Genomic DNA, 144,179 nt, shown 5'->3' with positions numbered 1-144,179 from the left:
GCCCCTGTCTCAAGATTTTTAATATGTGCAACTGGCATTACATTTAATATGAGCATTTTTTTTTTCCTCAAAAACTATACAATTTCTCAGATTCAACATGTGACATATTCATTCATTCATTGTCTGAAACCGCTTATTCAATTCCGGGTTGTGGTGGGGCCAGAGCCTACCCGGAATCACTAGGTGCAAGGTGGGAACACACCATGGAGGGGGTGCCAGTCCTAGCACAGATTTGAGTCACTAATCCACCTACCAACATGTTTTTTGGACGGTGGGAGGAAACCCACGTGGCATGTGACATATTATTTTACAATTTTCAATTAAAATATACACTCAAATATAAAAGTGCTACAAAAGGTTCTTTGAGGGTTGCAATAGAAGAACCACACTTTCAGGATCATTGGTTCTGTAAAAAACTATTTGCACTAATACTTTTAAACAGATAAATAACTCTATGCCCATGTGTTGGATTTTTAAAGGTTCTTCACACTCACACATCTCTTAAACAAAAATGGTTCTTTATGGAACCAAAAGAAGTTCTTCTACGGCATCATTTAAATAAGTACACATTTATTGATCCCCTCAGGGATATTGCTTCTCTGCATTTGATTTTTTTTTTATAGAGTGTAGGGTTAAAGTAATCTGTGAATCATTGCCTTGTTTTTATCTATATTTTGAATTTGGAGTTGACAGCCTGTTCTAAAGGCTGAGACAACTGGGTTCCTTCCAAGCCTCAGTGGAGCAGTTTAGTCGTTTTAAAACACTGCATTGAAATTCTCAGCTAATTAGCAAGGCTTTCATTAGTTGTATTCAGGGGTGTAAGTGTGGAGGAAAATGCTAATCTCTTTAAAGCTGTGGCCCAGATGTTTTAAAACTCCAACACTAACTAAACATTCCCACAACTAAATATTCCCAACATACAGATTCTGATGACATGGTGAATTATTCACTCACCTGCCATCAAAATGTGCTTTTTTCACCTCTGTACTGTCAGTGTTACAGGCGCTGGCCATGATTCAGGCTCATCCAGCATTCAATCGTGTCTCCTAAGAGGAACAGAACCCCTGGGAAACTGGAGTTCCGGAATTCTGTGCAGTCGATGTCAGAAAGGAAAAGAAGGCCATGAGAACCACACGCTAAACATTCCGCAGCCATGTTGGGGCTGAATCAGGTCAGAGCAAGATAGTCTCCAAAATTCAAGACTGCAGTGCAGTGCAGGTGGACTACAGTGAAACATAACTATGTTCCTACAGCGCCTTACATTTCAAAGGCTGTACAGTAAATGAAAGGATTTCCTTTTGTCATGAGCTGATTATTTTAAGGTTAGCTTTTGTGACCCATTGAGCTAGCCTTGCATACTGTCAGAGATGATTAGAGACGGACAGAAACAAACGCACACAAACAAAGTCTGGGGATCAGAAGGCAGTCTTTTAGACAATGTAATGAGCAAATAATGGTCTCTGGGAACACATGGATGTCTCCAACTACAGCATAAGAACCGGGATACAATGAACTGAGAAGCATATATAATTTCAAATTCAATGGTAAAAATACAAAACGTAAGCATCGGCTCAAAAACAAGAACAAACCTCCAATGTAAATAACAGACCCTGGTTGTCAGTAAACACATAATACTGTTTTATTTGTAAGAAACTGACCCTGGCAAATACAATTAAAACAGGAGAAAACCACACACCCTGCAAGTACAAATATGAAGACAAGAGACCGTTTGTCACAGAGGAAAGAAAAAAGAGATGGAGAGAGTATAAGTGGCACAGGGCCCACAGTGTAAAATCCATCTCTAGATTGTTGCGGAAGGGCATTGGAGAGCATACAGATTTAAAAAAAAGAAAAAAACATTAAAAAAACTGGGAAAAGAGCACCACTGCATTGTATTCAGCACTTCCAGTCTTTAACTAAATCTCATTCTACTATACAGCTGCTAACATCATTGCAAATAGCGATTCACAAGAAGGGGAAAATCAGGTCAAGGCAAAATCAGCATCTATGTCAATCTGCCATGTGTAATATTCACTAACATTTTCAATTTGCATTTGATTGCTACTTCAATTTTACCACACTCCCCTAGAGTGCACCGTTCAACATGAGCATCGAGAGCTTTGTGAAAATCTATTGCTGATTTCTAAGTTACATTGCTTTTGTCAGAAACCATCATTCTCTGGTGCGAAAGTCAGTCAACGTATTTCCAAAAGCACCAACGAAGGCTGCAGTTATTGTTCCTGCGCAGCCAAACTAAGATCAAGGCCCGTCCCAAGACTCCTCAGCAGTGAGGAGACTCTACGTAATGAAACGCTTGGGTGTTTGAATCTGATGCTATTTGAATAACCAGTGAAAAAACAACAGAAGAACTGATATGATATTGCTGCTACATGATGAGATAGTGGATAAAGAAAGAAAAACAACACAGTGCTCCAAACCCATACGGAGAGTCTCTGAATCCCTAAGTCACATTCCACACAATCGACTATAAATTAATAATGCATGATTAATCACCGCTCTATACCAAGGCAATGCAGCACTTCAAAAGCAGAAGACAGGCATCTGATGGTGGGGAAAAACCTTCACACCAACATAAGTTTTAGGGGGGCCCTTTTTTTTTTATGTCATCCAATTGGAATCCAGCCTCAGACTAAATCAGACACTGAGAAATTTATTTTTACCAAACTGGAAAAGGTTGTTCTTCCTGCATGTTTACTATTCATTGTAAGTATTAAACAATCTTAATATCTCTATTTGGCTCAAGGTGTACACTACTACTGTTGCATAAAAACAAAAGCAGCACCAAGCACCTACAGTTCCAATAATAAAAAAAAGGAAGACACAAGGTCTGTACCTAGAACAGCTTCAGTTTCTAAAAACGACCATTTTGAATCCAAAGCCGTTTAAAAACAAAAACAAAATAAAAAACAAAAGAGAAAAGTTCAAACATGTCTTTAATTTGAATTAAACACAAAACAAAAAAAAATAAAGTTCTATCAATTAAAGAACATGAAAAGTAGTAAATGGGTAAAAAAAAAATGCATTAAATATAAGGCAGTTAAAAAAAAAAAATTCAGTCTTTGCACTAAAAGTGCAGAAATGGGTAGTATCTCTCCTGACGTATTGGCCTTCGGAATTCACCACCAGTGTGGGCAAAGTAACTGTTGGTTCTTTATAAAACAACTAACAACAACATAAAGGGATGCTTTTGTGACTGTGACCAAAGTCGTAGGCAACACCAGCATCCAGAGAAACCATCAACAAGAAGTGTCAGCAAAGTCTGACTTACTGATAACAATCACTGCAATCTACAGCAGGTGTGGAACAATAGTGAGTTAACTGACCTCCTTACTGCATAAGTGACTTACTGGACCACAAGCAAATGTTCTCCTACATGAAAAAGACAGACCTAAGATGAACCAGGCAGATTCCATGCTGGAAATCCATCTTCCACCTTCTCTGTCTGTAAGGCACAGTCACAGCTTCAAAGCTGGAGAAAAGGTGACTGCTACTAGCCTTCAAAATAAAATAAGAAAAACCCACAAGGTATAACAGGCAAAGGGGGGGAAAAAAATTGACTGACACTCATTTCGCAGGGTTGGTTAAAAGAACATGTTTTTGTTCACAGATTCACTCTCGAACCATGAATAAAAAGTAAAATTTTGTTTAAAAAAAAAAATTACAACAAATTAAATGGGTAAAACATTATTAGCATAGCATTAGTGTGAAGCACATACCACTCTAAGGGGAGGATGATACCCCTCTATTCAAACAGTGGCAAAATAAAACAGTGTCCAAAACAAAGTGATATTTGACATGATGGATAAATTGGCAGGTTCCTTAAAAGTTGCAGAAACAGCAGAATAAAACATTTTTTCACAATGTTAAATCTTGATGAAAAGCTTTCTCGTCTCTGAGCCAAGCTAGGTCGGCTTCAGCACCTATCTTTCTCTTCTCAGAGGCGAAGCGGTCGCCAGAGGAGGTTCTTCAAACTTAACTACCTTAACTCTATACGAAGCTGAAAGGATTCTTCCTACAGCCTTCATTCAGAGTCCAAATGTATAACATGATCTGGGAGGCATTTTGGGAACAGTGAGAGAGGGAGCGTGTGTAGAGGGTGTGATGAGGAAGGAGACGATGAAGATTGAATCTAGTCAGGGGCATTAAAATTCCTCCTGGTCTTCTGACTCAGCATCTGGTATGACGAAGCCCTCCTGAACGAGTGAAAGAGACAAAGTTAAAATGAGTACCTACAGAACTGTATACCCAATCGATAAACTCTCTCAAATATAGGAGTGTTGTACTGTATCCACTATGATGGCCTAGAAAGCTAGAAACACAGCTGGGAATGCATTTATGTTGTACGATTGGGCATTAAACTTACATCTGTGGCATAGAGAATATCCACAATCCTTTGTAAGGTGGGATCTCCTTCACCCTCCTTCTCCTGACAGATCAGCTCAATGTTCCTTAGTTTGCCAAAGTAAAAATCTCGCTCCTTCTCCATGTCCTGGATTGTAGACTTCAGTATATTTACCTGTAAAAAGGATGACAAATATATTTGGTGGTGATTCTGCCTAAAGGGACTATGAAGCAGATCTCAGAACATTGCTCTGTACATGAGGGAAAAGTACCTCTTGGATAAGCTCAGCCCTCTCGTCGTCTCCACTGGCCCCTGGCCTCCGTGCAGAGCTGGGTGCTACTTTGGGTGTTACTTTAGCAACAGCAGCCCTCTGTGGTGCTGAATTGGCATGGCAACAATAGTAAGAGATGTGAGAACACTTAAAGGTTTAAAACATTTGTCTGCAATAATCATAATGTGTGATGAATCAAACTATTAAGCAATGATTTGTAAAAAATGTCAGTATACAATCCTTCTGTAAGCATTGCTTTAAATATAGATGTCACCGGTAAAAAAAAACCTAAATATTTTTATGTGACTTTGTCAAAACCTGGACACTTCGTAATTACTGTTGTCAAAACATTGTACTGCTATATCGTGGTTTCAGGGGCTGAGGATTGGAAACAAATTTGAGTCATTTATGAGCCACCAACTACATAAAATGAGTCAAACCTGCAGATGTCACAGAAATTCTAAAAAAAAAAGTTACATTGTAAACTTTCTATGGACAACAAATCAAAAGTGTATGAAAATAGGGATTCTGATAACAGGAACCATTCTTTCACAAACGTGAATCCTTAGATGGTCTTGCAGGCCTAATCCTCAATACGGACTTTGTCATGTTCTACCTGCTTACATTCAGGAATGATAAACATGTGCCTGTGTCCACTGATGCTGACTTTGGTTAACAGTGGACAAACAATTAGCTTTAGATAACTGACTTTGGATGGAAAGATAGGATTTAGATTCATAAGGTACTGTCTCAATGGCAAAATGAAGTTTAAAAGATGCATTAAACAAAACCTTTTCATTCTCTAACTAGTAAAAACACACTCTAAAATATAAAGAACATTTTTTAAAATGCTCATTTTAGTAGCAGCTTTATGACAAAACCCCACTTTACAAGTTCCATGATTTTTTTTCCATGACGTGTACAACATATCCACCAGAATAACAGTGACCAGGCTGGCGGCAAGAATGAGTCTTTAACATGATACTGAAGACATTCTGTGCCTTTATAATGAGGTATCACGGAATACTTAATAAATTCACAGAAGTGTCATGTCTTTTGTAAGTTAGTAATACCTGCAGAGAAAGCTAGCAGAATGTTTCTGGAAAGTACAAGCAAAAAGGCACATACCACCAACAAATGGGAAAAAGTCTAAGAACATATGCTTTAGAAGTTTTTATAGCCCAACATCCACTGTATTAGCAAGAAAAGAACTCAAACGAAATCTGCCGTGACATGACAAGATTATTATAACTATTAATAGAAACCAACCTGCGTTCATAATTTTCTTGGGCTTGTTGAGGGCAGGCATGGGAGGGTTGGGCAAAGACATGGTGTCCTGGCCCTGCCGTGCCTCCACTGGGTCGTACTCCTTCCCGTCATAGTTCGCATCAAAGAACTTCTTAAACCACTGAACAAATTCAAAGTTGTCCTGGAATTTGCCCTTTATCAATTTGTCAACAGGGATGATCTAAATCAAGACAGGGATCAGAGAATGAATTAGAAAAAAGGAGGAACATTAAGGAAACATTCAGCTTTTAAAACATTAATGTGACAAAAAGTGAAACCTTAAGCTTTAAAAACTTAAAGAGAAAGAGATAAAGAGAAAAACTGAAGGGAGGAGGGTTTGTTTACCCTCTGCAACACTGAAACATATTAAATCAACCTTTTTCAGAAATCCACACTGTCACCAGTAACGCCTAAGCTGATTACATTGACAAGCCTCCCTTCACTCTCATGGGTTAGCTTTCCTACTAATGAAAGCAAACTCCGTTCAGTGTGAGCTTGGCCTGTGCAGCCTAACTGGTCTCCATCTCTGCTGCCAAACTTTTGGAGCAAATTCAAAACTATTTAGCTTGTGATCTGGCAGACACGCTAACTCAAAAGTAAACACAATTAGCTCACTGGAGCACAGCTATAGCGGGCATCGTTATTTCAACAGACTGGCGTACAGAATTTTTACAGTACAAACCTTAGATCACTACTGAGGGCAAAGTACATTCACGTAAAAAATAAAATGAGATTATGTTGAGGATACAGTTTAGAAATTACTTACTTTGTCAACACCCATTCTCTTGAAGGCAGCTTGCAATATTTTAAAATTGTGGATGTATTCATGCTCTAATTTTGCTGAGAATTTAACTTTCTTCAATGGCACACAACCTGGGAAGAGCATGTCCATGAACTGGCAATAGGCTGCACCTATAAGGTAAACAACAATAAAGCAACTCATAACTAATGTACATAAAAAAATCACCAATGTTCAACACAGTAAGGTTAGCATTTCCAAGCAAATGGCAGTGATAACGGCAAACAACCATTGGAAATAACATTTACTTCATTTATTGCTGTACGTGGCAAAAAATAAATAAGCCAGATTTTAAACCCACCTGAACATAGCAGCTCTATCTTAGTGAAATTCATCTGTAATGACTCGTTGATCCATGCAAGCATATCATGGCGACTCAGGTTGTCGCTTGTCACTGAGGTGGAGTATACATTTACAGCCATGTCCTACAGTTGAGCAGAGACAGAAAACAGCAACTGGTCAGTCATGGTAGAAGAATTAAAAGTGGGCATAAGCACAAAATATATATGAGTTATTACCCCAATTTAAATGTGATTATTACTTGACTATTTACTTGATTTCTTCTGCCATTACAACTGATTTTCAGCATTAAAAAGTGAAAGCGTATTTAGTGCCACACACTACCAGTGGCCATAATCAGGAATTAGGCAATATTTCACTGGTGGTGAGTTTGTACATACGTTATGTACATTTTTCTGTCATATCAAAATCATTTTTACTGACCGATTACATCAGTGCAATAATCACACAACGTTGAATGCTTGTGCCTCTTTTTAAAATGTTACTCAGACGTTACTATGAGTAAGCTATACCATACGAAGCCTCCAAATTAAATTTCTTACGTAATAAATAAAACATTTCAAATTAAACTCTCACGCTAATATGGTTTAGGATTGAATTATACACCTTCGCCCTCATTCAGCATACGCGGATACACGAATACGCAATTTGTCAGCACCTCTGCCTGTACTCATACCTCCACCACACCTCTGCAGCTCCAAAGCCCAGTGCCAGAATTTGACGCGATTGGTTATTTAGGTGTATGATGTAAGAAACTGACTGTCTCGATCCACCCGACTGAGGGACCATATGGCTATTTTAACAAGGGAAAAATCGGATTTTTACAGGTGTGGTTTATAATGAAACTCATACGAAGCAACGTTAACTCCGTCACTACATCAGTCTCTCAGGCCTCACCGAGGTATGATGCGGCTATAAACAAACGGAAGAAGCCAGGGTCACTATAAAACCATTTTAAACGAAACCCCCGTTTAAGAAACTCTTAACACCAGCTTAGGTCAGTTACTAATTGGGTTTAAGACGTACAGAGGTCAGTAAATAGCGCATGTAAATTTACTTCGCCGAAGCGCTGACATGATAGCCCGATTAGATAAGGAGAATCCGCGAGTACTGGGCTTTAGTGAACGTGAGCCCCTCATTGGGTTTTTCCGCTCCACCTTAAACAGCACAGCAGTTATATTCTGGTCCTAGAGAAGATATTTAACTGGCGAATACGGATATTGTTTTTCAGCATATTATTTAATGAGGAAGCATCTAAGAAGGAACCTCTCGTTCTCTCCACTATTTAAGGTGGAAGTGAAAATTCAAAGAGGCGAGTTCAGCTCCGTGTAGCGATAGCACGTTCGCTAACTGGGCTGAGGCATCGTTGGATAACGGTGCTAACCGGTTAGCTTGTTCGACTAGCACTCATTCGACATGCTAAAGGCAGCTCACCAAGGCGGACAGCAGATAAACATACTAAACCAAACCGCAATGAAAGGACCCTCGTTGTCGACTGTAGTTCACTCAGGTTAATATCTATTAGCGCTCGTTTTAATTCTGACTTAAGTCCTTCATCTGCTTTTGTCTCCACCTCAAATACACCCCAGCCACAGCGAGCGGCTGCCGCTTACAGTCTACAGCGCTCTCCTCGCCCCTCACACCGCTTCACTGACACGCTTACACAGATTGACACTAGTAAACATCACGGCTGTCTGCTCGTGGACCGAATTAACCTCGGTGGCACACGGAGAAGCAGGTTTATGAAGTTGAGTTACCTCCCGCTCGCCGGCGCTCCCTTTTCTCTGATCTGGCGACGGTTTGTGCAGACGGAGGTTGACGTCACGGCTGAGTGTGAGTCGGAGGGATTGTGGGTAGGCGTGTGCGCGTGTGTGTGGATTCACTGACGTTGTGGGGACCATACCTGTTAATATACTCCCATCTTCGGGTCCTGTCCTCACAACGTAAATTATTGCTTTTAAGGAGAAGACGATGTAGGGTCCGGGAAAGCGCCGTAGGATTATGGGTAAATCTCCACGAAATTAATGTCAAAATGTATGGAAACAAAACAAACGTTTGTGTGACTGTGTTTTTGAGAGAGGGAGAGAGAGAGAATTGAAGACACTTAAATGAAGATGAATAATGCCCTCCTTCCACTGCTTTGTAGTACAGGACTGGCTTCAGTGAAACTATATTCAGCTGTTTTTAATCAGGTGACAGACCGCTTATGTCCACATTCTGACACAAAGTTACGCTGTACCAAAGCCAACATTTTTACCAAGGTGAAATATTGCAATTATTTACTTTTATGTGCTTTGTGTAATAATAGCACTTAACATTTTGACTTTCCTAGCCTATTGTTATTGGGTATGACAAAAGTATTCAATAAAAAACACTAGAGGTCGCTGTCACACCAAAGAATAGTAAAAACCAAAAACCAGGCCTAACAGCATTTCACTGGAGCATGAAATACAATTATATATGGGACTGTATAAACATTTGAACTTGACTGCAGGCTATTTATTATGTAGTCAGTTTTTAAAGTACCATCAAAGTGTTGGCATAATACACATTTTGCAAAAACACATTAGGGAATTAAAAAAAAAGTGAAAATGTCTCAATTTGTGGAGAACCTTTTATTTTTCTTTTAGATAGTTGTCTCCTTTTATTCTTCTGATATTTACAATATGTAAACAAGGGATACAAGGAGCTAAAGGCTGACACAAAAATGCTATCAGTAGCTCAAACGTTTTGATGAATGAATGATATCATCTGTGTGTTCCTGAATACTCCTGTGAGCTGTAGTGGAAATCCAAGATAAAGAACAATCTTTCCTTAACCGGTTGTGAATTAGTCAAATTCACAGCATGTTCACAAGACCAAAGTATAAAGTAAGCCCCACCTTTCTGGCGGTGAATAAGTGCAGCCATCACATAAAAAAAAAATAAAAAATTACAGAGCAGAAAAATGCACTTACGTTTGCACTGTACAAAACATAATGGCGTATAAAAACAGTATTATCTTTGCATATTTTCATTTTAAATTTTGTACAAAATCTTTTTAGATTAAAAAAACCCACTAATGGTCAATATGATACAATGAAATGAAGCTGAGCACCATCTTATGCCCTTAGATATAATATGAACCTGGCTAGAAAAAAAGGAGTGTCAGTTGCAGATGTCTTTGTAATCATAACTTTCAGAAGGGGAAAGAAACGCAGAACAAAAAACCTCCATAACCAAATCCAAAATGACCCCAGGTTCCTCTGTCCTTAATATGCTCATACCCTTTTTATAAAGTCTGTATAAGAAATGCATTAACGTCTGTAGTGTTTTTGTTAGGACACAGAGCCTGCAGTGCTCCCCCTAGTGTTTTCTGCTGTAGGTGAGGGGCTTTTGTGTGTGGGTGAGGTTTTGTTGACTGTGGGTGAGGGCTGGGCTTTAGGCGATTGTCCTGAAGGTTTTGCTGCAGGAACTGTAGGGGTCTCCTCCTCTGCCTCTTGCTGAGATGCTGTAGCTAGATGAAAGGAGAATGTTATTATTACACTGTTCTATTGGATCCTTTCCATATTTATTTACAAGTAATAAAAATAAAATTTCACATATGAATGTAATGAATATGTAATAAATGTGTTATATATGTTTATTGAACAAAATATTCAGGTTCTTTGCAACAACACTGGAATGTTGTTTTGGTTTTGTCCATTCCTCAACCTACTTATTTGATAGGGTTTTTCTTCGGCAGGAAATGCATTGTGTCAATTATATTCTCCTAATTTTTTGGAATTTACAACCAATTATTTGAGTTAAGATATAGATTTGAGACAGAGAATATAGAATATGCAAAGTACTACTATATTGTCTTCAAAATGGTGACTATTCCTTTTTATAAGATGTGACTATTTACCCACATAGCACTTCAGAAAAAAATAACATGGAGGTATTCCTACAGATCATTTTATAGTTGGAAAAATGCATCACAAATTTTATCATCATGGGAACCCACCCCCCCCATGTTAATTATTCATTCACTATTTGTAACCGCTTATCCAGTTCAGGGTCGCGGTGGGTCCAGAGCCTACCTGGAATCATTGGGTGCAACGAATACACCCTGGAGGACGCGCCAGTCCTTCACAGGGCAAAACAGACACACATTCACTCACACCTACGGACAATTTTGAGTCGCCAATCCACCTACCAACGTGTGTTTTTCGACTGTGGGAGGAAACCGGAGCACCCGGAGGAAACCCACGCGGACACGGGGAGAACACACCAACTCATCACAGACAGTCACCCGGAGCGGGAATCGAACCCACAACCTCCAGGCCCCTGGAGCTGTGTGACTGCGACACTACCTGCTGCACCATGTAAATTAACCACACCAAAATAAATAATATAAAAAGTCCCCCTGTAACATGCTACACTAGTCCTGCACATCAATGTAAAATTTAGTTTGTTGAAAACATTTGGTTAAATTTGTTAAAGAATCACAGCTTGTGTTCATACTTTGAGCTTGTATTGTAACATAAGTATATGTGAAATGACTGTCAATGTGTGAGCGATGCATACCTGACTGTGTGCAAGATTTCATGTGTTCAGGCCAGTGTGCTTGCTGGCAGGGGTAGTCACAGTAGCTGGTATTCCAACAGCAGTAGAAAATGGCCTCCTTTTTACAGTAGGCACACCACTGCTTTTTCTTCGTCTCATCCACAGCCTGCTGTTTCTCAATCTCCATTTGCTTCTTTACTTCTGACACAAGCCTCTCTTTCTCCTGCTCCAAACTCTGCCTCATCTCTGCCATGGTTAGTTCTACAGGTAAAATTACAGTACACTGTACAACAATTTCACACAGAGAGGAGTAGTTGAAAATGTTATGCAAGTATAAACGAAATATTACCCAAATTATGTTTCATCTCTGAAAGCTCTTGCTGATGAAGCCACTGGAGCTTCTCAATCTCTATCCTCAATCTTCGGATCTGTGTCAAAGCAACAAATGTACCAGAGATAATCAGAGTTTAATTAAACCTATTAGCGCTATGGAATAATGGTATGGCAATGATCATCATAAATTTGTACTGAAAGGATTATTTACTTTCTTGAAAATTATTTTGTTTAATATATTTAATGAAAAAAATTGTCAAACCTCAGCAATAGTGTTTCCTGTTGTGCTTTTGGAAAGGTCATTGTAAATCTCTGTCATTGTTCCTTTAATTGCATCCATCATCTATAAAATAAAAAGCAGGATAAACTCAAATAGCCCGTGGAAATATCTAATCACTTTAGTTTATTATGTAGAACCAAGGAAATGTAAATGCAATCAACAGCAAGTGCAATAAAAACAAAACAATCAAAAAGAGACTAATAACAGAACTCACTGGCCTACGAAAACATTACTGCCAATGTATAAAATATTTGCACAGATATTACAATAGTTACACTCCATTGTCTTTTCTGAGGTTCTCTTATTTTATGTCTTTCAAGGAATCCACTGCCAAAACTTGTCGTATAGGTCGGTCCTATCAGTTTAAAGTAATCAGGAAGGAAGCTGGATTTATGCTTTGGACACACACGCTCAAAGAACAGGAGCCACTAAAATCCTCAAGAAAGCTGTTTGTGGGCCCAGATCCTTGTTATGGCAGAGCAGGTGTTCTACTGGAGGACATTTACCTGAGCCAAATTAATATGGGTTGCATGTAATAGCTTTCCTGCCAGGTCAAAATATTTTAATATTTAGCGTATTAAGAATATTCACCTCAACAAAAACATTTTATCTTTCCATACATTGTTAAACTTTTAACTTACTTTGGATGTGTACTTGGCGATATCAGCAGCTACATCAGCAGAGGCTGGAGGGGCCAGGAAGTCCCCAGTCAGTGTAGAATTAGAGGAGCTAGATGAAGTGTCCTTCTGCTGAACTGCTGATTAAAATAAACAAACAAAAATAATATTGAATGCAATTCACAACAGAGGTGAACAGTCTGCAGGTACACGATTAAATGCATCTTATAATTGAAAATATTTCAAATGGACAAAATTGTTTTGCATACCTGAAAACAGTCATGACATCACTCTTTAAACCTAAATTGTGTGTGTAGTACTGTGTAGATATGTCAAGTATCTTAAATATTTAAGATTTGTGTGTGATAATTTAAACAGAGAAATGTTCTAAAATTACTTTAAAACATTAACTGTTTATTTCACTGACTCCTGTGAATCTACCATTACATCCCGTTTTTTACATTTTTTTATTCTTTACCTTTCATAGACTGCCTGGTCTGGTAGCGAGTGCTGGCACTGGAGCTGCTGGAGGCCAGTGGGGTCTGGGGCTGCGGTTGAGGCTGTGTGGCCAGCTGCCCTCCCTGCTGCTGTGGTCTCTGGATTTTCTGTACTTGTAACTTCTGAGAGGATGTTTGGAGCTTATTTCCAGCCTGGTTCCAGATCACAGCTGATTGGCCTGGATGAGCCGACTCCTTGGGCAGCAGAGGGCGCTGTTTCTTCACCACAGTGGAATTGGAGTTTGCTGAAGAGAGGGTCACTGGTGCCCCTGGGTGGGGAGTACTGGACGTGCTACTGTTGGGGGTGGAGGTGTTTGGAGGCTTGGAAGTGGGCTGAGTGGACTCTTTTGCACTGGGGGTAGAGGGTGAAGCACTGGGAGCTGTGGAAGGAGATCCTGATGTGCTGACTACTGACTGTGATTTTCCTGAAAAGAGAATGTACAATCATATATAAAACTACACGATTTATTGAATTGGAAATTGAAATTAAGTACACAAAATGCACAAAAGAACAGAAGTGCACCAATAGTTCTGTCTGTGGATTTTAATTTCTTCATAAAATCTCTTAATTTTTCAAATCTCACCATTGATGACAGAACTATTATTTCAGGCTTTAAAAGGTTACTCACAGAGGCGCAAAAAGCATATTTTAATTTGCATTTTTTCCCTTCTGAGTCAGCAATCCTGCAACCAGTCTTACAGAGTGCAGCTCTAAAATGATCTGAACAGAAAATGCTCAAATGTTCTTTTTCATGTTCATCTGGCCCCCAATACCCAATTCACCAAGAAAAGAAAATGCTAAATTATAAAAGAGGTGCTTGCCTTCGGTTTTGATGTTTGCTGGGTCTTTGGTTGTAAAGCTGGGAGTTGATGATGTCTCTTTCTTTGGTCTCTTTCTCTCCCGGCCTCCCTGCTCCTCTCCAAGGTCGATCACCAGCTCTCTTTCTGAGTCAGAGTCTACATTCGGATCCTTGATACTTTTGCCCTCTAGTCCAGCCAAAGGCTTCTCTTTTTGGGACGTCTGCTGCTGGGCGGTCCTCGGCTTCTCCTGGGATTCCTTCTCCTGAACACTGGCAGGTTTCTTTTTGGCAGGAGGCTCTGAGGTTGTCTTGTCCACTGCGGCTGGAGGAGGTGTCTTCTTGTCTTGTGGCTGTGAAGGTGAAGGTCTGGGTCTCTTTTTACATTCTTTATGGATGCCATTGTCCTGATTGCCATCCTTTGGTCCATTTTCATCTTCACTTGCATATTCACTGTCAGTGGTGTCGGACTTGTCTGAATCTTCGGAGTCACTGTGATCGACACCCCGATACGCATCTTCTGAGATTTCCTGAATGCCTGTACACAGTCAAAAACAAACAGCCAGAGGGAGCTGCGTCAGTTATAAAGGCCAATAACTGATGGAAGAAGGTCCCAGCTTTTTTTTAAACGTTCCACCTGTATCCAGTTTTTCATCAGAATACTGTTTTTTTTTTTTTAAATCAACAATAAATTATTAGCAAATAATAAAACAATATTGTATGTTTTATCTACATTGTTCAGTATGAACACAGTTAATACAGTTCAGTAATATTTAGACGTATTTAAACAGGTTCTTTGTTGTTCAGCTACATGACAGTGTTGTTCCCTCTCAGCTCCCATCACATATTGTGGTTAAATGGTGGAGCGTGCTTCACATTAAACACTCTTTCACCATTTAAGAGGATGTTAATACTGTAAAGCTGTCGAGAAACTGGACAGATGCCTTTCAGCGTTAGATCACTTGGGGTTACTTGTAATATACAGTCAGAAAAGGGACTGTACCTGGAATAAGCTCGAGGGGAGTTTCATACAGAATTTGCATTCCAAACATGGCTGTCCGCTAAAGATTTCTCACGCCAGCAACCTTTCTTTCACCACCCATGCGAATTGCTGCATGTGACCATAAATGCCACCCACATTGCTAACTGCAGCTCATTAGAAGGGCACCAAACCGGTTTCTGTGTTTGACTCATGGTTGTAAACTTTGGTTCCACATTAACTTCATCAGTCTTCTCACATGCTTATAAGCAGCAGGGTACAGTGTATTCTCCGTTGGAATGTGTGACACCGATATGGTGATTGTTCAATAAGAATGTGTGTACTTTAACACCCCATATACCATATATGTAGATACATGTATGATAAAATGAAAATAGGTTAGTTACATAAAATTGGTACTGATGAGAATTTTCATATGTCTTGTACCTAGCTGGGCCTTGCAGCTCTCTATTGTCTTGTCCAGACTCCTGGTGGGTTTCTTTGGGGAGGTGAGGAGTACAGAAGCCCCCTGCTGCTGCTGTTGCTGCTGTACAGTTTCACTCAGCTCTTTGAGGTCCATCTCTGCTTTAATGCGATCTGAAAATCCAGATATTAGAAAAAAAAAGTTTGTGCCACTCTGATTCAATATAGTTTAGAGATTTACACAGCCACAAAAAATATTATTCCAGATACCATTGGAAAACATTGGTAAAGGAAAGCCTAATATGGTCCTGAAATAGCAAGACTCACCAAGATTGAGGTTGAGAATGCTGCCAGTGGCCTGGGTCCTTTCCTGTTTCAAGGAAGTTGGCAAGTTGGGTTTGGGGCTTTCTGTGGTCTTCTGAGATGCTGGTGATGCTGTGGGCAAGAAAACATTTAAATGATCAATTATTTCACCATAAAGTCAGTTTCCCTTAAGACTAGAGGTGGCCAATATGATAAAATACTTTAGCCCTATATAATAGAATACAGCAACTATGCGGATATACCTGTGCAATCCATCGAGTCTTCTCCTGCGCTGTAGTGACTAGCTGACAGTTTTGTTGTTCGTTCTGATGTGTCCTGCTCAAGGTCTGACCCTGTGTGGACAGAGGAGTTGGTGCTCATTGGCGATCGGGGCATGTCCATCATGGACATTCTACGTCCAGTCCCAGCTGACATCATACTCTTGCTCAAGAGCATTTTGGGTGATGCAGTCATGTCAAAATTAAACTTAATTTTATCCTGCTTCTCCCCCATAACTGTGCCTTTCTTGGGGTTGCCAGGGTCCAGCAGCATCTGGAACTGGTTGTTGGGCGTGTAGGGTGTTCTGAACGGAGCATAGTTGAACACCCCATGTTTCTTACGCACATTTTCCACATAGACTTCCATCTCCTGCATGGCACTATTGAAGATGCTCTTAGTCTTTTTCACAGAGAACGGAATCTCTTTCGACATAAGGTAGCAGTTGTTAATGGGCACCCATGCTCTGAAAAGATGAACAAATAAGTGATGTTTATTTATCAAAAGACCACACAGCTGGGTTAGAGTTATTTTGAACACTCCCTCTTCTAACAGGGTTTGACTTTAATACTTAATACAACAGGATACTGGAAATGTCTTTCTCCTCAAATTAATTCAAATATTTTATAGCAAATTAATAAGTGTACTAAATACAGCAGGCTCACCTATCGTGTTGGCCAAAGAAACGAGCATCCACCTGGCCGTCCTTATCCCTCAGAGCTTTGGCAGGCCAGAAAGGAAAGCCCTTCAGTTTTGCCCACACCAATGGATGGGGTTGAGACTGGACATAACAAAACATGCACAGAGACAAAGCATTATTGCCTACCACAGGCTATTCTTTGTACTATTCATACTATTTTCATGTATGTCTCAAATTACAATTGTTAAAGGGTTCAAACAATTTAGAGGACAATGCCTTATACCATGTGTTCAGTATTGGAGGGTGTTTGATGTGTTGGTCCTTAAAAGACATAAAAAATATATCCACTTACACAAGGTTCACAGAACCAGTTGTCCCTCTTTTGGCAAGCGGACAAGTAGCACTCTGGACAAACTTCAATTTCATTCATCTGGAGATGAAAAGCAGACAGGACATCTAATGCACAGCAACTACAAAATACAGGGTGTTTCATTATAGCAGTCCCAATGTCCAATACTTACTTCATGCTCACAGATCTTGACAATAACCTTTGCTGTAGCAGTCAGTTTATGATTCCCTAAAAAATATTGTTATAAGTTAACAGTGAATAGTACAATAAAAAAAAAACAAATAGTGAAAGTTTATGTCAAGACCTAACCTCCATTGTAAATGATACAATTGTGTAGGATCCATTTCACATCTGCCAGAAAAGCCTCTGTGCAGCCGTACATCTTCTTTTTGATGTTCTGTGGACACAGCTCTGTTCAGTTAGGAAGTAAATCTTTTTCATGTTTTCACTACTGCAAACATACAAGCAAATTACTAGTGGTTCTCAAAACAGATGGCGAGCTATTTTACCTTTTCTAAGGTGCACAAGTCCATGGGGTGGAAGATGTACTCTGCATAGTCTGGATGTTGCTCCAGAGACACAGGCTTCTGAAATGGCTCTGTCTGCATGTAAAAAACAAAAGTATATTTACGTGCATTAAACTATAAAATTATAAAAGAGATTCTTTTTTTTTTCCAAATTCTTTCCCAATTTTACTACATTACCTTCCTCCCTTCAACTTAGTTAACACAAAATCCACCAGAACACCTCCAACAACACAAGATGACACAAAACCATCCAGTATATTTTTAATGGTGCATAATCTATACAGTCAGGACAGTGTCTGTAATGCATATTTATAAAGAAGCTAACCTTAAAGCCTATAAAATCCAATCAAACCTTAAAGTCTTACCCCAGGCTGCTTCATTTTCTGCAGGGCAAACTTCAACAAGTAAGACAACTGCTCCAGATTCAGCATAGTCATGGCTTTGCTTTGAGTCTCAATGCATTCTGCAACTGTTATTTTCTGAAACAAAGAGTTAAAAGGTTGTATTACAGCAGCTAAATGCACAGTGATTAAAAGATCTTTGGCAGCAGATGCTGCCGAAGGTTTAGACAAACAAAAGCAAAGCTTAAACTTATCCTGCAGGAAACAAAACCTTAATATCAATGACATCTAAAGCAACAGTTGTGAAGAAAGCTGCTAAAAAACAAAAACAAAACAAAACACCCGTATGAACACAGCAGTAATGCCTGACTATGTATTTGTAAATTTCTATAAAAGACTGCAACATCGCCACTGTAATTAGCTGTGTCCCCAGCTTTGCAAATCTCTCTGTGTCAATAGCTCTATGAGGAGTTATATTGGCTAGCTCTGATAAAGTAAGAGTAATGAAACTTAGCTTATTTTCACATGCCTTTTGATTTCCACCCACACTTGGCGTTGCAGTAAGCAAACATGGTGTTTGCAGTTTTTATACAAATTAGGGCTAAATGATACATGATTGTGTTTTAGGGCAGATCAAACTTCTGAAATAAACACAGTCAATATATGCAAAGTGTTAGAAATCCTGTGCTGGGATTGAACTCTACTCTCTTGTATGGAGAGTGATTAAGTTAACCATTAAACAGCTTATCAACTACTCTTCTCTTTCCAACTAAAAATAAAAACTTCACACGTGACTGATCTCACTCTCAATGTTAAATCTGTAGAGCATTAACAACTAGTATCACAACACACTTCAATGACTAAATGTTTATTAATGTAAAATAAAATAACAAAAATAGTGACCTACAACAGAATTCCAAATGTATTTTATGCAATCTTTTACACATTCTTATTTTGTTTATCTGTGCATATCCATGAATAGTGCATGTGTAAATCTTGCTATTTGCTTAATTTTCTGTATAGACAGCAAAGATAAATTGTGGGAACAAATTAAGACATCCTACAAGATAATTTAAAGACAATTGTGCATTTGAAGAAACTATGAAACGTGGAACTGAATAAAGAAAAGTAGCAAAGTTGAAAGAAAATGTGCACAGAAATTGCAAACTGTTCTCTCAAAATACTTTTTATTTAAACCCCTTACACTTCCCGGCTCTGTAGATATGATTAATGTAACACCACTGCAATTTACTGCTTCTGATTTTTTCCACTGTGATATCTCCTGGCTTTATCAAGCGTAGCATTTTATGTCCATATTAAATTTAATAAGTGCCAAATTATGACCAATAAAAACAGTGACAAAAAACTGGTGACTGTTTCTTAGCTCTTACAAGAGCTAACCCAATTACACAAATTTCAGACAAAAGCTGCTTTTCTGGGTTGACAATGACAATATTGAACACTGGCCATATTTCTGCAAGTATAATGTGCTGCCCTAATACAAATGCATGTGACTATTCCTAAGCCCTCAGCTCTCACTTGTCCGGTGGGTACCTCGCACTCAGGACAGAACCAGTCGCCCTCGGGCTCGGCGGCCAGTTTGAGGCACTTGGCGTGGTAGACACGTGGGCAGAGCTCACAGCAGAGCACCTGGCCCTCACGGTGGCACACCCAGCAGTAGAAGTCATTCCTCCCATCCTGCGGCACAACATCAACAGGGTCTGTGGTGAGTGCTGGCTGCTTGACATAGTAAAAGGGACCATGTCTTAGCTCACACTGAAATGCAGGCAAGAGAGACAGGGGCAGGGGTCAAAACACACGCCACAACACTGCAGGGGATAGAAGTAGCAAGGCTCTGCAAAAGTCAAAGCACAGACATGGGCAGTCACTATAAGTGGTGGTCAATAAGCATAGAGGTATGTAACCCTCATGTTGGAGAGATGAACACTAGGTTTTGGCTAAAGTTCTTCCAAACAACACTTAATGAACTATAAATAAACTACGCCTCATTCCCAATTATACCTCTCCAGGAAAAGGGTGGAGCACTCCTTAAATCCACACAAACCAAACAGAGTTGCAGGTTGACAAACACTAAAATGATCACTATATGTAACACCGTACATCTGGAATCAATTGTGATATCGGTCATTTTTGATGTACATATGAACCCATCTAGTCAACCTTCCCGATGTCAAGTGTTGGTCAGAAGGGTACATACAGTAGGGAAAATAATTATTTGATCCCCTGCTGATTTTGTAAGTTTACCCCCTTACAAACACATGAACAGTCGAGAATTTATTTGAAGAGAGAGAGACAGAATATCAGAAAAAACAAATCCAAACAAAAACATTAAATAATGGTTAAAAATTAATCTGTATTTGATTACCTGAAATAAGCATTTGATCCCCTACCAACCAGCAAGAAGTCTGATCCCGCAGGGACCAGTTATGTGTCAATGAGGCACATAAATTTGTCCTTTACCTTTAACCAAGTCCTCTAAGTCTCACCTCGTTATGTGTATAAGAGACATCTGTCACAGTATCAGTCTTTTCCATTTAAACCAAAGAACTTGGGCAAGACCAAAGAACTGTCAAAGGATGTTAGGGACAAGATTGTAGACCTGCACCATGCTGGAGTGGGCTACAAGACCGTAAGATCTGTAAGAAGCTTGGTGAGAAAGAGCCCACTGTTGGCACGATAATGCCAATAATGGAAAAAATACAAGATAACAGTCAATCAATCATCCTCGCTTTGGAGCTCAATGCAAGAACTCACCTTGTGGGGTAAGAATGATTCTGAGAACGGTGAGGTGTCAGCCCAGAATTACATGGGAGGAGCTTGTTAATGATGTCAAGGGAGCTGGGAGCACAGTCACACAGAAAAACATTAGTTACACACTTCACCGTAATGGATTGAGATCCTGCAGTGCCCGCAAAGTAGACTCATGTACCGGCTCATCTAAAGTTTGCCAATGAACTCCTGAATGATTCAGGGAAGGCTTGGGAGAATATGATGTGATGTGGTCAGATGAGACAAAAGTTGAGCTCTTTGGCCTCAACTCGACTCGTCGTGTTTGGAGGCAATGAAATGACCGCAAGAACGCCTTTCCCACTGTCAAACATGGAGGTGGAAACATTCTGCTTTACAGAAAGACTTTACCACACTGAGAGACTGATGAACAGGGCCATGTATCGTAGGATCTTGAATGAAAACCTCCTGGCCTCAGTCAGAACATGGGTCATGGATGGGTCTTCCAGCATGACAATGACCCAAAAAGAAGAAGCACATTATGATCCTGGAGTGACCCAGCCAGTCTCTGGACCTTAATCCCATAAAAAATCTGTGGAGGGAGCTCAAACTTCAAGTTTCCAAGTGACAGCCTCAAAGCCTTCAGGATTTGGAGAATTTCTGTAAAGAGGAGGGAGCAAAATCCTCTCTGTGATGTGTGCAAACATGGTGACCAACTACAAGAAACCACTGACCTCCGTGCTTGACAGCAAGCGTTTCTCCACCAATTACTAATTCACATTTAGGATCACATTTATTTCATGTAATCAAATACAAATTAATTTATAACCTTTATTTAAGGGTTTTGTTTGGATTTTTTTGGTGATATTCTGTCTCTCTCTCTCTTAAAATAAAAATACAAATGATAGACTCTTCATGTCTTTGAAAGGGGGTAAATTCATCCAACATCAACCCTGGACCTTTCTAATGTTTATGTGGCTGAATGCCATTCAATGCTCTCAAACAATGTTCCAACAACTAGTCAGAAGACTTCCTACAAGACGTTTACCTAGTGATTTATATCAATAATTTCAGACAAAAAAATGTCATAGATCTTAAAATTTGAGATTGTATTTTCAACATTGGCACAACCTGCAGTTCTGCGTTTGGTCACAAGCAATACACAAATGGCACTTTCCACTGCATGGTCCCTACTCGGCTTGGCTCTTTTGCTTTTTCATTAGGAAATCTTGTACCTGGAACCAGGTACTTTTTGTAGTCCGTGCTTGCGCTTGGTTCAAAGCGAGCTGAGCGAACGTGCTGTGTAAATCTGGCAGGATGCTGACTGGCCAGAGATACTTGTCTACATGGCGAAATGCAGACATCCACCACAAATTTGCTGCTTGTAAAATCTCCAAACTACAGTAGAAAACACATTTGTTTTTATCCAATTCACAATGGCAGCACGTAAAATAGCACTGTGGTGTTTTGAAAAGGTTCAAAATCTCCTTGGATTGGTGGTCAATTAAAAACTCTAGCCAGATGTACAACAATGAAAACTTGCCATGCTCAGTCCAAAAAGCAAAAATAACATACGGAAACACGAGTAAACAGCACCTAACGTTATCGCCACTGTTTCAGATTTCAAAGGCCTTGGTTCCCATTACAAATGGGGTCTTGGAACGTCACAAGCTACATTTTGGGGAGGAGCTGTGGTAGTGGAAAAGTAATCAGGGTAAAGCCTTTTGAGCCATGCTGAGCCGAGCTGATGCAATGCAGTAGTAAAGCGACAAAAATGCCACCAATGACAACCCTAGTAATGCTAGTCAGCATAAAATCTTCTGCAATAACAGCATATAATGGATTTTTCATGGAATAATTAGCAGAGCATTGACAAGCCACAGTCAAGCAACAATATTTCAGTCATTTCATATGAATAGTTTAAAAGTAATACAATGCTATAAAGGTAATGGGTTGAGGAAAATCTTCAAGATGATTAAACAAGTTCAGGCAAGCTACCTTACTGTCCCTTTGGTTCCGTATACATTATCAACCTATCACAATTACGCTACACATGGCCAAATGTTTGTGGATACTTGATCATCCAAAAAGTATTCTGAAATACAAACTGTCACCTGACACCTTTCTGACAGGTTCGAAACATTTCTGTAAGATTCTGATTGCATTCAGCCACAAGCACATATTCATATTGGATGACAACATGCCAAAGATACTGGACAGAGCTTTATCACTGCAGAGAACACAGTTATATTGCTACCCAGCCCTGGAATTGAGCATGGTGATCTTAGGCTGACACGATGCTTTTCCAGAACTGGATCTACTTTTATATGGTGGTCCTAGAAGATCTGCATGGACAATGTGTCCACAATCAGTAGCTGAATACAATATTTTAAACGTTGTCCACAAGCACTTGACTATGTTTTATTTTATCACGGCAACAGGGATGCTGATTATAAAAAGAAATGAAACAGCTCTCTACCTGATCTTTGTTGTTGTTGGTGACTAGTCCAGGTTTCTTTTTTTTCTTGACAGCAGTGGGAGACATGTCTGACGGTGAATGTCCATTGGAGGAGTGAGGTGGACTGGTTGCTTTGCGCTTTGGGGCAGGCGGTGTTGCTTCTGCTGACCCTAAATCAACTGGACATAGATAAATAAAACCGCATGAAAACAAGCAACCCACACACACACACGTAAAGGCAGGATACTACACCCACTTTAACCTAGCAGACCTGACATCATGACCTTTGCAGATGAAGAACTGACTCATAATGCAGCAGAATAAGCCATCACTTATCTCTACTTGGTTTTACTCAGGTCATACAGTGCATTACTGCTAACCATCAGCAAACTGGCTGTGTTCGTGAAGCATTAGTCTAGAAATGGTAAAGATGATTTAAAGTGGCCTGTGCATCAGTCTGAACACATTAAATCCTATAACTGACCCTTGTCTTGAAAAGCACATATCACCTCACACCAACAGCAGTTTTTTCAATTTTTATTTTAACTTTCCTCAGCATCAAACCAAAACGAGCTGCTGCTTTAATACTTGAGGACAAACAGTAGACATTAACTTCTGTGTTTTTCGATTATAGAAAATGGATAAACAGAAAATAAATTTGGCTTGGTTTTCATGTATATACGGATGCAAAGTTAGCAACAAAAAGAAACTAGATCTGTGTAAACCAGTCACTTTTGCCTTTCTTGTATACCTTTGGAGTTTGCATGGTTTTACAGCAATTTGTTTGATCTCTAATTACAAAATGCCATGCTCCCCCCACCCCCTCACACAGAGCATTTGTCTCGCTGGCCTCCCAGAAGAAAGTCACAAAGTGTAACCATAGTAACATCATGTGAATTTATGCTGAAACAAATAATTACTAGATCTGTGGCATTAAGTTTGTTCCCATTAAAGGATGAATTACATTTTGAAAAAATAAAAATAAAGCTGGGATTTTAAAAACTGGGTTATTCAAACTTTTGCAAGCAACTGTATCTATGTTTGGAGGGCATTTGTCTCTAAAGCAAAACTTATTTAACCTCAGGCACAGCAGCGTGACTAAGTGTAAAAAGGCAGTATGGAAGATTCCATGCAAAAGACAGAAAATGTGCAAAAACGTACCTTTTGTTGCTGATGCTTCCATCCCTTCAACTGCATCAGACTCTGTCTTTATCTCCTCCTCAGCCAAACTAATGTAGGACAAAACAGTGGAGAGAGAGAGAGAGAGAGAGATAGAGAAATAAATGTGAGAAAGACAGTGGTGTCTCATGAGGTTGCTCCAGAGTTAGAAACCTGAAGTGATGCAATCGAATCTCAAGAGTTTTGTTGTTGTTCACTGCAGCAACTCGCCATTCCCTCTCACAATTAGAATATGAGAAAAACAATGCTTAAACAGTGTCTTAAAATCTGTTAAAACCTGAACTGTGTGGATAAATGTGAGTGTGTCAGGGTTCTTCCTGTTCTTTTAAGTATTATTTACAGACATAGTTCTGATTTTCCATAAAGCAACAAAATACGTTTTTTTCCCTGGTGTCAAACACTGGTCTCAACAGAGGCAGGCATTTTCTTGAGGATTACCTTTTTGAGCAGGGCCAGCCACTAGAGATGAAACATCTCCTAGCCAACTGGGCTAGCACTGCAGACTACCCATCAACAGGTTAGTCACATTAGATAAGTAACTGCTAAAAGGATTCAACAATTACTTAATGTAGGCCTTTAAACTTAAACAAGATCAACCCCAAGAAACTCAGCAGCCATCGATCACATTTGGAATTATTGGGGCGTTCCCTGCCACTAAAAAATGCACAAATATGTAAATGAAAAAGCCACATTAGTCACATTACTGTTGGCAAAAAATAAATAAATACTTTTATCTCCAAAATGGTGATTTTACAAAATAACAGAACATTGTCAAAGCAACTTAATGTAACTAGACTTCTTTCTAAATAATTTTGGACCATTTCTGTGCAAAAATGTGTAAGACTATGCAAAAACATAGCAGTGCAAATGACATTCATATTAATTAATATCTACTTACATTATGGGTGTCAAATCTTACTGGCAAAATGAAGAGTCAAAGACCCAATGACTTAAACAAGCCAAATAGGATGTGTACCTCGCTGTGTGGGTTGTAAAATTGCAGCTACAGTAGCCCTAAGTTGCTGAGTGAGCATTCGTAAAAGTAAAGATCTTTTGGAGGGGATAGGCAGAAAACCCCTTACAGGAGCTGTTTAGATGAAAAGAAAATAAAGAACCTAAAAGCTTATTCTAGACTGGCATATCCAACAACCATTTCTGTCTGAACACTAAACACTTTTGTAAGTCGCTCAGGATAAGAGCCTCTGCTAATGCCTGCAAATGTAAAAATTTGAAATGTCATTTCCACAAAGCAAATGTTAATTCCATTTAATGTTTTCTGGTTTCTATGAAAAGGGTTGTGTCTAATGCTGCTCTCTGAAGGGTCAATCCTAGCTAGTGTTGCCTGACCACAAAAGGAACAAGGTTCACAGCTTAGGCCTCATTCAGCCACCATCATTGAAGGCAACTAAGGTCAGATAAAAATACTTGCCTAACCACAGGATGGGTGGTTGTGGGTGGGGGGTAGGAGCAGGAGTCAAAGCTGAAGGGTCCCTTAGCATAGCAAAGTTAGCAAAAGTATAAGGACTTTAACCACAGGTTAGGTTTAGGCCTAAGGCTCTTGCAAACAATACTACAAAATATAATTCTCATCCGCTTACCACCAGTGCACCCCAGAAATGCTTACCTCTTATTTTCACTAAATATCTGAAAGGTCTAAATGAGCCAAAAGGCAGACAATTCAAGACTGAAGGTACCTCAGTTTGTGAAACCACCATAAACCACCAATAATTTCCTGCTGACCAATGAACATGATTGTGCAACACAAGTCACAATTTTTGTTTTAAAATTAGCCTAGCACTTTGATTACTGTTCATGTTGTTTAATAAATAGACAAAAAAGTGTAGCTCACACAACAAAAATAAAAGAAGATCTCTGTAGTCAACAAGGCAGGCAAAAACAGGCCGCAACACTTAATCCATGCCACATATTGGAACTCACCTGAACACAAGTAGGCCTCAACAGTCCCGTCTTTCTGTTAAGAGTTCTGCCAGGTTAAAATAGCTACCAGCAAGCTGCAGTTTTGATGGTTAAGTAACCAATTACCACAAATGGTGTTTCAGAAATGTCTGGAAATTAAGAAGTAATGTCTTGTTAGGCCCTAAGGGTTTTCCCCGCTGGCCTATAGAGAGGTGAGAAGCCGTGCCACCAGGATTTCACATGTGGGCTTTGGCTCTTTAAAGCAAATACCACCTCATTCATGAGGATTTCACTCCCTGAGTGAGAAAGGTGTTGTGTGGGGCAGAATCCAAGCTGTCAAATTTAGGTTGAGAAGGATCTAGCCGAGGACATCTGTCAATCAAAAAATATAAAGAAAATATAAAAAATAATTCCTGGCACTGATCCACACGGCGCTAAAGGATGTGTTCAAATACGCCACAACTGAGCTCCGCCAAATGGAAACACAAAAATGCAACACAAAAAAGGGAAAGATCTTCTAAAAGGTTCTAAGGAACCAAACGACTGCCATCACTGGCAACAAAGGCCATCCAATCTGAGGGCCCTCTGCAGAGAAGAAATGGAGAGGAAGGCGGCTGTGAATGTGGAGATAACTGGACAGAGAGTGAGTGAGCTGAGGTCTTTTTTTTTTTTTCCTCTCTCTGTCTCTCTCTCTCTTTCTCCTCACAGGAAATGAGAATGGCTGCTGCTTCCCCTCCCCCACTGCTATGCAGAACGTCCCCCTCCCCCCTCCCTCTAGGCCTGATCTGGCACGTCCACGCCACAGGAGCTTTACAGTAAACAAGGAGTGTGTGTGAGGAGCATTCGATATAGGTCAGTCTCAAGAGCAACACCGTACATAAACAAGGGCCATACAGCAAAGAGCAAACATGTCAGCAAATCTTTCGCTTGTTGGATGAACCATAACCTCAAACAGAATCTGAAGTCATTGTTCACAACACCCGGTGCCTGAAGTGAAACGGACAAGGTCTTGGTGAAACAGTGCTCATTAAAAGATACATATTCTCATACAAATTTACATTTTTTCCTTCTGTCAACTGAAACTCTTTAACCCCCACCTGCACTGGTTTCCCTTAAAGAAAAACCACACCAAAAAAAATTCTGATGCAGTTTCGTTGACAGACATGACTTGCAACACCTGTTCTCCCAGCAGTACTCTAGAAAAATCTCGAACTAAATGAAGTAGTTCAGATTTCTTTGGAAATTTGTTTGAAAAATAAACCAAAAAAGCAATTACACTAAAAATCCCCCTGTGTTTACAGTGCATTAATTATATCCAGAAATGTAGGATCATACCTTTTCTTAATCAAAAAAGCAGATGTAGGGTCTCTTGGATGACCATTACACTCTGAATCAAAGAGAAATTTTCCAGAACAGGCCCTTCTTTTTCACCAGGCAGTCTATGACCGTCACTCCCATTGGCCCAAAGCATTGCATAAGACCATCTGATTGGCTGGCTGCTTACAGCCACAATATTCTCCCTGTTTGTCTCTCCCGCTTCAACACCAAGAACATAACAAAATGTACTGAACCTATATGGAAGTCACAGACAGTGTGAAATAGTACGATCGTTCTCTCCAGACATACACCGGCTACATATTCTAAGGTTCATTTTAAACATATTCGTTTTGTCAAAGGGGTCATGTGGTTTGAATTTAGCTTTCTTTGCGGTATTTTCACATTTCTCTACTATCAGTATGGTACAAAAGAAGAACAAAGGCAAACTGTTAACTGTGGGGTTTTGTGGTTTGAATTCAAGTCTCAACAGCTGAGAGATCTGCCTGACTTCTGTGTTATCATTTAGGATCATTGTGATCCTCCTAATACTTTTATCTAACATTAAACATGGAATATCTAGTACAAAATAAAACAAAACCAACTACTTAACTATGAAGTATACGCAGGGTCTTTAACATACAAAATATTATTATAAAGTTAACAGGCCTCTTAGAGGAAATGACTTTGTAAGTAAACAGCACATAATGTCTCTAACACAAATCATGAACCAACATGTCGCTGTATGCTTTTTATTTTGGACTGCTTGAGGGAGAACATATGGCCGTATGTTCCTTAGACTGAAAACAGAGACAATGTCATTAATGTGGTGTCGTAGGAGGTAGCCAAAAAGCAAACACTTATATGTTGTTGTTTTTTTTGGTAATAAATAAACACATTTGTTCTGCTGTAACTGCAGCATAACATGGTGTTTGTGTGTCCATGTTTGAATTATTTAAAGGGAGAATGTCTAAGGATGACATTTAAAAGCCATGCAAATATACTAAATATAACAAATAATTTCAGATATGTAGTCCTCCTGTCAAATATGAACAAAACTAGCTTCTGAATGTGTACAAAATTACTGTAGTATTGAAATCACATGCTTGTAATGGAAGAAACACTTCAAATATTAATGTAGCGCTTTGTTTTTAAAAAGCTAAATAATGACAGTGAGCTGCCTGGTTTCTGTGTGGCACTGTCATTGTCCTTCCAATGGGGCACTAAGACCTGCTTCTGTTTGATGTGCCACCATTTTCTCTGCCATGCTCCGTGACAGACAAGCAGACAATAGGCCAGGCGGTCCACTCACAAAGGAGGGCCACCATCCAGGAACCCCTCCCCCACCCAAATATTCTTTTCTTTCCCTACTTGCAACAAGGTTGGAGGGGCAAGAGGGCAAAAAAAGGGCCTTGCTCTCACTCTGGCCCAGGTTCCTGGGAGAAAGCTACGTCATTTGCCAGCTTGTCACTTCAGCAGTAATGACTTAGTGAGTTTGCTTTTGCAATCATGTGACATGCCTAGGCCAAAGCTCAGTAACAAATAGAAGAGAGAAAAGCCTGCTTTCCCTTCCTCAGGCCTCCTCCTCGTCTTCTTCTTCCTCTTCCTCAACCTCCTCCACTTCTTCCTCCCTCCCTCCCTCCCCCTCCTCCCCCCCGCCCTGTTTTTCTGTGTGGAGAGAGAGGCCTTCTTTTCTGTTAGGCCATTGCTGTAGACACAAACCTCAAAATGCTGCAAAATGAACGATGTGAACATAAGTATGTGAAAAAACGACAAAGAAGGAGAATAAAACAGATGTCTTACCTCTGCGGATGCATGGCTGAATGAATGTAATGTCACTGCTTAGGAAAACATGGAGGACACTCTCAGGCTTTACACAAGGCAAGGCTGGCCTCTCCACACTCCGCGCTCTGGGCCCTGCGCGTGTGGGAGCGGAGGCGCGTTCTGATTGGTTGCTCTCCCACTGGCGGCACCCTAGGACGCCGCTGATTGGCTGAACCGCTTCCTCACTAAATTATCTTTGTTCGACGGCAGCAGGAGAAGCAGAAGCTGAAGCAAAGAGAGCACAGAGAAGTACAGGCCTAGGTTACTCACAAATACACCGTTAAACGGACCATTTTGACAGCAACTTGTTGTAAATATCCATTATTATAGTACAGACACACTGAATTTGATACTTATATCAGAAAACGACACGAAAATGTATGTATTTTTGTTGTTGACTGAAGACTTTCGGTAAATCCCTCCCCTTTTGCCCAGAGCCAGAAAAACAGGAGAAAAATGGCAGGTTGCAGTTCACTTATTATATCGTTTACCATTCACTGCCATTTGTTTAAATTTAGTGCCCATGTATGGAGCCATCTGCTTAAAGGGGAATTCCTTATTATTCACCAAAATCTACACTAAATGCAAATAATCTGAGGTTTTTTTTTTATGTTTTTCCACACAAAAAAAACAAAAACAATGGAAATGTGAGCACTCTATCAGTTAGCATAATCACACTACGGTGTATTTTGATAGCCCCACTTTTGGAAGGCTGTACCAGGTGTAAATTTACTCAGAATTTTCTGCAATGAAGTATAGATGGGACCATTACAAACACACACATATAAAACAGTGATTAAAGTGGTACAACAGTAAATCCAAAATTGCATTTTCTTTTGCATCATATTTAGCTTAAGAACGCTTATTTCCATCTCATTTTCAAATGTGTTCTGGTGCACATACTCCCATGTGAAATGAAAGCAAGCTGACAAAGCCTATGCAGTCAGTAGGTTTACATTTTATTATCCACTGTAAATTATACCACATTTTGGATGTTACCTTTTGTAAATTATGACGTATTTGGTTAAAAAAGCAGAAGTGAAAACCCACAGTTTGGAGTGCTTGCTTTTAGTCTCCTTTATAACAATGAAGGAAGACATTTTAATCCAAATATTAACCAGTCATGAATCAGTCATCTTAAATGCAGGTATTAGTGTATAAATCGTGACCAATACACAATTTAAACAAGGGCTAGAGAGCTGATTAAGGACTGTTTTACACTAAAGATATATTTAAGCTATATGTTTATATATCAGTCACCTAAGATAAAACATGCACTGGTATGAGTGGATCAGACACAGCAGTGCTGCTTGGTTAAAAAGCTTAGTGTCACTGCTGGAATGAGAATAATCTGCCAACTAAAAATATTCAGCCAACAGCATCCTGTGAACGCTGATGAAGTCTACAGGTTGATTAGTACAAACTGAAACAACAGATGATATACATGTGTATATGTGGGTTTCTTCCGGGTGAACAGATAAGGAATGTGCAGCTGGGGAAGTATAACTTCTGAAAAATATTTTGGCTTCTATTTTATGCTGTAGTTTGAATACTTTGTTCATGGGTTTGGTTGATAGAAAACAGATCTCAAATCTTGTGCTGAGATCATGTAAGCTAATAGGTTCATTTACAGGGCAATCCTAGTATCAGTAACCAGTAGCTCAGAATGCTACCACCGTCTACATTATTTACAGCTTTCAGATGGAAGCATCAAGCTTAGGGCATGCGGACTAGCTGTTGCATAATGAGAACTAACTGGGTAAAGTCTGAAATGCAATGCTCGTATTGAGCTTACCCTACATGACCCTGACCCCTAGTGGACGATAAGGGAATAGTCATAATACCTACAGGTTACACTATGAGTAGTTCAGCTGTGCACATGCAAGTTCTATATTCTCTACAGTGAAAGTCTTGAAGGGTCACGTGGTTCTCTGGAGCAGCCACACAGTGACCCAGCTCAGTGGTAAGCATCAGCTGGAAAGGTTGACGCCCTACATTGGCATTGGGCTGTAGAGCAGGGGCACTGTGGTTGTAGGAGTAACTGAGCTCCTTTTAAAAAAGTTTGCGATGAACCGGAGTGGTCTTTTTAAAAAGCAGGTGTCCATAAATGTATATCCATTTCATATAATGTATGGAAAATATAGGCCATATAGTGTAGAGAATTTGTTTCAAGGAACTGCCTATATTTAACATTCATTCATTTCATTCATTATCTGTAACCGCTTATCCAATTCAGGGTCACGGTGGGTCCAGAACCTACCTGGAATCATTGGGCGCAAGGCAGGAATACACCCTGGAGAGGGCGCCAGTCCTTCACAGGGCAACACAGACACACATTCACTCACACCTACGGACACCTTTGGAGTCGCCAATCCACCTACCAACGTGTGTTTTTGGACTGTGGGAGGAAACTGGAGCACCCGGAGGAAACCCACGCGGACACAGGGAGAACACACCAAACTCCTCACAGACAGTCACCCGGAGCGGGAATCGAACCCACAACCTCCAGGTCCCTGGAGCTGTGTGACTGCGACACTACCTGCTGCGCCAGATGAAAATCAGATGATTTTATCCTGCTACAGGAGGAATATTACCTCTTAAATTATTTACTTTTGTGAGTTATATGTAAAATGTTATGTGACACTCATTGACGTTAATTAAAATAATGACCTTGTATGTAACAATTACTGTGTTGTAATTATGTATTGTGATATGGCAAACAAGGTTAGACATCCTAGTGTAGGTATATAACTAAATTATTTAGTTAAATCTGTTATTGATTTGTTGAGTAATGATTAAATTAAGTCACAAATCACTGTAACACACTGAATGAGATGACCCTCCTCCTCCACCCTGCTGATAAGGACTGGTGACGGTTGGTAAAGGCAAGAGTTGTGCAGTGATAAGAAATAGACTGATGAACATGTGGTTATCTACAACTGGCCCTCACCAACTCCACATATACAGGTAAGTCCAATTAACAAATAAGGCAAGTCTCATGGTGCTGTCATAGTTAATCTTTAGTCATTTTATTGGAGTTACTGATAAAAGATTGGAGCTGCTTTTGAAAAGTTTAGAACCTGTGTTTTCAGAACGAGAAATTTTGGTTAAAGAATGCAGGTGTTTATAAAATGAAGCTAATGTGATCAACCTGTTTTTAATTAAAAACGTTTAAGATATATATAAAGGTATTGTGGTGGCTTTCAAATTCCAAAATTTTAAACTCAATAGTGTACACAGATCAGCCACAATATTATGACCACCTCCTTGTTTCTACATTCACTGTAAATTCCACTGATCACACAGGCACTTTGTAGTTCTATAATTATAGACTTCAGTCCATCTGTTGCTCTGCATACATTTATTTCCCCTTTTCACCTTGTCCTACAATGAGTGGTGGATCATTCTCAGCGCTGCGATGACACTGATGTCGTGGTGTGTTAGTGTGTGTTGCTTTGGTACACGTAGATCAGACATTGCAGTGCTTCTGGAGTTTTAAACTCCTCATAATCACTATGGGACTGAGAATAGTCCACCAACCAAAAATATCCAGCCAACAGCGTCTCAAGGACAGTATCCTGTCTCCACTGAGGAAGGACTATAACACAACCAACACAAAATGTGCAGCAACCGATGAGCAACTGACAAGGTGTACCAACAACACTTGTCTAAGTGGACACTGTTAAAAACTCCAGCAACACTGCTCTGTCTGATCCACTCGTACCAGCACAACACTCGTGTTATAACCTAGCACCAGGCTCTTAACTACTGAGGAACAGAGTGAAAGGGGGCAAACTTAGTATGTAGTACAGCAGATGCACTACAATCTGTAATTCTAGAACTACAAAGTGCTCCATAACGGTAAGTGAGTGCAGAAACAAGGTGGTGATCATAACGTTATGGCTGATCAGACCTGCAAAACATGGATCCAAAGACATCAAAGTATATAAAGGGAATTATAAGTGATCATCACTGTTGGCACAAATCTCAAAATTTAATTAGTATTTTAATATTTTGTATAGATTTTTTTACTTATGTAATATTTAAGAATTTCATTTTTTATACCTGCAGATTTAGAGTTTTGGAACTATACATTTCGTCCAACAGTGAATGTATTATATGTTTTCTGCTGGTTGCTTCGTGTGTAATCTGAATTAGAAAAAATGGCAGAGATCTGTAAAAGTATATCATTTTTAATGAGTTGAATTAAAGAAGTCATGTCTGATGCATTTTTAAACAGAAGCCTATTTAAATACACAAATGCATTTACTTTGTTATGGTATTAGGTCCTTATATATGTTGTTGTCTATTTGTTTGTTTGGAAAGCACCCACAATGCCCCCTGCAGCTACTACTAACCTGGGCTACACTCCTCCTGATGGAGGCTGGGGATGGGCGGTGGTTTTTGGATCATTCATCTCCATTGGCTTCTCCTATGCCTTCCCCAAATCCCTCACCATCTACTTCAAGGAGATCCAGGAGTACTTTTCCATCTCCTACAGTGAGATCGCATGGGTTTCCTCGATCATGCTCGCTACCATGTACGCAGGAGGTGAGGGCGGTTCCCTATGTAGATTTGTTTGTTTGTTAGTTGAGACCTTTCATATCCATATACACTGTGTTTAACACAGTGTGCTCTCCTTATGACCTGTAATGTATGCCATTTACAGTCAGCCAGCCTCAGAGGCATCAGGGCACATGAAACAAAATTCTGGGAAGGACTTTTAACTTTCTGGACCTGAACTGACCACCGCTGAATGGTGTTTTAGGCACGAGTGCATGGAAGGCCCAATAGTTGCATAACTCCTTATCCTACTCTGCAATCCTGTGCAACATAAGGTTAAAAGGACAGTTGATAAGTAAACTGTCATAAAAAAGACTACTCTACTATACTGTTACACGGCATAAATGTGCCCTCAAAAGTACAGAGATGAAATAAAGTTACACTTTTCCAGGGTAAAGGTGCATATTGGCTCCTGTTCAATATGAAAATAAATAAATGAATAAAAAATAAAAAAGGAAAAAGGGATTGATTATAATTTAAAGGAGTTATTTGTCTTTATGTTATAAGCAAAAACATGGATGTATCATAAGTTCAGCACTAATTTACTTTTTTTTATACATGATTAGATAAATACTGCTTGCATTTTTGCAGGTAAAATTATTTATTGCTCCTTTAAACTATATAATTGCAAAATGATATATTTATGTTAACTGATCTACTAAAGATTCACCCTTGAAGGTGCCACTTCAGTGACAGTTTGCTGCTTTTTTACCTGTGTATTATTTTTGAACATATGTGACCTCTCTCGTTTGATTCTTATGTCTCTCTCTCTGCAGGTCCTGTGAGCAGTATACTGGTCAATCGCTATGGGAGCCGTCCAGTGGTCATGGTGGGCGGCCTCCTGGTTGGGATCGGTATGGTGGCGGCTTCCTTTGGCACCACAATATCGCATCTATACCTAAGTGTAGGAGTCATTGGAGGTATGTCTCTGGTCTTTCATCACTGTTCTAAGAACAGTGTGTAAGAACATTTTGGCAAGGAAGTGCTCTGATTCGTCAGGTTCAGCCGACTTCGGCAGCCTCCCCTTTTAGTGTTTGTGCGTGGGGTTAATGATAGCCAGAGGTCAAACACAGAACCAGGCACTGTTCCCATGGCCCCCGTGATTTGCCAAGAGGTTTCTCTCTCTCAGTGAATGTCAGTGCTCAAATATGATCTGGAAATAAATACTTTTTAAAATTAAAGGTTCCACCTGGATCATAAGCTATTGGTTATTATTGGTATATATTGGTATATGTATATTCTTAACAGTTTTATTTAATGAAGCATATGTTGAAATCTCCTTTAAATCAATGTAAGAAAGGTTCTTTAATGGCAATGTAAATGTAATAGTAGAATCTGCCATTTGTTACTATGCAGTACATATGCTATACTTTCTATATTTTCTATAGTATACTGTACTTTATCGTTATTATACTGTCTTTTATATGGTATATGCAGTTGCTCTGCAACCTTAATGGGAAGACTGCTAGCAAAAGAAATGAACTTTCCCATGCTAACAATGGCTTTTACATGAGAAAAACTCCCAAAATGTTCTTGAAAAAATAGTGGTATAAACTCATGTAATCATATGCTAAGACAAATTACACAAACTCAAATATGTCATCTTATCTCTCAGGCACTGGCCTCGCCTTTAACCTGCAACCTGCTCTGACCATCATTGGGAAATACTTCCTAGTGAAGAGACCCATAGCAAACGGGTTGGCCATGGCAGGAAGCCCGGTGTTTTTGTTCACTCTTGCCCCACTCAACCAATACCTCTTCGATACCTTTGGCTGGAGAGGGAGCTTCTTCATCTTGGGAGCCATAGTGCTTAACTGCTGTGTGGCTGGAGCCTTAATGCGACCTATTAAGATTATAACAAAGCCATGTGTGAGCCAGTGCTCTGGGGGTGATGGAACAGCTGCTGAGGTGGGCAGTGGAGAGGGGGCTGCCAGCTCTCAGGCAGTTGGCTTGGTCAGTGGGAGGCAGCAGCAAGCAGAGCAGTCGGGATGTGCGGCACAAGTGAACAAGTTCATTGATCTTTCTCTCTTCAAACACCGCGGCTACCTCATCTATCTGGTGGGCAACGTGTTGATGTTTTTCGGCTTCTTCGCCCCAGTCGTGTTCCTGGCTCCCTACGCCAAGCACCAGGGTATTGACGAGTACTCTGCGGCCTTCCTGCTATCCATCTTCGCCCTGGTGGACATGGTGGCCCGGCCAGGCACTGGCCTTGTGGCAAACACTAAATGGATCCGACCCAAGATTCAGTACTTCTTCAGCTTCTCAGCGGCATACAACGGGGTGTGTCATCTCATTTTACCACTTCTGCCTGGGTACACAGGCCTGGTTGTGTATGCAGTGATTTTCGGGCTGGCCTTCGGAATGGTGTGTGCACTCCTTTTCGAGGTGCTGATGGATTTGGTGGGAGCTCATCGGTTCTCTAGTGCTGTTGGTCTCGCCACCATCATAGAGTGTGGCCCTGTCCTCCTGGGGCCTCCTATTTCAGGTACGTTTGGATTCATGCTTTGAAAGCTTGGATTCAACATGTTTCACATGTCATCTATTCTAAAACCTTCCCAGAACGGTAGAAGTTGTTACTGCTGCAGAGGAGGACCAAACTCCTGTAAACACTCTTCATTTTAGTAGAAGTATTGAATAAACAAAGTGTCCTCCCATGTTTCCCCACATAGTAAATGTGTAAACTGTGCATAGTAGAGCATTACAGAAGACTGATTAAATGTTCTTGACACCATTCTCGTTTAGGAGCGCTGGTGGACATCTTCATGGACTACAAGTACATGTACTACGCATGTGGTGTTATGATGCTGGTTCCTGGAGTTTTTCTGTTCGTCATGAACTACTTCAACTACAGATGGCTGGAGCAGGAGGAGAGAGAGAGGAGGAAGGAGGAGCAGCAGTTGGATTCAGCTCGAGAGCTTGCTGCTATAGAAAAGGCATCTGATACTCAAAACACCATCAAACTCAGTCAGGAAGAGCAGTTCACAGACTCTCAGAGCAAAGAGTCTTAACAAATTACAGTATCAGTACCAGCACACTTCATTTACATCTCTAAATAAGTATTAAAACCACACGTAATATTGCTGTTTCTTTATTTTTTTTTATTATTATTGTTATTTTGTCTAGGAAGTCATTTTGGAGTATTCGTAAGATGGTTATTGGTTATTTCAATATTCTTTTTTTTCATTCATCAGATGTATTTCTTCACTGTTGAATAAAAACCTTGTATCTCCAAAAACATTCCTGTTTTTCAAAAGTTACTCAAAGTAAAAAGAGGTAATTATTTGACCATTTTTTGATCAAAAAAGATTAGTGTTTGTTCGGACAGGAACAACAATGAAACAAAAGAATGAAAACGAATGAAAACGAACATACAATGAAAGGAAACCCAAATTAAACATATTTGTTTGTTATACAATACATTTCAGATTTACACGTGTTATCATTTTGCACTTATATACATATATATGAACAAGTTATGACAGCATTTATACTAATATATTAAATATAATATATATTTTTAATAACATATTCATCCCTTTTAGTTGGATCAGGTGGGTCACTTGCACCTATGGACAATATTGAACAGCCAATTCACCTACAAGCATGTGTTTTTGATTGAAACCCAAACAGACACAGGGAGAACACACCAAACTCCTCACAGACAGTGACCCAATGCAAGGTTGGAACATTCATTGTCTGTAACCGCTTATCCAGTTCAGGGTCGCGGTGGGTCCGGAGCCTACCCGGAATCACTGGGCGCAAGGCAGATACACACCCTGGAGGGGGCGCCAGTCCATCACAGGGCGAAACACACTCACACATTCACACCTATGGACACTTTTGAGTCGCCAAATCCATCTAAGAGCATGTATTTTTGAATCTGTGTGAGGAAACCGGAGCACCTAGAGGTCACCCACGCGGACACAGGGAGAACACACCAACTCCTCACAGTCACTTGGACCAGGGCTCGAACCCACAACCTCCAGGTCCCTGGAGCTGTGTGACAGCGACACTACCTGCATGTATATGTATAAATTAAAACTATTTCAAATATAAAAGTATACAAAAATAATTAAATTTTCATTCTCTATTTACTTTTGCCATATATAAATTTGTATGAAAAGGAAATGCTGTCATCTGTGTTTAAGAGAATGACTGTGAAATATTCATTCATTCACCGCCTGTACCCACTTATCCAGTTCAGGGTTACTGTGGTTACACTCACCTATGAACACTTTTGAGTCGCCAATCCACCTACCAGTTTGTGTTTTTGGACCATGGGAGGAAACCGGAGCACCCGGAGGAAACCCACGGGCACACGAGGTAAAATTTTGTAGAACTGAATTTCATTTGGCCTCCTCCAGGGTGTATTCCCGCCTTGCGCCCAATGATTCCAGGTAGGCTCTGGACCCACCGCGACCCTGAACTGGATAAGGGCTTACAGGTTATGAATAAATGAATGAATGAAATTCATGTCTAGGCTTTGCATTTATGTAACGAATGGCAAACAAAATTACACTTGAATACTGTTCATTAACAGTTTCTCTTACATCACATTTTATTGTTTTCAGTCCTAATTTCTCATATTCTTAAAAAAGCCCTTTCATATTTTTACAGTGCAGGTGTCTGACAGGCAATAATAGCAAAGTCATAATTTCATTCTCAACAAAATGTGTTACGTTACACAGCAATCAATGCAATACACATCCACATTCGGGGTGTCCCCATTTGCATAACCATGTGTTTCGTTCTCTATAGATATACACTAACCAGTAGATGGGATACTCTAGAGCAGCTGCGCATGAGCCCAATGTCTCGATACCCAGTACAAAGCAGCTGCTAGAGTGCTACACAGCATTGGGCTGCCCAGGAGTGCTGTGGCATTTACGATGCAGAACTAGTCATACACCATCACTAAAGCTCTCATGGTTGAATGCGGTCATGTCCTCAGAGGTTTTTTATAAACCTTCCCAGAAGATACAGGGGACACATAGTGTCATAGTACACAGGCCATGTAGTGTTTGTCATGAATGATTGTTGCCAGTCCCAAATATCTCCTCCAAAAGGTAAATGTCATTTAACGCAAATACAATATAATACACTATTATTAACAAAAAAACCCTCAAATATCCACAGAAACAGAAAGAAAGACCAAGTCAGTGTATGTGCAGATCACATACGCATTAAAAGCAAAACTATGTGAGGAATTTCAAGACGAGTCTTTTCTCTGTAAATTCAAGTTCTGACACTAAAGCAAACCTCTGAAGCTCACTTGTCTTTTTCAGAGGCCTGGGGAAAGTGTGTTAGATGGTAGGGAAATGTGAGGTCACAGTTTGAGCCAGGGGTGATTAAGACACTGAGCTGCTGTTGCTCTCCTCTCGGGCACAAAGTCCAACATTCGGAGTAGAAAATCAGAGAAGAGAACTGCCTCTTGGAGAGGGAGGTGATATTTTTCCACCAGAACTTCATACAGCCCCCAGGGACGGAGAGCAGGAATCCTCTGGAGCTCTCCTGTGTCATCACACATAAGCATGGACAGGTGAGGGGAGCAGTTCAGTTTGACTGAAGTCTTCTGCTGCTTAATAAGACTTGTCTTTATCACAAACGGTAAGATTCATGTTGAATAATTTTGAGTTAAATCCATGGTTAAATCCAAGTTCTCTACTCACCTCTGCGGTTGAAGTACTCAGATGAATATTTTCCACTCAGAGCTATGGATGCAGGGATCTTCCCCAGGAGCTCAATAATGTGTGCGAGGTGATCTGAAAGATTCAAAGTCTCAGTAAAATGCTAAAACCTTTTTCAATAATACATGCTCTTAATTAATGAGCCATACCTTCTTCCAAAGAAAAGTTCTTCCCAGCTTTGGGCTCAAATAAAGAGTCACCAGTGGCAAGTTCAAAAGCCTTGAGAAAACAGAAATGTGGTTGTGGAAGAGTGGGTAATGTATTAGCTTAAATATTAGAAATCTATAAAAAATAAAGAGATTCATGATTATGTTTAATGCATAATGTGGCGTAGCAGCATTTGGGACTCGTTAGTTGTGTTTTAAAGAACTGTCAAATAAGGAAAGTGGGGGAAAAATATCGCTCAGAAAAACTGAACTGATTAAACTGATTGAACCGTTTACTCCAAACTCCATCTTTCTTTTTGTGAATGCAATATTTTGGCCCTCTGAGGAGTTTGGTGTGTTCTCCCTGTGTTTGTGTGGGTTTCCTCCGTAGGTGTGGGTGTGAATGTATGAGAAAATGTGTGAGTGTGTGGTGCCCAGTGGTGACCTCTGGACCCCCCACGTCTCTGAACATGTTGGAATGGTTAGGAAAATGAATGAATGAATGAGTTAATATTTTAGCCTTAAGACATACCATGCAGGCCACACTCCAGATATCAGCAGGAGGACCGTACTCAGAGCCCAGCAGGACTTCTAGTGAGCGATACTGCCGTGTCTGGATCTCCTGACAGAAGTGCTTATACTGGAACACAGATGGAGACTTTTGCTTTCATTTTGATTGACAGCTTTACAAGAATCATGGCCTTTCATCTTGAAGGCATGCAATAAGTTTGCTGAGAACAGTATTATGCTGCGCAGATGTTTATGAAAGATAAAGTACTTACCACCCAGCAAGAGCTTCCAAGGTCTGCAATCTTCACTGAAATATTCTCTAGGTTTTTTCAGAAGAGATGGAAGACAAAAGATTTACAGATGAAATGACAAAGAGAATAAAATGAGTAAAATAAAGAATCTAATAAGTAATATTTATTTATAGAACATTCTTAAAATCAACTGCAATTGCCCAGAGTACTTTATAGTGGAGGAGGATAATAAAAATATTTTCTTCAGTGATCCTTCTTTGTTTTGAAACAGCCTTCACTCTGACATCTAGTGCCCTGGATGTATCAGTATATTTGTTATTAAACCAGTTGAGTTTAGTTTGCTGTTTGTGGGGGATCATATCATACGGAGCATAAACTGGTTTATTGAGGGATTACAATTCCAAATATTAAGTTAATAATCATGAAACACATTGTACAGACCAACCATTTCAAATTAATGTAAGGATAAAGGGACAAAAATGGAGGTGATACAATAATAATACAAGGCTACAAAAGATGTGGAAGTGATCATGGGACTTCTTACCACTATTTCTTTGTGTTGTGGCACTGTGTTTTGGGGCTGCTGTAAGGGCTGGGGGCTGCAGACTCAGACACAGCAGGATGTTCTCAGGCTTGATGTCAGTGTGGATGATCTTACAGTGTGTGTGCAGATAGTCCAGACCCTCAAGCACCTGGGAGAGAAGAACACTGACTTTTCTAAAAAGGACTGAGCAAGCAATCAGAAATAAGACTTTATATGAGACAGATTTGGAGCTTTTTTGGTGTTTGAATCTATGTAAAAAGTGTTCACTTAGCAAAAAAAAAAAAAAAAAAGAGCAATAATATATTGAATACGAATACTGTGTTGACGAGATTCTATAGACATTTTTATAACATGCTACAATACGTATAATTAGCCCTCAGAGAGAGAGAACGTCAGATGTGGGTAACTGGGTTGGAACAGTGATAATATTGTGCCTTTAATGTCCTGTTTTGTCTGTAATACGCCTCACTTTCCTTCAAAAATACAACCCATGAGTTCTTATAAAAGATGTATAATGTAATACAAAGATTTTAATGTAATTTAATTTAATATAATGCCTACTGGGCGGCACGGTGGCGCAGCAGGTAGTGTCGCAGTCACACAGCTCCAGGGGCCTGGAGGTTGTGGGTTCGATTCCAGCTCCGGGTGACTGTCTGTGAGGAGTTGGTGTGTTCTCCCTGTGTCCGCGTGGGTTTCCTCCGGGTGCTCCGGTTTCCTCCCACAGTCCAAAAACACACGTTGCAGGTGGATTGGCGACTCGAAAGTGTCCGTGAGTGTATGTGTCTGTGTTGCCCTGTGAAGGACTGGCGTCCCCTCCGGGGTGTGTTCCCGCCTTTCGCCCAATGATTCCAGGTGGGCTCTGGACCCCCCGCGACCCTAAATTGGATAAGCGGTTACAGATAATGGATGGATGGATGGATAATGCCTACTGAACTCACTATGAATAAACTCAGGTTTAAAACAAGTTTGTTACCATCTGCAGTCATTTTTAAATCCTTCTTTAGAAAACACCTATAATGAAATCATGAAGCAATTCCTTGTAGCGTCCAGTGCTGATGCAGCTCGCAGGACAGTGGTACTCAGACTCACCTGAGCAATGACTCTTCTAACACAGCTGAGGGTCAGACCTGGTTTTCCAAAGCACACCTGCCAGCAGCGCAGGTCTGGCCCTAGGAGCTCCAGCACCAGACAAATATCTACATCACCAGAAAGTCAAGACTCAACACACTCCATTCTGCTGTAGGACTTCATCAATGCTTATATTTCGTTGCAGAGTTTACTCTAACTTGCTTATATAAGTCACTTGTATTACTCTCATCTAACTCATCTCAAATGTACTGGATGGAGACCCATGAATCCTGAGAGTTCGGTTCTATTGCTCCACAGCCTAGAGTGCTAGAGGCTTTATACTCCCTCTAGCTGATGCCAAGCTGAGCATAGCAACCTTAGGATCATGTGCGACTGCTCCAGAGCATCTCACGTCATTCAATTTCATTGCTTTTCTACTGAGATTATACAATCTGTGTGTGCACAGGTGAACATTTATGTCCACAACTGATGCACCCAGAAGTAGCTGAATTCAATAATTATAAGGGATGTCTACAAACATGTGCGACGCAGCACTGACAGCTCACACAAGATGATCTCCTAGCTGTCTGTGATTCAACAAAAATGTCACAACCTTTTATTTACAGTAAATATATATAAAAAAGGATGTAATCAATGTATGCTGACGTTTGTCAGTGAAAATGGGGGAAGGCTGACTGGGGGAATGAGGTCATGGGCTGCTGTAATCTATGGTATGCATTGTGGCTTAAAGGTGGTATGAACCTCATATGGACATTCAAGTGGAAAACGTGGACTATAAAAGGATACGGATTCCATTAACTCCGGCTATCTTAAACTCGTCCAGCAACTGCACAATGCGCCCTTTTAAGGGGTTTCTGGCTGTGGGACCACTGGCCTGTAGGATCAAGAGGAAGAGTTGAGTAGGGTGAGAGAGAGAGAGAGAGAGAGAGAGAGAGAAACTAAAAAACTCACACAGCGCAGTAATGTTATCTCATCTTGGCCGGCTTGGCTAAAGCCAGGTCCACTTTTTAGGATCTTCACAGCTACATGCCTACCTGATCTGAAATACACACACACACACACTTTTACTTTTACCTAAACACACATGCACACACATTGTTTAGCCATCTGAAGGATATAAGCTACAAGTGATGACCCCTGGTGGACTCCATTACAAGTACATACCTGAGGTCTACACAGAGCCACACTGTGGCAAAGTAACCCCATCCCAGCTTGGACAGAACTTTATACCTCTTGTTGAAAACATCCCCCACTTGTACAGGATGGTACCCCCCTAGAGACAGAGCAGACACAAGAGTCAAGCAGCTGTGGGGTCCGCTGTTGTTCATTTGTCTCACATGCAACGAACATGACGTTTAAGCTAATTATGGATCAGTGACCGAGGGGTTTATTTTAAACTTAGTGTAAGGAAGCTGCTGACCATAACAGTATTCTCGTGGGTCCTCGTGCTCCTCTGCTTTATCGGGCTCCAGATGTTCATAACAGCTCAGCTCACTGAAGTTAGGAACTCTCTCAATATGAGACCTGTTTCAGACACAAGTTAAAAGACACATATTCAGTACACTCTACTATACTTAGAAGTAGCTGTTGCACTAGGTCCCTTTATTAAAAACTCCTTAGTGACACACTTTATTATAAACAAATATAATAATTGCTCATAGTCGCACTTCTCCAGGGACCTGGAGGTTGTGGGTTCGAGTCCAGCTCCTGGTGACTGTCTGTGAGGAGTTGGTGTGTTCTCTCTGTGTCTGCGTGGGTTTCCTCCGGGTGCTCCGGTTTCCTCCCACGGTCCAAAAACACACGTTGGTAGGTGGATTGGTGACTCAAAAGTGTCCGTAGGTGTGAGTGTCTGAGTGAGTGTGTGTGTGTGTGTACATATCGCTCTGTGAAGGACTGGCGCCCCCTCCAGGGTGTGTTTCTGCCTTGTGCCCAATGATTCTGTGTAGGCTCCGGACCCACCGCAACCCTGAATTGGATATGCAGTTACAGACAATGAATGAATGAATGAATGAACGAATAACAACTGCTATTGATTATGGATCCTCTTCTGCATTATCACTGGGAATCAGTGGATATTTTTGAGTGAGTCTTCATTTTGTAACCTGTATAAAAATAAATGTACAAAAGCAGCAATGGCCTAATGATTAGTGAAGTAGGCTTGGTAACAAAAAATATATATTGGGGTGGGGGGTCTGAAGGAACAGCACTGTCTCCTCCCTCACAACCATGTCTGATCTGCCCTTGGACGAGGCACCTAACACCCAACTACTCCTCAGGCAAAGTAAAGGCTGTGTGTATGTGTGTGTGTGTGTGTCACTGAGGGGTTAGGTGCTGAAGCCCAATTTATAATAATAATAAAAGCATGTGGACGGCACGGTGGTGCAGCAGGTAGTGTCGCAGTCACACAGCTCCAGGGGCCTGGAGGTTGTGGGTTCGATTCCCGCTCCGGGTGACTGTCTGTGAGGAGTTGGTGTGTTCTCCCCGTGTCCGCGTGGGTTTCCTCCGGGTGCTCCGGTTTCCTCCCACAGTCCAAAAAAAACCACACGTTGCAGGTGGATTGGCGACTCGAAAGTGTCCGTAGGTGTGAGTGTCTGTGTGTCTGAGTGTCTGTGTGTCTGTGTTGCCCTGTGAAGGACTGGTGTCCCCTCCAGGGTGTATTCCCGCCTTGCGCCCGATGATTCCAGGTAGGCTCTAGACCCCCCGCGACCCTAAATTGGATAAGCGGTTACAGATAATGGATGGATAAAAGCATGTTTAAAAATGTCCTAGACACATATCAGCTTCACAAACACTACATTTCAGTCTCACAGCTTTGTAACCAATGATCCACTACCCAAAGTCTCTAACTGTAGACCTATATAATGATGTGCAGTTCTGTGTAAAATCAGTTTGTTTATAAAATAAATATAATGAATTAAAAATCCTAGTATAAAAAGCCATTAGGGTAACTGTTATTAATATCCAGGTGATGTTTCTGAGGGAAGTAGATATATGTAATAAGATATAGAACCGAAGGTCCACTTGTATGAGGAAAAAGACATCGGAAGTAAATGCGTTTCCACAGATTCTGTCATATCACATGCTCTGTTCACAGGGTCATTACAAAAGATTTCCACAGTAAAATTTCTTCATCTGCAGGATATCAATAGTCTGTTATATTGTGTCTTTAGTGAGCCTTTCAGATTTTTGAGACACTTTGAAAATAAAGAGATAATATCTGCGGAAGGAAGCTAAACATGTAGTTTTTCCACAATGTGGAAGCTCTGTTCGCTCGGCGACAGAATGTAACTACTGCACCATTTAAGGTGAAAGAGAAAATCCAAATGAATCGATTGCTCATCCTTGGTGACCCGGATGTGAACTCTGAATTTTTTTGTAAACATTTTTTGTTTCTGAATGTCGTCTGTCGAATTTGAGCAACTTCGAAATATATTGTTTGAATTTTTTTGAGCTTGAATTTTTTTATCTGAATTTATTAACCTTGAATAATAACAGTGAAAACGTGTTCTTGAAAATTCACGAGTTCTATTCAAGAGCAATTATATTCAGATGCATAGTTTCAGTGCAAAAAAAAAAAAAAAAAAAAAATAATCCAGTGCTACAAATTCAAAGTTGGTAATATTTCAGAGTCTGATGAGACAGATTTGCTTCCATAGTTTTCACACTTCTGCCTTCTGCCCTCTGTGACCTAATCTGGTCTATGACTGGAAATACAAAGTAGCTGTTTCTAATAAAGTGGAAAGAGAAAGTATTTCATCAATATCCTGAATTAATGTATTAATATTTAAAGTAAAAATTCATTGTACATATAAATCACATACTTAAGTAATGGAACAAATACAGGACAGTAAATAATCTGTGTAAGGGTATTATTAGGCTCCCATAAAACTCCAGTACGGATGGACATAGTAACCTCTCCACCCTCCTGGTGTTGAGTTACCAAGGCCAGACACAGGCCTAGTTATAGACAGACACTTATAAACATCCTTTCCTAAAAACCCAGCTTAAACGCTCAGACAGGAATAGCAAATGCTTAGACCTGGAAATCTCCCACACCTCCCTGAAAACACAATAACGTGTTCAAAGGCTCCAAAGGGGGGGGCACTCGCCCTTCGCTGCCGTTGTGTGCTTAGCTGAACCTGTGTGTTCTTTTAGGTCCTTTACACCTTTATTTGCTACACAAAACATGGGAATTTCTTTTTTAATTCATCCGAGAACTTACATTTATGTTTCGGCATAGCTGCTCGGGATGGGGGTAGGTACATGAGCTTTGCCTGAGGTAAACAAGGACTACTGACGTGCAGACTGAACAATTAAATGTTTACAGAGAAGATTATCGACCAATAACGGTAGCTCTACAGTCAGACCGTCCAATCAGAAGATTTTAGGCTACTTCACCACGCCCCCTTCTCACTCATGCGAACCAATCGGAGTTGGGGAGGGCGGGACTAGTTTGAGAACGAAACGCTTCGCCAAATTCTATTCATACTCTACAAAAACAAAATCCCGGACGTTTGTGAAATTCCGGCCGGACATTTTTTAAGTCTAAAAAAGAGGACATGTCCATGTAAAAGAGGACGTCTGGTCACCCTAGTGTAAATAGGTGTTATTTTACTGGTACTGAAAAAAAAACAAAAAAACAAAAAAAAAACAAAAAAACAATGATGTTGTTATGGGGAGGTGGTTTTTTGGGGAAATTCCCCACAAATTCCCCACAGAGAGCTTATAATTTGCTCATGAATCTATGACAAGTGTAAATGTAAACATTTTCATGACTGGAATAGGCATAAGAACATAGACAAGAAAGGAAGCCACCCTTGTCCAGTGATCCATGGGGGTCTGGTAGTGAAAGCCTAATTGAAATACACTATTTCTCAGTGGAGTATATTCTTTAATGAGGTAACAGAGTTATTTAACCGCCAATGTTATATTTGTTCAAAGCTTGGTCCATTGTGGTTTAATACACTAAATTCCATCAGCATTTCAATGAAACTACCATCCTAGGGTTATGTGAGATGATTTACGTTCTGTCCTGGCTGGTGAATGCTTCAAGTATCAGTATCCAACCACATTAATAAACACATCTTTGGGAGCACTCAATATCCACAACTGAGTGAATAGCTGAAATGTAAATACACACATAGCTGACCCATAAAGAGTAGGATCTTAAATCACTGACGATTACAGTTCTTTAGGAAACCGTTCAGATCCTCACTAAATTTAATTCAGTCCACAACATGTAGGTACGTCTCTAATAAGGGACCCAGAATCTGTAACAGACCTGTGGCTATTTCTATTACTCAAAAAAGTTCCCAACTTCTATCTGCACATCTCTGTAATTTATGGTGTGGCTGACAAATAAAACAAGAAGGAATCCGCAGACTCTGTTCTACAGCCTGAGTAGCGCAGACATTTAGGAAGGGAAGGAGTGAGTGGAAGAAAACAGAGAAAAACACTGAGAGGAGCAGAGAAATATAGATATTCTTCTGCTCCAATCTTGGATACACAGAGTTGCAATGTTGTGAGTGACATTTATATACTACAGTTCTTATGCCAGTATTATGCGCATAAACACATAGTAATAATGTCTACATACACTACTATGCAGAAAAAAACACCTTAAATCTTAACCAGCTTAGGATATGATTTCATTAAAATTTGATGGTTTAGCTGGTCTAAAAGCATGTTCAACCTGCCCAAGCTAGACAACCAGTATGAGCAAGCTGGTCCATGATGGTTATTCACCAGGACCAAGCTGGCTGACCAGTATGACCAGCAACATGACCAGCACCATCAAGCATGACCAAAATCAAATGCAACATACGCTATGCTGGTCAAGAGCTGGTTAACCAGCTAGCTTACCAGCATAGGGTATGTTTTGCCTAAATGACCAGCTTTCAAACCACCATGACCTTCTAAAACCAGCTACCAGCTAAAGCTGGTCTTAAGCTGTATTATTCAGCAATGTACTGAATGCAAAAAGTGAGCATATCATAGAATATTTCAGTAATTATTGTTGCACACTGCAAACTACATTGCTGTGCAATTTATACTACTATTTTTCTGCAAAATCTTTGCCAGCTAACACCTCCCACAGTTGTTTTCCACATAAAGATTGGTTTGGCCTGATGGGGTGATGCCTGCTTGACACCTTCAGCACTTTTTTCCAAATTAATTGGGTGCAAACTATGCTATGATCATACAAATACAGCTTATAGCCACCACCTGAAATACCATAGCGATCACCATACACTCTAAAAAGAGAAGAGTTGATCCAACTTAATTGAATTGCTTCAATTGGTAAAAAGTAATTCAATTAAGTTTATCCAACTTAATTTTTTAAGTTCAATCTTCAACAACTTAAAATATTAAGTTGGATAAACTTAATTGAATTACTTGTTACCAATTGAAGCAATTCAATTAAGTTGGTTCTTTTTAGAGTGTAGTTAACAATGACTTTCCAAAATTAATGCAGTTGAATCAGAACATTAAACAGTGTACTGGTGCACTGCTGTTGTTTGGTTGAGGAATAAAGGAATACTCACATTTTAGTGTTGGTGAACATGCCGGCCTGTTTGGTAATGGTTTGACTGAAGGTGCTTGCAGATGCACACTGAATTTGTGCAGGGAAAACCCCTCTTGAACCCACCCTCATTTTCCATCACCCCCCCCCCCCCCCCCCACACACACACACACAGCTACCACCTTCTCTCTCTCTCTCTCTCTCTCTCTCTCTCTCTCTCTCTCTCTCTCTCTCTCTCGCTGTCTCTCTCTCTCTCTCTCTCTCACACACACACACACACACAAACACACACAGCTGGGAGATATTCTGGGCAGAGGAAGACAGGTGGCAGGGGCACTGTTTAGGATCATAGGCTTGGTCCTGAAAAGCCCCTGTAGAATAAAACAAGCAACCATTAGCAGTGCAGTTAGCGTGGCAGCAGTGAAATGAGAGCTGTGTTAATCTCAGACTGGCCCAGTGCTCTGACTTAGTTTTACAACGGCCTGTTAACACTCTCTCTCTCTCTCTCTCTCTCTCTCTCTCTCTCTCTCTCACACACACACACACACACACTCACACACACACACAGCAGCTATACACATGAAAATATGGCCTGATAAATATATCAGTAGACTGCTCTTATCAGTCGATACAGACACCTGTAACAAGGTCGAGTCTACATTAGTTGGACCTAAAGACAATATTTACTGATGAAAACAGGGAACAACTGGCAAAGACGTTCAGAACAACCTCAGTGTAAACTGTAAACTAAACAGACAAACAAAAGGGAAAATCTGAACACAGAAAGCAAGCCTGGAACAGAAATCAGGTGGCTAATAGAAATGTAACACTCAGAACTGTCAGGAAGACTGGCAAGACTTTAGTGGAGTTTTTCCTGACTAGTTCAGGGATTTCTAAATCATATAATTTTTGTACTTACTCATTTTTATACTGCTAGATTTTCTTAAAATAATATGCACAACATTTGTGCACATTATTTGCATTACACACACACATATATTACAAACATTAGAGAGAGTGAGAGAGAGAGAGAGAGAGAGAGAGAGAGAAAGAGATTACCACATCTTTATATAGTGACTGTGAGGAGTTTGGTGTGTTCTCCCCGTGTCTGCGTGGGTTTCCTCCGGGTGCTCCGGTTTCCTCCCACGGTCCAAAAACACACGTTGGTAGGTGGATTGGTGACTCAAACGTGTCCGTAGGTGTGAGTGTGTGATTGAATGTGTGAGTATGTTTCTCCCTGTGAAGGACTGGCGGGGTGTGTGTCTTATGCCCAGTGATTCCAGGTAGGCTCCAGCACGTCCGGACTCACAGCGTCCCTAAACTGGATAAGCACAGACAATGAATGAATGAATGAACTACAGTTTTTGGAACTTGAGATCATTGGTGCATTAAAGACTAATTAATTACCTCTTCATTTTTATAATAAATTATATGATAAAATGAAATATTTAGGACTCGTTTTGATAATGTGCAAAGTATAATGATGAAATTTTGATTGAAGCTGGTTCTATCTCTCCAAGTGTGCTCTGGGAGGCCAAGTTTACTGAACACAAGAAGAATACCAACACACACTACAAGGAAAATCTAGAGACTGAAAAAGAGAGAGCTTAAATAACCAAAAACAATAGGAAACATCTATGAGCTCTGACACCTTACAGCTCACTGGTGTGGGGTGTGGCTACAGAGTTTGGGTGGGGTATGTGTTTGTTACTCATGGTCGTTGTTACTCATGAAACTGAGAAAAAAGAGTCATGAAGAATGATGACTTGTAAATTAATATTTAATGACTTAACATGATTAGAACATTTGGAAATGATGGTATTAAATACAGTTTGTGTGACATGGGTGGGGCAAGATGGTGGTGCTGAAAAAATGGGTGAAAAAAATGTTTGCTTCTCTGGAATGAAAAGACACAAGCCAACTCAGGATTAACTCTTACTTGGAAAGCCTTTTTTCCCCCTGGAAACTGCTCGACCAGGTCTGACACTTTTTAAAGTAGTTATTCTATTTTTATCTGACCTGGTTTGTGAGGCACGTCTATGATCTTTTCCTCTCTTCCCAAATCCTCCTGGCTGTTGCTGGGTTTAAAACAGTGTTCTGGCACGAGTTCATGTTTGTCAGTGTGGATTTGGTTGACTCCAGATTAAGTGTTACGAATGGCTTCAGATGCACACTGTTCTCTCTAAAGCATTTGAACTAGTAATTACAGCACATTACCCCAAAAGCCCCTCTGGACCCCAGTGGACTTGTTTAAGTTCAAATGACCCTCACTTGCGGCATGACGTTTTTACCAAATATAGTCTCACGCCTGCATCAGTGGCACATTTCTAGGCCCCGTCTAATTCAGGATAACGTCACTTCAGTGCACGCTTGAATGCACTTCATGATTTGACATTTGAGCTTATTTTCAGACTACTTCAGTACACTCATGAACAAATTACTTTTCTATTTTTCTCCAAGGATTTGGGAGTATGTTCAGCCATGAGAACATGAGGTCAGTCACAGACTTGTTCTGGAAGACAAACATCAATCCAGTTAATTCAAAACTATTTCAATTTTTAAGCTTTTTTTAATGCAGATTGTACAAGCTGTAAGTGTGTAAGTACAAATCTGTGTGTTCACAGTGTGTGCACCATAAATGATCCAAATCTCTAATTATAAGAGCTGTCAACAAACATCCGGACATATAGTGTATACACAGTTGTTTCAAAAAAGTGGGGGCTGGCAACAAATTTTCACACGGCTACAACCTGAGCAGGGTATCTGCGGTCCCTCCAAGTGCTGAATGCTGTTGTGGTGAGATGTGTGAAAGTGTGAGGCCGTAGTTGACAGGCTCTTATAAAGCCTGACTCATAGGCACTGCAGGTAAGCTGATACTTAATCTGAGCTCCGGCCTCTTAAAGCTGAGTTTAGAGTCAGCAGAATGTCACGCTCTGGGAGGTGGTAACTCATGAGTGACACGGCCTTGACGCTTTGATCTCACACTGCATGGCACACTGTATATTCCTTAAATGGCAAATTCAACTGCAACAGTGCTGCCGGCATGCAGTATGTCGTATACAAAATCATGAGATATTTACCAGTTCCTGTGACACCGACTTTACCAGAAACAAAACTGGTTTTAAAGTTTGGATAATGTAGTAATTTCCCAGCCAGCACACACCCATATGGCGCCCAAATGGGAAACCCAGCTGGACACCAGAGCATTTTGTCCATGGGTTAAAGGTTGGCCACAGAAAAGAATACCCTCCAGGGTCAGTGATGGGATCAGGATGAGTTAAACAGAGGGCCAGTATAGATAGACCACCTCAAAACACAAAGTGTACATTCAGAAAAGTCACTACACAGTAAATTCACCAGTGTTAAATCAACATGATTAGTGTTAACTTCACACTGAGAGTGTTAAATTATTACACTAATAGTGTTGATTTAACACTGGTGAATTTACTGTGTATGAGCCCAGGTGGACCCCATATATAGTGTTACTGGGCTGCACACATTTATCTGATATAGGCAGCACACAGGTGTCACACTTATAGCCTATGTACCAATCCAATGTGTTCTGCTCTCATCCTGATTGAATGAAATGAATGATTAGGACCACACATACACAACACTAACAGCCTTTGAATGAAATTAAGGTTTTTTCCTTCTCTTCTAATGTTACTATTTTGGGAGATGTTTTTAATTGGACAGTGGCTAAATACGTAAATAAATGTGCATGAAAGTTTGCCACACAGCTTTAGGGTCTCAGGGTCCTTAGTTGGATCCTGCCCATGGGTCAGAGTCAGAGTTTAGGTGTGTGAGGAGTTTGATGTGTTCTCCTTGTGTCTGAATAGGTTTCCTCCCGCTGTCTAAGAAGAAATGTTGGTTAGTGCACTGGCTGTGCATGTTCGTAAGTTTGAGAGTGACTGTGACCCTGCCTTGTGTCAAATGATTATGTGAAGGCTCTGGAGCCATCATGACTGATCAAGATGAAGTGATTACAGAAAGTATTGAATGAAAATAATGAGAAAAAAAGCACCTTCTTAAATAATTTTAAATATATAATGTATCCATAACGGGTGGCACGGTGGCGCTGTCGTACCGCTCCAGGGACCTGGAAGTTGTGGGTTCGAGTCGCCCTTCGGGTGACTGTCTGTGAGGAGTTTGGTGTGTTCTCCCTGTGTCTGCGTGGGTTTCCTCTGGGTGACTGTCTGTGAGGACTTTGGTGTGTTCTCCCTGTGTCTGCGTGGGTTTCCTCTGGGTGACTGTCTGTGAGGAGTTTGGTGTGTTCTCCCTGTGTCTGCGTGGGTTTCCTCTGGGTGACTGTCTGTGAGGACTTTGGTGTGTTCTCCCTGTGTCTGCGTGGGTTTCCTCTGGGTGACTGTCTGTGAGGACTTTGGTGTGTTCTCCCTGTGTCTGCGTGGGTTTCCTCCGGGTGACCTTCTGTGAGGAGTTTGGTGTGTTCTCCCTGTGTCCGCGTGGGTTTCCTCCGGGTGCTCCGGTTTCCTCCCACGGTCCAAAAACACATGTTGGTAGGTGGATTGGTGACTCAAAAGTGTCCGTAGGTGTGAGTGAATGTTGCCCTGTGAAGGACTGTGATTCCTGGTAGGCTCCGTTCCCACCGCGACCCTGAACTGGAAAACAATGAATGAATACAAATATCCATAATACGTTGTATCCTTTATTACATTTTACCCTGTGTTCCCCTGCTTTTAAACCAACAGAGAACGGACACACTCATCTTTCTGACAACTTTATTACAGAACTGCTTATAACAAATGCACCATTGCTCCATTCCAATAGCTTGTGATGCATATGGGTGTTTACAACATCTCTATTTACAATTAAAAAAGCGCTGCTAAAAATGACAATGTTAACGTGACATGATGGACACGAGTTCAAAATGACCAGCAAACCTTCAAAGCATGATTTACAAAAATATCTTTGTGCAATATTCACCACCACACAAATTTCCCAAAGGTCAAGGATATTGTAAATAAGACTCATACATTTGTAGCTGCAATTGTGTAAACTAGAACAGAGGTCAAAAAACAGGATAAAAAAAAATATTTATGGGAATTTGGTCTTAACATAAAATCCACCATTAGCAGCCAATCAGACACAAAATAAATAAATAAATAAATAAAAGCCAGGAACATAGGTAAGGAACAAAGGAAGCAGTGTGACTGGCTGGCACATAGTGGCTTGCATTACCCCGTTATTCATGCACCTGGTTTATTTGCAACTTTTCTGTATTAAAAGCAACAAAGAAATACGTACACAGAGCATTAAAAGACCAGATGAATCACTGGAGCGGAAACTGTGAGGAATGTTTTCCTCCGGCATGCATTAACATATTGTTTTCCTGGGAATCGGGGCTCTGTAATATGAAATGCACATTTTACATGACCCTTTCCTTTCAGTTCTAACTAAGCGCAGCACATCTATATAAGGCCAGTCATGTTTTGAGGCATTACGTAGAGGAAAATGATTTGGTGGTAGCCCGGTCTAAAGCAGGAGAGCCTATATGCAGCAGTGTTATCACGTTAAGAGCTTGAACTAGGCTAGGTGTTAAGAGTGTGTCAGTATCTGCAGTGCTTTGCGATTAAATAAACAATCATTGCACAAGAGTTAGAACTTCACAACCTGCAGAAGAACTCCCATTAATACTAACGAATACTGAGAAACCAATAAATTAATACAAGTAATAAAGACGCATGAGGCCTGGTTTAAACTCAAACAAGCAGCTTCTTCAGCTGAAGGAACTGATTTAATATGTGATCTATATTTAGCGCTGTATTATTTCCAGGGACAGTGATAAAGTATTGTAAGAGCATAGAGTAGTACAGCACAGGTTAGTCTTGAGTATTTAAGGGCGAATTAAAAGAACAGCTATGGAGAGTAAGTGCAGGAAGATACATTACAGCTTCATTCTAATGTTTATGTAGTTAATATCAGTAAAAAAGTGTCAGTCCTGTGTCACATTTGTGTGGTCCTTCTGTGTAATGCTTACTATCATTTAGGGAATACTGTAAGTAGAAGTTATTCATTTTCCGAATGCATTGCTGAAGAAATTAGATGGAATCCATCTTTATAAATCACCATGCAAGATCTACCACAAAATCAAAACTAATCAATACGTGAGAGACGGAAACCCTGACCAACTCTGAAACTCAGAAACTCAAGACTCCTCTGTAAAACCAACCAGAAGGAGCAGGCGGCCTGGCCTTTAAGAGAGAGGAGGTCTATCTCTCTGTGGAGCCCAGAACTCGCCAGAAATGGTAGCTTATATAAACCAAGTCTGTACAGCACCGCAAACTAACTCTGGTGAGGAGTCCCTTGTGAGCTACAGAGTTTCTGACTTCCTCAAGGTCTGGAGCTCTGTGGATCCGTGGTAGCCCAAGCAGACCTGGGTTCCTCCAGTCACACATAGAACCTGCTGGTGTCCTGGAATGGATTGGTCACCAAAAAGCTCAGACTGAACTGTTAGATGTACAAAATTCAAACAACTTCAGTTTGAATTTTGTAAAACTAAAAGCAAATGTTCAGAAAAAAAGGAAGCTGTAGTAAATGCAAAATGTGCAGTATTATTTTATCCATAATACTGAAAGTCAGTTATGTTTATTGAAAGACTTTATGGCTTGGACTGGAAGTAAACGATTGATGCTCTTGTTTTAAAATGTCCCTTTACCACTGCTGCTTCAAAATGAATGTTCCAGGTAAAATGTTTGCTTAATTCTTATTCACTGGCACAATTCTACATCAGAAACCCTAAACTAAAACATATAACACTTTAATCGCATTGTGTTGCCCTTGTTTTTCTGCTCCATACATGTTTAAGACTGCAAGTAAGGCAAGTGAACTGTACATTACACATTATACCAAATGTCACAGAGAGCAGGTTCCATGCTGCCAAAAGAAACATGCAGTTTGTAATGAGTGAGCTGCAACTGTTCAGGACACTGAAGCACCTTGTAAAAATGATAAAACGCTGCAGTGTTTGGGGGCGGTCAGCTTGCTCTCTTAAGCATCTTGAATGCACTTACAGATGTAAAATTATCAGCTACATGCATTTTAAGGTGTACTACCATGTCATTGCAATACATCTGACTTGTGTAATCAAGTACTGCTTTATAGTTGATGCATGGTGTTGGTATTGTATGTATCTGAAGCTACAGTGCCGTATTTGTTCCTGTTGATAGTTGATTAATCAGATGTGTGTATGCATATATTTCCTTTAATCAATTCAAGGAAAATGTTATTCTCATAGTAAGATCAGAAACAGTGAATGTATCAGACCAGAACCAGAAACAACCTACAGGGCTCTAAAAAGACTAATTGTTTGTTGTCTCTTCAAATCATCTGAGGAGACACTGCATAATCCTTTACACAGCTGAGGAGAAAGCCACACGGAGCAATACAGAATATGAAACAATTGAGCTTCAGCCAGTTTAAGGTGTTCATAGACATCACTGAGCAGATTCAGTGAATTTCAAGACGAGCCTGTTAGAATCAGGGCAATCCAGGGACTGTAGCCTTGAATCCACAAGAGAGAAAAGTTCCATCTGAGACCCAAAGACCACTTTAGCTTCTCCCCTACTGGACAAAGTTTCTCACCTGAAAGTTCTCCCTGCTGCAAGCTCTGCTCAGTAAATCTGAAGTCTCACTGTTTGTAAAGGAACATGCCTTTAGCAGGCTTAGTGCCCTCTCTGTCCTTGACCCTTGTTTCTTTTTTTCAGTCTCTTTAAATGTCCATCCGAGTCTGCAGGTTAAAGGTCAGTAACTTTATTCTCCACGGCTGCCGCTATCTGCTGAAGTCTGTAACCCAGCTGCATCTTCTGAGCTGTGGAGTCTTCTTCTAAAGCCGAGATAATCTGGTAGCAGGAGATTAGAGAGGAGACAGTGACACAGTGAACTATCTAGGTTTTGTAATCAATATTTTTTGTTAGATTTTGTAGTTATACACAGATAAATATATCATGGAATTTGCCTGGGGGTAGACTCTACAAGTTTAACTGTACTGAAGGGACAGAACAATGTGTTGGTAGTAGACTTTGACCATCACTTTTCTCTTCTCTAATTACGAACCACTAACTCTCAAATGTGCATTTATCTTTGTAATGAGAGAATTATGCACTGCAGAAATAGTGACTTTTTCACTAATGAAAAACTGCTTGATTAAACATTACACTATTCCTGTGTGGAGTAGTTACTTTTCTTTAGTCTTATCTGTAGTACAGTACAAAATGATCAACATGTTTTCTTACCTGATCATAATATTTGTTGATGTATTTGTATAATTCATGCAAGGCCACTAGGTGATTCACCTCACTGGAGTAATTCTGAAAAAGTAACATGTAAGTGATATAGTTAATAAGGCAACTGTATTTATGACCGTCTGTGTGTAGACACCAAAGAGAATTAAAAATAAACATAATCAAGAGAGATAATCTGCACTGGACTGTAGATTTGTGCAATAAACGTAGTGCTTTATAAGTCTTTGTAAAATAATTGCAAAACCAATCAAACAAACAGTATATTATGTTGTTCTGATAGAAATTTATCACCTAAAAATTTTCAATAAAAGCCTGGGGTCTGTACTTGTGCTTTAGACTTTGTCTCAGCCACAGATGCTCCGCCCACAGGTTGACGGAGAGTCTTGATACTTTTAGTGCTTTAAGATGGCATTGGGATTCTGCCAGTTGCCTTCTGATTGGCTATCAGCACCTCAATGTCCATCCACTTCTGTGTATCATTTTGTACTGGCTTTGGTAATGGTCTGACGTGAATAATAATCTGCCCCCTTCTACCCGTCATACCAAAATAACACTTATGATTGGTCCTTTTGCACGTTTGTCAAATTTCCTTTCACATTTCGTGGTAAAAGACACCAGACTCTCCCTTGAGAGTCTGGAAATGTGAGACTACCAAGTAAGCAGACCTGCCAGTGTTTAAATACCATTAGTATTATAATATTCAGACTTATATTAATACTGAAGAAGCTAATTCAGCTGAGCTCTGTGCCAATTATTGAACTGTATGTTGTACCTGAGTGCCCTAATTATTTCCAGCTGCTGTTATTAAAAAGACAAAAAGACTCACTCACCCTGGACAGCTCTGCCAGAGCAGAGTTCATCTCTTGGTCACTGGCAGATATAGTCTGTCTTATATCTGCATAATATCTGTGTAAACACAACCAAGGCAACAATCAGATTCTATAATTACATTTTAAATCAATGCAATTAAACAAAGAAAAAAAGCCCCCAAAACACTCACTTCTCCACCATCTGTTTGTAGCGTGGGATGTCTCTAGCATACAACAGCTTATTGATAGGGGAGTCCTGGTTGAGAAATATACAAAAGCAAAATCTATGTCATCCTCTCACTCTTTTATAGTGTCTATAGTGACACTTTGTGCGTGGACTGTTTTTTCCTGGTATACCAAACTATAATTTATATTCTGGTGTATCAGTCAATGAGTACGGACAAATAAGGACCATTGCTGACCAGATATAAATATGAAAGGATCAGAATTTGAGCAGTTTTGGAAAACATGAGCTACGGTCTTTCAGTGTACATTCTAATTTTGTGTAATTTCAATCATACACAAGATAAGATATAAATATCCTATGCCAATCCATTAGAGCTTCACATAGGGCCCACCACACTCTCTTCCCACCTGCAGCCACCAAAATTCCTCTTGAATCCTACACCTTAAAGAAAATGAAATTCTATTTCTTTGTCCTAGTTGGTTATGAATATCTTCTTATCTCACCCTGCCCAGTTTGTGGTCAGCGATTGTGCAAGAATCCATGAAAGTCTGAGCAATGACAGACAACACGGCATCCACATTGTCCGATGCTTGAACATCGAAGATAAACTGAGGGTTCTTCAGAATATTGATCCAGAATCTCAATGGCAGACTGTAGAAAACAGAAGCAAATATTTGTTGTTCTGTGGAGGTGTATCTTCCTTACAGAGTCAAAGATATGATCTGTGCTGAGGCTATTGCCAGTTAGTGATGAAACATTATGTTGTTGTTGGAGTCATTACCTATTTGTCTTCCAGATGTGAATGGTTTCTGGGTCAGTGATATTGTGCTGTGCTGCCTGATCATCCAGGAGATCAAAGAAATATTTCACAGCCAGAGGAACTGGCCGACTGGTGCTTAGAATGACAGTGAACAGGTCATCTACAAACTTCTGCAGTGTGCCCTGCAACAGATATCACAAGATTTGGTGTGAATTAAGTCACAGATTCATATATATATAGGTGTCAAGAAAAGCTGGGACTGAAATGGTTTACGTTTTAAAACCATACAAACACATTTGTCAGTTACTCACACATTATTCTGATCAAATTGCAGCTAAAAGTATTAGTAAAAAGTATGGGTAGTATATAGTGCTATTACATTTTTCAGAAACATTAGTAATTTCTGTTATTACAGGTTTACAGATGATATGAAGAAATCGTGAAACATAACAGCTCATAGGATATGCCTTTACACACTACCTTCATAGACAGCAGACGTGTGAGGTAGATCTCTGGTATGGCCTTTGCTCTTTCCCGCTCCCTCTCTCTCAGACTACCTCGTCTATGCTTGGACAACTCTGGCTCTTCATTGGCCTTCACTAGGTGCCACAATCTCACCCCTCCTTCATCGCCATCCTCCAGCATAGGGGTCTCTGAGAAAGGGTATTTGTGAAAAAGGGAGGGAGGGAGAGAGAGAGAGAGAGAGAGAGAGAGAGAGAGAGAGAGAGAGAGAGAGAGAGAGAATCAAGTTGATTTCATGGTCATGTCTGAAAATAATATCAAATAACAATATTTATAGAATCAAATAACAGTATTCCATGTTACTCACTCTCTCCTGGTATATAGTCATGACTGTCGTGATGGACTTGTTTAGACTGCCGTGACACCAGTGTTACAGTGGCACCATCTGGAACCTGTATTACAACAACAACACCCACACCAACAACAAACATTACGGGTAAAACATCAGCCTATCAACTGCAGACTAATACAACATTGTATCTATTTAGGAAATGGACCTTATAGTGCTGCAATGTGTTGAGACGTTTCCATGACCCTTGCACCACTGAGGTCAGGTCTTCATCAGACAGGATCAGATGCCCTGCCACTCCAGCTCTCCATTCTATACAAGCAATGGGATATTAAACAAAATTTAAGGTGTCATGAAAATCTATCATACTATGCCCCTTATGAAAAATGAACTTTAAGGTTTTTTTGATACGACTCGTCTGTGTTCCTCTTCACTGTTACCTAGATGCACTGAATCTGTGGAGGGTCTCTGAGAGTAGGATGTGCCTTTCCAAGTCTGCTCCAGGATCTTCTCCTTCACCTGGGTGATAGTGTCACAGTCCAGCACTTTCGTAGGAACTGTCTGGGACTCACTAGCACCTCCGCTGTTTACCAAGACATTCAGTGTCTGTAGAAATAAGATGCCGGGTCCCCAATTTTAGAGAATAATTTTATAGGACTTTTTCAGGAAAGAATCTGGGACAAAGTCATCTAACAATGATGCACAGCTACTAATATCCTTTACATTAAAGTTGAAAAATCCCCTTAATTACACAAAACAAATATAATTTCATCACAAGCTCTACATGTTGCTTTACTGTACACAGTATATGAAACAATCACAAAAGTTAAGAATGCACCTCGACACTAGGTGCATTAGATGCTGAAATGGGGGTATCTCTCACCAATGTGCGGTACTCCACATCTTCGCGCAGAAGTCGGTTGTCATTGAGTGTATATTTGGCTTTGCCTGTCACAGCGTCCACAGGGCCCTTGTCCACTTGGTGTTTTATGGCTCGAAATAACATGTAGAAAGACTCACCTGCTGAATCCTGCAGGACAGAACGCCCAAAGATATACAATCTGAACTCATGCTCACTTTAACTAATCTTGGATGATAATTGCTGAATTGCAAATCAGAGTGTAGAAAACTCACCCTTAAAAAGGAGTAAAGGCAGATGGACATCCAGTTGGTCAGTAGCTTTTCGACCACAGATTCAGTTCTGCAAAATCAGAGGGAACAAATGAAGTTGCCTGCTGAAATTACCTGAGGACTGAATGAACTGACTCAATGCTTTCAAGGCCAAAGGTATTGAATTTATATCACTTCAGCAGTGTAATTAGCATTGCACTAAAAATGCACTGTCAACCGCAGTCGAGCCAAAATTCAAGATTATTGCTACTATTTTGCTACTGTTTTTGTTTTTAGTCATGTGAACGTTTAATGGTACATAAGTACGTCTATGGCTTGCAAGTGACGTCACTATGTATAGTAGCCCCCATAATAAAATATTTTTTCACGTCACGTTTTTAAACAGAGCTCTGTTCATCGGTCTGTCAGTAGAGGAGCTCAGGAATCCCAAATACCAGCATTATATACATAGTGCACATCGTAGTTAATACATCTAATATTACTGCATCCAGACACTAATTTGAGAGGGAAGCATGAAACTTACAGCTCACTAAAAATCATTTTTGACATACAAAGCACTATGTGAATACAGAAACCATTATTTTCTGACCTACACTGTGCCCTACTGAGGGTGTAGGAAGACATTTGGGATTCAACCTTGACTTCACTGTGGCATGGATATGTCTCTCCCTGATTACTCACACTTTCAGACAAGATGGACTACTTTATTAAACATTAAGACAAATCCTTATTAATTTAGTAACTGTCAGAGCACAGTGACAGTGGGGTCAGATTATTTATCTTGTAAACAGGGGCAAAAGATTGAGAATAAAGAATACATTCCAGACAATCGTGTATGTACTGTATGTACTGCAATGCTGTATGTACTGCACGTGCCACAAAAGCACCGGGTTACTGTAATGTATCTGATTCATTTATTTGGTTGGCTTTGTATCACAGAAAGAAGGAGTGAAGGCTTGATGTCAGCCAAAGCTGAGCTACAGTGCGTGGCTGTTTTTTTGTAGAAACTTGCTGATACTCTTTAAGAATCAGGTTAAGAACTGACCTGCGCAGCATGAGTTTGGGGTTCTTTGTGGTGTACTGCTCCACCAAGTGACTCAGCAGGGTTTTAAGGATGTCTGTGAAATACTCCAGCTTTCCATGCAGCGCCACAGTGAGGAGGGAGGCCACATATGCACGATCCCGTGGAGAAAATGTCCTCTGTCCCTCCAGAGTGTGGATGAACTGCAGTTATGGAAAGAGATAAATGACACATACACAGTTTTTTCTTTTGAGTTTTGAGCAAATTTCAACTGATATAAAACCCTGTCACAAAATAATTTACATAAAATGACACATAAGTCTTACGGATTATAAAAAATGTGCTTGACAATTTCATGTGCCAACTGATGTAAATTTGGCCTCCCTAATTATTTCATAGCCTGCTAAGAGAAATTTTATTTATTTATCCTTTTAAAAAACGGATTGCACGAGAAATATCTGCCACAACGCTAAATTTAAGCGTAAATGCATTATTTTCTACTCAAAACGTTGTCCACTGTACAAACCCGATTTCCTGAAAATCCGGGATATTTTGTAAAATGCAGTAGGGGGCATGTAGATTTGTGCGATATTTCTGAATATTTTTAATACTAAAGTTAAATGTTTTTTATAATCATCATTAAAATATTAGTCAATTTCCTTTACAAACCTTATATTACAAATGTATTTATGTATTTATTTATTTTCACAAAAGCCATTTTCTGGAAACTTGGATGAAGTCATGTCAAAAGTAAATAATAATTTACCTTGGTGAGGAAAAGCTTGCTGTTCAGTAAATTGGAGAGCTGAGTAAGGCCTTGCTCCACCGTAACTCGTCGGCAGGCTGGCACATCTAGGTCTCGTCTCAGTGGTGACTCCCGGTGACCAGGAAAGAAAATCCTTTCAGCATAGGTGCGGTAGTCCAGAAACGGAATCCCTGAACCTACTAAGTCACTGGTCATGTCCATCATCTCCGTCATCAAATCTAACAACGATAATAACACAACATTCTAAATACTCTCACGGAGTTTGCAAACATCTTGAGCTATTAATATGAGATATGTTGTATACCTGTGAACTCCTTCTTGCAGCAATCTCGCACACTGGTCTCCAGATTCTCAAGCTGAATCTGAACTTTTTTGTAGTCCCGCAGGGCCTGTTTACTCTTCCTCCTGGTAAACAAACATGGAAAAACATGCAAATACTCATATAACTTTGTACTGTAAGCATTGTGAGTGAGCAGACTTTTATATAAAGTCTTTATAAATTGTACCCTAATCTGACCCTTGTCTACCATCCCCTAGCCATCACTGATTGACAGTTATAGTCATAAGAGGCTGGGTGACCAGTTACAGATAATAACAGACATATCAAGTGCCAGCAGCATCCCACCTGACCACAGATTTGTAGGTTTATTATGTAACAGCTTATGATGAATAAGTTATTTTTCTTAAAATAACACAGGCTAAAACATACCATGCCGTGTCTATATTTGTCTGCTATTGGGGTCTATTTTTTTTAAATAAATTTGCCATAAACAAGGCAATAGCATATTGTTGCTGTCCAATGAATACATTTATCTCAGTTTTTGTCTATTTTTAGTTTACTGCAATATTCAACATTTGCGTTCAACATTTACATTTAACATTTGAACACAGTAGCTGTCCTTATCAACATGTGAACATTTCATAATGAATGAACCATTATTCATTATTCATTAGAAATGCTCTAATACTTGGAATAAAACCTATTTACATTTCCTTTTTTCCCCTTTTCCTGTAAAGTTACTATTTTGGGAGAAGCAGGTTTTAACTGGACAGCAACGATTTACTTTATGGCCAACAAAGAATAAACACTTTTTGTCTTACATTTTTCTGTATTTAAGGTTATAATTAAGGTTATCAGTAAGGGGTTTGACCTCCTCAGCTGCAATAACTTATTTTGGGAAAGCTAAATTAGATTCTTAAAAATTTGTGAGGATTTTATGTCATTTATCCACACAAATATTTATGAGTTCATGTGGTGATCATTGGGCACAAGGCGGGGACACAACGTGGAGGGGGCGCCAGCTCTTTACAGGGCGACACACACACACCTATGGACACTTTTTGAGTAGCCAGTACACCTACCAACCAGAAACCGGAGCCCTTGGAGAAAACCCATGCAGACACAGGGAGAACACACCAAACTCACAGTCACCCAGAGTGGGACTTGAAGCCACAACCTCCAGATACCTGGAGCTGTGTGACTGCGACACTACCTGCTTACCATCGTGCCGCCCTCAAATAAGACATGACCGGTAAAATATAGGATAAATCACGAACAACATTTTACAAACTCAAGTGAAGTAAAAAAACACATTCAGTCATTATCTGTAAGCGCTTATCCAGTTCAGGGTCGTGGTGGGTCCAGAGCCTACCTGGAATCATTGGGCATAAAGTAAGAATACACCCTGGAGGGGACGCCAGTCCTTCACAGGGCAACACAAACATTCACTCACACCTACGGACACTTTTGAGTCACCAGTCCACGTGTGTTTTTGGACCGTGGGAGGAAACCGGAGCACCACCCAGACACGGGGAGAACACACCAAACTCCTCACAGACAGTCACCTGGAGCGGGAATCAAACCCACAACCTCCAGGTCCCTGGAGCTGTGTGACTGCGACACTACCTGCTGCACCACCGTGCCACCCTAAGATCAAACATCTGTGTTCATTTTTATGAAGCCTTATTTAACTAAAGCACAAAATATTCAAGTGTTTTCACTTGAAACAACTTGATGGTGTTTTGTAAATATTGACATGTTTAGAATTCGATGCATGCAACACACTCAAAAAACAGTTGGGATAGAAGCATATTTACGTCACCACTGTGTTACATCTCATATTCTTTTAATGACCCTGTTTAATCATTCTTTTACTGGAACTGATGAATACACCTTTGTTAAAGTCTTACAAGTGGAAATTTTGTCCATCCTGAATTAATTCAACGCTTCAACTACTCAACAGTCCATGTTTGCTGTTATCTGATTGTCCTCATCATGATGTGCCATAGGAGACAAACCTGGGCTGCAGGTCACTCTGTGTCTATCAAACCATGTTGTTGTATAACATTAGGAGCCATGCCTGGCACTGACTTGCTGAAATAACCATGGACTTCCCAGAAAAAGACGTCATCTTGATGTCAGCATGTGTCTCTCTAAAAAGCCAAAGTGTTGGCTATTGCACCTGTCGCTGATAATAATGTGAATGATCCCTTTCTTCATTTGCATGGAAAACCTCCCTAGTCCATTTTCCATGAAATCAAGCCAACTCCTCTGACCACAACACCATATCTCTACTGTCTTTTGGACCGACAATCTGAGATGACGCTTGGCACTAAAATTTTGTTTATAATTATAAATCAATATCAGTTGGTCAGTGAAAACTTTGGAAAATCTTTCTTTGTAAATTTGTCAAATTTGATAAATACAATTTCAAGAGAATTATAAAAAACATTATGTTGATTTTATTGCACTTTGCACTTTTCCCAACCTTTCTAGAAATGGGGGAAGTGGTAAAATCAAGAATAGCATGTCTGTTTTAAAGGCATTTGTACCTGTATATGAGCACAATGACCAGCACAATGAGAGCCACGATGAAGGCTCCAACCCCTACCCCAACCTGAGCCTCCAGAGGGAACATGGCCTGGGCCTGTGAGTCATATTGTACCCGTCCCAAGGAAAAGTTCAGATTCCCCATTCTGACCTACAAAAACAAATCACAGGATGCATTTAGGGATGACTGGAAGATTGTAGAAAATTCAAGCCAAATAATTTGCCAAATACTTTTTGACAAAAAACTGTTTTAAGTTACTCTGTCAATTATATAATATTTACATTAATGTATGGAAATTCATGGATATTGTATGCAAATGAATTATACACAGCTTGGTGTTGAGTCCTTCATGTTATAACAATGAATTGTTGAATAAGTTATGGATATAACATTTACTACAGAGAGAACTGCAGTGAAGGCTAACTGATTTGACTTACAGTAAACTCTGGGAGAGCATCAGTGCCCTCTCGCTTCTTAGCAGCAGACACTGAGGGCGGCTGTGTAGGAGGCTCACAGTAAAGATGGTTCCTGGTAAGGGTCTTCACAGCACATACACCATCTCCTATCAGAGCTACTACCTCTTCCTTAAATATAGCCAAGTCCAGATTCTCCCCCTATATCAAACAGCAAAACATGAGCTTACAATTCTACAGCTACTATAGTGAAGTTAACTATGTCTAAATAAAAGGCAATTGTGGTTTCAGCTGAAATCTTGTAATGCTGGGTTATACATATGTTGATAATATACGCAATCTTATAATGTATTGCATTAATTAGTAAGAAGGTGATATGTAACCTCTACAGAGATGATACTGCCAGGCTTGTGTCGATAAGGTTTGCTCGGGTCCCCCCGGTTCAGTGGGTGGAGGATCGGGTCCAGCTCGTAAGAAAAGGGGCTGCCGCTGACTAACTTAAAGTCAAAGCTGAGGTTATCTAGCAGGAAGTGGACACTGACATCAGCATGGCGAGCTTCTGGGCCCAGCTCCGGTGTGGAGCAGAGGAGCAGAGTAGAGCTGTTGATTGTACAGCGCTGCTCTATCTGTGTAAAATGAGATATGAACAATTCCATTTGTTTGCAAGTGTAGAATAAAATATTGCAAATTTAATTATGACAATGTTGATATATTCATATACACACATGCACACCCCTTACCTGCTTGATGTCACAGAGGGCATCTTCAGGACAACTGGGCTCTGGAACTATTCGCCGCTGTCTTTTGAGAGGTCGGAGATTGTCTTCACTCTTTGAGTGTGCATCACTCTTTCTCTTTCTCCTCTTTCTTCCTGAAAAGACTGACTCCAGAGGGCTTAGGGTCACACGAATGCGAGGCTCCTGAACCACATCCAAGTTCTGGCCAGAAACTCGAATCACACGACCCCCCCTGTATAATGAGACAAATAAATTATAACTCACTTGGTAGATATGCAGCCTAAAGTACATGCCAGGTACACACTATGATCTTCTGTAGTGCTTATAAATTCAAACCCTGGATTTCAAACAAAACATTGGGTAAAGAGATGTTTACACAAGTGCTCACAGAGTATTATATATTATATATAAATATGAATATACCTAAGGAAGCTTTTAGAGGGAGCAGCACTGGTGATGTTTGGGTCTGAGGTGTAGTGATAAGAAGCTGTCTGTAGATGGCGCTCTGCTCTTCCAAACTGTACAACCACACCATGCTCTCCTGTTCTGTTGCTACCACCCGTCACACACTGGATTTTCTCGTCTCCCTGTACAGAAGAACTGTAAACCAAATTTTTGAGTTATTTCTATTATCATACTCACATGTACACAACACAACTACAGATACAATGTCTTTTAACTTAAGCTATAAAATGGTGATCATGATGATTTCCTTAAATGTTGCCTATTCATTGTAGCAAATCATAATTCATTTCCTATTTCAGTAATGTCTTTATGAGTTATAGAAAGCTGTCAGTTATTAGTCTAAGTGTCTGAGTTTACAGATCAATGAGCTCTGAACAGTGTAACTCACATGAGACATGGAACTCCACCAATCAAAACACTGATCTCACTAGGCTGGCCGGTTTGTAAGCCACGCCCCATGATGGTAAGCAATGTGCCCCCAGACATTGGGCCTTTTAGTGGGGACACTCCCAGTAACACTGGGTCCTGGGATTCAGAAACACACACACATTCTCCCATCAATAATTGTGACTAAAGATTTTAAATTCAAAATGACTTGTAACTACTCAGTTTTTTAATATTTAATGCTTGTAAGTATAAAATATTAAATCTCAACATATAAATAAATGAAAATTAGAAGAGGTTATTTATAATATTTTATTTTTGATTAATGATGTTAAATATGAAATGTTATTAGGCTGGTATTAGGGTTATTTAAAACAGAATGGATGTATACACTGGAAAAATGCAATAGAAATATTTGATTCAAGTGTTTTTTAATCGAAAAGAACAATTTGTTCATGTGTCCCACATTAGTGGTCAGTATACAGAACACGAGTTTCCAAAGAGGCATGAGTTTTCCATTTAACTATTCCAAAACATCATTTAAATCAATTATTTGAAACATGCTCTTTTTTGGTCATACTATGTATAATATCTTCATACTATATATATATATATACCATCCACATGAATCTGTATATTTTCCTCTCTCCATTTATGAAAATATCCCTGTCCAGATGAATACCAAAACAGCTGCATTATCGTGCCAGTCCAGTAGGTGGCCATAGTACATCTTTAAGACAGACATCAAAACACCATGAAGCATGAGAGAAACGGAGGTTTAATCCCAAATTACTTCATACTCCCTATATAGTGCACAACACAATCATGAAATGACTGAATCTAGGTCTTAAAAATGCATGAAATATTTCTAATACAAGGCTGTTTACATTTATTCATATGTGGATATATGAAATCTAGTGCTAGCTGCTTGTGTACACTGTAGATTAATGACTTAATAATTCACCCTATAGAGAGTGAGGTGCTATTTGCATTTCAGCCAGAGCAAGGCATGCTGTGTGATGTCAGGGTTTCCGAAAATATCAGTTTTCCTCACCCACATGAAGACGGCATTTTCAAAAATCTCCAACTTAAAGTACATTTTTGAAATCTCCATTTTTAGCAACTTAAAATGTTGTTTTCTTTTGGATGGGAGTCCAAACCACAGACAAAAAATAAAATAAATGAATCCATGTGGATGGGATCTTAGACTGGTCTGGAGCTGAGAAGACTCTGACAAAACTCTTGTATAATGTGCTAGGCCTACTCCACCAGTTACCATGGGGTGATTAAAAATTGCTTAGCCTACTCTGCGAGTTACCCTAGTGAGATTTGTCCTCTGTATGCCCGCCCTGTAAGGTACTGGAGGGAGATTAAACCTCGCTACACCTGTTCTGAGATAAACCTGCTGTAATTAACCCATAATTCTCCCCAACATCTTCCTATTGACCCAATACCAACTTTTTAATTTCAGTCAGTCACACTAAAAAGACAAAAACCTCTTCTAGGGCATCAAACTATATGAAAAGCTGATTTGCTATTCAATCCTGTGGTGGATCCTTCACAGTATACTAGACTAAACATCTGGGGAAACATTTGAGGTGAAATTATTCTGCAGTTACCTGGTAGCGGAAGTGCTGGACAGAATGTCCAATTCCTCCAGGTTTAACCTCCACAGAGACATGTCCTCTCCTCTCAAATCCACTTGATGTAGTCTCACACACAATACTGAACATACACACACACAGGTTCCCATTAATAGTGTTTCAAATCAGCATTGTTTTATTTCTTGTTGCCCAGTAACAAACAAAGTACTTAAAAAACATGCTAAACCACACTAAAAAACAGAAAATCAATTTCAAGTGAAGCATAAGACAAAATCTGTTTCTACTGACATCCTACTGACTGAATAAGATAAATGAATATGTAACTGAATAAGACAACGATAACACAATCAGATTAGCTGTCATTATTCTGGCTGTTAATCGAGCAGTCATAGGACACACACTTCACCACAGGAAAATCAAGCCATGTACACCCTTACACAGAAATGTGTAAAATATTCAGCTTTAATTACATATATAATAAATATAAATATTTATTTTAGAATAAAACATAAATAAGAATAAATAAGAAAAAAAGTATACTTGACTGCATATAACTCTGAATTATAGCTGTATAAATACATTGGGCAGAAATGGTAAAATGTTCTGGAATTAAGTTTACCTGGAAGAGACTTCATATTTGCTGGGAATGACCGTGCAGGGAACTCCAGCTACAATCACAGAGTGCTGGATGTCTTCAGCTCTCTGACCCAGGTTTGATCCAGAGATTGTAATAATAGTACCACCCTCCACTGGACCAGACAGAGGCTCTATCTATCACACAATGCACAGCAATAACAAAGAAGCTGTCAGGAAGCTTCTTTTAGAAAGCACTCCACTATGTACTGAAGAGGTGGTAATCTCTTTGGATTTCACAATATTGTCACAGTACAGAAGATACTAAGAACTTGTGATGTAACAAGTATACTTATACAATATACACTATATAACCATATAAGGACAAATAAGATGGATTAGGAGTGTAGCCTGTTTTTTCTTCTTCTATTGATGCCTGTTATTCCTACATTCCTTCATTGGTATTAAATCTATGTACACGTTTGCTACAATAACAGCATATAATCTTCTCCTATGCTATATATTAAGTATGCAAACACACACCAGGTGTATATGTGGGGCGGGGCAGGTGTGCTGGATGTCGTCAGTGCAGGAGTTGTAGAAAACGCAGCTGGAGCTGAGCCCCTCACACCACACGCAGCCGTACTTTGTCTCTGCTGTGTGGCAGCGGCTGCAGTCCGTGCGTCCCACTGAGCAGTTATACAGCCTCACTGTGAACCAATCACAAGTCTATTTTTACAAACATGTACTGGCACACTCCAACTCAGCTGCGCAAAACACTCTTGGAGAACTACCCACATCGCAGCCCAACTTTATCTGCTATATTCACTGTAAGAACAAAAGGTAATGCAATTTAATATTTCTGTATATCAAAAGTACAAACACTAGTCTTAAGGTCCGATGATGCACCTTTATTATACACATTTACTATTAATAGGAATTTATAAATTATTTTTAGAATTAAATATTTAATTGAAACACAATAGTAGTTATTATATATATATATATAAATATAGTCACAAAGGAATATAGTATGATCAAGGGGATTGAACTTTGGGGTGGTCGAAAAGGACCTTCAGTGCAGGAGAAATAGGGAAAAAAATAAATAAATAAAATAGAAAACTCTAACTACAGAAGTGATGTGAGAGGTATCACTCTAGGGACAGTTAATGACCTCTCAAAATTAAATCTATAAAATGTTTTTCTTCCTCAAAATGTAGTCAGACAGTAAAGACATGATTCCTATCTGAAACATCACTGTGTAAATGTGATTGATCAGGGAACCATTTCACCCTTACCATGCAGACCCTGAGGACTGTCCATCTGAAAAGAGCCTCGTCTCCTCACTGCGATTGTAGCATTGTATTCCTCCACAGCAGCAGAGTAGGTGTACTGAAACAAACACAACACACACACATTTCAGTTGCTTATGTTTCTATTAATGCTTTTTCTATTCCAGTAATGCTCTAGGTCTACATCACAGGTCATTTTTGGCCACAGGAAAACAATTGTGTGGATCGGGACAAGTTAAATAGAGCTGACAAACTGTACACATACATTTATACCTAAAGACAAAGTGCAACTGTGTTGTAGTGTCATTTCGGAAGTTCAGAATTATTTCACATATTAGGTTTTTTGTTGTTGTTATTATTTTACAATAAATATGTATAATGTGGATTAAACTATTATACATTATACACTAAAGGTTTTTTTAAATTCTGAAAACAAAGACTTATCAAATTCTATATTTGATTACTATACAAATATCTATTTACTAAAATGTAAAAATATTTCTTTATGGGATTTGAGCTTTTTTTGTTTTTGAAATATAATTATGTATACATTACTAGTCAAATGTTTGGACACACACACTCAGGGAGGGTGTCCTTTGTTTTGGGCCATTTTCCAAATATTGTGAATGTACAGTACCAGTCATATGTTTGGACAAATCTTCTCATTCAATGGTTTTTCTTTGGTTTTTATTATTCTCTACATTGTAAATGAATATGGAATATTAAAACTATGAAGGAACACATGGAATTTTGTAGTAAACAAAAAACTGTTAAATAAACCAGAATGTTTTATAAACTCTAAAAAGAACCAACTTAATTGAATTGCTTCAATTGGTAACAAGTAATTCAATTAAGTTTATCCAACTTAATTTTTTAAGTTTTTGAAGGTTAAACTTAAAAAATTAAGTTGGATAAACTTAATTGAATTACTTGTTACCAATTGAAGCAATTCAATTAAGTTGGATCAACTGTTCTCTTTTTAGAGTGTAGGGGCTGGTACACAGTTCTATAGAGTGAAAAGCCCTATACCACCAATTACTAATGAGAAGAGGTGTCCAAACATTTGACTGTATATATTTGCACAGTAAATTGCAGCCTGTTGAAATGGCTGCTCATGTCATTGGTTATTTAGATTAATCTATAATAATAAAAAAAAACGAATCCTATAGTGTGTTACATATTATTGCGTTATGACAATTTAATAAAGTTTTTAATGCCATGAAAGCTATTTTTAAGGGTGAGAGCAGCAGGTAAGACCTGGTGAAGCTGGCAGGTGATGTAGAACAGGGAAGACTGAGAATCATCCACCTCCACAAATGCAGCTACTACCACAGATCTGCCCTCAATTGCCAGCACACACTCATAATCCAGCTCATCATCCTAAGAATGAACACAAACACACACACACACACACACACACAGAATTCAAAGGTTTGTATCTTTGACAAAACAACTCCTGAGATGTCGATACAGACATAGAGTAGTGAATGCTTCTCAGATTATGGGATTTTTAAGTTGAACCTCACTGGTGTCTCATATCTGATTGGACGTGTGAAGAAACAGGATGTTTCTGCAAATATTTCTGCGGTTTTAGGATTATCAACTTCAAAATCAGAAAATATTCTGCTTGGAATGCAGCCTATCAAAATAAATTGAATGCATTAAAACACATTAACGTTTCCCAAGGTTATTCAGTCCCTATTTACAATACAACCTACCACTCATATTCCAACAAGATATGTTGTAACACAATATTGCCAATAGTGTGTGGACAGGTTCATCCACTATTTAATATATAAGGGTGTTTCCTCCACCAAGCTTCTACTCTTCTGATAAGACTTCAGAATAGATAGACGTCATACTGATGTTGGATAATTATTTTAGGATTATTAACATCACTACTGAATGTTCCCCCATCACTCCAGAGATCATAGCTTCAGTGCTCCACAGCCCAATGCCTGGGGGCTTGACATGATTGCATCAAGCTTAGTGACCCTAGGCGTATAGGTATCTGCTCCAGTATGCCCCATTTCATTTCAAGCTGTTGTATATATAGTGCCATTGGCCTAATCTAAATATTCACAAACATTTACAACCAGTAACACATTTGAATAATACAATTAAAAATATATTTAACAACAAAACTAAACATGAAGCATTGTGACAACCTGGATATTCATGTCTTGTGTTACCTGATAGAGGTGAAGGTTGCGTCCCATTAGAGTTATTTTCCTTGCAATATTAACAGGTAGGAGGGAGGAACCTTGAACACTTTTAACACAGGGACAGGCGTAGGACCCCACACTGACCACGGCATCCTCATCGTCCTGCTTCACGCACACAGACACATGAACACAAGGAACAATACACCTGTATCTCACACACTCAGCACTTGAGGACTATTTTTGCAATGTACAAAGCCTGCATTAAGCATTGTATAACAGACAAACAAATCAAGCTTAATTAAGCAGAAGACAAATGAGTTGCTGCTCAAAAAACAGCAGTCTCAGTGTTTGCTGAAAACAGCTATTTTTTGTCAGGGTTTGTAAGATGAGTTTTCAATGCAGACAAAAGGACAAAGAGACAGTGGAAAATGGATAAACATAAAATGCTCATTCACAGCCCTAAGTGCAGGAATTTGTTCTCTAATCTGATTCAAACTGAAACGAATCAATAAAACTATTTCTAAAAAAATGTGGTTTGATAGATTTGTCAGCTTCAGATTTCTTCTGTAACAATGTCTATATGCAATGTTGAATTTAAAAGCACTTTCAATCATAGACTGGCAGACTGACATTGGAATTCTTGCTAGAATGGAAAGTGAGACTGCAAAAACTCCCAGAATATATTGCTATTCTTTTTTATATTTGTTCTCATGAGCTGCAATTCCAACAAATTATATAAAATGCAAGCTTAAACTGAACATAAACTAAAAGATGTTTCATGTTGGACCTTATATCATTTAAGAGCTAATTCTGAAACTGATCCATGCAGCATGTTTAACAAAAAGCTGGAACTGGGGAGACCTCAAACGGGTAACCAATTCATAGTTGGGTATAAAAAAGCATAGTAGCATAGTCATTTATGAAGGACAAAGTGTATTTAACCCACTATATCATTATCATCCGAAAACTTTTAGGGAATCAGGAATAATCTCTGCATGTAAATGGGAAAGATGAAAACTCCAGTGTATATATTATGTATGTAATATTTGATCCTTAAATGGTAATACATAATATAATAAAACTGATGTGATTCTGCAAAGGATACCACCACATACGTTTGGGAATACTGTGACATGGTTGTGTACATATTTGGTTGCTATGCTTAATGCAAATGCTACGTCAACAATATCCAGAAACACTTCTTCTCTCCTGGGCTCAAGGTCTTCTGTAACTTGCACATGTCTTAACGCACATTTAACAATACCAGATAAATAAACATTTTAGAGAACTTTATACGAACTGCAATATGGATATCCAAGGACTTCCATGTATACATCAACTTGACAATGCCAACAATCTGCCTAGGTTATAACAGCATGGCTGTGTAATCAGAGATTACTGCTTACAGTCTAGACTTTTCTCCTATCGAATAATATGCGGAATATGACAGCTTGTATCTTTATTCCATGAACAATGATTGGAATGTGCAGACAATTTTTATGTGTATTATATCACTGGTTTAATTATGGGTCAGTTAGAATGAACTAATCATTGCTTTCCCTGTTATTAGCATTTCACACACTGTCACAGCGTTTTTGGAATTGAATTTTGTAATTATAACATTATCATTATAACTATTATTAACATTATTATTGAGACTACAACTTATACTAGTGCTGCTACTGTTATTAACAATATTCATGTGGAAATACATATTAAAAAAAAAAAGCTAACAAAGGGTGTTTACAAAGTTTCATGCAAAAAACTATAACATTTTATTAATTTTAAAAGAGACATTTAAATTTGTATGTTTGATATACCTGTCACCCTTAGACTTATAAGTTGACCTCATGAATCTGTTTATTTTTCTTTTTTGCTTTTCTTTAATATCTTATTTAGTCGTTTACTTGTGCACTTTTTACCTTTGCTTTTTTTATTATTGATGTATATTTGGAAGAAAATACAAAAAAATAAGTAAAAAAAAATACAAAAAACATTTAAATAATTTTGCAACGCAGAAATGAAAATGGAAGCCTATATGCCATGGTATTTTAATAATTTGCTACAAAGCTATGAACGTATAAATGTTTATTTATATGTTTATATTGTGTGTTAAATTTTGTTGTTTATAAGGTTTTTAATGTGTATTGGAGGTAGGGATATTTGTGGTTCATCATTTGGGGACTCATCCTGATGTTGATATGGTCAAATCCAAAACATGGGGCATCACACTGGACCACCTCTTACTCACCGGGAGGACAAAGTCATCTGGATCAGACTGGTAGTCGAGGTCTGGGTCTTGGGGCAAATCAGCTGAGATGAGGCTTTCCTCGACATCTCCAGACGGAGTGGAGGCAGAGGACACTGGAGGCACCATCTCGAGAGAGGCTTCTCCATCATCACTGTCCTCTGACCAAAGGGTGACCACAGTAGTAGAAAGGAAGGGACGTGCTGCACCCAGTGGCCCCATCATGCTCACATCCTCAGAAGGGGCTGTAATCAAGCGCGAGGGAGTAGAAACCGTAACTGAGGCTACAGCTGATTTTTTATGGGACCTATCAGCCATGTCTTCACCACGGCCACCAGGAGCTGGTGTTGACAGCAAACCCACATGTGTATCCTTCCCACCTGCTATGCTGTCTTTAAGTAGAGTGGGAGCCCCTGTCAATGTGGTTGGAGCCTGTTGGGTTGAGGAAGGCCTGGTATGCTGGAATGTGGTGGGCAGGTTGCTGAGGGGGGTGGCAGTTCTCATGGTTATAGAATGGGTTTCAGCTGGCTTTGGAGTTGTAGGAGGAGCCACTGAAGCAGCAGCCGTAGCTATATCTGTGATCTGTGAGGATTCTTTGTCTGGCACCCTGGGAGTATGTACTGGCATAGCTGATGTGAAATTACTCAAGCTGTTTGTTGTTGTTGTGGGAGAAGAAGCTGGTAGTTTGAACTAATGGTCAAACGGTCAGGAAAGGGAGAGGACAATAGGAAGATAAAATAAATTTAAATAAATAATTGTAAACAGAAAAACACAACAACTAAAAGTATGAAAAAACAAGGATGAAGACATGACACTGACACATTGCACAAATATGTTACTATATATAGTAGTAATATATTACTACTGCTAATAGCTGTCTACTGTTAGTTTGAATTAGCCAACAGAGATTAGTAAATGTGCTTAGCATTACATTAAGTGTACAAATAACTTATAAATAAATTAATAAATATATTTACTTTGCAAATGTTACCATAAAACGACAAAAGAGCGTGAGAATGTTTGAATTTTGAATTGCAATTATGTATTACTCAAAAACGCTTTAAAACTTATTTGTAGACAACTTTAGCTGATCTGATTTTCATATCAGTTCTGTGACTGTGTGACTGTAAGTATTAGTGTATCAAAACCCTTGATCCATGATTTGATTGAAATTGCAATACTGGTTTGGTGACTCCCTATGCTCACTACATTTTTAATTAACCTCAGATCACTCCCTACTGCACTGTAGAGTTCATAGGTTCTCACCTAAACAATGCACTAAGTGTCAAATAATGTCCATAATGGTCGGGTCAAATATTATGGGTTTCTAAAATATTTTGCACTATTTGGGTACAGAAGACATTATTATTACCTGCACGACATGGAGAGAAAAAAGACAACTTATATGTAGCCTGTTTTTTTTTCTTTAAATACTCCCATGTTTCAGCATTTAGAGTAAAAGATACATAAAATTATGTAATCATAAAGAAAAATGACACAGACCTTTGATGGAAACATAGCTTGTGTGTTTTGCATTATATATTTGTTTACCACCCATCCAAGCTCTTTTGCTGAGCTTGGGTCACACTTACATGCTGATTATGTATGATGACCCCTTGATCACATGTGGTCTGATGTGTGCACAGGTGCTGGTGGATGCACCAGTTACACCTCCAGCGACTACTCACGCAACCTATACATCTGAAAAACACAAAGAGGAAGGAGGAAAACGTAACTTAATGCTTACAGAGAGAATTATTCCAGCCTTTAATTTACTATTTAAAAAATATATTTACATGATATACACAAATGTAACATTTCATTTATTTTATACTGATATATATATATATATTTTAATCTGATTACGCAAAGATCTGATAAATTATTAATATATTAATCCTATTTACATCTTGCATTAACATAGTTTTTCATTCATGGTTTGTCTCTTGAATTACATTCAGATTCTTCTTAGGTCTACAACTTGACCTCATGACCACATGAGAGCTCACTTACCGCAATCTCTTTTACCGCAAAAATAACACACCAACGTACAATTGGTTTCTGTTTTGTTTCTTGAAACTTACTCTAAACATGTTTTTGGTTCTGCAGTCACTAAAGCTACCACTATCCAGAGAAGGTTTTAGACACAAGAGAGTTCAGCATTGGTGGGAAAGCTGAGGCTGGTCCCACGGATTCAGAATTCACGTTAAATTAATTTGATGGGAAAGTCTGAGCATTGTTTACCTGTTTTACAAAATTTATTTGGACTGTATGGAAAATGACAGAGAAGAATAAAATATAATTTCATTATTAATTAATATTATTTAGCCCTGTGAAGGACTGGCGCCCCCTCCAGGGTGTATTCCCGCCTTGTGCCCAATGATTCCAGGTAGGCTCTGGACCCACCGCAACCCTGAATTGGATAAGTGGTTACAGATAATGAATGAATGAATATTATTTAATTTTATATAGTCATGTGTTGAAAGTTAAATAATTTTTAAAGCTAAATTACTTCTCTTTGGATTCACGTTCCCAACTTTATCTCTTTAAAGCATCATTCTTTGCTTACTTGTCAGTCATCACCGAAATCTCATTACACTGCACTGTCTCTTAGGCTGCCTGAATGTACCAGACAACTCAAAGAGTATTCCAAGCCAATTATTCATTGTAGAACCATCAAAGTATGCATGTCAACAGCTTCCTATACCTCAGTGCCCAAATCAAAAGCAACATGGTGTACTGAAGCACTGGTGTATGTCGGCTGGAAACTATCATTCACCTTTATGGGCTCATCATGAGGAGGAATGTAAGAGGCAGTTGCTACATCATCCGAGAGACATCTGTCACTGAGATGAGACCAACCAAATGCTCTGTTGCTCTCTCAATGGTCAGACACTCTTAACCCTGAGACTCCAGTACTAGGAGCACAGTGAAAGATAACTGTAATCTAGCTAGCTAGTGATCAGATTAGAAATAGTCCATACTGAGACTTCAATTTATTTAATGTAATTAGAAGCAAAACACTTCATGGAACTGGCTTCACTCACTCACTCACTCATAAATACTCTCTTATGTTTAGGAACTGCACCACAAGGGAATGCTGGTCAGTTCCTCCATTCAGATACAGTATATGTCTTTGTTAAAGAAGCGAGTTCATCTCTAAATATACACAAAATGTCAACACAGAAAAAACAAATTTAACAGTGAATGTCATCACTGACAGTAAAAATAGGCTCTGGTAAAAGGACTTTCACTGGAAATTCAGTCATCAATATAGTTTATACTCAAATGCATGTTCTTTAAAGAGAAGATAATATAAATACACACTAATGTAAATAAGTCATTATTAATTAAAGTATAAGTCTACACCATTTGCATGTTACAAACTCATTGTTATTTTATCTGGCAATTCCAGTTTTGTAATGCAATACATAGGTATGCTGAGGTGGATGAATTTCCCGTGTGGTGTTTTAATGGGGCTTAACATTGTGATATGTGATATTACCTGGCCAAATTACGTAATTCCTACAGCTACACTCATAACTATCACTTAGAGCTAGCCTCAACTGTTCCTTTTTGAGGCTGCTTCACAACTTGTTGATGGTGAAGACAGGTGAGCTTTGATAACTGGGTGATAGGTAGCTAGATGAGATCTCAAATTCTATGTATTTCTCTGTTTCACAGCGACCTTTCTGGGACAGATTTTGCATATTGCCTTGTCTAAACTGGCTGGTTCTCCCTTTTCATTTGGTTAAAACCTGAAATGCTCTGATCCTGGATGATTTGTGGTGGATCAAAAATACCAATCTCAAATCCACCCCAGACATGTTGTATAGAGTTCTATTACTCCAGACCATGCTGTTCCCCTGCACACAAGGCCAAAGTTGGCATGTTCTACCTTTCTAATTATAAGAGTTCTCTAAATATAAGAGGTGTCAACAAACTGTATATACTGTATTTTCTGCAATTGTGCATTGAATCATTATCTGCTGTTTCACTGATATAACCTACTACTTCCTCTCTTAAGAGTCCACTTTTACATTTTTGGTTTTCTTTAATGTGACATTTTTGGTATCCTAAACAGACTTTCAAATGTATTACATCCTTCATTTCAATCAATTTTGTTTGGCTTTTACTTATGGCGGGCACATAAAAAAGCGACATATACCAGTAACATTTTCAATGTCCTTATCACCTCCAGGGTGAACTTTATGAGGTGGATTCCCAGACAGGGATTAAGACTAATCCTGGACTACACAGCATTTTGAATAGTGATTTTCCATTGAAAGGAGGTCTAGTACTAGGCTTAATTCATGTCTAGGAAACCACTCAAGTTGTATTTCATGGCATTCTGGAGATACAGAGTTTTCTGAATCTACTTTGCAGTGGATTATAGCCATCTGGTCCATAGCAGCTCAGGAAGAGTGAGGTACTTACGGCATTGTGCCTGATAGATGCTGCACAAGAGAGCAGTCATAGAAGGTAAACTCTTTAACTGAAACCGTTATATTCAGGAAGCGTAGAGAGAGAGTGACCGTCACAGAATCTGTCACAAAAGTAAAGAATCTAGTAAGACTCATTGACAATAAAGAATTCATTATCATTACAAATAGTGAAATATTTGATGTTACTACACTGGTCACTACACTGTCTCACTCTGAGCTTTATTTTTAGCATCATGTATGACTTAATTGACAAATAAAAAAAATGGAAAGACCCAAAGACACATTAGTTATGTTTCCTTTTGAATAACCACTTTTTGTGGGTATTCCATAGTAGCAGCAAACCTTAATCTTCCAAGAAAATTTGACTAATTTCTGGGAAACTGCCAAAAGACCTGACTGGAAATAGAAGTTTTGTGTTTAAATTACATGGTCAAAACACCTGCTACCCCAATTTGTCTTCTGAAATCAAGCATGGCAGCTTGTACTCTTCTATAAAGGCTTTGAGTGCTATGAATATCTGTGAGAATTTAATACCATTAGCCACATATACATTATTGTGCTTAGGTATAGTTTTGCTAATCCACAGCCCAACAGTGAAGCGCTTTATCCTTTTAGCTGGCAACTAGAACAGGGCATGGTGAACTGAGGCTGATTTACAGTGTTTCCTTTGGCGAATGCTTTTGTTTGGTCATTAATTAAACAATATCAACAATGGTTCAACCTTACAGTAACTCAGTTTACTTATTTGAAGAGAGTCTGCAAACTTTGCACCAACAGTACAAAATTTAATGTATAGCTTAATGAAATAATTTCTCAATTCACTTAATCGTCAATATGTTTTCTGTTATAATAATCCAACACTGTGTATTGATACTTTTCACCTCTTTTAAAATGTAGATTTTTGCAGAATCCCTATAGTCTTTAGCTGAGAAACTACAACTCCGATTGTGTTTTACCTTGTCCATGAGGTACAGGCGGTACTTTGTGGGCTGGAGGAGTGGAGCAGGTGACCGTAGAGGCTTCAACAGTAGCAACACTCTGTGTCTCCTGAAAGAAACAATAGTATGCCTCCTCCTCAGATAGACTAGGCAAGCCTGGCACTTCCAGAGCGACCTGCAGGGAGAGAAGGACTGTTTTGTTTGTGCTTTTATATCTTTTCAAACATTTCCAAAAGGACCACTATTATGTTGCCATTGATGATGTTGTCTCTTTTCTGTAATACAGTTGGTGAATTTAACAGCATCAGAAAGAAGTCAGTTACACAAACTAAAGTCAAGGTGTGCTATTTGCTGTCATATGTAGCTACATGTCTGAACATACCTACATCTTAGCAAACATTTACAAATCACAAAAAACACCCTTGCAATTACTTGGGACTACAGTCATTTTTTTTTACATAGTTTTTAATTTTTTTTTAAGTTTGCTGACCTTTGTGGTTCCCAACAAGCCCACTCATGCAACTACTCAAGTATAGTTTTCAATTTATATTTAAATTTTTTGAAAGTCAAAACTACACATACTGCAGGCACATTCTTGTGGACCACTGCAAATATATATTTTTGATTTTCAGCATATATTATATTTCTACATACACTTTTCTTTTCACCAATGCTGATGTTATACTGGCTCAGAGACTCCACTCTCAAACATTTCCTCTCTTCATCAAAACTCCAGAGCCAATGGCCTTCCCTTGATCCCCACCTACAGTCAGAACGCACCCCACACCTGTGAGACAAAACAAGGGCATAGACCTTGAGTATAAAAATTGGCTGAGGAGAAAGAGAAGGAGAAAGAATCTACAGGAGTTTTTGTCATCAAAAACAAAATATAATAAAAGTTGTTTTCATTGAGATGTAGAACAAGGTGATGATACTTACTTGCCCTCAAGTACACACCAGCCACAGTAAGGATCATGAGCTGCAAGACAGGACTGGCAATCTCTGTGTCTCTCACACTCTGCCACAGGCCTTTTCTCTACCTGTGTGTGATAACACAACGACACATAAGTGAAACAAACCACAGTTCTCATATTAGGAAAATATGAGGTAGTATTGAATTACACTATACAAAATTATATCAGTTAATACATTTTTAATTAAAGATTTCTATTTTACTACATTTTATTTGTATATATTTTTGGCAGTTCTTCTAATTTCATCATCTATTTTGACCATGAGAAGAGCTGCCAAAATGCCAGCCTGCACATGTGGAACAAACTATTGGGCAAAAGTTCTCCTTCTGATCTCACTGCAGCCACCGAAATATCTCTGTCTAGTATTTCCACTCCAGAACTCCCTCCATAAATGAACAGGAAATGCAAAAACCCCTCTCCCTCTTCCAATTCCCTGGTTTCTCTAATCATCACAAACCAGCCTCAGAAGTGTCATTGTAATTGAAGCAATATTCTGGGAACTAGCTTTAATTTCTGGACCTGAATTTGCCATCTGTCAAAACACTTGGTTTCCTAATTCATTTTGCGAACAACTTACAGTATTGCTGGTCATAATGTACATATGCCTCTGTGAGGAATCCAGTAGCAGATCTCTGTTAATTGGCGAACCACGCTGAATGGAAAGAGTGGAGTAATTCTTCACCTCCCCTGATCTCCCAAGGAACACCTAGAAGTGGACACACAAGAGCAAAATTATCCATACAATTAGTTTGCACAAAAATGCCTAAGAAAACTCTTCCAGAGCCAGTCAGCTTTCAATAAGTAATTTAACCTGGAATCCAAAACCCAGAAAAAGGAAAAAGAATCTTCTCAAATATCTTCCCAAGTGAATTTAGGGCCGCATGAAATCCCTGAGAACTACATCAAATGTTTTGCGGGCTTGTAGATGTTATAGAGTCTACAGTGTAGACTGTATGGTCTGTGGATCTGGAGAAAATGTGAGCAACAGAATACATCTGTGAAAGGTACTTAGTGGCTCTCGAATCATATCATGAGTGGAGTAGGTTTCAGGAAATGAGATTACAGGCTCGAGAAACCCATCAGCAAAGCAGGTGACATGGCTAAGTGTGTCAGACACCTCAGCCTAAGAGCTGCACAGGCCCTCACACACTCAGGTTGGGCAGCTTTAACCAGATTACCATCGACTAACTGCCAGCAACAGTAGCACAATGGCAGAAAGCAGGCACACTTCCAGTGCAAACCTTTAAGATTGAGAATATGTATTGGTTTATGCAGGGTTTGTATGACTAACCAACAATCACATATGCAAAATCAGAAATCATTTAATTAATTCCAGTCAAAGCAGTCACAGAAACACATCCTTTTTCACTGTTCAGTAGTAGAGAATAAACATTTTAATTTCATACAAAAGAATTACACTGAAGCCCTGATTTGCCCTTTTTGCCCCCTCTCCATGTGGTCTGTGGCTTTTGTTTTAGTTCGATTTTAAATGGTTCTCAGAGATTTTCGGAGAAGCTGCTGTTACTACCCAATACCTTTGGGATTATTTGGAGCAATCTGTGACCCAAAGTTATACTGGAGTGACAGATCCTTTGGAGAGCACTTGGTTGATTTGGCCCAAATTTCATCAGTATGTTTTAGGATCTATATTAAAACCCATCAGTATGAGCATGTGCACTGCAATGAAGGGACTAGCATCCCATCCAGGTTGAGTTCCTGCCATGTGCCCCGTGATTCTGAGAAGGCTCCTTTAGTCTTTTGAAGAACATTATAGAATATTTAAGGATCCACTGGCAAAAAAAGGTATTGTTTAACATTAGTTAACCTCTCATAAGCTATTTCATTGGTCTTAGTTTTCATACCCTAAGACCTCGTAGTCATTAACAGCTTTAAAATAAGAAAATACAACTTGATTAATATTAGAGAATATATATTTTAACAGAAAAAAATTGTGATTGGCTCCGCCTCTGCAGCACACCTCAGATTTAACTCTGCTACAGCTGTGGGTGGTGTATGCAGAGTGTGTTCCTGCCCCCTGATGACGCACTCACATTGGGCCAGGCTTGTATTGGAGGATAGTTTCCTCTTGCAATTTTTTTCACATTGATTTTCTTGCCACAAGAGCATTTGCTCTACGCATGGAAACTAAACAAACAATGCAGCAGAGCCTGGCCACCTTTTACAGCACACGTCACAACAGCCTCTTGCACTTCAATGCATTTTCCACAACAGAACCAGGTTTAGGTAACCTTGCACTTTGTGGACGATTGGATCAAATCCTCACAGCAATCTGTCCTGGCACCCTTGGTTTCAGAAGAAATGATGGTGGAGTAGGCCTCTGGGCTTTTGTCTATATAGTATATGTCCATGTGCATTGGTTTGTGTCTGTCAGCTTTGGAATTTATCCTTTCGTGATATCTTAAGCTGGATATTATAGAAGACTTCTTCTTAACTGCACTCAGATCATTGATCAAAGACTAAACTACACTAGGAATGAACTAACGGCAAGGTTAACACCTCATGTTGACACAAAGCTCTCTGATCAGACATGGGTTCAGGGCTGTCCAGTGCTTGTAATTTTAATCCAGCAGGTTTTATTTAAGAAGCTTAACACGCAGAGATGTAACAACATAATGAATATTAAGTTTTATATATAAATCATTTTAGAATTAGACAGATGTTTTGATTTGTCAAATATTTCACAATATTTTGATATGCAAGGAGGTAATTATTCCAGGCAGACGTAATTCCAACTGGTACATTTTCTTTGTTTTTGTATCATATTATTTGTTTTATGACATTGGATACATCTGTATGGGTTTATAGTTTGATATATGATGTTAAATGTGCTGGAGTGGACTAAAGCGATTGTAGGTGTTTGAACATGCTAGTCTGGGTTAAGATTACTACATGACATTTCACATACTAGTGTGGGTTAACCTGATTATGTGACATTAATCATGATGGTGTGGGTAATTTATAGTTTGTATCATGGCATCATTTACTACATCCAGTGTATAAAATAATGATCAAAACTTCCTAAAGCTAAACTCAATAACAAGCCACAATACAGTGAGGTGTCTGGTTTTGTCTTTGATCAGAAATGGGTGTTGTATCGCCACATTGCAAATTACCTTATGCAAATTTCCTTTGGAGTCTCCCAGAAAAGCAATGGAGTGATCCTCTCTCACGCTGACTGCCACAGCAGTGAAACGAACAGATGAACTCTCAAACACAGCCTTAGTTTCCACCGGCTCTCGACTGGCCATTGGACTAGGGGTGTGGTCAGAGCCGCAGGGGTAGGCGTTCAGGGTGTTCTGGAGAAGAGAGATAGCCAAACTTTCCTTTCAGCTAATGTTCTTTTCAATTCCTTCTGAGCATAAGCCAGCTCACACCGAGACATTTCATTTCTTGGCCTTTCTTTTAGTACTGTAAAGCTTTAGGCTATTGTCTCCTGGTCTTTAAAATCCTCTTAGGCAAAATAAACAGATTTAGCCTAGATTAGATTATTCTAATACTAACTCTGCAAGGTGGTTCCTTTGTTTGAGACTAACACCACCAAATCCGCCAACTGTAGCTTTGGAAAAAAAAAAAAAAAAAGACCAGGATTATGTACCCTGTGATGTCATTCTGTCTGTCCTGTTGCTTCATCTGTGCCTGCTTTTTGGGTAGGAAATCTAAGGGATAACCACAATATTTTTGACTTTAAACAAACACAATGGTTCCTTTACGTCTATTCTCTGTTTTTGTATTTTGGGTTCTTCTTGGCTATGATGTCATCCTACTAATGGATATTCCTTTGTTTTTGCTTTCAATACATGTCCTTCAAAACCTTAATTCCTAAGATACCCCCCTCTAAAGAAGCTTCATTAGAGTAGCTTGGATGAGTGGGCTTTATTGATCCATAACAACCCCGATAAAGGCACTGCGGGCTAAAGCCTGGCTTGCCAGCAGGCAGTGATGTGAGGGTCAAGCAACAATCACGTGCCCATGGAACTCCTCGCTGGACGTCTATGAATTGTCTACTAGCTTCATTAAAGCCGATTCTGAACTCTGGAGTAGGCTTAATCTTTAATTGTCAAACAGCATCAAATTCACTCATTTAAAGAAGAATATAAGCTAAGATATAAGCTAAGATAATCTACCTCTCATTTTATGAAGGTGCTTGGGCTAAGAAAATGTTTGTAGCATTGTTAAAAATGTTGTAAATTTTCAAGCGAATATTTCCAAGGACAGAGAGGATAATTACCATTACTTTTCACAATGCCTATACAAGTAGGCAAGCTGTATTTTTACATTTATACATACATTTTAGAAATGAAGGACCTCATGAGACTGGCTTATAAGTAACCAACTGACTGACTCACCCAACCTAATCTGGAAAAATAAACTTACTAGGGAATGATTTAATCTTAGAAGCTAAGTTCTCACCGTGGGCAGGTTGGCACAGCTGGATTTGACCTCGTATTCGATGTACGCCACCTTGCTGTCATTTTTCTGCCCATCTTTCGTGTAGCATAGGTCTCGTGTAGCATCAATATGGTGATCCAGTTCCTCCAGTGTATAAACACAAAGTGCAGATTCGTCGCTTGGCTTGCTTGCCGTACTTAGTGCATTGGAAAATATGGCCATCAGCACCTGCCCATGGTCTGACTCTTTTGCTCCCACCTGTGCCCCCTGGAGGAGATTGAAATTTTTTCCCATCAAAGCAGAGTGGCATGCTAGTGGGACTTCAACGTAGGAATAGTACGATTGATCGTCCAAACACACTCGTGCTACATATGTTTTATATTCCCGAGTTGTAGCTTTGAGATCCCTTCTATAAAATAAGAAATAAACATGGTTACGGTATGTGAAGGTGGCTACAAAGTTGTGGTCATACTCTGAGAGCCGGCCAGCTACAGCGAGTTTGGCGGTCTCCTCATAGGAAAAAATGGGTTCCGCTGAAAGCTGGCGAGTGGAGATTGGGGGTTGGCTGCTTGTATAGCCCCTCCCCACATAGAGGAGGGATGGAGCCCCATCTCGTGGCCTCACCACGAGTCCAACAGTTGAGACAGCTGGGTCATTAGCTGCTACGTACTGAGTGTCCACAGGCCTTTCAGCAGAGAACAGAACATTGCTGACGTTAGCAAGGCTGCGTTTCTGACAGGTGCCCTGGTGGGCACTACCACAGGTGATAAGCTGAAGGGAGTAGGCATCCACCAATAGCAACTTGTTGTGGTTACTGACCAGTCGAGCCTGGGGACAGTTGTCCAGGGTTACAGGTGGTAGACACTCCTTACTGTCTCTCACTGGACCCGTCTTCTCTTCTGCCACCATTTGTAAGTCATGCAGGCCAGCCAACTGGTAGAGGTGGTCTCGTGAACCCACATAAACTGTGCCCACTGCAGGGTCAGGGTGCAAGGCCATGTGCTGGAACACAGTGTCATTGGAGGAGAAGCTGGAATAGTGGCTGCAGACCAATGGGGCTCCCAAAATTCCCAGGAGGAGAGGAAGCCACAGGACAAAGACTGGAGCCATGCCACTTTTCACCGAAAATGCACTAAACACAGAGGGAAATGAAGAATATGATTAACAATAAACAATAATTTGCAATGATGGTGGCACTTTGAATACATACCAAATTACACTTTATGTCAAAAACCTTGTAGACAAAACTTGTAATTAATGAATGCACTTCTTACGGACACAGATGTGCTCTTATGAACATGTTTATAAATGGCCACAGAAAAGTGATGCATATAAGTTTAAGGTCATCATACCAAAAGTCCAGGGTGGGTTATAAGGCTATTAAGCTCTAGGTTGTGCAGCAGTGGAACTGTGTTCTCTGGAGTTCTGAACCACCATGAAGTGGAGTTTTGCAATCCAAAATTTTGCAATTCAAAATTTTGCAATCATCCACAAGCCTTTGGCTATATATGTACACACACTGTACATTCTCTCAACTCCACTGACCACTTTGTAGTTCTATAATTACAGACTGTAGTCCATCTATTGCTCTGTGTAAATTGTTAGCCCCCTACTGCCCTGTTCCAACACATTGAGTGTGGCGAAGCACACACTCCTGACTATGGAGAAGCAAGGTAAAAAGAAGCAAACAAACTATGCAGAGCAACAAGTGAACTACAATAGAATAGAACCACAAAGTGCTCCTGTATATTCAGTGGACCTGAGAGAATGTACTGAGAGTATAAAACAAGTAGGTGGATGTAGTGTAACGGCTGATGGCTTTGTGTGTGTGTGTTTGTTTGTGTTTGTCTGTAAATATATATATATATATATACACACACACAAAACAATATGTATGCAGTGTTTCATTTGTTTAGTTCCTGTGGAGCTTTTTTATATATTATATTACATCATACAATGGTATGTGCATAAATTATAGCAATACAGTTCAATTTCTCAAATATAATTTCAGTATAAAATTCCTACCATTAATCAAAAAGTCAGGGTGGCTTCTGTCCTCTTGGTCCTCATGTATCATAGTCTGACAGTTGAATCTATGTGAGAAACAACTGCATTAATCATCACCTTCTAAACTTTTGAATAATAAAAAAAGAGAATAAAACAATGTAACTAATGAGAGTCTGAATATAGTAATACAGAGTCATTGCTGTCCAAGGAATAGGATTCTCTATTTCAGCATTTCTCAATGTTTTTTCAATGAAGCTTCTCCACATGTCCAACAGATCCAAACAGAACCACGGCCCTCCCAGTCAGCCACAGGTAATAAAAAATGCGTGAGTTCACATGACAGAAAGCACTCTCTCGGCTGTTCTGTGCACATTCCTGCGAGACGTAAATGTGTTTTTTTGAAGTGCGTACAGCATGTCACCCCTGATCGACAAAGTAAATGTAAACTGCCCACCGTCAACAAACCAATCTGGAATTTTTACCTATGCCACTAGTTGATGTGAAGATTAAATTATTCAGGCTTACCTGCAGTTTTATTTCTGGTCTTGTCTTTGTTCTGGCGTTGTAGCTGCATTTCCATGATAAAGTTTTGTATCCATTTTTGTTTTTATGTGAGTAATGTCTAAATATTTTTGATGACATCCCTAAGGAAGCCAGATGGCACCCCAGGGCGCCACAGCACCTTGGTTGAGAAAGACTGCTTTATTACTATCAACCTCTGAATGCTGTACTCTGCACTTATAGAATGCACTTTGGCAGTCCTCCCACAGCAGACAGAGGTAGTCTGCAGTTGTTTTATTGCTTTACATCAATTAAAGGCAATGAATGACAGGATAATAAAGTAGAGTGCCCGAGAGGAATTGTCTAATCTATTAATAAACAAAGCCAAACAGACGTTCAATTGATGAGCTCAGGCTTTTCCTTTTACTTCTAAGGCATTTTTACTTTCATTTCTAATTGCAACATATATAATCTCTCTCTCTCTCTCTCTCTCTTTCTCTCTCTGCCTCTCTCTCTCTCTCTCTTTCTCTCTCTCTCTCTCTCTCTCTCTCTTCCTCCATGAAATTTAGTCAGTCTTTTTAGACAGTTGAAAGGAATACTATCATCCGTCAAGGACACAGACTCCCTTCAGAAACCCACACAGAAAGAAAGAGGCACTCATTGTGAGGCATGTCATTAACCCTCAGACGTGGGTTGAGAAAGGGAAAGTGGGGTCACTTCTGCTCTCAGCTCAGTAAAATATTAGCATTACTATCAAGCTGCTGCTTCCTATAGTGATAGCGTATCAGAGTCAATGAAGAAAAACCTGGAAGTAATGCCTCCTGTTCAATCCCCTTAACCAATGCTACAAAATTCCACTGTATATTCTTTCAACAGCTCCCCCAACATAAAAAAGTTTAGATAAATACTACTTAAAAGCCAAGTTAAATAAAAAAGGCACAAAAACAGCAAACTTCCCAAAAATCTTTGTCCACAAAAAGTAGCACAAACAAAGCAAACTGACGAGAGTGCAGTTAAATTTCCCTGCTACATTACTGGACTAAACTGTGTGCCATTAAATCTTAATTATCACACACATGGAGATAAGCTGTAGTTTTAACTCCTCAGACAGTGAAAAGGCCGCTACTGAAACAGATTCCACTTTTTTTAAAGCAATCACACAAACCGAGGAAGAAGGAATCTAGACAGTGCAAAAGATTTCCCTCCAAGAATGACAAGTGCTTCAAGCCTCATTCAAGCATAAAGGCTTCTGCCTGGCTTGCTGAATGGGTCCGGCCTGAAAGGAAAGTATTGTTTGGAAGTGTTCCCAAGGGCACGGATGCTGGGGACTGGCAGGACAGCGTCGGGCCTGCTCTGCCTTCTCTCCTGCGGCTGACCAGCAGAGGAGACTGACCCCACTGTCTCAGTCTCAGAGCATTGGCACTGACCCCCACATTTTTATGGCCTTCAACAGAATGTCTCGCTGTCACGCCTCATTGGGCATGACAATGAACATGAGAAGTTGCCACTCTGAGTGATTAAGAAACCTATTTATCCTTCCCTGGGGACAATGCCACCATTCAGCAAGCAGCAAGAGTGTCGAAATTGAGTTCACGTTGAAGAAAAAAAAAATTCTTTTCAGATATCAATTTGATGTTGTTAGGAGCTGGAGCTGGAGGTGGCTTGTCTAGCAAGCTCCGGGTAATGCAGATGGACATTTCCAGCAACAATGCTAATAGTTTATAACGCAATTATCATTTGGCAACCGCTTACCGCTTGCAATTATGGAGAGATTTACTGAAAGAGAGAAAGAGCTGACAGAAAGACACGAGAAAGACAGTGTGAGTGGGTGGTATTTATAGAGTCTTTGGAGAGGCACTGTAGTCAGAGAGGAATATTAGAGCATACTCTTCATACCACACACTGCAGATGACCTTCCTAAATCAGGATTTTCAACTACATTTTCTAGAGGAACAATTTCACTTGTCATTTGTCATGTCTGTACAAGTAATATCTATGCAAAGAAGCAAGCAAGCTCTGACAAAATGGATGCTTACTGTAAGAGTTTGTGAAGAATAGATTTAATCACAAAACACACTCTAGATCATTTACAATATATATATATATATTTGTGTGTGTGTGATTGTGTCAAGCTATTACTACAAATTGTTATACAGCATTTTGAAACAATGTGGATAGTTTCATAATCTTATCAGTGCTGTTATCTAGGGCAGTCACTCGTGTTCACTAGAGTAATCTGATCATTACATTGAAAAAATATATTGACTAAAATATATCTGAAATGACTGGTAGTCTGAATGATAAAGCATACTGTAAATATTCTGCAGGCCTCTCTTACAGTATGGAGCTGATGACTAACACCCCTCGGGGACCTGTGGCTTCTCATAGAGGAATACACAGATATGGGAATTGTGTGTGGATGCCAAATCAATTTCCAAAAAATAGTGACACTGTGCAAAATGTAAATAAATCCGAATGCAATGCCAATGATATGATGTTTTCCAATCCTTGCTTATTATAGGATTTCATCTGTTCAACAGTTTGGTTCTCCATTACAGTGTTTTTGTGTCATAATAGACCCAGCTGTTTTCTGTGGTTGACAGTTCTGAACTAACCATACTGCTGTAATCTCTGCAGAATATCTTACTAAAATAAGCAAGGCCTTCACAGAAAAATACAAGCCGCCCATGCTACGTGCACTAATGCAGCCCCATACAATCATGGCAAGATTGTCTCTCTGCTCTGGAGAATGCAGCATCCATGATATACAAAAAAAATAAAGTTTTTTTTATCTGTTAGACATCATGACACTTCACCTCAGTCCATCTTTCTGAATCCTGTTTATATATTCTTTTCTTTTTTACATTTGTGAGTTTTAACTTTTTAATTTTGCATTTGTGGAGGCACCGACAAACTGTTCACTGACAATTGTCTTCTGAGCTTGCTACAAAAACGGGTCTGTTTTTAATAACATTGATTTTAGTCCTTGTCCCTTGAATATAAACATTGTTTTCTCAAGGATTTAAGGAAACTTTATTGTCATTGTACCCAAGGTACCAGTTTCTCTCAAAGAAGCACTATATATGAAATATACATTAAGTATAAAATATAGAAGATAAAGTGACCAAGCGTGGGTCCCGAAATTTTTGGGACATGTTACTGGCATCAAATTCAAAATGGGCAAATATTTTTCAGAAAAACATTACAATTTCTCAGTTTCAATATTCGAAATACTGACTGTTTTGATGAAATATAGAGTTTAAATTACTTGCATATCATTACGGCCTGCTTTTATTTACATTTTTCAAAACATCCCAACTTTTCTGGGAATGGGGTTTGTATTAGTGATACCAGATAAAGGACGTACGGTTGGAATGTGAACAGCCTACATTTGCTGGGGTGCTATAAATACTTTTTCAAATATTGGTCTGAAATATTGGTCTAACCTAAATATCCACCAATATCTATTCCTTTAAAGAGGTATCTGCTGATACTGATATCATTTGAATACCATGCCACTGAATACCATTTTAACTTGTTATTCATAGGTTTTAATAGAGAAATATTATGTCTAGGAGTTAAAGTGGGGATGCAGTCAGTAATCCAACAATATAAGACTGCTAAAAATCCTTAAGAGTAAATAGTAAGGAACTGATGCTATCTAATTTTCTGTTAGCAACATCAGTATGCATGTCTAAACTATTCCATAAAAGTAAACCGCTGAGGGCCTGACATGCCAAATTTACATCCATGTTTGGCACAGGCATAAAAACAAACTCATCTCATCGTAGCGTTCTCTGGCTGTCCGAGGCATTCTGAATGAATGCCCCACTAGCCATACCCAGAGGAAGTTCCCATGACAGCTAGACCCCCAGAGCTATAAATAGGTCCTTCCCTTGCCACCGAGGTCAGACAGTGAGACACAGAGTGGGGACACACACAGGTTAAGGGCACCTTCTGATGTTATTTCTCTCTGTGTATTGATGTCATAGTTTTAGCTGCAAAGGCTAAATCACTATTATGCTGAATTTTCACAAGAGTAGTCAATGGCTATTCCAAGCATTACCTTGTCTGAGTTGGAAGATGACTTGTCATGATATTATATTCACACCCATTATACTACTGGCATCTGTCTGCTTTGTCACTTATCCTTTGTCTGTGGTCAGAAAGGCAGACTCAACTGTGTGGAATCTTGGCTAAGGTAACAAAGCCCTGAGTGTACTGCTATGTTGTGCCTCATGCCAGTTGACTTATGGACCACCAGCAAGAATTGGAAGCTTTTCAAAACAGTGAATGAGTGAAGAGCAAATGTTAGCATCTAGGGAAAACAAATAAAATTAAATAAATACATGTAATTATATAAATGGCAAAAAGTCTAACAATTCACAGAGTGATTTCTAAAAAATAAATGAAGCTTTGTTAAGCACCAGTCATCACAAAGTGTGTCACTTTGTTTGATCTGTCCTGAAAAGCCCCCCTGCAGTTTCTAAATATTGCTTTGGGTCATGCATTTTTCATGGCCTTTATTGCTAAAATGCACCTCTGTTGGCTGATGCCCATCTCCCCTCAAAGAGCAGAGGCTTTTCTTCTGACTGACTGAGCACTAAAACATTCTCTCTGCCTCAGCAACATAATATTCGCTATCAAATAGGCTCTCAGTGGAGAAGATGCACACCTGCCTCTGAAGCCTAGTGGCCATTTTCGCCCCTCCCCACTAGCTCCACACTCAGGCAGCAGCCCAGAGCCACAGGGCAAAACAGTGCCCAGACATCCAGCCGAGTCCTGGAGAAGGCATGTGTTTTGGGGCTTTTCAATTATTCAGCGTGCTCTCAGACTTTATGGTATTCCAACCAGTCACTGTCATCCAGCCCAGTGAAGTGTTAAGTAATGGATGAATGACCCCAGATGTGGACATAGACTTATTAGCATGTCCGATTCAAGTTGCAGATAACACTAAACAGGTGAAGAATTGTGTTCCTATATTTTATATATCTAACACTTACAAACTAGTCCTACGATTTGACATCTGTTGATTTAGAGGACAGTAGTAACTAAATTGAGTGAGATGCCTCATTAACACATATCCTACTGGATCTCACAGCAATAGAGTCGGCACCTCTCAATAACATGCCATAGATATTTCCTGGACACAGTGAACATGACTGATGGTGGCAGGTGCATAGTGATAAATTACGGCCTTGGGACTCTGAGCCAAATTATATTTTGATCTTTTCCTGCAATTTACAGCCCTCAAATATGTGTTTTCTGAGACGGAATAAATCATCTGGACATTTTGGGTCACATTTTCATTAATTATTGAAATAAAAAATTGATAAAATGATTTTCAAATTATTATTTATCTATGCTTTGTAGATGATGCCTCATATTCCCAGATTGGCTTAATACATTATAATGTTATCAACAGCAACAGCGGGACATCATCATTATCTTAATCATTCTCATGTTAAATAAGAAAAACACAAAAAAATGTGAGGACGTCTGATGTTGGATTGGGAATGCGGCAAGCAATGATAAATTATTGATCTGTAAAAACTCCTGTTTGTTGATTCTGTGTCTGTACACGCTGTCCTGAGGAGGGCTCTAGAATTCTCCCATTTCTTTTTATCTACAACAAAGTCATCCAGTGCCTCTTTTTTATTCATAGTCTACTCTTAATTTGTTAATCATTTTTTAAAAACATTGTAAGATGTATCTAAGATGGTATATTTGTATTTTATGGTGACATTCATTCTACTGCTTAAGCCTCAGATAAAAACAGTCCACACATCTTTATTTAGGATGTGAGTCAATGGCAAAATACACCAATCCGAGTGTTTCCTAGTACACCGTTTTATATATGTATAGTGAAACCTTGACTTGCGAATGAATCAACTTATGAATTTTCAGAGATACGAGACGTCACTTGGTCGATTTTTTGCTTTATGACGTGAGCCGAGATCTGAGTTATGAGTGAACTTACGCCACCCGCCACTAGATAGTCCAGCTAACGTTCGGTTCACGTGGTTATCTTGCCATACAAGATAGAGCACAAAAAGAAAAACTCCCCAATCTTTATACATTATTTATAAAGTACATTTTTTATTTAATAAAAGGTGTGATATCTGGGAGGCTGGAATGGATTAATAACATTTCAATTCATTTATTGGGGAAATTAAATTTGATATACAAGCAAACTGAGTTGCGAGCTCAGTCACAGAATGAATTAAACTCATAAGTCAAGGTATTACTGCATATATAAAGGGTCAAATTTTGAAAAAGAAAAACTTGTTCACACAGACATATATAAATCCACTTGGACACATTAAATGAAATAGATAATTGTGATTAGAAATGTAAAAAGTTTTATTTATAAAAATGACTTGAAAATCCATAAAGTAATCCCTCTTACTCCTGTAACCCTCTTTGTCAGTGCGTAGGTAGCTGTGGTTTTGACAAAGTGAACCTTTGTGAGAAGCTCATAAACAGAAAGTGCTATGAAACAGAGCTAAGCTCACATACTTATTCATCTATTCTGTTTGCACACTAAATGCATACATTACCTCCCACCCACAGCTCCATGGCCCAGCACAAAAGCTCCTCTCTCTCGTGCCTCTGAATGGGACTGAGAAGGCTCTTTGTGGCCTGTGGTTGTCTTGACGACACCCTGTGGTCCAGGGATGAGAAGGACTCCATGGATGTATGCTCTGTTTAGGAAAGGCTATTAGATAGCCCCCAAAATGACCAAAACTGGACTATGACCCCCCTACACCAAGCTCAAGGGAGCCATTTGTCCCCCCACTATGTTGCTCTTTACCTTACCTTCATGCCCCTCATAGCTTGTGACACCAGCTGCATAGTTTAATATAATAATGCAGCATGATTCAGTAACACATTGAGAGCAAACAGAGCGAAAGTTGAATTTAACTTCAGCCTAAAGCTGCTGTACCATGCTTAAGTTAGATTGTCCATTTTCATGTAAATTAAGTCAAACTGTGGCTGAACAAAATCTCTGGAGAAAACTAAATTACACTGCTATAAAATGCATTATTAATGCTACTTAATGTCAACATACTGATCAACTGACATTTCACTGCGTATGTTCAGTGTGTGTAATCTCTGCAGGACTTATGCATTCAATAAACCAGGGTAAGCTACAACATCCTTGATACACTTCATTTAAAAAAACATTATTAAGTAGTGTGCTAAACTGTTGGGCATATAATTTACTATTTAGCATGAACTATCTACAAAAAAACCCAGCTGTGAGGGTGCTAAGCTGTTAAACTATTAGCTTCAGTAACAACCATAAATAATCCACCATTTTAATGTCTGCTGAAGCATTTAGCAGCTGTGTAGCAGCTAAAGTGTTAGCGCTGAACTGGTTTAGAAGTTAACCTCCGGCCACCTTTGGCAGTCGAACACTGAAAGCCTTGAGAGGAACCTTGCGCAGACACAGGGCAGCTCTTTAGAGGCTGCTGTCAAACTAATATTAGCATGGCTGTGTGGAACATACTGTTAGCATGTGTGTGTGATGATAGGCCAATATGATCAAATGAGGCTACTCGTCAAGTTGCTGTTTAGAGCTCAATCTGGCTTCCTGCAAATCTGACTATTCCAGCTGAATTCTAGCCACATGGCTAGGTGTTTACAAACGAGATTTCTGAACACAGCCTCTTCAGTAAATGTGATTGACTACAATCCTTGTTAAGGCTCCTTGCAATGTGGCTACTCTGTCTAAAAATCGGATCGAATCCAATCTGTCCTGCAGTGTGAAGGAAGCCTAAGTATATGAAAAGTGAGAGCAGACTAAAGGCAAGCAAGAGACAATAACAGAGACTACAGAGTTGATGTAATAGCTTCTAGTTCATTCATAGGTTCCTGGGGCTGCATTCTTTCAAATGTGTGTTGGCAAAAACACAAGCATATGAAATTCTCGTTCCTTTACACAACAGCCAAAGAAAGCTCTTGAATCCTTAAATCCTAAGGTGAACCTGACATAGGGTGTTTATGAGACTAGTTCACATGCTTTATAATAATTATAAACTTCAGCTAAGTCAAAGCACGCTTGGCCAGGGTTACAGCGACAGTTCCAACATGACCATGAAGCAAAAAAAAAGTCCTGTCTCTCGCATTTTCTCTGTTTCATCCGCTGCCAGAGAATCCATGCAGAAGTAATCACGTCCAGTGGCTCTTGGTCATCCGTGAAGCACACCAGACCTTCTGTTTTATTTACTGTTTTTTCTTGACAAACTGCAAATGGAGCCTGCGGAAGTGTCTGCAAATCGAGCCCTAGTACTATTCATCAGAAAATAAAAACGGAATGATCTATAAAGGACCATCCTTTCAACAGGAAAAGCTGTCATGAAATATTCACGTTTCTGAGTTTTTCTTGGCAAGCTGCCAAATAAACAGAGCCCGGGACAGATAACATCTGTGCCAGCTCTCCTAATTTCCACAACACAATGGGCCACCAGACACTGGCCACAAGGGCTGCACAACATGGACATAATACCATATTGCAGTTATATCACTACATATTGCAATTGCAATATGTCTACAGTACATTAAAAACAAACTGGTGAACCTTCATATGATTCTTACAGAAGAAAGCAGCTCTTTTTGCTTTTTAACCTACAGTTCCCTTTAATACTGTGCTGTCTGATGTTGAAGCTGTGAAACACAAGTGGTCTTATACTTCACACTTCAGCTGACTTTTAGAATCAATCCATTTCAATAACTGTAAAATAAGCATTTATTTATCACAGCTGCACTCTGACCATTCCTATATGTTTATTATATATCACTGTAAGTGCACAGTGTATCCAAATGTTTCAGCAATAACAAACGGGGTTTGATAAGGTCACTTATATTCACATCCACTCACTCACATTAAAAAAAATGTGCACAGTATGCGCTGGTCAAATGCTTTGCACTGACGCTACATGTCTTTAAAGAATGTATTGATACAATAAATACAACACTCAGCAAAGGGTTAATGGCTCATATGCTCACTTGTATAAAGTGTTGTACTGAAGTTTCAATGCTGTGAGTGTTAAACAATATATCCAGCCCTGTTGGTTACTCTGCTATGGCTAATCTGTTGCTACACACATAAAATATTAGCCTTTCGGCATTTTATTCCTTCGTTTTCTCTTCTACCTTGTCTACAGCTGTTGGAATAGTCCTTGGGAAAACTGTGTGAAAGAGAAACAATTAAGCAGCTGCCGTCACATATGGACGAGCATTAACCTGGGACTTGCAAAGTGCCAATGACAGATGAATTGTAATTGATACCATCGTCGTTTATGAAACATTCTGCAGATGAGTTCATAATAATGGATGCTCATTTAGCAGAAATGGATATTGAAAGGGATATGAGGGTATTGGGACTGTGAAGGGTCATGTCAAATGATTAATGTCTTTGACTTCTGGACAACAACGATACAAGATGAGGTCAGCTGAGACCACTGTGAATTTCTGACCACTGCTACAATCGTCCAAAAGCTGCGTCAACAAAGAGGTCCCTCCCACAGAAGAGAATTTTTCCGTCAAAGGCAGGAGAGAGCTTTCACTGCCTTCTGTTCGAGTTTTGGAAGAAGGACAGCTTCATTTGAAAGACAATGGCCTACTGAGGGACACGTGCATTGTTCTTACTAGCAGACTGCAAATGAAGAGGACATGGAAACTAAGCCGTGGCTTGAAAAGTGGGAGGTCTTCAATTGTCAAACACTTTATAAAGTCTTTCTTCCTTTCTTAGTGCACATGCAAACACCCAAACACATGAATGTGAACACATAGATTCGTTTTTTAACATCATTAATAAAATTAATATGTATTAGAGAAATGCATCAATTTTACCTTATGAGATATTTTGTTAATACCTTACTGCAGGTCATTCTTCACACAGCTACAACAGCTACATGACATTTACTTCAGTCTTTCATGACCAATGACATAAACCAATATAAACATCAATAAAGGTTTATTCCAACAAGTATCAGTCATAAAAATGCTTTAGTCACATGTGGCAGCTTGCTGGAGCAGGCCTTTACAGATGCTTAAGCAGGTTTACGTCAGTTGGCATGTAATGCTTAAGTAGATGTCATGTAGCCTTACTGTGAAAAGTTAGGGCTGGATGATATGGCCAAAATATATATATCACAATATATTTCTTAATTTTGGTCGAAGCAATTTAATTCTGATATCAATATTAATAATAAAAAATCCACTTCCAGGAACAAACAAAAAACATGACATCACCTTCAAACATAAACATACTGGCTTTGTTGGTATTAATATTTTTAAATTAAGTTTTAAACTGAGTGCGCTGAACTGACAGTGCCCTGTAATGAACGTCAGTCAGTGACCGATGTTGTAAATTATGTATATAGAAATACTGAAAGTGTCTAAAAATCATATCATTGTTATTGAAACATTGTATATTGTGATATATATTGATACTGAGTTATTGTCCAGCCCTATGTAAAGTGTTGTAATGTATTTTCTCCCTCTCTGATATATTTCAAAGAATCATTTCAGCTTTGGAGGAAAGCAGTCTTTTAGATGAGTACCCAATTTCCTACAAGTTCAGGTCTTTCTTTCTGCAAAATATATAAAAGCAAACAGAACACACTCTCACACACACACACTTCCAAGCACACAATTGCAAGTGATCAATCTTTTTGCCTCTCAGTTGCCACTGACAGGAAATCGTTGCCGATCGATGCTTGCCAAGTTGAAAAGCCAGAGTGTCGCTGACAGTGGGCATGAACGTGGGCCCAGCACAGGCCGGAGGAGGGACGGCTCTAATGGGTAGGTGGAGCTCTGCAGGTGGTCTGAAATAAGACATCTGTCTGTTTGTTTCCTCTCCATGAGCAATGGCAGCAGAATAAAAGGAGCTAGGAACATGAAGAGCTGATGAGTTCCGCCCGGGCTGAAAGAGAGCTGTGGAGATGGGAAGTGAGTCATGGGGGGGGAGGTTTTTTCCTCCCTCTCTCTCTCTCTCTCTCTCTCTCTCTCTCTCTATCTCTCTCTCTCTCTCTCTCTTGAAAGGATGAGCAGATGCCTTCTCTCTCTGAGAGGGCTCTCAGCAGTGCTGTCCACCGTGCCGCCAGCATCTGCCCACGGCAGCACAGACAAAGGGGCACGCCCGAGCATCTGCATCTGCCTGTCAGGCAAACACAGAGGATCTGCACCCCGATCTCAAAATTAAAGGGTTCAGTCTGTACAGTTCTCCAACTCACTACATTTTCTCCTTCTGCCCTTACCTTCTGCACTGTCTCTTTCTCTCTTTTAAATACGTTGATCTATAGGTTATTTCACAATTTATGTAACTTCATAATATCCCCTATATTTTAGGTTCTTTCACTGTGGACTAGGGCTGGCCCCGAATATTCGGATATTCGTTCATTGGGTAGGAATTACTTTTTTTGGATAAATGTGGCGATGAATGCAACTCTCCACCAAGCGTAAAACTCTACAGCAATCTACTTAATAAGAAGCATGGCAAAGCTACAGTTCCTTTTGTTACAACACCTCTTCGAAGCTCTGGTTTATTCGTGTACACTCTGTGCCCTTAGTGGCACGAGTTAGCGAACGACTCAGCGAGCGGAGCCATGCTGGGAGCCACAATGCTGCCTAATTTTCTGAACAATACGGCTGGCACCAAGTATTTAGGTATTCAGATATTTAATCATTGGGTATTTATTTGGTTTCTGAATATGAGTTTCAGATATTCAGTTTTTTGAGATAAATGTGGCGATAAAGGCATTGCTCCACCACATTCAGGCTCCAGCAGAAAAAGAGTGCTCTCCCTACTCCACCCATATTCAGGCTCTTCGACATAAAAGTCTTTGTGCAAATGAAGTCTAAAACTCAGTCATATAAAACAGCCAAACATGCTAAAACAAACACACTTACAACAAAGCGAGGAGACGCCACAGTTCATTGTGTCAGCTTTGTGCCTGAAATTAGAGCCCCTTCACTTAAACTGGTTAAATAGTGTATACTCTGTGCCCATAGTTAGCAAGCTAGTTAGCAGGTTAGAGAGCATATTTAGCGAGTGAATGGAGTGAGGGATATTGAAGCGGATTTTGTTAATGACAACAACATATAACACCCCACTTCCTGAATGTTAGAATATTCACCGAACATCCCGGCCAAAGCTCCGAAGCCCTAAAAATGTTATTCTGGACAGCCCAATTGTGGACACATGTTTCCAAGCATAACATAAAATGGGACAGTAAGGAGCTGCTGCACATGAATCTAAGGGCACCATTCTCAGTAACACGTATAGGTTTAAACCACCAAGCTTTGGGCTGTGAAGCATTGTACCTGCATTTCCTGAACTGATGGAGCTGCATCCAATATTTCAGTGAGAGCTGGAGTGATGTTTGTGACAGAGAACTAATTATCCAACATCAATGTCTGATCTCACTAATGCGTCTGTGGCTGAATACAAGAGAATTCACACAGCAATGTTCAAGCAAGGAACAAGCAGGAAGATCTTACTGTGGCAATCATTTGTTAAATTGAGTTGCTTTATTGATTTTATATTTTTCACAATATTGATGTTGTAGAAAGATGTGAAATGAGAATTACAATGTAACAACATCTTTGATACTTTTTCTGGGCTGCTGAGGGTTAGTTGATGAATCAAGCCATTATTCAGAATGTAATAATGTTTGGTCCAAATAATGCATTATAATTTCAACTGTTCTCCAGTAAACATCATTCTTTATTTTGCAAATAACACTTTTTAATGCAGTGCACTTTGTTTTTTTGTCATTTTTTATGCTAGAAGGGTGAGAGAAAGGGAGTGAGCAAGCCATAAGCAGAGAGAGAGAGAGAGAGAGAGAGAAACAAGCTTTCCAAAAATATGGCTAATGGCTTAAGGAACCCTGCCGTTTACTTAATTGAAGCAATCTTTCCAAAATCAGGGATGAAGAGAAATCGTGCGTAGACTTAACTCCTCAGTCAGCTTGAGTGGCCTCAGGAGATTAGAGAAAGGGTGGGCGGGGGAGGTGTTGGAGGACAGGGAAAGCATCCCGGCTCTCCCCCGTGGTCAGTGCCAGGCGGTTAACAGCTCTGACACCTGGGAACCACATTAATGATTAATATGAGTGGAGTCACTCTCAGGACGAGCCCCAGTGGGCCGCGGGCACAGAGACGTACTGTTCAGTCTCCAGAGTCTATCTCCTTCACCCAGACACACTGATAAAGAATACATCAGAGCACACACTCACAGCTCCCTCCTCTGAGACCTGGCCAAATCAATGCCTTTATCAGTAGGAGCTTTGATTGGAGTTGATTTCTGAACCAAGACATTCAGAAGAATATTTAAGACCCTCTCCAGGAACAGCTTAGTGAAAAGCACAACATTTACACCATTTTCTCTTTATTCCACTTGCCGTTGTTGGGTGTCTAAAAAAATGCTTCGTTAGTTTTGCACTGGGACTAAAAGGTTGTTTTAGCTTTCTGCCACCATAACGCAATGATAAAGCATAAAAAACATGCCCCAGACCATGCTGAGCTGTGTAGGAAGTTCAAAGAGACTTGCTTATATTCTTTTTCTGTCTCTCCGACCTGCTACATCTATTAGAGCTGAAAGATGAATCATTGTTTATAATGAAATTGAAATTGCAAGAGCGCAATATTCAAACGTCAATAGCTGATTTACAGCAGTGGTTCACAAACTGCGGTACGTGTGGTAGGCACCAAATGACCTCAAAGAAATGCACTACTTAATTAAGGAATTGATTCATAATTGATAATCTAAAGTTTTTATGTGTAAAATTACATAATGCTTCACATTTTTCATAATTATGCCCCAATTAAATTAATTTGTGTTGCAGAATAATAAAATGTGCTACGCATACACTGTAGTTGATTACATCTGTAGAGGAACGTCTGTTTGGAATAATTGGAACTGGATGTAAGCAAATGTTAAAGACAGACATGAGCAATTTAGATTTTATTACAAAAAGGGCAAAGCAAAATCGAGAGAAACAAGCCAAGAACAAGCCCGAGAAATATTCCGGACCCCAAAAGGACTAAATCCAGAGGCAAACATACAGAAAATAAGTGAGAATTCTGTACAAGTGAAGACAAAATAGAAGAAAACACTCAGCTGAAGGAAAACATGGCTGTTGTTCGCGTCATTACAGCCCTAAAACATGTTTGACACAGTCTCACTTACTGCTACAAGCGCCGAGAGCCGCTGTGACCTGCCTCAAGCCCCCACTGCTCTGTTTTAACATGTAGCCTGTTACAGCACATGACTGATAATACATTGACCACTTCTCGTTTTTTATTTCTTCCAAAACGCTTATTGCCCACAAATTTGATATGTTCTCATAATAATTTATATGTATAATTGTGTTTAAAACATTCAGTTTATGTCTAGTTATCTGTATTCTCTCTATAATTTTTAGTAATTATTTTAGATAAGTTTGTGTTAAGAATGCAAATTTCAAGTAAATTAGAGGCAGCAAATGCATGCAAAAATTCAAGAAAGAGTTTGCCTTATGCCACCGAAACAGAGGAAGAACCAGGGGTGCACATGTTTCTGTGGTAAAAATATAGGTGGTACTTGGAGGTTTTGGTTTTGATGACTTGGTCTAAAAAGTTTGAGAACCATTAGTTTACAGTATTTTGAACATATTCTTATCATCTTTTAAATGGGGACATTTAGACCAATCAGGGGCAACCAAACCACAATTACTAATTAACCCAATTTATTTACTCATTATTAACACAAATCCTACAAAACTAAGACACCACTAGATGCAGAAATCAAGCTGAAATAGAGACTGAAACATTTAAATGATTGGTGCCCTATTGTCGATGCACCTATAGTAACAGTTAAACACGCAGCCTTTTGCAAAAAGCAGGCCAGAGTTTTCAAACTGAAGCTTAAACAATGCTAAGGATAGAGAAAACTGGAACCCTAAAAACCATGCATGACCTGGTAAACCACCAGGACGTAGTTTCTACCAGGAAAAACGTCCTGAACAGAATTTAAGCAAAAGGTGGTCACAGTACACATTGAAAAAAAAAAAATCTATTTTTTATTAAATGGGTGTTTTGACAGTGATAGCAGTTTATCAATTTTTATTGGCACCTATGAAACATACTAAGCAAAGTACTGATATAGCCATAGAGCTTTAATGCAAATTGTAAATATCAAATATGGCTATAACTATATTTTGGTGAAGGAACAAATCTAGCATTAACTACATGACCATCTGTAGCTAATGCCTAAAGAAAGGACAATTTCCTTTGCTGCGTTATCTGACCACTGAGGCACTAATAGCTTTTTAAATGATCAAATTTCCTTGTATTAATGTGAGCTTAAAACATAGAGACAATGTTGCCTGCAGTTTTATCATTCAGCTGGAGCTCTCAGTGGGGTCAGAAGACTCTCCCACACTCGTTAGCTGCTGCCGCTGGTCATCCCTCCATACTCCCCCTCCTTTCCTCCCCTCCAGGAAGTAGAGTCGGGGATGTGTGTTGCATCTGAACGACCGGATGCTCTAACGAGGGAGTCAGCCTCGCAAGCTTCTGTCTAAGCCCTTACTGCTCTTCAGTCTGACCCAGTTACATCTGCTCAATCGACCAAAGTCTCTTCATCAAATGCTATCTTTATATCCACTTCTATATCCACTTTTCAGAATTTAAATCACATTTCAGATACAAATAGTGTGTCATTCATTCATTCATTCATTATCTGAAACCTCTTATCCAGTTCAGGGTCGTGGTGGGTCTGGAGCCTACCCAGAATCACTGGGAGCAAGGCAGGAATACACCCTGGAGGGGGCGCCCACAGGGCGACACACACTCACACATTCACTCACACCTACAGACTCTTTTGAGTCACCAATCCATCTAGCCACGTGTGTTTTTGGACCGTGGGAGGAAACCAGAGCACCTGGAGGAAACCCAAGCGGACAGGGGAGAACACACAAAACTCCACACAGACAGTCACCCGGAGCAGGACTTGGAGGTCCCTGGAGTTGTGTGACTCTAGCACTACCTGCTGCGCCACTGTGCACCCTAGTGTGTTTATCACTTTAATATGGATACAAAAAGCGTGTACCTCTCCCGTCCCAAAATCAAGCCCTTAACAATCAGAATTACTCACTTAACTTATCAAATAATAAAGGTGACATGAAACCTCTTTATTGGATAAATGTACCTTGTATTTGCAATTTTTTATCTGGTCCATTTTTCATACAGGTGCACTTTGTACAGATTTTAGTCCATCTGTTTTGCTACATCAGTTTTTAACCCAAATTCAGCCCATTCCTCAATGATCAAGACCCCCACAGGACCACCACTGAGCAGGAATATTAGTCCTGTGTGTGATCCACAATCCAAATAATACCTGCTCAATGGTGGTCCTGTGGAAGTTCTGAATGTTAATGAATGTGTAAAGGGGGCTAACAAATGATTGAACTCGACTACAATTGGTAATGGTATGGCTAAATCGTGGCATGCATTTATATTATACATTTACGCAATAATACAAGAGAGGGAGTGCTATAATGAGAGATATTGGCACTGGTGTGCTACAGTCGAAGATCAGTATACATCTCACGTTATAACATGATCCTAGAGTGTATTATTCCGATTATACCACAGTTTGTTATCGCCATTTATTATTAGGTTTTAAGATAAAAAAAATTTGTTTGTTTGTTTATCAACCTTCTGCAAGGAAAGGCAGTTCCATTCCACACATTCCTTTTTGCTCTTTACAACTAACTCTGAATCTTTAACTTGTGCGTTGTTAAACCCTGTCTAAATCATGACAGAGGCAGAGATAAACGCATCAAGTTAGTAAAATGTAGTGGTTTAACCATTGTTTACTGTGAATTCAGATCATAGTAATAAATATCAAACACTAAACCATGCCAAGTTCTCTCTGTTTCAGTTAAAAATGAGTATTTTGGAGCATCGCTTCAGAGTCATGCTGTTGAGCTGATGAATGAGAGTAGCGGAGAAAAAAAGACAAGCCTTGGTTTGAGTTAAACACAGTCACAGAAACCCATAAACGTAGTCAATTACTTTTTAATTATTTCCTAGTTTATCTTGTTTACAAATCAGAAAGTAGATAACAGTCCACTGCACAATAACCCTTTACTCTGTTCAAAATAGTGTGCGAAAGGAAAAGTCACCGTTGGGTGAAAAAGTCCAGGCACAGCTCTATCTTGTAAGTGCTGGCATCATTGCTAGTTTAGATGTATTTATTTTGTGAAGTGATACCTGAAGAGCTTCGGTCAGAGTGCCACTATAATGTAATCAGCATATCACATAGCAGGGTCGGAACTAACTGTGGCATAATACAATATAATTGTAAACATTGTGTTACCCTTTATGGTTATGCTATAGCATAGCAGATGAAACAACTGCTGTCAACATTCCCAGCTCGGGCAGAAACACAACCCTACACCTGTAAGAGTCACTGTGTAGGAAGCATGGCATACATATCAATACCCAAAACGTGCAGACACAAGGTAGATGTACGTACTAAAGTGGGCAGTAAATATAAATGCAAATAACTATGATGACATGGAGGCCACCTGAGGGCATATTTTAATCAGTGTACAATTAGCTGCTGAATGTGTCTCTGGTCTTGCATAGACCAGACAACGAGGTGTAGAAGAATAAGAAATAAAAAAAAAAGTAATGTTCTGGAAGAGAACTCCAAACTGCCTTGGTTTACTGTAGTACTCTTTTTAATAATAAGCTCACAGTCAGTAAGAGCTGTTTTATGTTGTTATGATCTAAAGCTAAATATTCAAATGAAGCACAGACATCTTGTGGCCAAGCTATGTAAACAGGCCTATCAGGAAAATGAGGCTTCAACTGCAGCACACGTGAACTACTCTTTATAAATGTAGATGATGACATCGGCAAAATTCATTGCCAGGATTACAGTTCCCTGCTGAAGTGAGTTGAATTTTACGGCAAGGAAGTCATAGCCCTTCTGCAGTTGCTCTCAAAGATAAAAAAACACCATTCAGCATCATTTCTTTAGATACAGACAGGCTGTATTTCAATTTAGTCAAGTGTCTTTTGTCAAGTATTTTGACTCACAGCAATGTACATATTCCTTTGATTAATGCTCTGTAATAAAGTAAGTGATGTTCTGTCCAGCATTGTTGACTTTAACTCCATTAGTATCTCCAACCGAGTAAAACTCCACAGTAATACATCTCAACAAAGCGTGGATATTGGTTTCATATACTGATCAAAGTATTCTACTGAAATATGGCAGCCTTCCTCAGTGTTAGTTGGCTTGCGACAACTGCAACCGCTAGCATGCTGAGAAAAATGCCTCTCTAAATCTTCAGCACGTGATTCTAGCCAGCCATAACAAAGGACACGGCACAGCTGGCAAAACAGTGGAGCTGCAACAGGAGCCAAGAGCGGCAGCAACATCAACAGAGCGGTCCAGCTTAGTAGCAGACTCCCACTGAGCAAAGCCAGTGGGGCAGAGGTCTGGCTTGAATAGGTCTCTGATGGTTTTAGCAAAGAACTTTGCGAATGTTAATAAAAGAGATCCACAGTAAAACAGTGATGAAATCAGATAACATGAGAATTTGCTCAGTGTCCTCTTCCTGAGTAATTTGAAAGTGTAGCTCCCCATCTTGGGCCTCAGAGCTGTTCTTGATGTCGCAAAAATATGGTCATTACAGTTTATATTAATAACCACGTAATAAAAGTCTCATAGATTGAACAAAACTAGCTGTACATATTCAATAGTGCAAAACCCTTTTTTGAAAGAATGAAAAAGAAAGCTTTTCTTAAGATATTTTATAGAGCAACAACAACAACAACAACAAAAAACCTGCTAACCCTTCTTCCTGATGTTTATGACAGTCTGACAGAAAGGGAGCAAAGGTCATGTATCACCAGAAGAATGTTTTAGAAAGTACATGATAGGCCTGGGGTGGTAGCAGAATGTTTTTGACTCGTTGTGAGTCAAATTGACAAAGCAGCTTTGTTGAGACTCGGCCTCCTTTACTTGCCATTTGAACTGCCTGCAGTCCTGAACATGTTCAACAAGTGCAACTCAACAACTGTGTTTCAAAACCAGTCTCATCTGTTAGGTATAATAAATGTGTAGTTAACATGAGATCAAACATCCAGTTTTTTGTGGGAACACTAGGGTCTTATCATGGGTTGCATGAAATATATCATGAGATTTGTATTTATTTTTTTAATGTGCTTTAAATACGTTTTTACTAACATTGGGAGCAGTTAATGCATTGATGTTAACTGTCACCAAACACCAGCCTAATCTACATGGGCATTTTTCATATGTAACATATGTTGTTAATCATGGTAACTAATCACTGCAAACACTCCTTTACAAAAAGATACAGTTCTGGGTTGGACAGTCTGGGAAACCAACACTCAGCAAAATCTTCAGAGCAAAGCCATGCATTTGACTGAGCTTTGTGGTGTAAGGATGCTCCAAAATTACATAGTTCACATGGCTTCCTTCCAGAACTTTCCAACAACAGAGCTTCAAAAGCCCTCAGCCAGAGATGTTTGACCTCATATATATTTTTTATTCTCTTTCATAGGACCACTGGCTTCATAATCTATATTTGAAAGCTGAAGAAAAGAAAGAGGCCCAAAGATAAGTTACACTGAATGCCTGGATCATTCTGACATTTGTACCACATAACGCTCTCGGTAAGAGACAGTAATGACAGGATGCAAGTATAAGAAAAGGGCCCATGCAAAAAGCGGTGGAGGAAACAGGACTAAAAATAAATAAATATGGTCCCAAGCAGTTTCCCAACAGCTCTCGGTCACAGGCTGGTCAGACTCGTCTCCGTGTGTAATGTTTAACAAGCTCTAACTAGAACACTGTGCCCTTTTTCCATCACAGATTAACGTGTATAGGGTTTTTCTTACAATCTCAGGACAGCACAATTATCAGAATCACATCAGGGCAAAGTACATGACTTCTACTGAGATCTTACTGCTCAAAAACTTGTTCACAGTATGCCCAAAAAACTTGAACATATAAGTATAATCAAAAAGCTCTGGCTTTCTGCAGGTCACTGTACTCAATGGAAAGAATAAACTAGAGATATGTAAAGCCCCTAGTATTGGCTTGTGGAGCTGGGGAATACTGTAGCATAATTGACACTGAGTTGACATGATATTTAGGATATTCATGATATCTCGCAGCTCACTGCCATTAAATCCTCACAGAAATATTCCAAAATCACAGAATTCAAGGAAAGCCTTCACAGATTACAACATGTTGCTGATGTAAAATGAAACAAACCTTCTATAAAACCTGTAATACAAACATACTCATGCTTACATGAATGGTAAAATTCTAGAGGAACATTTCTGTGTTTGAATGGAGAGATGAGCTCTATGTAAGATGTTGATGATAAAAGATCCTATTATCTAATGCTTTACATCTAGATCGTGCATTGTTTTTACATACACTGAACACAGCCTTGAGATAAAGGGGCCAAGCAACTCTGAAACTAGGTGGTTTGTAAGAAGCTGCTTTCAGATGTTATCTCACCCTTTACTCCCCTTTGCTGTCATACTTGGCGGACATCTAGTTGGTCTAGTGGATAACAGCTGACATTAGGCATTTCTTATTTGTCTAAAGAGCTGAGAGCCATAAACCTCCAGATTGCTGAGGAGGCCTCTCCTTGGCCAGCTCCATCTGTGGCTGAGCAAAACAACCTTCCGGCCTCATCCTCGGGCATGTTATATCATAATGACCTTCTGCTTCTCGATGTGAAGCACTCAGTGCTACCAAATTAATTGTGTTTGGAACACCCTGGGCATGATCATCATCATCATACAATACACAACATGTAAAACTAAACGCAAAGCTCCACAAATAGTAGGAGAGAGGAATGTTTAGCCACAGAAGTAAGCACTTAAGGTCAACATTATACGAACCAATACAATTTTAGCCTAAAAATGACCAATATTTAAATAAAATCTTATATAATATCCAAACCAATATAAACACCCCCAGAAAGCTGGAATAGACACATAAATGGTTGTAAAAAAGTTGCAAAACCCTTTTAGTTGAACTCACCCTTAGGGCTTCAATGATGATGAAATCATAATATCTTAAATTAACTGTTTGGTTCATTTCATTTATATGAATCTAATTACTTTTCTGCTTTCAATATTTGATATGATCAAGAGTTCAAAAACAGACAATAGTTTATTTTGGGGTAGCCTAAAACAAACTAAACCCTGACAAATTTGACAGATGTTTTCTGTTAGTATTGAGGTGTAGAGTCTTTTTACAGTCTGTTTTATTTTCATCCTCTCGACAGAGCTCTACCTGGCAACTTTCATATACAGGAAGTATCAAATATAAACCCAAGGGCCGTACAATAAGACAACAGCACTATGCGTTTGAAAATGCACTTAGAGCAACCACAAATGAACAAAGAGAAACTTTATCTGTAGCCTTAAGGGTGATTCTAGGTAGAAAATTAAACCAAGTTAAAAATCAGTCTTTAAGTAATTGAACAAGGTTCAATGTTAGCCCTTTGTGCACTTTTGGATAGGACTGCATTAACCAACTCACACAATCAATAAAAATCCACTACAAAAATAGTTGTCATTAATATCATTATTGATTAGTTGGTGTGTAGTTTATTCTGTTGTAACACAAATAAAAATTTAATCTGTTTGTCACTGTGAGCATCAGCAGAGTGATGCAGTGAATCTACTTAGTAGAGTGGGCTACCAGCGACATTTACGGAAGGGCCACTTGGATTAATTGTTTATATGTTCTTAAAGATCAACTTATCTCCGTGCCACAAGGGAACAGAGTAGTGCTTAATGTCAAAAAATCCGTACACTTCCCCCTTAACTTTCAAAAGAGCTGCTACACTAGACAGTAAAAAAGTTTCTGGGCTTGTTTGTTTTATTCATGAAAGTTGATCAGAGAAATAAATCTGAGTATATATATATATATGTAACTTACTGCAGGCAACATAGCTTTGCACTTCATTGTGCAGTTATAACTCCATAATCTTTCAAATATTTGTAAATGAGAGATATTTAATATTCAGAAAATGCCAAACAAAATTGTGTTGGCTAATACAAAAATTCTATTTATTTATGTAAACATTTCAAATTAAATGTAATACATTTACAAATAATTATCTGTCCACATGTATTCTTTTAAAACAGGCATTGTCCTTTAATTGTCCATTTCATTGAAATGATGAAATAATGCATTTTAGGCAGATGACTTTAGAATGAATCCTTTCATCTGCGGTGACGTGACATCCGAATAAAGGTGAGTGAGTCACTTCCACAAGCAGCTATAGATGTCCATGGTCTTCGATCACAAGACTACTTTGAGATTCAAATATTCTGTTTTGGGGAGGCACGGAACCGCAGCAGGTAGTGTCGCAGTCACACAGATTCAGGGACTTGGAGGTTGTGGGTTCGAGCCCCACTCCGGGTGACTGTGAGGAATTTGGTGTGTTCTCCCAGGGTCCATGCGGGTTTCCTCCAGGTGCTCCGGTTTCCTCTCACAGTCCAAAAACACATGTTGGTAGGTGGATTGGTGACTCAAAAAGTGTCCATGAATGTGTGTAAGTGTGTGTTGCCTTGTGAAGGACTAGTGCCCCTTCCAGGGTGTGTTCCTGGCTTGCACCCAATGATTCAGGGTAGGCTCCGGACCCATCATGGACCCAAGCGGTTAGAGACATTCATTCGTTATCTGTAACTGCTTATCCAATTCAGGGCCGCGGTGGGTCCAGAGCCTACCTGGAATCATTGGGCGCAAGGCGGGAATACACCATGAAGGGGGCGCCAGTCCTTCACAGGGCAACACACACACACACACACACACACACACACACATTCACACCTACGGACACTTTTGAGTCGCCAATCCACCTACCAACGTGTGTTTTTGGACTGTGGGAGGAAACCGGAGCACCCGGAGAAAACCCACGCGGACACAGAGAGAACACACCAAACTCCTCACAGACAGTCACCTGTCCTGGAGCTGTGTGATTGCGACACTACCTAGTTAGAAACAATGAATGAATATTCTGATTTTCTGGCTCATGCTAGCTTTTTCTAGCAATGACTTTTTGATTAAAGGCAAGAGTACACAGGCCAATTGATCTAGAATCAACTTTTAAAAAAGTATACTTACATTTACTTGCATTTATTAACTCTAGTGCAAGAATTGTGCAAAAATCAATTGCATAATGTAACAATTCACATTGATAATGGCCCTGAAATGGGCAATTTCATACACACACCACATGCTAATACTGATAGTCTAAAATAAGCTTATTTGGGATGAGGTTGAAAGACCTCTAAAAAAGGGTAAAATCAATAGGAATAATACCACAGCATGGAGGACAACCTCTCTGAACTCTACATTACTGTGCACCTGCCCTTTTTCTCTAAACCCCAGAGTTACAGAGAATGGGGTTCTTTACATTTTCACTCATGTTCACCTCTCACCCAGATCCAGAATGAAAGACATAAAGAGAATAAGTATATGGAGAGAAAGAGGGGTGAGAAACTAAGCTGACTCTGCATTCCCAGTCCTTGTTGAATCTGATGTATAATCTCTTAATCTTATTGATTGACAGATTAAATCTGTTCGATCAATTTATCAATTTTGACTGCCACTTCACCTAGGCTTTGAAACACAGCAGAAGGCCCATTTCAGAGCTCATCTGAATTGTTAAAACATTTATATTATTTGCTCACGGTTTTGGTATTTGTTTCTTTATTTAATATTCAGACTCTTGCATTTTCCAGACAATATTTAGAGTTACAGGCTTATTTACACCAAACATTTTATTCTAAAACCAGAAGAAAACAGCAGTTACATAACAATGGACATTTGGCAGAAATGAACTTTAGGCCAAAAAAGATCTTAAGATAACAGAGTAATATCCGTTCAAAACGAATGGTTGGAAATCCAAAATTATTTATTAGGAAACCATGAAATAACCTGTCAAACCCTTGATGTTTTGGTCTCATGCCCCTTTTAGGCTTCCTGGTGTCTCATTTAGCCATGCCCCACACCTGTGAGCTGATCATGTGACCCAGCTAATGGGTGATCCCTAGTATCTCTACCTTTATAAAGTCTTGGCTCTCTTGTGTTTGATGTTCATTGTTCATTCCCATTGATTGTGATCTTGTTACCCATATTCTCTGTTCCTTTATCCCTTACTCCCAGTATTTCTATTCATTATTATTATTATTGTTAATACATTTTATGTTTCAACCTCAGCATTTGCATCCACCTCTGTATTTGCCTTGAATTCATGACAGTCATGTAGTTGAGTGTGATTTACCATAGCCACTAGTGTTTCTGAATGAGTATTCATACACATTCTCTATTTAGTATTAGTATTACAGTCTGTAAAATGCTAGTCATGCCTGAGTCATGAGTTATTCCAGTACATCCAATTGAACTACTAGAAGTCTCTGAGGCTATGTAGGTTATGTGTGTGACAAATAAACTCTATGGTAAAATACCCATGACCACTGGTCAACCCCCCTCCAGTGACTTGTAAGATGGTGGTTAATGGATTGGGGTTGATGAGAACAGATACAGCTGTCTGGAAGTAGGCTATGGCTCTGTAACACACACGCTGCTCCCTGTGTACCAGGTGCCATACTTCAAATGACTGACATAGTTCAACCAGGCCAAGACACAAGTGGTACAGCGGCACAATTTTGAATCGACTCTCATACACTGAGAAAGGAGTTATATGAGCCAAGACCGAAGAGCGGATACAAAAAATACAAATCATTACTGCCAAATGCACATTTCTGCCAATTAATCATATTCAAAAAGGTGTGACCAATTCTCACTAACAAAATGGTGACTAGCAAATTTGTTCAGTTGCTCTGTAAAAGAACAGACTTATTGAAACAAGACAATGGAAAATGCTACTATGATTGAACATAATAACAATAAAAATAGTCATGCTCCTCATGCTACATTTAACTCTTTTAAACCTACCAGCACCATATAAACATAATCTACTCCATTAAACACCAGCTAACAGCAGCAATAAGCTCTGACTCTTGTCCAGGTCCATATTAATCTGATGGCCAGGCATTAGGGAGAAGCTCTTTCCAACCAAGTAAACACTTCAGCTTAGTCTTAATGAAATGAGTTATTTATGGAAAGGGCCCGGAGGATAAGCATTAGCATGGAAATGTGGCGTCTGAAGAGTTAGCCACAAGAGCACTGGATGCTGGAAGTGTCCAAGCAGAAAAAAGAGTGCTCTAACTCATCTGTAGGATCCTTAAGCATTTACAAAATGTAATAGTGCAATAAAAAAAAACCTCCCTCCAAAGTTAATACTCAAGTAGAGATGGACTAAAAGGGGCTGGGTGCTATTCAGGTGGGAGTGTTATTTTGGTGATCCTTTTTCCTTAAAGAATAAGTAGTATGAATAGTAGTATGCAAGGCCTTCACACATATGACCATAGTTAAAGAGGAGTATGTACTGGGTAGGATTGCTTTTCATAAACACGGTGTCAGAACTGAACAGTGTTTAGACTGTGTCTAATATAGTGGAAACATTGTGTAAAACTTCCTGCAGCACTGATGTGTCTGATCCACACATACCAGCGCAACACACACGAACACACCACCACCATGTCAGTGTCACTGGACCACTGAGAATGACTCATCACCCAAATCATATCTGCTTTTTTGGAGTCCTTATCATGGACGAGGGATATGAAAGTATGCAGAGAAACAGTCTGTCATTGCAAAACTACTAGGAGTCCTGTATGATCTGTGGAACTGATAAAATGGACAAAAACTGTAGATACAAGGTAGGTGACAGTGAATGTCATCTGTAATTTGCTAGATTCTTCTCTGGAAAAACAGGGGACTATCCAGTACCTTTGGGATTACTGGAGTGTGTTTATTTCCCAGACCTTATCATCCAACATCAGTACTTGACCTTGCTAATCATCTTGTGGCTGAATGCCATCAAATCTTCAAAGAAACATTTCAATAGCTGGTGTAAAGCCTCCCCTGAAGAACAGCAACTATAATTAAAGCAAAAAGGTGCCAACACCCAATTAAAACCCTACATTTTATGAGACAAGTTCACCAAGCATATGTCCACAAATATTTGGTTATACTGTGTATCATCAATGCCTCATGAAATGAGAAATGAAAGTAAAGCAGACACCACAGTGAAGACTGACTGCGGTAACTCCCTGTGAATATGTAGGCACTTCTCGCTGGGTGAGTTATTTCATTTCCCCTTGCAAGTTTTCATCTGTTTGCCAAATATTTGAATCCTTTACCTGTGCTCCTGGAAACAGGTTGTGTAGGTCTTTTGCCAATGAAAACCTTTGAAAGTCCAGAGGAAGTTGGTTTTCTCTGGGCAGCGAAAGCCTGGCACCAGACACTAAGCCACAATAGTGATTTCCACAGCTCATGATTCACGAGACTAAGGGAGTGGACTCTCGATAAGGTGCTACCTGACACCACACATTAAACCACAAAAAAAGAAGTGTTTTGATTTCACAGCAGAATAAATAGGTTGCTAGAATAGATTTTTAGGGCTGATCCTCAAAATATCCAACAGATGGATGGTCTCACACTGATTGTATGACCCATGCCCTGTCTTTCTCTCTCTCTCTCTCTCTCCCCACAGGCATACATACACAGGAAGAATTCACTATGAAGCAATGTTCAGTCAGTCAGATTTCCAGTGAACTCACATTATTCTGAACTAGAAACCCCAATCTCCACCCTACAGTACTAAAGCATTGCTGGATACTTATGGACACTTTAGCTAAAAAGATCTCTGGGCCTGAGCACAGCAGGCATTCTCAGATAAAGCTTATAAAGTTGCCAAAGCTTTTTATTTTTTCACATAAAGCCTAAACAGCCCTCCAAAGCAACAAACACTGAGCACATTACAGAGTCAGAAAAGCCCTGGAATATAATGGAAAACCCAACTTACCTCACTTTTTTTTTAACAAACACATTCAATGTAGTATGAAAACATTATCTACATTAGATTACCACCAGTTTGGATCAGATTTCTTTGCCCACCTGTTAACACTCCCTGGACATCCCGTGTCAAACTACAACCCCAGCAGCCCCAGAGAGCTGCTCTGAGAGCTCCCCCAGACTGAGAGGTGACAAGTTTAATCTGATCTCACTATTACAAAGCATGGACAACAGATGGCCGTTCATCTGAATTCAGAAAGGAGAGAGAAAATGCTAGAAACAAGATGCATATCTGAGATCCACTAACATTCTTGACGTTCTTCTTCTCATTCAATGTACATTTTAAGGAGACTATTAGCAAGTTTCAAAATGTCACTCAATTAAATACACTGATCAGTAACAAGGTAAAAACAGGCGAAGTGAATAACATTGATAATCCTGTTACAGCGGCACATGTCAAGAGGTGGAATAATATAGCTACAGTATATAACACAGCAAAGTTGGGGTTTTGGAAAAAGGAAAACTGGGCAAGTGTTTTTTGAGGCTGACTGACTGTTTTCCATTTGACTGTAGCAGCTGTGCTAGTATCAATCTGGCATTAGGCCCTAAGCCTGTCACAATTAATACATAATCAGCTTATTGACACTTTTTAAGCTGATTAAACACAATTATTTTCCACAGTTTATAGCTTACTGATATATGCTGACACTGCAACAAAACTGAATGCACTGTCTGTGTTTCATCAGCTAAAAAAACACTCTTATGAACAACCAAAGTTCTTAGTCCTGACTTATATGCTATATTACCTTTAAAAAGCAATAGTAAGTTAAGTTTATTTAAGTTTGAGCCCAGGTACTTAAAGCTAGCACTATGTAACCTGTTTGGTCATTTTAGACTTGTACTTCAAGTTCATTACCTACCTACTTTTCACTGCAATTAACAAAATGTACAGTGGTGGCAGGGCTATCAGGGCCAGTGCCTCCACAGGCCATGAAGGCTCAATAATCATATTTCAAAAAATACAATTGGGAGCTCAACAGGAGCCTTATGAAAGAAAAAAATATAAAATCTAAGTATGACAGAAAGATATCTGATTTGGCTGTAATAAATTGTGAACTGCTTTATGACCTGAGTCACACATAAGACCCACAGTCCAGACACAGGTCTTTCCCACACACTGTGAGGGTGTGTTTGAGCTTTCAGAGTAAATTCCGGCTGAAGTTTGAAGTGAGGGGAGCAAATGGCACCAGACATACATTGACACTGACAACCAGTGCAGCTGAACACAGATATCAATTTCAGTTCAAAGTGATGGGTGTGAGCACTTATTATCCAGTTTCATTGGCTAATGTTAAAATAAGCTATTCCAACAACAGGCCTGATGCTGCCTGCTGTACATCACTTGTTTTATTTCATAATAGATGTTGTAGACAGTAATTGTAGCTAACTGAATTTCCAACTTCTCATTATCTTAAACATGAGGCATGTTAGCCTATGGCTACAAGCTTACTGAGTTAAAAAAAAAAACATGTTTGCTATTGGAAACCATGTTTAACTAGATAAGCTTAAGTTTTAAATGCAGACATTCTGTGGTAGCAGAAAAGAATAAAACATGAACAGAAAATTACACAACATCTTTCACTGGTACTGACCACAAAAGGGCACACTTCTATGTGAAGTCAGAGCAAAACCACACTTCTTATTTTCTGACACGTAAGCCTGTTTCAGCTCCTTGAAAAAGGTAGCCAATATACACCAATTTAGTAAATCATACCAGTGAAACAATGTCCAAAAATGATCACCTTCTCAGCATCTCCTAAGGATGACTTTGCACCTTCTAATAAATGAATTCCTAATCTATCTCATTATTATGCCATATTATACTCAGTCATTATTATGATACAGTGTATGACCATTTCACATTTTATCTTGTTAAAGCTAATGCCCATGTGCTGTATCATGGACAAAATAAAGTCAGTGCCACAGCTCAGCATTCCCACTCTCAAACTTCAAAGTACCAAAGACGTTCGGAAACACCAGGGTTACTGGCTATAGATGGTTATTCAGCATTTACTGAATGAAGGTGAAGTTTTTGGGTTGCATTTATGCCACTAAGGCATTGAGGGAGTTTCCTTTTCTTGGAACTTTTAAATAATTTACTTTGATAAAAAGAGATTTAGGGTTTTAACTGTTGAATTAAGACTAAAAGGAGAGAGGATTTACTGAAATCATTATTATGAAATGCTGAGTTATTAAGTAAAGACTAATATTTCTCATTATTGTGCGATACTTATTATTTATTATATTATTAATAAGTCCTTAATCTCATTGTAATGTGGTAATAAGTCATTATTGCGATATTGAGTCATTTCTATGACACAGTCAATGCTGTGAGATGCTAATAGAACAATAAATGAGATTTTAAAGCATTCCTTATATTTTATATACTCTTTATTACGACTTGTTAAATGACTAAATGGCTGTTTTTGTTTGTATTCGAGCGGCGAGAAAAAGGATTTAAGAGACGCCGGAGAAGAGCAGAGAAAGTTGGGGCGTTGCTGCAGGCTGTCTGTCAACTACACAAAGCACGCCACTTTCTGAACGGTTTAGGGCTCGGTGTTTCGAAGTGTTATTTATATTAAAAATCAGTACAACAATACAATTCAGCTTCAGAATTCACCTACTGTGAAGCGCTTACCTCTACATTACCGCTGAACACTATAAACCTCGCTGAAAAGAGGAGAAATCACTCTCGGAGTGTCGGTGTGAGACCGTTATTATTCCAGTGAGCCCGGACTCCTGTCACAGCTCCTCCATTCAAACTGAGGGACCGCACGTGCGCTCGCGCTTCTCCTCAGACAAACACTTCCCCTCAGAGGCTGAAACACTGCGGTTCATTCACCCAAACCACCCAACATCTCCTCCGCGTCCAGCTCTACTCGGAGACCTGCCGTCCGTCTCGTCCCGGTCTCGATATGAGGGTCTTCGCCGAATAACGGCGAAACAGTGGACCCGGACCGGTCCTCGAACAGCCCGCCGTTATTGTCCACTACTGACACCCAGCGGTGAACAGCGCTTCAGCCACTTTAAAAGCAAGAGAGGCTTGATTCACTTTGAGGAATGAGCTCATTCCTGATTATTTTACTGAATTAAAGGCAACGTCTACGATTGTGGGGAACTGTAATTATCTCTCGTTTGTTTATGTTCAGAAGTGGATTTTATAATAATAATAAAACGACTTTGAGAAGAAAAATTACAGTTGTTTTTAATTGAATTACGTTTACCTCCTGTAAGTTTCATTCACTGTATATTTACCACAGATACACGTCTGTAACTCGAGTTGTTTAGTGTCGTAGCATTTTCATCTGCTTATTTTCATGCAGTAAAATAACCATCATCATCATCATCATCATCATCATCATCATCATCTTCTTCTTCTTTGCTGCTTAGTCCATTTCAGGGTCACGGTAGTAAAATAACCTGAAACAACAAAAATAAGTTAATATTACCCACCTATGGAACAGAAATAAAGCAATATCCTCATCTCTTTTTATGATTTTAAAAGTTTGCAGCTATCTTTCTCTGCCACAGTGTTTACTCCATTTCCACTGCCTCTGAGATTATTTCTAAATCATCTTGTACATTTCAAATAGATCCAGTTCCTACTGCTATCCTCAAATCAGCTGTAACTCTTTCTCCTTTTAAAGCACATTTGATAAATCTAAAATTTTGTTTTTCACTAGGTACTGGTCCTACTCTCAAAATAACTGCGGTCATTTCTAGAAAACTGAGTAGGATCTATCTTCGCTGGTCTACTACAGACCTATCTCTATTTTGTTAGTTAAAGTCATGGAAATGGTTGTAGCCTCTACCCGCTACAAGCCTTTCTGACTTCTAATTTATATGAGACTTGGCTTTCACACTCTTCACAATACAGAGTCTACCATTGTTAAAGTTGGGAATGACTTGCTGATGTCTACAGATATTGGATTTCTTACTATCCTGGTCCTCATTGACCTAACAGCAGCCTTCAAACTGTTGTATGCCATGTATGTCTTATTGCTAGATTACTGTTTGTTGGCATTACTGGTCAAGCCCTCCAGTGGCTAAGGGCATACTTTGCTGATAGACGACAACACATAAACATCGACTATCATAATTCTTTGTTCTTGGACCTCTCCACTTTATCATATAAAATCATTTGCATTCAGTGTTTTAAATTTCACTGCTATGCTGATGATATTCTAGTCTATGTGAGCACTACTTCTACCTCTGTCTTTGCCCAGGCTCTTCATGCATCTCAGATTTTAAAGTGTGGCTGCATAATAATGGTCTAAAATTGAATCCAGATAAAACAGAGGTTTTGCTAGTTGGAGTGAAATCCGCACTCCCCCAAGTAATGAATTCCTCTGTTGACACTGATGCTATCGAGCCAGTGCAGGTGATTAAGAACATTGGGTTCCTTCTGGACTCAATGCTCTTTCGAGTCGCACATAAACTTCATTTTGCCATCTGTGTAATATTGTACCATTAATGGTAGTGATGCTAAAATGTTGATTGATGCCTTTATGTTTTCCCGTATTGACTTTTGTAACTCACTTTTCTATGGTCTACCAATTAAACTGAACAGTCAGTTCCAGTATGTCCAGAATTCAGCAGCCAGCGCTGTTCCTTTCACCAAGTGTAGAGCTCATCGCCTGTTCTTTAACAATTGCCTTGGTTTCCTGTTGAGTCTAGGATTAAGTAGAAAATTCTTCTTTTAACTTTTAAGGCTCTACAGGGTCTGGCTCCTACATCTGGCATCTTATTTCATAGGGTCTTAGATCGTCTAACCCTGGACATCTTACTGTGCCTTCTTTTAGACTTTCTACTATGAGTGGTAGATCTTTCAGTGTCGCTGCCCCCAAATGTTGTCCCCAAAAATCTCCTGTTCTTCATAACTGTCTAACGCTGTCTCACTTCAGATCTCTGCTCAATATTTCTCTGTATATTGTCCTTTTTGTAATATTATTATTATTAGCTTGTCTGATGGAGTCACTTTGTTTTTCTAACCATTTACTGACAACAGGTTACGGACCTCTCTACTGACATGGCACCCCATTTCTTTTCTACCTTTTTTTTTTTGCCTTTATTTGATTGTAATGTACTTTTTATTTTGTTTATTTATGTAAAGCTCATTTGTGTATAATATATGCCACATAAATAAATTCTAAACATGGTGTCAGGAACAATATGTGTATATTTTAACAAATTTTGGGGAAAAAATATTATCGTCCTCTGCCATAATCTCACTGCTATTGAGTAAAATTATAAATTGGGAAAAAAAAGTATAAAACATGTTTAACAGAGTGTTTTACATAAATCACAGCAACTATAGACATACTTTTTTAGTATTTACCCTGTGCCAGTCTGTACTACGGCTATTTTTACACCATCAATGTCTAGTTTTAAAAGTACATTTTATTGTCTGATTCTCACAAGTAATCCAAACCCAGCCAGTGGTAATGAAGTGTGGACACTAGAGCAGCCCGTCCATAGTTCTTAGAACAACACCACTTTTATTGAGTTGCAATTTTTTTTCCCCTCAGTAAGGACTTCTTGATAGCTACAAATTCTCTCTGACCTTCTACTTTGAGTTGTCTTTCCACAGGCCAGAAACACCCATGGATTTTCTTTCAGACCTGGAGCAAGAAAGGAGCTTGAAATTGCTGTAGTTCTCAAAGTGAAAGGCTTTAAATAGAGTTAAACTTACAGATGCATAGGACCAGGTCTTACATGCTAGTAGGTCAGTTCACAGTTAAATAAATCTGTTAATTAATTCTATGATTATTTCTCCCTGTCCTATTATAACACTTCAGAATCTCCTACAAATATCATTTTTTGAATTGAAATTAGATCCAAAAACCCATTCATCCACACAAACTCTGCATGCTCATGGTAAGAACACAACTGATCCCTCAACACATCCTTGTCACTGTCAGAATACTCCACAATTGCTGTAAATGCAGAGATTAACACTTTTACATAAACATAGCAAATATAAATCAAATAGAGAGCTGTGAAACCTAAACTTCACTAGTGCTATTTGGGTTTCCAGATAAAATAATATTTGAATGTACAAACTTTTATAATTACATTCTACTCCTCTCTTAGGTTACTGTATTAGAGATAAGACTCCACTGGGAATACTTTTATCTCACCTGGGATTCCAACAACTCTGGGAATTAGGCAATGGATCAAATATTGTGAAACTGGCCATCCTGTCCATGCGTTAACGCCCTCACATTTCATCAATAGCCTTTGTCTCCGTGGAAATAAATCCACGCATTTTAAACAACATATTTTTTTAATGAACAAGTTTTATAAATCCAGGTTATCAATGGTTGTATTGCTTTTGTTTCAAATGGGTTTTATTGTTTCAACTTCCTTCCACCAAAAAGGTTTTCTAACACAAATGAAGTATTAAAGTCACATTAACACCTCAGTCCAAAAAGTCCATAGGAGCTATTAAGCTGTAATCACCTATTCAGACTTAAGCAGTGTAGTGCTGACCATTTATCAAGTTATAAGAAGGACATTTTTGTCATATAACCAGAATTTTCCAGTCTTTGGTGTACAACATCCCAGTTACCTCAGAGAGGCTCCCTGAGGCTACACTGCATTTGAAAATATCATCATAGTGTGAACAGGAAATGTGAGATAATTTACATGTTATACTGACTATAACTATTGACAACATATCTATAATAATGTGTGTAATAAATGTTTATTGCATACAATCCTCTGATTCCAAATACGGCTACATTCACATGTTTAAGAAGTGCAGAATTCAATCCAGGACCTCTGGCCTGAAGGGGCACTGACCTTGTGCTCAGCTATTATCAATGATTACTCTGGGGAGCTGCTGTGTATGAACATTTAATTAGACCTTGATATATATGAACTGACTTGTTCATGTCATAAGCCTTCTTTTGAAACAAACATCAAATATAGGTCCCAAAATGTGTGTGGTTATTATTATTATTATCAATTAATTAATTAATGAGTGTGGGAATGAAGATAAAATAAATGCAGGGTGCACAAAGGGTGTAAAAAAACACATTCAAACCCCATACTGCGTTTGCAATGCTGCAGGTCTATAGCGGTTGAAATCTGCTCTTTGACCCTTGGTATGAGGCTCTATTTATTCCTGGATCCATCAGCTCTTCACAGACTGGAGCCAGTGAAAGAAGAATCTGCAAACTGCTGCAGTATTTGGTGTGACACTAGAATGTGAAGAACATGGTGTAGACCCACATAGAGATGGAGAACCTAAAGAAAACGTTGTATTTACATTCCTCAAAAGTAAAAGTTTTCCCCTCAACCACATGAGCCTCATGTTATCAATTTCACTTACTGACTACTTACAAGTCACCATTGACTGTGTATTGATTCTGTATAATCTAGATCTTCACGTGACTATAGATTATAAAAAGAAAACACTGTACACAAAAAAAAGCAATTCCCCATGTTGATTTCACACACAAGAAAAAAAATATAAATGAAATGACCACTCAGCAGCATCAGAACACTAACACTATTTCAACACAACTTCCCATATATCAGGTGTCTCACACACACACACACACACACACATGCACAGCTCTGATACTGGTTTCAGTTTTCACGTTGAGGAATAGAATTCTCATTTAGTATCAAACTGTAAATATTAATTGATATCACAGAATAATGTCATATTTTGTCAAGTTTTGAGTATTTCAGAATGGTATCTATTTTGGTAGACTTTAAAATGAAGGTGAGGGATTATTTCAGGGCGATAATGATAATCATTATTTAAGGCAACAGTTCAGCATAATCACAATTACGAGATTACTGGAGACAAAAGAGTATTTTGAGAGAGAGAGAGAGAGAGAGAGAGAGAGAGAGAGAGAGAGACTAAAATATGCAGGCCTATTTACTGTAGTAAACACACATCCTTTAAATAATCATGACAGAGCCCAGCCCCAAGATAATGAAGGAAAAGTGGACAAATCATAATTTTAATCCTCGTGGCCTTGTTCCCTACTTTATCGCCCTTCCATCTCTGTGGAGAATTAACTATTTCTCTTGCTCCAAGGCGCCCCAAATGAGTATTAAAGCTCTTGCTCAATGTGTTGTAATAAGTAATGTCATTAGAGTTAAATATTGCCTAGTTTTGGTATTTTGTTTTGCTTGCTTCCTTTTCCGCTAATTGTGCCCCTTGTAACTGAATTAAATGCGGCCTTTGCTGCAGCTCATGAGTTTAACAAACCTTCACGCTTCTGTTTCGATAAAATATTTTGTTGCTTGCTTCTTGAAACATTTTCTCGCGACTTGGGCCCCGTCCCATTCTCCCGACTCTGACCCTCTGAGCCCTCGGGGCCCGCCCTCAGCACGGCACCGCAATGACGTAGAGGAGGTGTAGCGCCCAGGTGTTCAAACCTACGAAGGGGCCTGGGGCTGAAGTGGGAGGATTGGGACACGCTCTGAGAATTCGACGAAGGGGAAACTTTGTAGATTGGGTCGGTGAAATGCTAATCTGAGAGGGTTCTCAGCTTCATTCGTTTTACCTGAGAGTGCAGGGCTCCAAACAGAAAAATTATACCTCGGAGCTGACTCACTATCCACTGCTGTGGTCATGGCTTCTCCTCTGAAAGCGGGTTTCCACACTCTGGAGATCCAGAAAACTACCTGGGACATCCCGGACCGGTACACTTCACTAACCCCCATCGGCTCAGGCGCCTATGGATCAGTGTGGTAAGAGCCGTTGACTCTAATATTCTCTACGACCTTATTAGCAGCTTTTAGAGATAATGGCCTGCATTCTACACACTAGGGTCAAACGTTAATGGCACCTGCTGCTCAAAGGTGTTAACTGGTAGTTTGTCCCTTGTGCTGGAGTCACAGCCTACTCTTTTGTAAGTATCATTTATAATAGATGTTGGGATATTTCAGTGAGGATTTGATGGTATTAAAGAACATAAGTGAGGTCAGGTGGATGATTAGATCTACTTCAGCTCAAAATGTTGGAAGGAATTCCAAAGAATAGAGTTCCACCCATTTCAAAATGCTGGGGGATTTATACCACTCTAGCCTACTCTAGGCTTTACACTCAGAGCTGCTCAAGAGCATCTTATTTCATGATTTTCCATAGTGAATACGTTTGCACAACAGAATATCTGCATTCATAGTGGGTGCACCTTAACATAGCTGAATTAATATAATATAAGATGTATCTACAAATGTTTGGAAAAAAAAAGTGTGGGTTAGTTTCATAGTACACAGCAAATACTTATGAGCTTTAACCATGGCCATTGGGGTTTACACACAAAACCATCAAGACAGAAGGGGTGTCTACAAACATTTGGTTATATATTTTCATTTAAATTCCATAGCCTTAGCCTGTAGTTATAGCGTGGTATAAATTCCAAAGCCCCAGGCTGTGTTGTCTCTCCAGTATTTCCTATTCACTGAGAGCAGCTAGATTCCAAACTGAAATTCCAAAAAACCCACCGTGTTATCTTATAGAAAAGCAGTCACTGTATATTTGTAGACTTATATAACATCAGAGACCACCTTTCATTTAACATTTTGAGGAGATAAGATATAATCTACTATAGATAGACACTTACACAAGAACAATAAGCAAGTCAGAGGAAAAAAAATGAATAATATAAGTCAAAATAACTATTTAAAAAAAATCTAACAGGTGTGGAAGTCACTCAGTAAACCACAGACACTTGTCAGCATCAGATGAAGACTAATGGTAGATTAATAGTAGAAATGGGAGAAAAACAAGCTCAAATCTGGCTTTAAATCAGTTTTTTTTGTCCTGAGTCTTTTGACTGGAAATAAAACAAACAAAAATGGTGGTCTCTGACTTTTACACTGTGCTGTATGCTGTGCCGTAAAGTTGCATACCTGAGGAGATTACAAGTTTCAGCAAGTTTTGAAGATAGGCTGCTGCCAGTGGGGCCTGATGATGTAAGCACAGCTGAAGTGTTGAATGAATGGTCACTTTTTGGCCTTGTTTTTTGAGTGGACATCTGCTGGACTAAATCTGTGAGTGTTACTGGAAGTGATTAACGGGTTTAAAATTAGGTTTTAACACGTACTACTGAATATTCAGCCTAAGAAGTGGTTGCAAGTCAGTTTTAAGTGGACAAACTTTAGCCAACCCAGCAAATAAGAGTATAAGGATATTCCAAATAATTTTTTGAAGATGTTTTCAGAGTTCACCTGATCTCTCTTGCCAAACTACAATTTCTCTCTCCCATTTATTCTACTGCTTTCAGTAAAATAAAGATCATAAATATTGCAGACACAACAGCTATTCATGGTCAGGAGTAAAAAGAGCTCAATATGCTTCATGGTCTTTGGATGGATAGGATGGCTCTATTTGTCTCTCCATCATTCAGTTCTCAGTAGCTAATATAGATATATCTTAGCTAACATAAGAGAGCTGAGCTTAAATTGAACTGTCCAGTGATGTTGCACTCATGGCAGTTTGAGAACAAGCAATGGCTGGCATCACATATTTTGAGGAAGCTCAACCTCCCAGTTTCCTACTATTTTGCGAAGTTATTTACTGTTTAATAATAATTGAATAACATTTTGTTTCCTTAAATGGACATTTCTAGTTTCTATTAGATATTAATTAAATCAGCACTGTTTAAAGTTTAAACAAAATATTGTTATAATATACATCTGAATTTTTGAATTTTCTACAGCTCTGCTATAGACCAGAAAACACAGGAGAAGGTGGCCATTAAGAAGTTGTACAGACCATTTCAATCTTTAATTCACGCTAAGCGAGCATACAGAGAACTCCGACTGCTACGTCACATCCAGCATGAAAATGTGAGTTACTTTTGTTGTTATCGCTTTCCACTAAAAAATGGAGGAGGGACAACTATTGAAAATAACCTATATGCATCCAGTAACTGTATTATTACTCACGATTAGGGCCTTTTTATTTACATGCTGAAGTGCAGTAATGCAAGAAATCAAAGTATCCAGACACACACACAAACACATACACACACTGTTCCTCTTGCGTGGCATCATACCAGACTGATTAACCTGACAACAAACATAAATAGGCTTTTGCTGTGGCATCATCGCCCAGCCCTCATCAAACCTGTTTCTGTGTTTTGTAAACAACTCCATGGTTTTCTATGTATGATTTGGAGACAATGAACAGTAACCATATATATACACTACATGGCCAACAGTTCGTAAACACCTAGTTATATAAGGCTTTTATTCTTTTACGAAGTCTTTACACTTTATTTTGGTAATTTTTTTGTTCAGATTGGACACATTCAGCAATAAGAGCATGAATGAGGCCAGGTACTGACATTCGATCATTTGTTCTTGATCACAAAAACATTACCAAATCATCCCCAAGGGTGTTCCATCGCTCCAAGGTTTTATCCCTCTCAAACCCAGGCTTGACATGAGCTCATGTACAGTTGCTCCAGAAGGTCCCTTTCAGGCTTTTCTTTAGAGATTATATCAGCTCTGCACAACTAAAGTCTGTGTTTGCATTTGTTGCCCTTTAAAATAGCTGAACAGCCATGGGTCTCTACAAATGTTTGAACCTATTGTGTATCAAATGTCAATAGTAATGGATTCGCTAATGGATTAGCTGTTAAATGCAGACATGGTCTTTTGAAGTGTCCCTGATAGTGTTACTGTTAATGATATAAATCAGTCATTAGTTGTGGTATGAGAAATTGAGTTTTCTAGCTCTATCCGTTGTATATTTCTCTCCAAAGGTGATCTGTCTTCTGAATGTTTTCACCCCTGACTCCACACTCGACAAATTCCAGACTTTGTAAGTAAGATCAGCAGAACACATTCCTGTGCATAAATTCTCTACCTGTCATGACAAGTAGTCAGAAAGTGCAAAAAAGTGTTTGTGTGTGAATATGTGAGATTATACCATGTTAAGGGGACCCAAACCTGTTACACATTAACATTAAGCAGATTTTCATCCTTGTTGGGACAACAACATGAATCAATACATTTAAAGGTAAAGAGAAGTTTTACAGTTAGGATTAGTGTTAAGTTGAAGGTTAAGGTAAGGCTTATCCAGTTTAGGGTTGCAGTGGGTCCAGAGCCTACCTGGTAGGCAGGAATACACACCGGAGGTGGCGCCAGTCCTTCACAGGGCAACACACACACATTCACACCTACGGACACTTTTGAGTCGCCAATCCACCTACCAACGTGTGCTTTGTGGGTGGCTATGCAGCATAGTGGTTAAGTGGCTCCCCTTACATTTCCAATGTTTTACATGGCTACATTCTCATCTCCCACAAACAAAAAGTTTACATTTTCTTTTAACTATTATGACTTTTCAGTTAAACTACTGTAGTTGGTGTTCCCATTGTTGTGTCAAGTACAGGTCGAGTATAGAACTGGAGCTGAGTGTACAAATTTAAAAGTATGGTCTGTTTGCATCTGTGTTTATTTATGTTTGTTTACGTGTTACAGCTACTTGGTGATGCCACTAGTAGCGCAGGACTTGGGCCACATAATGAAAAAGAAGAGGCTGAAAGAAAATGTGATAGTGTATCTGTTTTATCAGTTACTGAGAGGACTCAAGGTTTGGAGATTAATGTTTATACACTTATTTTATTTACTTTACAATCTCTGAGAGATTTCTTTCTCTGTATTATTTTGCAAAGTTAAAATCACATACTGTTAATAAATTGTATACTGTTAATAATTAAAATATTTGTTTTAGTATATCCATTCTGCTGGGATCATTCATCGGGTACGTACACTCGTCACACCCTGTACTTTCATCAGTGACTAACATTTCTTAACTTTATTGATTATATCTATCGTTATCTGACATTATCCACTTATTCTGATGTCCATTATATCCAGAATAATGCTCAGAGTTGTAAAGGATTTAAATTGTCTGAGATATTTATATAGCATCAACAATCTTAGAAAATTAATATCCAGAATTCATCATATTTCTAATTTGGACGTCAGAAAATCTGACGTGGCTGTTAAATAATGTATATAGTTTTATTACAGAATATGAATTAGCATTTTATACAGATCTTGTTCTCAGAATCCATAAAAAAGCTGATACACTGTAAAAGAAATTATTCAATAAAACAAGAACATGGAGAATAACATTGAATACATTTATTTATTAAATACATTTAATTAAATAAAAAAGCAAATGGTTGATTTGAATTGCTCTGTCTGTTTTACATAATCATTTTATTCAGGATCTGAAGCCAAACAATCTTGCCATTGATGAGAACTGTGAATTAAAGGTAACCACCATTTTGTATAGACGATGGTGCAGTTGAATAATATTCTCTTATTTCATTTATATTCATTTAGTTTCTATTTTACACTGAATTCTGTGCTCTGTCGTGTTGAGATCTGTGACTTTGTTTGAACATTTTGTGACGTAACTTAAGTAATGGTCTCTCTTTTGTGCACTCTCTCTTTGAACAGATTCTGGACTTTGGCCTGGCCAGGCATGCGGAGATGGAGATGACTGGTTATGTTGTGACAAGGTGGTACAGAGCTCCTGAAGTCATCTTTAACTGGATGCATTACACTCAGACAGGTGATCTTTAGTCCTATAAAAACATTCTGACCCACCCCTTCACAAACTATCAATGTGCAAATGATTTCATGCTTCTTGTCTGCTCTGGTAGCATCTCATATGACATAAATCACTGACAAAATCAGACTACATATCAAATAGTAATTCTAGTGCAATGCTTAGGTGGTTACTTATTGATCTGGTGTGAGTGTTATCACACATTGCTTTACGTTGTCTTGTGCTACAAGCAATTCTTTGCAATTTTAGACTTGACCTAGAAATGGTGACCTTAGGCTAATATGCAAATTCTCATGATTGTTTAATTTGATTGGTGTGTAGCAACAAGACAATGTGTATGCCCACTGTGTGTGTACTGTAAAGTAGCTGAATCCACAAATTACAAGGGGGCAAACTTTGGAGCTTACAGTATGTTGGATGGTAACTTTCACTCTTGTGCAAATTCTGAACTCTTCCCTGTGCAGTTGACATATGGTCTGCAGGCTGCATCCTGGCTGAGATGATCACTGGGCAGGTGCTGTTCCCAGGAAATGACAGTATCCTTTTTTGAGTTTGGACGTCCAATTTTGTGCAAATATAGATAACCCACCGCCATATTATAACCTGCCAGTAGTGGTCCTATAATGTCCCTTTCTATTGACTGACAATGTAGAATGAGTCTGCCTAACATCAGATAGGCTACAGTCAGGTCAACTATATGGTAGGATTGTCTGATAAACTGGCCAGTGAATTTATTTACAAGGCACATTTAACCAATAAACTGATATCTTCGTGCACACTAAACTACTTGATAATTTCCCTTAACCCACTTTATAGGTATGGACCAACTGAACATGATCCTCGAGCTGACAGGAACCCCAGACATTTCACTTGTGCAGAAAATGCAGAGCAAAGATGTAGGCATCCAATATAAAGTGATTTTAAAGTGGTATCTGTAATCGTCGAGTTGTGTCTGTGATTTTAAACCTGTACTTTAATGGGTGGACAAAAAAGATAAGTATAAAAAAAAGACATTTTAATGATACAATGCTGGAAGGATATATACTCTTCTAAGTCAGTGGTTCTCAAACCTGGTCCTGGGGGGCCACTGTCCTGCACATTTTAGACATCCCTCTGCTCCCAACACAACTGATACCATTAATGAGCTAACTAACAACCCCTTCCCAAGATGAAGTGTGTGATGGAGGGAGGAGGAAACTACACCCTGCAGTGAAGTGGCCCACCAAGGCTAGGATTTAGAACCACTGCTCAGGTAACAGAATCTTAGCATTGGTCGTAATGATCTTAGACTTACTGTGCTCATAAGTAGTGTCTATAAACTTCTGAACAGGTAATCTAACCCTCAGTGTTTATTTGTTGAAACATAAGAAAAGCAACCAAAATTGAAATAAAACTTTTCAGCACATTTAAAATGTAAATATACAGCTGGCAAACCTTCTTTAATATGTGTGTGTCGCCCTGTAAAGGATGTGTTCCCAACTTGCCCCCAGTGATTCCAGGTAGGCTCCAGACCCACTGCAACCCTGAACTGGAAAAGCAGTAACAGACAATGAATGAATGTTTTGTACTTCATGGAACTGACTGAAATGTTTATGTGTTTGCAGGCAAGGTCATATGTAAGGTCTCTCCCAGTCCAGAAAAAGAAAGACTTCAGGAAAGTTTTTCCGTCAATGAATTCCTATGGTAGGTCCCCGACCCTACATCTGCATCTCAAACCTAAGCTTCAGTTGAGAACTTAATATTAGTGGCCAGCTGTTAACGCAAATGAAAAAAAAAGGAGGAGGATTTGTTTAAAAATATATATGTTATACTGAGAATTAGAGCAAAACAAGTGCATGACCAACCTTTTAATTTTAAATAAACTTAAAAAGGAAAAACAATTGTAAAATAATGACCCAGGTATCAAGCAATGTATTTGCATACATTTTATGTAGTAACTTAACACAATGAAGATCCTGGAATTATGTAAACCTACACTGCCACTGTAAACTTTTCTGGCTCTTGTAAGTTTCTCTAGAAATGTGCAGTTGATTATTTTGACTGCAGCCTAGACTAGTTATCAGTAAACTAGACCTCGTAAAGATCACACATTTCCTTGATAATTATCTGATGAAGTGAAACAGTGGTGTAACAAATGGAGAAGTAGTAGCAAATAATCTTTCAGTATTCATACTTGTTTACATAGTAACAGGCATTGAGTTACGCTGCACCAGCACATCATGTGGTGTTAGTGAATGAAGGTGTAACCCCCTCTAGTTGCTGGATGAAGTCATGCAGTGAAAGGAGTGGCTGAAATGTGCCTGTGAACTTCAAGGACTTCTGTAGCTCAGATGTGAAGTGTTTTGCATGTGCAGCTGTGGATGTTCTGGAGAAGACTTTGATGCTGGACCCCGAGGTGAGACTGACAGCTAAAGACGCACTGTCTCAGCCTTACCTCAGCGAGTATCATGACCCTGACAACGAGCCAGAGTCTCCACCTTACGACGACTCATTCGAGACCCTGGAGCTGGCTATCAGCGAGTGGAAGAGTGAGGGAAACACACACACATTGATTATTAATGAATAAATGCTGTGGAAAAATTGCAGGTCAAACTGGACAGAAATGCTCATCCCTAACATGTAGATATGGTTACTCATTACACACACACACACACACAGTGGTGTGAAAAAGTGATTTCTTATTTTTTTTTGCATGTTTGTCACTCATTGTTTGTCACTCATATTTCTGATCATCAAACAAATGTAAATATTTTATAGGGGAGAGAAAAAAAAAGTTTGCCTCCTAAACTTAACTGGTTGGGCCACCCTTAGCAGGAACAACTGCAATCAAGCGTTTGGGGAAAGTCTTTCACAGGGCTGTGGAAGAATTTTGTCCCACTCCTCTTTGCAGAATTGTTGTAATTCAGCCACACTGGAGGGTTTTTGAGCCTGAACTGCCTTTTTAAGGCCACAGCTTCTCAGTAGGATTCAGGTCAGGACTTTGACTAGGCCACTCCAAAGCCTTCACTTTGTTTTTCTTCAGCCATTCAGTGGTGGACGTGTTGGTGTGTTTTGGATCATTGCCCTGCTGCAGAACCCAAGTTCATTTCTGCTTGAGGTCACGAACAGATGGCCAAACATTCACTATAAGGATTTTTTGGTAGACAGCAGAATTCATGGTTCCATTTATCACAGTAAATCTTCCAGGTCCTGAAGCAGCAAAACAGCCCCAAGCCATCACAGGTCCACCACCATATTTTACTGTAGGTATGATGTTCTTTTTCTGAAATGCAGTGTTACTTTTATGCCAAATGTAATGGGACACACACTTTCCAAAAGTTCAGCTTTTGTCTTGTCAGTCCACAGAATATATTCAGGTCTTGGGGATCATCAAGATGTTTTCTAGTAAAAATACCTTAATGTTCTTTTTTGCCTTGGCACTTTTGTTTTTTTTCTTATGGTGGAGTCATGAACACTGACCTTAACTGAGTCAAGTGAGGCCTGCAGTTCTTTGGATGTTGTTGTGGGGTTTTTTTGTGACCTCTTGGATGAGTCTTCGCTGCACTCTTTTGGTTTGGTCGGCCACTCCTGGGAAGATTCAACACTGTTCCACGTTTTTCGCCATTTGTGGATGATGGATCTCACTGTGGTTCGCTGGAGTCTCAAAGCTTTAGAAATGGTTTAAAACCTTTTTCAGACTGATACATTTCATTTGTTCCTGAATTTCTTTGGATCTTGGCATGACATTTAGCTTTTGGTCAACTTCGCTTTGTCAGGCAGGTCTTATTTAAGTGATTTCTTGATAGAGAACAGATGTGGCAGTAATCAGGCCTTGGCCGTGGCAAGAGAAATTCAACTCAGGTGTGATAAACCACAGTTATGTTTTCTTCCTTAATAATAAAATCCTTCATTTAAAAACTGCATTTTATGTTGACTTGTATTGACTTTGACTAATATTTAAATTTGTTTGATGATCTGAAACATTTAAGAGTGAAACACATACAAAAAATTAGAAATCATGAAGGAGGCAAACACTTTTAACATCACTCAGAATATCATAGTGTCATCTTTATACTCCCGGCAGTCTTAAAGACACAGGATCAAAAAGCAGCCAGTAGATTTCTGAGGGATTAACAGAAGTTGAAAATGCAACAATGGTTCATAAAACCAGAGCAGTTTCATTTGTGGTCCTTAGGGAAAATTCAATGAGAGAATAGCTTTATAATATGGCTTATGTTACAGCAAATACTGTTGTGGTGGCTGCTTTTTTTTGGCAAATCATAAGATTGTGAATTCTGAGAGCTGAGATTAGACTACATTTTATAGCTGTAGTTGAAGGATGTTTCGAAATGTGAATCTAGCTTGTAGAAATCTTATATAGCTTTGACTTGGGACTACTCTTTAGATTTATTTCTTGAATTTTCTTTTCTGTCACAGGCCTTATACACATGGAGATCATGACGTTTGACCCTGTCAATCCCAGCCAGACTGCAACCTAAAACCCAATCAGATGCTATAGGTTAACAACAACCAAGAATTGGTTTAAGGTGCATGACTGTGTTGTTCAACTCTTGTATCATGCTTTGCATGGGTGGTACTGTAATATTCTGTTTTTATGATAAATATAAAGAGAAAATGAAATGCAGATTTGTCATTCAGTATCAGCATGATGATGTAAAGATACACTTCTTTCAGATGTTCTTTCCTTTCCTTTTTCTTCTGATGCAAGATTACACCCAACTTGGGCACAGCTTGGTTTCTGTTGTGTATTTTAGATCATCTCTAAAGTCTCATCTCTTTAGATCATAATAAATGAAATGGAATTCTCTGGAGCAGAGAAGGTCATGCCCTGTGACAAGTCTCAGTAATGTGTACCCACTGTGGAAGAGTGCACTGCCTTTGGGATGAGTTGGTAAACTGTTTGAGGTCCGGAAATAAATATGGCTCATGAGCACCTGACCTTACTGCATTTTATCAGGCTGAATGCAATCAAATGTGCACAGCAGTCCACAGCCTTCTTGAAAATTACAGGCAGTTACTTCAGCAAAGGCAGATAAACTGCAAATTAAAACACTTGATTTCAGAGGAAAGCTTGAATAAACAGGTGTCCACAAACATTTGGCCACACAGTGTATTTGTTTTTGAAAATATTTGCTCATGGATCAATTAAGTGTTTTACACCGAATAACTTCGGCCAGGACCTTGAGGATGCCGATGCAGCTGAGGCAGTTCTTATTAGTGATCAGCCCTAGACCTTACACGCTCAGTGTTATAGAGCCTTTGATTACAGCGTCCCAAGCTGTTTGAACATGAGAGTCCCTCAGAACTGGACTGAGAAACTGTTGTAAAGCATGGAAATCTCATCAGTCCGTTGACATAAAAAGATGTGTCTGTTTTAACTTCACCATAATTGTTTGGATGTTCAGTCATTGAGTTTGGTAGGAAATGAGATGCAATCCTACTTTTGCTTGAGTAGATGATTTCTTTGAAAAGGGTAATTTTAACTGAATTTGTATTATCTTCTTTTTAACTCATTTCAAAAGTAGTGACAAAACATTTAAAGAGTAATGAGAATCTTTGCTAAGAAGGTATTTGCTTTGAGAACAGGTGCTGTCTTTTAGGGATTATTAGATCAAATAAAATAAGAAAAAGAAATAAAAAATATTAATATTTTAATAATGCGTGAGTTTTCACTGGTGGGCGGAGGAAAATTGAAGTGCCACTTAGGGGCAGCAGTTAGCTGTTAGTAGGGCACAGAAAAAGGTGATGCTTCTTTCATTCACACTATTTAAGAGAAATCGATAAATGATTGTTAGCTCCCTGGAACTCAGTGAAGGGGTTTGTGGAGATGTGATCAACAAACATTTCTTCTGAACTGAGGAATATCAATATGGAGTTTCTCCTGTTTCCCTGTACTAACAGTTTATTCATTTTTAAACAAGGTTTTACACTAGTTCAATGATTCTGTTAGGGTGTGATTACATTTAGGCCAGTGTTATAATACATTATATAACGACATTCACATACCCAACTACACTTTACAACTGAAGATACAAAATAATTAGAAAAAAAGAATGTATTCTGTGAACAAATTAATTTAAGCTGAGATTGGAGACCAAAAGAGAGGAGGAAAAGTGGATGGAAGAGGGTAAGCAATTCCAAAGTGTGGGGCAGCAAGGTATTGACATGTAGAGTGCATATGTAATATATTACACCCAAATTAAAACACCTGACAATGAACAGTACATTAAATTTATGATCTGAGAACTTATGATTCAGTTATGTCAGTAAAACAAAAATACAAATTAAAAAACCTGTGGGTTTATTCTGACTGAGAATTTACCAGAGGTGGACAAAGTAATCAAACCCTGTACTTGAATAAATGTACAGATAATCAGGGTAAAATATTACTCCAGTAAAATTAGAAGTCCTTGTTATACATCTCCATTTGAGTTAAAGTACAAAATATTTACCTTGAAATGTACAGAAGAGTATAGAAAATGAAAGTATAATGACTTATTATAGATCTGATGTCCTATTATAATTTTTGTAACAAGGCTCATGCTTAACACATTTTAGATAAAAAGAAAGTGTCACTCTTAGTTCCCCAGTCTTTTAATAGAATGTCATTAATTAGTCTGACACTGATGAACACATTAGAAATGGGCAAAGATGCAATGAATGATGTTACATCAACTATTATATAGACCCAAGGTGCTGCCCCTCCAAACTGAGCTCTGTCTCCTGAGTATTAAGTACTTTTGACAAAGGAAAACTTTGTCTGTGCAAGAAAATGTATTAATGGAAGGAGAAATGATCCCTACTGTACTGAAGAGTTTATTTCATAGAGTTAATGGTTCCATATGAGGATGCAGTAGATGAAGCATTTGAAAGGAAGAAGCTGAAGTATGCGGACTTGGCTGCTGAGGTGAGGGATCGTGGGTGGCAGGCACATGTAAGATCGGTAGAGACAGGTGTTAGGGGATTTGTAGCCAAGTTTGCCACATCCCTGCTTGTGCAGTTCGGCATTAGGGGCCAGAAACTAAAGACAGCTGTGAAGGAGTTATTAGAAATAGCTGAAAGGTCTAGTCAGTGGTTATTATTAATTATTAATGCTATTGTGATTGTTGGTGATGTAGCACATACAGTTTACATGGAACTGGTGACCCTGAGCTTGCATTAACGGTGCCAGTAGGGCTAGGTAGAGCCTTAGTCACGAGGGAGGCCAGTGTGGATTTACAGTTGTTGATGGTAAAGGGTAAGGTAGGACTGTATAAGTGGGTGGGTCTGGCAGAGCATTCTGTAGGTGTCGTGGGCTTAATTCAGTGAAACACCAACGAGAGGATGTCCCTGCCTTATGACCCCTGTGAAGGGCTAGTGATACAGTGGCTGGTTTGGGTACTCATGTGCTGGGCTCAATGAGTAACTGTAGTCGTTAAGAATAGCTGGTTGTTGATTGGATCATGAATGGCCACAGCAACCGCAGTGTTGACATGTAGGATTCAACAGGAATCAGGAATGGTAGGAAGAGAGTGTGGTGGGCCCTATGTGAATCTCTAATGGATTGGCACAGGATATTTTATATCTTATCTTGTCTATGATTATAATTACATCTAACTCTGAGCCTCGGTGAGTGATTTGCTACATCAACAGATCTGTAAACCGTGTATATGAATGAAAACTTGTTACTGATGACTCAAATACAGTAAAAAACTAAACTGTACAATTCCTTTTGATTATTCATAATGGTTATAAGGACTGAAAGTGATTACTTAAAGTCTCAAATTAACATCAACACTTGATAAAAAAATGTCAGCTTTTGGTATCTTTAGCTTTAGGAAAAGCATTTTCACCGTGTTTATCTCCTAGCAACTGTTCTGCTGTGTGTCGTGAGGAGAGCTGTGTGGAGCAGGGAGATTTGTTCAGACACATATCAGTTTTATTCACACATGAACCAAACGTCACTCCATAATGTAGTGGAGTAAAAAGTAAGATATTTTACTCTGAAACATAGTGGAGTTAAAGTAAAAAGTTGCCCAAAGTGAAAATACTTCAGTAAAGTACATATACACAAAAAAGTACTGAAGTACAGGAATTACATTCACTTTGTTACTGTCCACCACTGGAAATGACCAGGAATATGTTCTTTCAGAAGTGACTGGAAAAGTAACACAGACCTGTAAAGGAAACCACCACTAAATAAAAGTTGTGTTTTGATACGCAGTGGTAACTGAGGCCGTTGGCTCTGGTGACTCACTGAAGGTTTTATGGTCCCATGGGAATTGCCTTGAACAGCGCTAAGCTGCTATTTATCTGTTTGCCCAACAAGAGTTTCATGTAAAGTACCCATTTAACAAATAATGCACAGCTGACTGGAGCTCCTCCTGTACTTTTGCCTTTTATTATCACCTTTCTGCTTTATCTCTTTTGTTCTCACAGTGTTAGGTCGCCATAACGACGCCATGGAACGTGTTCAATCTGCCTTTAAGAAAAGTATAGTACAGTATTTTTTGTAGAAACTTTTTTTTCAGCCACCGTTTTCTCTAAAATGAATAAAAAGGAATAGTCTGTCGCTCTTTACTGCAGTAACAGTATCTGCTCTTCTGGCACTGCTTTACTGAAATACTGGAACATTTCTGTAAGGATATATTTACAGATGGGTGAGAAGCTCCTGATAATAATACAGTGCCTCTCCAGTTCTTGCTAGAGGTATTGAAAAGTGAAAACTTACTCCAAAGAACACCGTTCCACCACTCTACAGCCCAAACCTGGGGTACTTTTCACCCCACAATCCAACACTCGACCCTGAGCATGGTGTTGATGAGTCCACATGTAGCTGTCACAAGGCCACAAAAGGTGTGGCTTTAAAATGCTGAATTCACAAATTATAAACCAATCTACCAATGTGTGGAGACATAGTTTACCTGAATATGACGGCATGTGCAATGTGTCTGTGGCATCTGGGTGCATTAGAAGTAATCAGACCTTTGCTTACTCTGGTATTTTTCTATTATATTGTACGTTTTCTCAATATTTTATGTTTGTGTTTTTTCATTATCAAGGCCAACTAAACCTCCATCTTATTATATCATAAAATTTAATATTTTTGCTTGGACTTTACTACAAAAGTAGGCTTAATATTTAGTGAACATATATTTAACTTTTATATATGTTGTAAAGTTATGAGTAAGAGGACTTGAAGGAGTTTAGTTGAAATGTTGAAGGCTTAATAAAGATGAGAGAATGAAATCATCATGAGTGTGAGCGCATATATATATTTATATGCAAATAAAAAGACAGGTTGATTCAGTTGGTTTTATTTATTCAATTTTGCAGTGGTATGGTCAATCACATTGCACAAATGTGGCTGCACTATCTGGCCATTGAGGAGTATCTGATGTGACAATAGCTGTAACAAATCTTCTGCTTAGTTCCTCACCCACTTTGAGTGCCTAGAACTTGTGGTGTGTAGAGGAAGTCATGGAGGAACGAGACAAGGAGACTCTACCTCCAGACCCACTGATGCTGGTGCCTCCACCGAAGCTGCTAGCACCAAATCCAGCAACGCCACCGCCATATCTAGAAGCATGGCCATATCCAGAAGCACCGCCAAATCCAGAACCACTGCCAATTCCAGAACCACCGCCAATTCCAGAAACACTGCCAAATCCACTTCCACCGCCAAATCCACCACCAGCACCACCACCATAGCCAAATCCACCACCAGCACCGCCACCGTAGCCAAATCCACCACCTGCAAAACAACACACAAAGAATGAATTTAGTTGTACTTTTAGAATCTTTGATTAATCTTGTTTAATCTTTTTAGATTAAACAAGGAACAGTAAGGATACATATTTAATTTACCACCACCACCACCGCCGCTGCTGCTCACGCTCTCCTGAATGTGGATGGTTGCATTTCCACCACCAGTGGCAATCCTATGCATGGGTACATACAGGTTCAGTTTGAGCCCAAGACCATCTACATATAAACTCTTCATTCCTGTGTCACATTATACTCTTGATTATGAAATTGTCTAACCTGGATTCCTCTCCTTCCAGGAGTTTCCTGTAGGTGGCGATCTCAATATCAAGGGCCAGTTTGACATTCATCAACTCCTGGTATTCCCGCACTTGCAGGGCCATGTCCTGCTTGGCTTTCTGCAGGGCCTCCTCCAGATGCTTAATGTGGAGCTTGGCATCATTCACAGCCACGTCTCCTCGCTGCTCTGCCTCTGCAATCTGAGTCTCCAGGTTGGCACTCTATGAAAATGACACAGAAACAAGAAAACACATTCTGCTGTCAGCTGCGTTCTTAAATACTGATTTGGAAGACTCAAGGACTTCATCTGAAACTAAAAAAATATTGAACGCCTCATGAAGGCTACTGGAAGATCTGTGTTTGGAAACTGCTCACCTGTCCCTTGACAGCCTCAATTTCATTGTGGAATCTGGCGATCATTTGGTTCAGCTCTACAATCTCAGCCTTGGTGTTGCGAATGTCATCTCCATACTGACCAGCAGATGTCTGCATCTCCTCAAACTGGTAAAACAGGTCAAGTCCAAACACATGTAAGTTGGCAGTTTCTACAATAGTAGAGTCTAGTGTCTCTAGTGTCTAGAGAAGCTGTTTTTACCTTCTGCTTGTACCATGACTCGGCTTCAGCACGGCTGCGGTTTGCAATGTCTTCATACTGAGCGCGGACCTCTGCTACAATGGCGTCCATGTCCAGGCTGCGGCTGTTGTCCATCTCCACAATGACTGATGTGTCCTTGATCTGTCCCTGAAGCTCATGCAGCTCCTAAAAACATAAGATGCCAATAAGAATCATTGCATTATACCTGAGAACTTACTTTGATGAAAGATTTGTAGTCAGATTAGTTTCCCACCTCCTCATAGATGGCTCTGAGGAAGTTGATCTCATCTTGAAGGGCTTCAACCTTAGCCTCAAGCTCGATCTTGCTCATATAAGCCCCGTCAACATCCTATTAGAGAATTAGAAGGGTTGACCATGCTGGGTTACCCTAAGTGGCAGATTACATTCACAGTTTTAGTTCTTTGAGAGAAGATTCAAATCTCTTACCTTCTTCAGCAGGACAAATTCATTCTCCACAGTGGCACGCTTGTTGATTTCATCCTCGTACCTGAAAGGTTACAACCATTTTAAAGATTTGCCTCATGGAATATGCAAGCCTGTCAGGCACAAGTCCAGAAGCTCTCATAAGTGACTCACTTGTTCTTGAAGTCCTCCACTAGACCCTGCATGTTCTTCAGCTCTCCCTCCAGCTTGATCTTCTCATTTCCAAGGCCATCCAACTGTCTGCGCAGGTTTGCGATGTAGACCTCAAACATGGTGTCAATGTTGGAGCGGTTGGTGGTCTGATCCTGGAGGAGACACCATTTTGTCTCAAGCATCTTGTTCTGTTGCTCTAGGAAACGTACCTACAACAAGGATATAAAGGTTTAATCATGTTAAAAATGCAGGATATCTTTTGGCAAGTGTTGTGAAACGGCAAGCAATAAAAACAACATATATGTAGTAACACACAGTCACAGTCTCTCTCTCACACACACACACACACACACACACACACTCATCGTCCCACTCCACAAACGCACACAAATACAGAGGCACAAACCCAGTCACAGACACACACACATACACCATAACATTATGACCACTTCCTTGTTTCTACACTCACTGTCCAGCTTCTGTCAGCTTCACTGTTCACATTTGTAACTCTAAAATTACAGAGTGTAGTCCACCTGTTGCGCTGCATACTTTGTTTCCCCCAATGGTCAGGACCCCCAGAGGACCACCACAATGCAGGTATTATTTTCATGGTGGATAATTTTTAGTGCTACAGTGACACTGACGTAGTGGTGGTGTGTTAGTGTGTTGTGCTGGTACGAGTGGATCAGACACAGCAGTAATGCTGTAGTTTTTTAACCCCTCAGTGTCACTGCTAGACTGAGAATAGCCACCAATCAGAGGATGACCAACACAAACTGTGTCTCAACAGATTAGCTACTGTCTCTGAATTAACATCTACAAGGTGGACCAACGAGGGAGGAGTGTCTAACAGAGTGCAACACAGGGCACAAAAACTTCAAAAACTGGCTCTGAGGAGGTCCTGACCATTGAAGAACAGGGTGAAAGGGGGCAAGCAAAGTATGCAGAGCAATGATGAACTACAGTCTGTAATTGTAGAACTACAACGTGCTACGAGTTGAGAGAGTGGACAATGGGTGTAAAATAAAGGATGTGGTCATTATGTTATGTATGATCACATACGTTGACAAAATCACACACGCATCCACACAAAATCACACGCACACTCAGAGTCACACACAGTTACACACTCATATGCATAGTAACAGACACACACAAACACACACACACACACACACATTCAGCTCTTTTTGAGGATTATGTATTCCCTTCAGAAAATGCAAATCTAGTTTTTATTTATACTTCTGAGTCAAACCTGCGCAGTAGGCAAAGTGTCAACACGAACCCTTTGCCATAGCCTGATGAGCACCTCTCCAGAAACTAGGCGTCGACTCAGATCGCAAGATTGTGATTGGTCAATATTCAGAAGGACATTGTTTATGTTGAACCAAAGTTATACAAGAACATGAACTCCTCTTCTTCACTCTGTAGAGACCGCAGACAGCAGCAAATTCATAGTGAGAAATTTCCTCAGACATGGTGTGGGAGGGATAAATAAAAATGTGGAACAGTGGAAAAATATAGATGTCCCTGGAAAATAAAGAACTCAATCAGGAGCAGGACCACGTGGCAAAAAACGTGCCAGTTTGATCTTTTATGGCATCTCAGGTGAACAATGCTCTATCCCATACAACGACCTCCTCACTAAATAGTGCACTTTAAAGATTTATAAAAGTAATTCTACTGCACCACTGCATTGTTTACTACATAGAGTAGAGGAAGATGTTTGATATTCAGCCCTAGTCGTGTGGAGGTGTAATTGCAAAGCGATGCAAACAAAAACGCAAAGGTATAAACGCTCAAGCTTAAGCTTCACCTCTTTGCTGTTTTGACTACAACTGTATGAATATGAATGGCATTGTCTGTACTGTAGAAACCTTGTCCAGCACCATACTGTGAAAAGCATTTAATGAATAGGATGTGGTTTAGTTCTCCCAAGACCAAACAACACTATTGACTGTGTACAGTGGTTTTCAGGCTATGTTACTCATATGTTCCATGGCCACTCCCTACTCAAAGAAATACTGAAAATTTCAAAGGTTTGCATTATTTGCCTCCATGAAGCTGATAGTATGCGATACTACTCTCTCTCTCTCTCTCTCTCTCTCTCTCTCTCTCTCTCTCTCTCTCACACACACACACACAGCTCTCATAGAGATTGAAGGCTTCAGAACAGGCCTCTGCTCAGTTTAGGCTTAAACTGGACACCACTGCACTACAGTTATTCAGATATATCTGAATGTGGTGTTCTTTGTCATACACATTCAATGACTCAAGAGAGACAAAAACTCACCTTGTCAATGAAGGATGCGAAGCGGTTGTTGAGGGTCTTGATCTGCTCTTTCTCTTGTGTGCGCACAACCTGGATGTTGGGGTCGATCTCCAGGTGGAGGGGTTGAAGAAGGCTTTTGTCAACAGTAACAGCTGTGATAGGCATGATGTTGAGTCCGCCAGCACCACCGCCAAAGCCACCGCCAAAGCCACCACCAAAGCCACCGCCAAAGCCACCGCCACCACCTGCAGCTCCGAATCGGTTGCCAAAACCAGCTCCAGCTCCAAAGCGGTTGCCAAAACCACCTGCACCTCCAAAACCTCCAACTCCGAAGCGGCTGGCAAGACCACCTCCAACACTTCCAGCTCCAAAGCGTCTGCCAAAACCACCTCCAAAACCTCCAGTTGAGTATTGGCTGCCAAAACCACCTCCACCACTGTACCCAGCACCACTGGCAAAGCTTCCTCTTGCAATACCTCCAGGCAAGCTGACCCCACTGAATCCACCAACACCACCGAAACAAGAGCTGACCCTGATATTACTGTTTGGAGCAGTAGCTGATAAGCTGGAGAAGCAATTTCTGCTGCTACCACTTTCACCAGAGACAAAGACACCACCAGTGCTGCTGAAGCCGCTGGATCCACGACCTCTTCTTGTCATTGTTGCTTTGAGGGGAGGCTGGAGACAGAGAAAGAGCAGAGAGGATCGGAGCAGGTGAGCTCACTAAAAGGAAACTGAAATCCCTCAGAATCCCACAGACAAGTGCGTTCTCTGTAGAGGAGGATGGCTTTTATAGAGCTCAGAATCAGGGAGTCTCCTGACCCTCCAGCACTCAGCCTCAAGCACATCCTCCCCCCAACCTCACCTGAGCAAGTACCGCCCTTCACATCAGACAGAAAGGGTAAGAGAAATACTATAAGGAGAAATGGCCTCAGTAGAAACCTGCAGCTCTTGTGCAGTCCAAAGAAAGTGTGAGGGAAGGTGAAGGTCAATCAACTCTTAATGCAAATGACCTTCTTCACACCTGATGACCATGTGAAATCTGCACCTACTTTCTGTCCATGTGGTGCCCACATTTCACTGCAACTAATACACTCAGGATCAGTTCCACCGCTGGTGTGGTACACAATGTGAAGGGTGTTGCCATGTATATTTCATAAGACTGAGAAATTTTTATTAAAATGTAGGCTTCATTATTTGGTAAATGTTTTGCACTTTATATGTTCAAGAGGGACTTGAAGATTTAAGCTGAAGTCTAAATAAAGATCACTAAGGACAGAATGCATTTCATCATTTGTGTGAACATATACTGTATATATATATATATATATATATATGTCAAGAAAATGAGTAAAACATGCAAAAACTTGGATATATGAGCACAGGCAATAGAAAAAATTAGAAGAAGAATTTAGATGTATAGAATCCACATTTATTCAGTTTTGCAGTGGTATGGTCGATCACATTGCACAAATGTGGCTGCACTATCTGGCCTTTAAGGAGTATCTGATGTAACAATAACTGTAACAAATCTTTCTGCATAGTTCCTCTTATCCACAAGAGAAAGCTAGAGAAATCTAATGCTTAACATACAACTTCTCTATCCTCAAAAACATGGCTGATGTGTCTTTGTTTGCACCACAGTGCATTTTTAAAAAATGCAGCAAACTGTTTGCAGTGCTTAGTGG

The 144,179-nt window shown here is 39.4% G+C and overlaps 8 protein-coding genes across 21 annotated transcripts in view; 2 read left to right on the top strand and 6 right to left on the bottom strand.

Annotated features, from left to right (window-relative positions):
• LOC136697735 (cilia- and flagella-associated protein 337-like) overlaps positions 1-1,057 on the bottom strand; it is a 17,576-nt gene extending 16,519 nt beyond the window's left edge. For all 3 annotated transcript variants that reach the window (XM_066672969.1, XM_066672970.1, XM_066672971.1), the window contains exon 1: positions 955-1,057. In XM_066672969.1, coding sequence (XP_066529066.1) covers positions 955-1,013 — 59 coding nt within the window. In that variant the 5' untranslated portion in view covers positions 1,014-1,057. The remainder of the gene's footprint in view (positions 1-954) is intronic.
• Positions 1,058-1,450: 393 nt separating this feature from the next.
• Positions 1,451-8,890, bottom strand: mapre1b (microtubule-associated protein, RP/EB family, member 1b). 4 transcript variants are annotated; one of them, XM_066672109.1, is made up of 7 exons: positions 8,778-8,890; positions 7,022-7,145; positions 6,688-6,833; positions 5,904-6,102; positions 4,635-4,741; positions 4,385-4,537; positions 1,451-4,214 (listed from the first exon to the last, which is right to left on the bottom strand). In XM_066672109.1, the coding sequence occupies exons 2-7, from the start codon at positions 7,140-7,142 to the stop codon at positions 4,164-4,166; spliced, it is 777 nt and encodes a 258-aa protein (XP_066528206.1). In that variant the 5' UTR covers positions 7,143-7,145; positions 8,778-8,890; the 3' UTR covers positions 1,451-4,163. The 4 variants fall into 4 exon arrangements, with proteins under 4 accessions (XP_066528206.1, XP_066528209.1, XP_066528210.1 ...); XM_066672112.1 differs by lacking the exon at positions 8,778-8,890 and adding an exon at positions 8,634-8,738; XM_066672113.1 differs by lacking the exon at positions 8,778-8,890 and adding an exon at positions 8,684-8,697.
• A 694-nt stretch (positions 8,891-9,584) lies between these two features.
• On the bottom strand, positions 9,585-29,432 carry prkcbp1l (protein kinase C binding protein 1, like). Of its 8 annotated transcripts, none has more exons than XM_066670062.1 (20): positions 29,328-29,432; positions 24,276-24,343; positions 23,136-23,293; positions 19,448-19,684; positions 17,933-18,046; positions 17,550-17,642; positions 17,350-17,437; positions 17,213-17,268; positions 17,044-17,121; positions 16,717-16,832; positions 16,039-16,517; positions 15,800-15,907; positions 15,497-15,646; positions 14,096-14,608; positions 13,255-13,698; positions 12,801-12,913; positions 12,142-12,222; positions 11,896-11,974; positions 11,568-11,807; positions 9,585-10,515 (listed from the first exon to the last, which is right to left on the bottom strand). In XM_066670062.1, exons 1-20 carry the CDS (start codon positions 29,339-29,341, stop codon positions 10,337-10,339), a joined length of 3,408 nt encoding a protein of 1,135 aa, XP_066526159.1. In that variant the 5' UTR covers positions 29,342-29,432; the 3' UTR covers positions 9,585-10,336. The 8 variants fall into 8 exon arrangements, with proteins under 8 accessions (XP_066526159.1, XP_066526158.1, XP_066526160.1 ...); XM_066670061.1 differs by having other exon boundaries at positions 9,586-10,515; positions 12,801-12,916; XM_066670063.1 differs by having other exon boundaries at positions 9,586-10,515; positions 12,801-12,916; positions 19,463-19,684.
• A 2,750-nt stretch (positions 29,433-32,182) lies between these two features.
• slc16a7 (solute carrier family 16 member 7) lies at positions 32,183-37,109 on the top strand. The gene is made up of 5 exons (XM_066670070.1): positions 32,183-32,315; positions 33,675-33,899; positions 34,688-34,831; positions 35,527-36,396; positions 36,654-37,109. Exons 2-5 carry the CDS (start codon positions 33,683-33,685, stop codon positions 36,917-36,919), a joined length of 1,497 nt encoding a protein of 498 aa, XP_066526167.1. The 5' UTR covers positions 32,183-32,315; positions 33,675-33,682; the 3' UTR covers positions 36,920-37,109.
• Positions 37,110-39,237: 2,128 nt separating this feature from the next.
• Positions 39,238-46,412, bottom strand: si:ch211-220i18.4 (SRSF protein kinase 3). Its single transcript, XM_066673017.1, has 12 exons — positions 46,361-46,412; positions 43,559-43,662; positions 43,303-43,411; positions 43,090-43,177; positions 42,925-43,012; positions 42,139-42,245; positions 41,050-41,197; positions 40,527-40,573; positions 40,277-40,384; positions 39,748-39,817; positions 39,581-39,673; positions 39,238-39,422 (listed from the first exon to the last, which is right to left on the bottom strand). Coding segments are annotated over exons 1-12 (1,149 nt in total). The 5' UTR covers positions 46,363-46,412.
• A 6,927-nt stretch (positions 46,413-53,339) lies between these two features.
• On the bottom strand, positions 53,340-118,337 carry plxnb1a (plexin b1a). 2 transcript variants are annotated; one of them, XM_066671705.1, is made up of 38 exons: positions 118,082-118,337; positions 87,912-87,979; positions 85,908-87,018; positions 84,611-84,793; positions 82,054-82,182; positions 81,442-81,542; positions 81,157-81,289; positions 80,521-80,677; positions 79,557-79,665; positions 76,712-76,820; positions 75,123-75,809; positions 72,899-73,036; positions 71,964-72,086; positions 70,713-70,806; positions 69,958-70,124; positions 69,461-69,612; positions 68,857-68,962; positions 67,242-67,378; positions 66,812-66,988; positions 66,392-66,620; positions 66,035-66,277; positions 65,676-65,852; positions 65,240-65,388; positions 62,712-62,812; positions 62,408-62,625; positions 61,666-61,844; positions 60,624-60,690; positions 60,373-60,519; positions 59,930-60,095; positions 59,698-59,801; positions 59,508-59,592; positions 59,159-59,331; positions 58,700-58,860; positions 58,422-58,569; positions 57,923-57,987; positions 57,753-57,828; positions 56,914-56,988; positions 53,340-56,520 (listed from the first exon to the last, which is right to left on the bottom strand). In XM_066671705.1, exons 3-38 carry the CDS (start codon positions 86,994-86,996, stop codon positions 56,416-56,418), a joined length of 6,459 nt encoding a protein of 2,152 aa, XP_066527802.1. In that variant the 5' UTR covers positions 86,997-87,018; positions 87,912-87,979; positions 118,082-118,337; the 3' UTR covers positions 53,340-56,415. The 2 variants fall into 2 exon arrangements, with proteins under 2 accessions (XP_066527802.1, XP_066527803.1); XM_066671706.1 differs by having other exon boundaries at positions 72,899-73,033.
• Positions 118,338-123,851: 5,514 nt separating this feature from the next.
• On the top strand, positions 123,852-134,601 carry zgc:171775 (STKc_p38 domain-containing protein). Its single transcript, XM_066671707.1, has 12 exons — positions 123,852-124,158; positions 126,132-126,261; positions 127,182-127,240; positions 127,903-128,014; positions 128,156-128,185; positions 128,658-128,705; positions 128,893-129,007; positions 129,469-129,540; positions 129,821-129,900; positions 130,609-130,687; positions 131,359-131,532; positions 133,421-134,601. The coding sequence occupies exons 1-12, from the start codon at positions 124,040-124,042 to the stop codon at positions 133,480-133,482; spliced, it is 1,080 nt and encodes a 359-aa protein (XP_066527804.1). The 5' UTR covers positions 123,852-124,039; the 3' UTR covers positions 133,483-134,601.
• Positions 134,602-138,435: 3,834 nt separating this feature from the next.
• Positions 138,436-142,656, bottom strand: LOC136697139 (intermediate filament protein ON3-like). The gene is made up of 10 exons (XM_066672093.1): positions 142,513-142,656; positions 140,220-140,428; positions 140,070-140,130; positions 139,876-139,971; positions 139,623-139,787; positions 139,403-139,528; positions 139,028-139,248; positions 138,863-138,924; positions 138,624-138,737; positions 138,436-138,485 (listed from the first exon to the last, which is right to left on the bottom strand). The coding sequence occupies exons 1-10, from the start codon at positions 142,654-142,656 to the stop codon at positions 138,436-138,438; spliced, it is 1,248 nt and encodes a 415-aa protein (XP_066528190.1).
• Between the last annotated feature and the right edge of the window lie 1,523 nt (positions 142,657-144,179).

This window comes from Hoplias malabaricus, chromosome 5 (assembly GCF_029633855.1).
Source record: "Hoplias malabaricus isolate fHopMal1 chromosome 5, fHopMal1.hap1, whole genome shotgun sequence".
Taxonomy (NCBI): Eukaryota; Metazoa; Chordata; class Actinopteri; order Characiformes; family Erythrinidae; genus Hoplias; species Hoplias malabaricus.
This window is presented reverse-complemented; position numbering and strand designations above follow the sequence as displayed.

Coding starts and splice junctions, on each gene's coding strand:
- zgc:171775 (XM_066671707.1), top strand. CDS start 124,040: ATGGCTTCTCCTCTGAAAGCGGGTTTCCACACTCTGGAGATCCAGAAA. Junction 128,706..128,892: donor ATGAGAACTGTGAATTAAAG/GTAACCACCATT, acceptor CTCTTTGAACAG/ATTCTGGACTTTGGCCTGGC. Junction 129,541..129,820: donor GCTGTTCCCAGGAAATGACA/GTATCCTTTTTT, acceptor CCCACTTTATAG/GTATGGACCAACTGAACATG.
- si:ch211-220i18.4 (XM_066673017.1), bottom strand. Junction 39,674..39,747: donor GAACTTTTCTTTGGAAGAAG/GTATGGCTCATT, acceptor TGAATCTTTCAG/ATCACCTCGCACACATTATT. Junction 39,423..39,580: donor TGAGTACTTCAACCGCAGAG/GTGAGTAGAGAA, acceptor GTGATGACACAG/GAGAGCTCCAGAGGATTCCT.
- prkcbp1l (XM_066670061.1), bottom strand. Junction 13,699..14,095: donor AGCAAACATCAAAACCGAAG/GCAAGCACCTCT, acceptor TTCTCTTTTCAG/GAAAATCACAGTCAGTAGTC. Junction 12,917..13,254: donor GACCAGGCAGTCTATGAAAG/GTAAAGAATAAA, acceptor TATTTTAATCAG/CAGTTCAGCAGAAGGACACT.
- plxnb1a (XM_066671705.1), bottom strand. CDS start 86,996: ATGGCTCCAGTCTTTGTCCTGTGGCTTCCTCTCCTCCTGGGAATTTTG. Junction 81,290..81,441: donor TGGTGTGTACTTGAGGGCAA/GTAAGTATCATC, acceptor TTTGTCTCACAG/GTGTGGGGTGCGTTCTGACT. Junction 68,963..69,460: donor AAATATGAAGTCTCTTCCAG/GTAAACTTAATT, acceptor GTGTATGTTCAG/TATTGTGTGTGAGACTACAT.
- mapre1b (XM_066672109.1), bottom strand. CDS start 7,142: ATGGCTGTAAATGTATACTCCACCTCAGTGACAAGCGACAACCTGAGT. Junction 4,742..5,903: donor CAAGAAAATTATGAACGCAG/GTTGGTTTCTAT, acceptor ATGCCAATTCAG/CACCACAGAGGGCTGCTGTT. Junction 4,215..4,384: donor ATATTCTCTATGCCACAGAT/GTAAGTTTAATG, acceptor TCACTCGTTCAG/GAGGGCTTCGTCATACCAGA.
- LOC136697139 (XM_066672093.1), bottom strand. CDS start 142,656: ATGCCTATCACAGCTGTTACTGTTGACAAAAGCCTTCTTCAACCCCTC. Junction 138,738..138,862: donor GAGCGTGAGCAGCAGCGGCG/GTGGTGGTGGTG, acceptor GTTGTTTTGCAG/GTGGTGGATTTGGCTACGGT. Junction 138,486..138,623: donor TGTTTCTGGAATTGGCGGTG/GTTCTGGAATTG, acceptor CTGGAGGTAGAG/TCTCCTTGTCTCGTTCCTCC.
- slc16a7 (XM_066670070.1), top strand. CDS start 33,683: ATGCCCCCTGCAGCTACTACTAACCTGGGCTACACTCCTCCTGATGGA. Junction 34,832..35,526: donor AAGTGTAGGAGTCATTGGAG/GTATGTCTCTGG, acceptor CTTATCTCTCAG/GCACTGGCCTCGCCTTTAAC. Junction 36,397..36,653: donor CCTGGGGCCTCCTATTTCAG/GTACGTTTGGAT, acceptor ATTCTCGTTTAG/GAGCGCTGGTGGACATCTTC.